This window comes from Neopsephotus bourkii, unplaced genomic scaffold (genome assembly GCF_033783945.1).
Source record: "Neopsephotus bourkii isolate Nb327-2 ecotype Australia unplaced genomic scaffold, CSIRO-AGI_Nbou_v1 NB_1749, whole genome shotgun sequence".
NCBI lineage: Eukaryota > Metazoa > Chordata > Aves > Psittaciformes > Psittacidae > Neopsephotus > Neopsephotus bourkii.
The window spans coordinates 4,904,512-5,027,502 of record NW_026902223.1 but is presented as its reverse complement, the minus strand read 5'-3'; the positions used below and the strand labels follow the sequence as shown (position 1 = coordinate 5,027,502).

The window sequence follows — 122,991 nt, the reverse complement described above, 5'->3', positions numbered from 1 at the left end:
GTCTTCCATGGGAGCAAAATTGGGCTTGCATCCTGCCAGTGTGCTGTGCACTGCACCCATGCCTTGCACCTATTACCATTGTGTTGCTGTTTCAGGTTGTGGTAGTAGAATTAATTTCCTTTATTGCACCTGCATTGCATTGGCACAGAATTTACTGAAAAACTGGAACTGATGTGAAATGCTCCAAATCCAGTGATCACTTTCCTGCTGTGTAGGTAAACATACATCTGTATTCAGAAGTCTGCTGACAATATTGTACAGTATTGCATATTTTCTGCCATTGATTTGAGCAACAGGAACAGTAAGAGTTTAACTGCAGCTCAAGTGCCCTGTTCACAAGATGATGGTGCATCGTTAACTGAGTCAAAGGTAAGACTAAGCACTACTTGAAGCTTATTACCATTCAAGTGAGACCAGTTAAAAAACTGGCACAAACTTAAAGCTGGTGACCTTGAGCTGAGTGTTGTATTATCAGATACAAGGGAGTATGGATTCGGCTCAGCTGAAGGGTAGGCACGAACTCACAGTAAAGAAATTATAAGTAACAAGCCACTGCATGAGAGGCTCTGTCTTGCTTTCAGCCCTCATTCCCTACAAAGTCAGAAAATTGATGGTAAATGCACAACATCGTCCATGGGTGGTTAGAGAATTCCAAATTGAAAGGGGCTGAGGTTACTCTTGCCTAGCAGATGAAATGCTAACTATATTTCAGTGCATTTGGGTATAGCGATGGAAAACATAATTTATCTGGGATGTCAGGAATGACTTTGCTTTTCATTAACCTTAAATAATGTAATGAGGCTTTGCTTTCTCCTACTGTATAGGTACATGTACTGTCAAGTCCTGGGCATATATATACAAACAGAATTAAGACAGTGCTGGAAATTCCTCAAAACCTTGCTAGGAGAAACCTGTTAAGAGCTTATAGCAGGTATATATTTTATGTTTTAAAAATTCAATAGACTCCAGTTAATCTGCCCTCTGGTAATCCACAGAATAGTGACTGAGCCAGACACTTAGCTGGTGTAATGTAGTGAAGCTCTTCTGAAAGCAACAGTCAGGCTGGTACTCTAAGATATAAGAGGCTTAGGCTCAATTCCCTAATTTAGCACAGATCTCTTGTGTAACCTTGGGCAAATTCCTTATACCTAGATAAAAAGGGGGTTTACAGGCATCGAACAAAGTCTGAATCCTGACGATGCTCAGACAGACTACATGATGTGTAAGGAGAGCAAGGCTCATCGAATAGAATGCAAAATAAAAACCACAGTGGCCAAGTACTAAGGAGGCACTCTCAGCATCCTCACATAACTTCTATATTGTTTTAAGAAGCCAATTCTATGAAGTAAGGCATAATCCTGTGTATTTCCAATGAAAATCCTCTGGTACTGCTTGCATCAACAGCAGAGAACCTAGTGAGTGTGTACCTTACTACTCCTGAAGATAAGTGTGAATTAGGGGCCAAGCTATTCAGTTCAGTCATGACAAAAGACTTTGTGGGCAGGCACAGAAGTAAGATTTTCCAGTCTCTGGTCAAGCCACAGCTGAGAGCATGTTTCAAGCATCAGATCTCTGGAACTAGACATCAAAAGAGTGACTTCAGAGAGCATAATGACTCTAACATTTAATCTTTCTGTTGTTGCTTCACATCTTCAGTATGGAATTGGAAGCTAAGTGCTTTAAGAAGTATAAAGCATTCAGTTACTGTAGCAGTGGGGACCATATAAGTAGCTAAAATTAATAGATGCTGTCATTTATAATTGCTGAGAGTTTGAGCACCAGAGTGCACGGTAAGTGAGTTTGGTGGGCAGGTTTGAGCTCTTTAGAGTTACTAGTTTGGTCTCTGATCCATACAGGTAAAGCTGTCTGGGGAGCCATTGTATGGAGATGTGCCAGGCTATAAAGGTCTACCCTGCAGACAAGACTGCAGAATAGGCACTTTCAAAGCAGCAATGCAAGTACAGGGTGTAGCTGCTCTGTAAGCAAGTGGTCAAGCGAGCAGTGATGTCAGTGCCCTTTTTGTGGCTTTGTAGTCGATCAGGAAACCAGTTTCATGCTTCCCACCTGCAGGACATTGCCTTGTCAAATGATACCTCACCATGAACTGAAAAGTTATTTGCTGTCACTCTTGGTAGCATTTTCTCCAGCCTCATCTCCCCCTCTTTGCATTTGACGAAGGAGAGGTATTGATATGCACTATGACTGCTCAGGAACATTTTCTAACACAAAAGCTCACTTTGAGAGAACTGTGGCAATTTACAGTTGAGTTTACTGTCCTGATTTTGGCTGGGATAGAGTTAATTTTCTTCCTAGTAGCTGATGCAGTGCTGTGTATTGGCTTCAGTCTGAGGATCATGCTGATAACACACTGATGGTTTAGTGGTTGCTAAGTAGTACTTACTCTGAGTCAAGGACTTTTCGGTGTCCCATGCTCTGCCACTGAGGAGAGCACAAGGAGCTGGAAGGGAGCAGAGCCAGGACAGCTGATCTGAGTTAGCCAAAGGGATACTCCATACTGTAGAACATCATAGAAACTGGTGGGGAGTTCGCTGGGGGGTGCTGATTGCTGCTTGGGTCTGGCTGGGTACTGGTCAGCAATTGTGTTGTGCATCACTTGTGTTCCTTTGGGCTCACACAGCTGCGTGGTACTCAGTTGCCAGCTTGGAGTTAAACCGTAACAGTTACTTATTGCTGGAACTCAAAGCTCCTTTAAGCAGGACTGCTAAAAGACAGTGATTTGTCAGGTGCTAGCCAGAGCCCAGCATTGTCCTTAGTGATGAGGACAACCTGCACCAAACTATTGATAACCCCGGGCATAGAACAAAGGGTGTAAGAGAGAGCCCCAGCCATCTTAAAACAGGTCCTTCTGTACAAGACAAGCAGAAAAGGCAGAAACGGTTACTGCTCTGCAGCTGGCATATTTTTCTTATTCATTGTATTTGTGTTAAACTACATAAGGTCCCTACCAAAATCAGTGTGAACTTTGTTAGGCATTCCCTTTCTGTGTAATAGGGATTGTTCACACAGGGGGTTCCTCCCCAAACCGGTGGTCCCGAGCAGACATTTTCACCGTCCAGCACATGTGTAATGAGTCGCTCCTTTTTCCCTACAACCTCTGATACCTACTTCTACAGGCAATGCAAACACCCGTGTCCCTTCCTGTCCCTGCCAGGACTGTTTGGTGTTTAGCCAGAACAAACATGGACCATAACAGAGCAGGAACCAAGTTTAGGTTTGCTGTTTACTACCCTGGTTTCACAAAGACTGCTTCGTGCTGAAATTCAGCAGTGGTTTTCAAAAAGCATCAGTACCCAACCAAGGATTCTGATTCTTCCAAGCCGAGAGGTCAAAAGCACAGCTCAGCTCTGAATTTCATGGGTCTTTTCAAACAGAGTTCTGTGCACAATTTAGCAAACCGTGCTCACAAGATCAGAAATAGGGTGTGCACGTAAGTGAACATAATTGGAAGGAGAAATGTAGAAAAGATGGAAGAACTCTCACTCCTTTTCAGAACTAACCACATCAGTAAGCAGCAACAGACTTGGTGTAATGGTTTTGTATGGGAAGAGCTCTGGCATTGATCATGGGGGAAAAAGCAGTTCTTGGAGGCTCTTCCTCACAGCTGCCTTCACAACAAACAGTTCAAATAATTTTGATGCCCTTCTACTGCATTAAATGTTTCAGTGAAAAAACCCCGTGTTGCTGTCATTGGTGCGTCATTACCCAGCGATAGCTGTGGTGCAAATCCCCGTACGGACGAGCTGAAATTTCCAGTTTGCCTACAGGACACATGCTGTCTGTTAGACCGAGCACACGCAGCGCATCCAAAACTGCTCTCTGCTTTTAGAAACACCAGTGGGATTCCTGCGGTGTGTAAACTGTATCTTTTAGACATACTGAGAATTGTCTCACACAGCATTAAATCACTAGTAGCTGCATGGTCTTGCAAATGCCAGTGCTCCAGCTCCCTGGGTAAAATGTACTGCACAGGAATGTTTGCCATAAACATCAGTTTGGAGATGCAGCCAAAGCAGTGGGTATATTTTGCGGTTTACAGCTGTTCTGAACAGAGATTCAGACATTTTAACCTTAAGTTTCAGAGGAGCAACCAGCAATAGCTTTACCCTGCTCCATTCTGATACAGGGCACATACCTTCTGCAGTTGCTCTCCTTACTGAACTTAATTATGGTGAGCTCAGGCTCTGCAAGAAGTCACTGTACAACCAGGTTGGTTCATATACATGCTGCAAAACCCAGTGAACTGCAATGCAAAAGTCAGAGCCTGAACTCCATGAGAAATGTGTGTGACTCCCCTGCTTCACAGTACTTGAGGCTTAACATGACACAGAGGTGGCAGTGCCATAAATCTCCATTTAGGTAACATGTATTAACCTATTAGCATCAGCTGTGCAGCAGCCCCATTGGTCAGAGCATAGCAGTAACTAACCAGGCACAAATGTGGTGGAAGTAAAAGGAATCTGAATACTTTCTTCCTTAGAAGAGGGTTCAGTCCAAACACAGGCAGACGCTGTTTCTGTGTTCAGGTTGAGAAACTGGATTTACGTTTGCCTCCCTTAGCAACAGGGAAAGATATTCTTCAGCTTTCACTGAGTTCCAGCATTAAAATCTGCATTTATTTGTTTCTTCTATTAACTGGCAGGTATGGAGCTGATTCTTTCCGTTTAACAAGTTGGCAAAATCTTCTCCACTGACAGCAGCAAAATCACTGCCTTTCAAGTGGGTCTTTGGTGGGTCCCCATAGCTCTGTCTTCACTATTGGAAAGAGGTTCTCTTTGGGGTTTTTTAACTTCCAAGCTCTGAGGCAATTAGTGTGTGGTAAAATCTACAGCTGCTGGGAAGTTCTTCCAACAAAACACCTCTGATAATCAAATACTGATTTTTCAGTCAGAGCTGTTCCTGGGAATCTGGTTTCATTCAAACCCAGTTTCATTGAATTGTCAATGAAACCTAATGATTTTTTGGCTTTGAATCATTTTTTGATTGATTTGTATGAGAAATGTACTTTGAACTGGCCTTCTGTTAAGAAAAACACAAAAGCACTAAGAAAATCCTAGCATGGGCAAAACGCTTTGTCATTTCTTATATGACACTAACACATGAAAAAAGATTACAAAATGGCTCATTCTGAAGAGGATAGTACCATAAATTGTGCACTTATGTTCAGTTCAAACAAACAAAACAAACCACACAAACTCTGTAACATTTCCTTCCCTATTATCCTCTTTAATAACCAAAAGCCTACCACCTCTTTCCCCAGTTCAACTAAGAGCCTGTGTGCACCATCACCGTGGGTGATACTTGGATAAAGACTCCTGTGGAACAGCGTAACTGAAGGATAGCTCAAAATCACAGCACTGGCTGCTTCTTGCTTTCGTTAAAATGCTGTCCTTGGGTAGCTTTTCAGGCCATGCTTGGGTTTCCTGCAATGCATTTATTTGATGTGAGCTGACATTTTTCTAACCTGCTTTGTCAAGTGATTGAAGTTATTAGTAAAATTATTACATTTGTTGTCCCTTACAAGAGATAGATGAAGATTAGTCTTCGACGTCATGTTTTCTATATGCTCAGTTTAAGTAATGGTCATTACTGAGTAACCAATTAGTTCCATCCTTTACCTTGGCATAACTACCAACCTAAGGAAATACTCAATGTTCTTTTTAGAGGAAAAGGGAGTAAAATGTAGCAAAAGCCACAAATCAAATTAGGAACACAGATTTATAAGCTTCTTTAATTTTAAAAACTAGACTGAGCAAAATCTGTTGCTATTGTTATTTTTATCTGAGAAGTCACTCTGCGCTACAATATCCTACATAGTACTATGCACACTGCTCACTTCACTTTAAAACACCTAAAAATCCATGAGTCATTTGTTTAATCATTTCTGAGTTTTCATGCCAAGCACCTGCCTTTTAAGTTGCTGCAACCAACCTGAAACATCTGTCAATTTTTTCCCCATGAATTAATAATGTTGTAATTAAAATCCAGCAGAGAGCTCAGCTGAGACTCCTGGTTAATTAGGACAGGAGATAGCCATGTGAGCAGCATGGCATTACAGTAGTTGGAAAAGGTCTGGATTTGAACCAGGGCTCTGTGGGTGACACAGACTTACCAGTCCATAATTTAATGATGAAGCTTTGGGATATTTGTTCCAGTAGCCAGTATGGCTGTTTGTGGGCAGTCAAATATTGCTGAAAATATTTAATCAGATGCAGTGCCTGAAAACTATTTTCTTTAAATGTGTATTTTTAAAGGATCTGGTTTTAGTTGTTGCTATTCTCTAAATACTAAGAAAGTGAGAAAGAACAGTGCTGAACTAAGCTTTTGCTTAGAACTGTTTTGCACTTCAAGTGGAGTGTCACAAAGAGAAAAATTGCCTTCCTGATAAAGGCCATACCTGCTGCTAATGTGCAAGGATTCTGGTTTCTTCCAGGATTGCTTTCTGCGCTGATCATTGCAGTGGTGTCCAAATAATCAAGATTGTTCTTGGTACTGAAAGTTTCAGCTTGATTCAAGTTGATGAAGACTGATTCCTGCATCTTTTGAAAGAATCCTTATACCACAGACTTGATATGTAAGGATTTGGAGATTCTTCTTTTGCTTTATGTTTTAAAACAGCAGAGAGACCTATTTGTTGTTACACCACATTTCAGCACGCCTAGAAATGAAAACCTCATCACTTGTATTTTTTTAAACAAGTGTACCAATAGCCCAGAATTTTCCAAGGTTGTTCATTGAAGACAAAGGAAATTTGTATTGCAGCTGAGAGGGAGATATGAAAGATTTTTATCATGTACTTAGTAACTTGAAAACAAAACTAAACTAAGCTTGTAGCACAGTGATGTATATACCATATGTGACCTAGAAGTTCTGTGGTGTACCACAGATTAGAAAGTGTCATGGTAACTCAGGAGGCATTCCTGGTTTAATTGGACAACTGTGTTTTACAGCTGTCTAAAATTCACAAAGGATCTCCTACGAAATAAAGCTCTTTAAAGAGCTTCAATGGAGAGAGACATTTCATCAATTCATATATTCCTCATTGTCAGCTTAAATGTGACCCAGTTATTTGCCATCTTCCTTTGCAGACAAGATGATAGAAAAGTTCCCAATTTTTCATATGCTAGCTTGTTGTAAATCTGAATTACTGAGTTCATACCTTATTTTCCATTTTGAGCTTGCTCTTTATGCAGCAGTATATATATATATATATCAGCCATATCCCATTCATGAGAAAACTAGCTACAATTCCTGCCAGTTAAGATTCAGGCAGGTTTTTGATTTCTTCGTAAGTTTTCCTGTGAGATTCAAGCAGAAGATTCTGCCTTCAGTGGATAAGGTATATTTAATAATTAATCTCATACAGGAAAATTGAGTCAAGACTCACAGTATTCTGCAGTATAATAATGATTTCATGATTTCTTTATAAACCTGGAATCCATTGCAGGAAAATCTGTCTCTGGAGAGAAGCTGGGGGAAATGGATGATGCATCTTTGTCTCTGAGAAGGTGAACTTGAGAAAAGGCTTTGGTAAGTTCCCTAAATATACCACAAAACATTTATCTCCAGCTTTGCTCCAGGGAAAAAGGAGGATTGTTTCCTGAAAGGGAGGAGAAGCAGGAAAGCTTTTGGATTACCACTGCAGCATGAGGGTAGAATCCCAGAGTGAGGTAATGTTTAATATCTTACTTAAACACAAAAAAGTTAATAGATGTAAAATACTTGTTTCTGAAAGTCTTTACACTCAGCCATATGGAAAACAAGCACACGTGATTTTAGCTTCCAATCAGCTGTGGCTCCCATAGTGTGCTATTAAAAAGATGGTTTTTACTTGGAATTCTCAGTGTTTTAGAAGGGGGGAGAAATACAGATTTGTCCAAGTTTATGGGGAAGTCCCAAAGCAGTGACAGTGTGCTGAGGGTGTGTGCTCCAGGAAACAGAGCACAGAACTGAGACAACCTAACTGTCACCCCCTTGTCAACAGTCCTGAGAAACACCCCATTCCATAACCCTTTGAGAGCTTTGCATTGTCTATACAGCCATTATTTTTTAACATGTCAAATGACAAGAGAGCATTATAACTTTAAAGAGCTGCATCTGAAGCACACTGTGTATATGAGAAAAGCCAATATGGCTGATAGGGAATTGCCTTTTCATAAACCATCCTTAGCTTGGAGTAGCCACCGCAGAAAAACCGAGATTAGTTGAACCAGATTGCCCTCTGCAGGCCACAGGCACCTCCCTCCCTTTGCTAATACTCATTCCTCTTTTCTACACAGGCAAATTAAATACACTGTTAACACAACAGGGTTTGGATTTGTATTTTTTTTTCCAATAAATTAGTAATTAATTAAATAGATATTTGGGGACAGCTCACTATTCTGGGTCCCAAACAGTAATTTACTTTGCTCGAGTAGCTCCTCATTAGGTTTGCTATTATCTGAAGGCAATGCGCAAATGGAGATGATGCAGAAGGGATTTGATTTAGCCCTCTAGCTGTTTGTTCAAGTTGAGCTACCAGCACAGGCCATAACCAGCATATGGTCTAATGAGCTACAGTGAGAATCCCGCAGATCCTGTCTTTGTTGTACTGGATAACAAGGGAGAATCACACTAAAATGGACTACTTCTCACCTGGTAAAGATTGTGAGAGTAAATACAGATCCTGGGAGATGGGAGGAGGCAGTACTTTACAACTCCTCACCTAATCTCTGCTGAATAATGATCTTTTAGAATCTCTCTGTTTTTAAACTAAACCTGAAGTCATGACCATGGTTTATGATTTTCATTTAACAAATAACAGCAGGTATAAGTCAATATCATAAATCAGTTTATGAACATGACAGCTGTTTAAGTATTTCACTCAATGTATTATGTGTGTGTGATTCCTTGAAAATAGGATTGAAGACTAAATAAGGTAAAGGTGTGATTTTTAAAAATCTAAATTACTGATATGTAACTCTGAGCTCTATAACTTGCAGAACTAGATTGAAAAAATCTCTGCATTGCTATCATAATTAGGGATATGATTTTATATTTGTAACTGACATAGCAACATCAACAAAATCTCTAGTACAAATAAAAGTACATTGACAAGCTTGCCTATGTTGGCATAATACATGTTAGCTCAAGAGGCGGGCATAAATTATGCCACTAAACATTTCTGTCTCAAAACATTTTGCAAAGAGAAATTATTTACCATCTTCCTTCTTTCTTTTTATAACACATTCTGTGTGCTTGCAAAAAGACAGCAAATGTCCTTTACTAGTAATAATTAAGTATAATACTATATCTGTAATAACAGTAGAATTGCAAGGACTCTCCTGGGACTCTTTGACCCCCAACTCATAAATACCAAGGACTCCAGGGAAAAGCTGAAGAGTCAAGCAGGCGTGTTTCAAGCAGAACCTGAAACTCTCTAGCAGTTAACAGATCTAGACTAGTAGCTGATTTCAGTGAGTAACTTTATTCAGTAAATTCCAGTGAAACAAACAGGCTTCATCAGATATTTTTTTTTCCTCTTAGTAGCTCAATAAAGTATGCTGTCTGGAACAAGTTCTGACTCACACTGCAGGGTTAACAAGGGCTAATTTAAATAGGCCAGTATTTTCAGTTTTGGTGGTAAAGAGCAAATGAGATAAATACCAAAAAATTTAGAGGATGTCTTTCAAAATTCTGCAACTGAGAATAAGCAAACTCCTGTTTTGACAGATGATGTCTGGCTTATAACCAGATGACGAGTGTCAGAAGTAGGGAAAATTGAGATACATTCCTTAGAATGGAACCTCACCAAGGTCTGTGATGAACTGACTATAGAAAGAGTAAGTCTCAGCTCCTACATTCATTGTACATAATCAACTTGCCAAAAAGTTCTTGTAACAACTTGCTTTTGTAGAGATACTGCAAGAACACAAGCATGTTCTTTTCCAGCCTCTCTGTTAAAGCCATCCAGTAGATGGGGCCATGGAGTTATACAAAATGCAGAAGAAAGTAAAACGAGTTTATCCCAAGAACTCCTTCCGTAATCAGTGCAAATAGAGCTTTGTTAATTCATGAAATTCTAACGTCAGGCAAATAATTTATTTGGTTATATCATGTTCTGACTGTATAACTGATTAAGCTGCATGTAAATGCTAGTTAATATGATTCCACATGTTTGATACTGAAATAATTACAACTCTCAGTCAACACAAATTACAGCTGAGGTTTTAATTCTCATTCATGCCACATTCATTCCCAAGTATTGTACAGGCCTGAGATACAGTCAGACATGAGATGAACTGACACAATGGAAGGCATTGATAGTAATTGTAGCAAGAGAGTCCCACATGTGGAAGCGCGTATGTGGTGAGAGGAATGTGTTAGTGGTTCCTGCAGAATACAAAGGATGACTTTATGACTGTAACTTACACGCGCTGTTGGTGGTTGGTTTGTTTGTTTGTTTTTTCCCTGCTTCTTTGAGATCTGTGCATCTGTTCCTGTTAAATCCTGTTAAACAGAAAAGGACGCATGGGTTTGAGAAAACACGTATGAACGCTGCAGGAGCAGTGGGCAGTCTCAGTGATTTCACGGCAGGGGATGCTGAAGTCTGAAATGTGCTTGCTGTATGGTGTAGCCGAAGTTGCCACCCTGTGTTTGCAGCTGTTTTAAAATGAATGAATGATATGCAATCAATTTAACCGGCAAATTGCATCAGGTATGAGTTTACAAGCGCACATTCTATTTTGCTGCACTTGAAAACCTGATGTTTTTATGGTTTTGTACCTTAAGATCTTCACAGCTGTATAAAGTTGATCCTTTAAGTCACTTATGCTATAAAAAGTTGTTCAAAACACCTGTAAAGACAGAATTACCATCACTCTTCTGTGCCACGGAGCAGGTCTGTGCGTGAGTGCCGCACGGGTGGTGTTTTTCCTTTTTCTGTTGCTGTTAACATCGGTTTCCAAGCCACAGGCGCCAGCAGGAGCCCTGGGTCGGTCCGACCCGGGTGTTCCCGAGGTTTGCTTTACAGCATGGCCGGGTTCCCGTGCCTTCAGCTGTCCGGTACCATCCGGAGCTGCTCGGGGGTCCCAACACCGCCCGAGGAGGGGGCCGTGAGGGGCCGGGGCTCGGGCCGGGTCAGCAGCGGCCTCTCGATGCGGTGCGCAGCAGAGCCAGCGCGGCCTCGCAGTGCCGCGGGGCAGAGCCCGTACGGTGCTGCCTGCCCGGCCCGCACGTGATCACCAACGAGGAGCCGCGACGGCACCTGGAGGCGGCCCCGCCCCGGTCCCAGGAAGGGAGCGGCCGGATCCGGAGGGACGGGACGGGGCGAGACGGGACGGGGCTGCCGCCCCTCAGAGGCCGCGCGACTCCGGCAGCAGCGGGCATGGCTTTCGGGAAGGCTCCGAAGGACCCTTTCGGCACCGCCGTGGGCAGCCTGGTCGGTGAGTACCGAGGGGCCTCCGCAGTCCGCCTGAGGGGAACAGGGGGGCGCCATTTCCCCCCTGTCGCTGGCCCCGGCCGTGGGGGGTGCGGCGGTTCGGAGCGTCCCCGCGCCTCCCGTCCGGCTGAACGGCGGCTCCCTTTGGCCTTTCAGACCGGGCGACGCTTGGATCGCTGCAGACGGAGGACTGGGGGCAGTTCATGCACATCTGCGACGTGATCAACGCGACGGAGGAGGGGTGAGCATTGCGGGGGGCACTGGGCCGGGGGGCGGCTCAATGTCAGAGCTTCTGCTGCAGCCCCCTTACCTGCAGGGCTGAGAACAGCCGGGTTTCGTCTCGGAGGTAGCACCGGCATTGCTCGAGGGCAGGTCAGAATCGAGCAGGCGGCTTACAATGTGTGTATAAAGTTACCCCAGACAAAGTAGCAGCAGGGAGCAAGTACCTTTGATTCCTAGAGGAAGAGTTTTGTCTGTTTCAGTGTCTCTTGCTCAGCTATCGGGACTTGTAGATTAGGTGTGTGGGCTGTTCCCCGTAGCCAGGCGGTAGAGAAAGGTGGTAACATAGGTTTCTCACCCGAGTCTGATGTATTTTGTGTAACCTGTATTGTTTGTCAGGCAAAACGGGTGTCCTTGTGCTCTGCAAAACCCAGCCTGAAAAAAGACCTTGAGCATTTGGTTGCTTATAATGCTGTTTAAAGCTTCATGCTTCTAACTTTATCAGAGTTCCCCACTGTGAAGTGTCTCAGCCAGCCTCTGTCACAGCAGGAGCAAAGCTAAGGCTGGGGTTTTGTTCAGTGGGATCCATTGTACCAAGGTGTGTACCCAGGGCAACCGGGACATAGGTGGTCTCCTGCACTGAACAGCCACATTCTGGTTTACTCAGCCACTTGCTGCTTTGTGCTTCCCTGTTCTTACCTGTAGAAGGAAATCTGTTCTCATGTAAGATGTGCTTTAGTGGTGCATTGCGAGAACTTCCTGCTATCAGTGGCATATTTTAACACCAACTGGAAAACTTGCTTCAGAAGGGTGAGCTGTGCCTAAGTTTCTACACAGGTGGGTTTTGGTGGTTTTATATCAGCTTTTCCTTTCATTTTTTTTTGGATCCCACACTCTCACCCATGGCTCTTAGAGCTTGGAAGGTAAATAACTCTCCTCTGGTCATTGCCATAAGTAACAGCACACTTTGACCCTCAGTGTTAGTTTCTATGTGGAGTTTCTATGCAGCCAAGCTTTTTATTAAACATTTCCTTATGTGCACAGCTTATGCTTACAGAGGAACTCCTTATAACTTCCTCCTAGGCAACTACTAGTCGCAGTCTGTAACAGGGTACGAAGAACAGCAGAACTGCTGTATCTAATTAGGCAAATGGTTTTTTTAATACAGTATCCAACTCCTGACCAGATGCTCCAGATGCTTCAGTGAGAGAGGCAAAGAAGCAGGAGTGGAATAATAGTAGTTCAGCTTTCTGCAGGGGAAGTTTTCTTCTCTGCTCTCATGTTCCCATCCAGCTCTTGATGCCCTACTGATATGGCTGGGTATGACACAGAATTAAGAAAAACAGATATATCGCTGGTTTTATCTGATGAAGTTAAACAACATTTCAAACTGAAAAAATGCAGTAATACCCATTTAATTTTATTTGCTTTGAAATATTTTCAACAAAGATTTCTTTTTTTTCTTATTGAAATACGGTGGTTGTGCCTATTGCTCTGTCTTAGATTCTGGAGTGATCCTAAAGAGACTTTAGGACATCTTGTTTTTGTTGATCATGAGCTGGCCTTAATAATTCTACAGTATAGATAGCCCATATTAATTAGGCAAAACTGTTTTCCACGTGTGATAAGCTTGATACCATCTTCCACCCTTTTCCTCCTACATAGATAGCTTAAAGATATGGGGTGTATATATATAGACATCAGAATGACTGGGCTAGAAATGCCACTATCTTTGAGGTGGAATGGGTTGTCCATCCGTACATGGTAATTACTCAGATGAGTTAAAAGCATCCTGCAATTATAAGGTTGGAGTTAGCCAAGACACCCCTACTCCTGACAGCACTCCCAGGAGAGTATTTTTTAATTGCATCATAGATGAAAAATAGGTACCAGTCAACTCTTGATACAGTTGGCAATTGTTATTCCCTTTCATAGCAATAAAAGCTGGAAAAGTAAATCTGTTGCAAAACAGTGAAATAATATAATTTTGGAGGAGACTTTTCAGAGGAGAATAACTTAATTTCTCTGCACAAGTCTCTGGAGTAATGCAGAGTTTGCAGTAACAAACCTGATTCACTGCTTTGCTACTTTAGCTCAATGGTGAAGTGATTTTGCTTGCATCAGTGGGATAATTGCTCTAGTTTTATGTGGGTGTAAAATCAGGGATGAATTTGGTCTTGTACCTCTGGCCCGTATTTTTGGCTCTGGGATGAAGTTATGAACTAGAAAAGCAGTCTGACTTCACTGGTAACTTTTTCTACTTAATTTGTCACAGGCCTAAAGATGCAGTTAAAGCACTAAAGAAAAAGCTTTCAAAAAACTGTAACCATAAGGAGATCAGGCTTACCCTGTCTGTAAGTACAGCTGTATTTATATTAATTAGATACTAAGAAGGCAAACGTTTTAAACGATAAGGTGGCATGCAAATTATCACTGACACAACTCCCCAGGATGTTTTCTGTCTTTGTTGTTTGTGTGTGCAGCACTACCACAGTGCAGATTAGATGGTCTGTTGGCATTCCAGAGATGATACAAATTCGCGGATTTATTGTTCCATTTGGGGGGAGTATGGGGGTGTGTTAACTTTTTAAAACTACATAAAAGTACTATAGTTCTTATTTACTCCAGTGGCTGTCCCTCTGTGCGTGCCCCACCTGTTTGTGAAAGATACGGAGGCTGAGTTATTGCATAGAAGCTTCATTTGGCCGTTCTATTGCTCTCCTTGTGGTACTGATCCTAGTTAGGCTGAGCAAGGTATGCAGTATGGCACATCCCACATGGAACGTGCAGTACCTGTTTTGTAAAGGTGTTATCACATATGAATGAGAAATTTGAATGAAAGGGTAGCAGTGGTGAGTTAAGCAAGGGAGCAAGACTCAGGGTAAGCCACTTAAGAGTCAAATGTTATGACTAAAGGTTAGCATAGCTAGGAATATCCTCACTTGAGATAACCTGGCCTCCAAAATCTGGCAGTGTTTCTGAACTATCTGAGAGTTTGAGGAATTGTGATTTCAACATAAAATTTAGTGGAGCATGTTCACACTGTTCTGTTTTCCACTGCACTGATAATGTAGGCAGCAGCAGGAAGTTCCTAACGCTGTCCGAAGTCCAGAGTTCCGAACCTGAATTACTTCTGACTAACAGTAGTGCAACTGTCAGAAGAACCATACCATTCATGTTTTAAGTTGTTGAGGATTTGCCTTTCATTATTTGTCTAGAAGTGTTTTCTTCGCCATTTCCTTTTTTGAGGTAGTAGAGGCTTGTCTGCATTGCACTTAATAGTATTACTCATGAGTTTGGTATTTGTTGTGCAAAATCATTGTCTGTATCAATATGTGCTGCAAAGTGATTAAGGAAGATAGATGATTGGTAGTGTCAAATTGTAGGTCGCTTAGCGATTGCCCAAGTGTCTCCTGACAAGTTAGAGGTGCAGATAAATGTGTTAAACATACCTATGTATATCTTCAGCTCATTCCATTTCCTCACTTCTTTCCTGGCTTCCTCCTCCACTGTCTCATGAGTCACCTTTTTGTATGCTCTATGTGTTTGCATAACAGAAACACTCGGTTTCCGCTGTAATTGTAATCCCTGTATCAGATCTTCTTTCTTTCTCCTACCGTCTTTGTGCACCTTGGTCCTTCTCTGAACATCTGAAGCAGTCAACTGGAGTTATAATAACCCAGTGTTTACATTTAAGAGCCTTGCTTTGATTATTTACTCTGCCGATATGCCCAAGGTGACATTATAGATTAGCTTTTAAGAGCATAGAAGGGGTAGAAGGGTCTTGTTTCAGGTGTATACAACAAAGAACTTTCTCAACCTGGACGCTCACTGTATTTACTTGCAGATGGGAATGTGTACCAGGTTACAGTTGTGCTTGTAGTTCATCACTTTCTCACAGTCTCTTTACCATTTCATGCCTCTTTCTCCATGTCCTCACCCACTCACTTGTACGCATGTAACTGCCTCCCGGGCAAACCCATCCTTTTGGCTCAGCTTCTGTTTTCTGACTGCAGGTTTCTTCTCCCTGAGTTCCTTGATTCTTTTATTAGTAAGTGCCAGATTTTCTTCTCTTTCTTCATGCTTTTTGTTCTTGTGGAATATCTTCCATCCTTTGCCTCTCCTTCTGCCCCTGTCTCTTTTTTCTTGTTATCTATCACTACTGACATTAGTCTAGCATGTGTAAAAGCTCCATTTTGATAACCTCATTGCTGACTATGTGTGACTTTTAACTCCTTTGTTCTCAAATCAGTCTTCCTTTGTGCTGTATCTCCTGGGTTTATGTTCTTGATTGCCTTAATGAAACTGTTACTGTTTCCCATTTTTAAATGCTTAGATTTGAATAGCAAATCATTGCAAATGGAGAAACAGGCATAGTTTTCAATTCCTAAAACACACATACACATTCTTGCAACACTTACCTCTTAACATTGTTTTTCTCCCAAATTCCTAAAAAATAAGGGCTCTTTTCTTTGATGAACTGTAAGTTATCACTTCTATTTCCCAGAGTAAATGTGGTGGTCCTGCTCTTGAGACTGTACACAAAATTGTCTCTCTTACCTGCATTAGATACAACTAAGAAGGCACCAGATCTGCAAATTGCTTTTAATTTGAAATGTACTTTGATCCACTTTTATTTACTCAACCTTGGTATTCTGGAATTTAATCTTTCTAATGAAACTGCTTACGGAGCTTATTCCCAAAGAATACACATGGAGTGAAATGTGAAAGTGTTCATCTGAAGTAGCACCGCTGCACGTGTTAGCCCTGATTCTGTCATTGAGAGATGTTAAATCTCAACAGTATCTTCCTCCTCCTGGCTCACAGGTGTTGATTTATTTACTTGGAGGAAGAAGGATGAGTGCCAGCTGTATAAGGTGTTGGCTATAGCTTGACTTCATGTACTTTGATCTGCTGAAGCACAACCTGGTGCTTGTGAAGTCACATGGATAGAGGTGTATGTGTGTCAGCCCATGAAGTTGCTTCATGCACAGTTTGATAAAGCCAAGAAATCAGGCTTGGCAGTGGTGATTTTGCAATCAGAGCGAAGAGGATTAGAGCTTCTAAGCAGGAATCCAACAAAGCATGTATGTGTTATTTGACTTCTTATTGCTAATACACTTCGGATACGTAAACTCTGTTTATGCAGTGAATGCTGATATACCTGTTCAGTTGTCTCTGTAGATCTCCCTTGAGTTTGTAGAGCATTTTTGCTCTGATACCTTTAAGGTCTTAGGAGCTGAAGAGCACATGGGGAAATAGTTTATCAAATGTGTCCCTCTCTGAACTTGTGTCCACACATAGTAAGCGGTAGATGGAAATTTAAGGTGAAGTTATTGCTTCACTTTGCATTGTTGCAAAATTTGTTAGAGGAATTCCTTGGTTAGACTTAATGGAGTTTGGCTGTTCTTTTATTTTGCCTTGACAAAAAAAAAAAAATCCTATTTTTGATTTTAATATTCTGTAAGTTTTCAGATGCAAAAAAATGTTAGCATGGCAAATGTGGTCTTCAGATTTTCCTTTGTTTAATTAACATGTCACAAAGCAGAGGCTCTAAAAAACAAAAGCATGAGAGCACCCTTCAGCTCCTCTATCAAAAAGTCCCAGTCAATTTTATTGCACTTTATGGTATATATGAGCAAAGAGGAAAAGAAAAGGATATTGAGTGGGAGCAAAATAAATCCATATTTCAGTGTTAAATATATATATATATTTACATATGCGTATACAAAATCCGCAAAATTCAAGAGTTCTGGAAAGCATACTTTAAATGCAGAATCTTGGTAAAATCTACATAGCCACTACACTGTAGCTGATGAATGGCAGCTGAAAAAGCTGCTTGTACAGGTTTATTTTAAATTCTGGCACTTGGAAATGGTGTCTCTGGGTAGCCATCACTATATGTTTAGTAGAGTGTAATCCTGGAGATGCATTAATGACTTGTTCACACTGAGTCAGAAAAACAAAGAAGCAAACTCTCCATCTATGATTTCTTGCACTCAGTTAGGTCTGAGAAATACCCATCACAAACTACATCTGTTCATTGCAACTTTATGGACAGCTCTTGGCTGCTTTAGATGGGCAGTCCTGCTGATTTCTGAGTGAGTTCTCTATCGATAAGGAATGTAGCTTTCTGTTATACCCACCAACTTCTTCCCATCTTGTTTCTGCCTGTTTGTCTTCACCTCTGTTCAGATGCCTTTTATCACTTTAATTCTGTATTGCTGTCAGGTGAACCAGAGGGCTTTTACTGCAGTTTGACCCCGTTTTAGCTCAGTGCAGATCTCTCAGCTGGACATCTGCTATCAGCTAGTCTGGAACATAGCAGCTCTGTCACTTCAAACAGTTCTTTGGTCCTGCCAGTCATTTGCTCTTCAGCCATTAATGGTTTGGTTGAAGTTAATTTGCCAGTTCTATTATTAAAACATGTTTCTATTGAGATACCAGTGTGCAATGTGAAACAGTGGTTGACTTGGCCACCTTGGATCTATTCATTCCAATGGGACTGCTTGAGAACTACTTGCAACAATAAATAACTATATTGAAATTCTAATGAAAGGTGTTATTAGCACAAAAGTGGCTTGTTCATGAATAGTCCAGTTAAAAATAATTGAGTTAAATTCTTTTTTTTACACCAGCTTAGTTTCACTCTGAGCGACTGGGCTGGACTGGCATAATTGAGGGGAGGATCTAGCCCATAGTTCAGTACTTTCATTCAAAGTAAATACGAGTAACATACTAGATTTCCCGTGTACTGGATTGAAAACGTTTTACACAGACCACCTTTGAAGTGCTGCACAAGCAAATGGCTTGGCTTATTAGCATATGTTTCATGTACTCTTTCAAATGAAAAATAATGATTCGAGCCAGGAATTTTTTGTAATTATCTCTCAGTTAGTTGGTTTTTTGCACAGCAGTCTGCCAGCATCTCTTTGTTCTACCCTGTTTTCGTTTCAGCAATTTATTTTCTTCTGGTCTTAAACCTGTTTTCCCATAAGTTCCTGATCACGCTGGGAGAAAAATCCCCAAATCCTGAGGCTAGAAAATGAGTTACTAAAATTATTTTGACTTAGTCAAATATAGTCTGCTCTGAACAGGAGAGTATATTTAACCTACTCTTATCAAGATTACAGTAGTGTCCCTTGAAACCTGTGTATCCTTTTGAGAATATAATCTGCTTGTTGCATGATTCAAGGGAAGTTTTGTCTTGCATTTGCAACCTTTTGTTAATTTCAACCCTTTGCTTTCACCTTTCTATCCTCCCTCTTAAAATAGGAGGAAAAGTAAATATATGGTTGAAGAGCAAAAAGCACAAGAATGACTGGTTTTCTCTACTTGGGCCATCATAGTCCTGTGGTTGATCTCCAGATTTGAGCCAGGCAAGAGGTCTGTTTCTGATTCTGCACCTGATCTGACTAACCCCAGTTTCCTATCAGGACTTGTATTGGCCTGATTTCCAGTGACTGGGATGTAGTGACAGATTTTGATATCTCTTCTGTAAAATGGGAATTGTAATCAGGCATCTCCAGGTGTATAAGGGAGAAGTATTATGTCATTATCGCATACTGCTCTATTTCGTAGCTCAGACATGTTGCTTGCAGGGATCCTACTCTGATCATCCTAAGTCGAGTTTTGGAAGTAGACTTTTTTTGTAAAGATGAATCTGACAATTGGAACAATTCAACTGTTCTGTTTCAAATCAATGTGACCTTTAAAACATGTGAAGAAATTGTACTCCAAGATGTTGAATTTGTTCTTTTCTATTTTTTCATTTGTCTCTCTCTCACAGGGCAGATTACAAGAGAGGCATTTAGTAATCTTCTTATTTTCTCTTATAGAGTTGTTCAGAATCTCTCAGGCCAGGGTACCTCTATGCTAGGCAGTGAATGAATTGTATTACCAAATCTGTACAAGCCATTTTTAAGCTATGTTCAGATTTCATGCTGTTAAGGTACCATATGTTCAATAACTGCCATGACATGGAAACAAGGGTGATCATACTTCTTAAAAATAGTGTAACTCTATCTAACACACGTAATTTAGTATAGTGTAGGTATATTTGTACACACAGTAAGTTACTCTTTCCCTGTAGTAACCTCATCAAACATTCTAATGAGATATCTAGGTGGATATAATCTATTCATATCTATTTCCTCATACCACCTTGGAAGAAATTAAACCAAAGGACACAAAAGCAGTCAAGTTGGCTTTTTATTCCTAGTATCTGTGTAACTGAAACTTTTTGTGTGTGCAGCTGCTTGACATGTGTATAGAGAACTGTGGCCCAAGATTCCAGTCTTTGGTTGTGAAGAAAGATTTCTGTAAGGACAAGCTAGTGAAACTACTGAATCCAAGATATAATCTGCCAATTGACATGCAGGAGAAAATCTTGTCCTTCATCATGGTAAGTCTAAAGTAAACAGTACGTGTTTGTGTCTCTGCTGTATGGTAAATGTTTAGTGATGCAGCCCGTTTCTGTACTGCAACATGCTCATGGGAACCCTTTCCTAAAGCAGACTTAATTCTCACTGCTTCATGCATGAGTAGCACAAACTGGAAGATAAAGGGAGAGAACTGGAAAACTCTCAACCTCCACCTTTTATATTCCCTTCCAAGTCTGTGTTTGTGCTCCCACTGTGGTTGCACTTAGCAAGCAGGATCACCGTATCACAGTATGCTAGAGATTGGAAGGGACCTCAAAAGATCATCTAGTCCAATCCCCCTGCCGGAGCAGGAACACCTAGATAAGCTTACAGAGGAACGTGTCCAGGCGATAGACCTGGATGATAGAGCTCTTGTGGTTCCTGCTGCTTTGAATGTGGAGTTAGCTGGAGTGGAGGGAGGACATGACCTGCCTTTAGGACTGTGCGTTTTAGAAACACTTGTCTGACCCACTGACTGTCCATTTCTGTGACTATTACTGTTCTTGTTACTTTAAAACTAGACATGGGCCCGAGGTTTCCCAGGAAATGTGGATGTGAGCGAAGTAAAAGAAGTTTATCTAGAACTGCTGAAGAAAGGAGTGGAGTTTCCATCTTCTGACACCAGCAGAGGGGAACCTAAGGTGGGTTTGCACAAGGATATTTCATTATCCATTGTAAATCAGAAACAGGATGTGTTTATTGTATGAGCTCTGTAGACAAAGCAGGTGTGTCTGTTTTGTTTTTATTTAAGTGCTCCAGGGCAGAATATGACCAACCTACTTAAGCATGTGAGGAGGAATCAGTTTCAATTATAACAGCTAAGATAACAACAAAGAAACCTGCCCTATATAATAGTTTATTTCAAACTGCAGATTAGTGACTATGTTCTCAAAAAGGAAGCATCTCTCTTGAGACTTTTGAAATGTATAAAGGGTTTGGGCACACTGTTTATTTCAAGATGAATGAGAGCTGAGTGTTCTAAACATGTCAACTTCTGAAGGCCTCAACTAAAAGGAGTAAGATTTTTTTATGAAAACATATACTGTTCAGAATATGAACGTTATCTACCTTTAAAATTAAGCCAAGAGAGGTAGAAATTTATAAGAAGAGATTGTTGTCTGTATCTCCAGCTGTTTGCGCAAGAGTTTTGGGAAGTGTGAAAACCATCAGCCAATTGCAGTTGCAGAATTGGATGTCTGTAATCAGTGCAGACAGGAATGACTCTGATTTATCCTGAGTTTGGTTTGATGATTGGATAGTGGAATGCACAAAAGCTTACATATGTAAAGGTTGTTTGAACAAGCTATGTGAAGAACGTTCTGAATAGGCAGTATTGTTTTTCTCACCAAGTACAGTACAGATGATATGTCTACTACATGTATGTGCCAGTTCAAATCAGTGGCAAACCTTCTGCTGATCTTGGCAGCACCAGACCTGAGCACAGTTTTTACCTCTCTAGGAAGTGAAGGACTTGGATATGTGTAGTCTTCTGCACATGGGGTTTTAGGTTTGGATTTATTTTGTCTTACAACAGTCAGTTCAAATGCCATGCAAGGGAAGCCTTCTGCAGATAAAGCTTTTCAATCCATAAGGCCTTTATAGTTTGTTATGTGGAAACACCCAGACTTTAGCTCCCAACTTTTCCACTGCTTCCAAGTGGGATTACATTCTAAACTATCCTTTCTTATAAAATTGCAGTGGTGCTTTGGGAAGGACTCTTGGCTGTTAGATGGCTTAAGAGCTCAAGGAGCTAGCCTGTTCTTAGCCATTCCCACTTTTTCTGTGGTAGAATTTGCTTCAAAACCCATTTAAAAGATAGCTGAATTCCAAAACTCATTTTGTTACAAAATAACCATCAGATTTATTCCTGTAAATAGAACCTTGCTCAACAAATTCGCTGTGAGCACTGATCATGAGAAAGCCAATGCCCAGTTGTCTGGTCTGATGAAGATGTTTTGTAGCTCTCTCATCAGTATGTCCGCTTCAGTTTTTTTGTTAAACCAGAGCTCTGTTCTTTTGTCTTTCTGCAGACTTCATCTCAGCCTTCTACAAAGTCATCACCATCTTCTTCTAATCCTCCAAAACAGCCTTCACCACCTCTTCCCACAGGGCCAACACTGTTGTTGACTCCTGATCAGGTGCAGTACAGCAGGTTTAGAGGATGGTGGGTCCACTTGAAATGTAGTGCTAATGTGTGATTTAAACAGCCTGGGTATATAGACCACCAGATGCAGTGAAGAATGCACTGGAAGGGACCATCAGTTCAAGTGGCATAGCTCTATATTCACAGTTTTAGGTTCATTCTCCTGAAGAACTGTTATGTGATGGTGTGCCAAAGCAAACTATGCAGAGGTGAGGTCAGTCAATGACAGGCTGCATCACAACCAAAAAAAATGGAATCGTTTACTCAAGTATGAGAATACCTAATGATGTCTTAACAATGTTGTCATGCAAGTTGATGAAAGTTGCTTCAAAGATAAGTGAGAAAGCCAAACTTACTTTTGTATAAGGCTTGTGTGAAGAAACTATTCCAAAAAGCATGTAGGAAAGAACTGTTCCCTTCCTGCTTGGCCTGTAGTTAACTGAAAAGAGTAACAGTAACATTAGTGAGAAGGATTAACTGCTAGGAAAATTAATAGCACTATCAGACTTGGATCTTAGTTTGATTGGACATATAAAAGCTGAGCTGATTCCATTCATTTTCATGGTATATCACCAGAGTGCAATAATGCTGATGAGGCTAATATTATACCTCATGGGAAGAAAGTACATATTAGAGAGAAGAGTTATTCTGCTCGCTCTTTTCACCTATACAATATTCTGTCCTGTTGACCTCAACAGATTGGGAAACTGTACAGTGAACTGGATATGGCAAAAACAAATGTGAGAGTCATGTCATCAATACTGAAAGAAAACGTCCCTGGCTCTGAAAATCCAGATGACATGAATCTTTTACAGGTATAAGAACTCATTGGTGGGGTATATTGGTTTGGTTTAGTCAAAGTTGACTTTAAAATGTGTTACATCCTTTCTTTTAACATCTGGATTCAGATTGCCAAATGGAAACCAACAACAGGTTTCTGTCACTGGTTTTGCTCAGCTTTCTCTTGTTTCCTTCACCTTCCCTGACACAGACATAGTCAGGAAAAGACAATACAGCTTGCAATGCAAATTGAAGCTCTAGGGAATTCCAAGGGCAAAGGAATTTCATAATGGAGCGTTCTCTGTTAAGCACGTTCTGTCAAACAGCCCAGAGAACATTCCAGTTGAACGCAGTTGCCTTGTGGGAAAATAGATGATAACACAGTCTCTCTCCCTCATATCCGTCCTGGAGTTTTCAGTGCTCTCTTTATTATTACCAGTACCTTAAAGGCAGTGAAGAATATGAAGCATTGGTTTTAAGTGCGTGACCTCAAAGACTGGGAGCTTGCTGTGCTATGGATGACTCCACGTGCTCTTAAAGTGTAGCCTGAAGGAAGCATATTGCAACAGTCTAGTTTAGATTTGATGGTGAACATGAAGATGTTCTTTCTGTGATTTCTTCTACTTGGTTGTGCTGTATTTTCTTTTATAAATACTAAAAATGCATTATTACTTTAGCATTTCAAGTGACCTGTGTCAGTGGACATTTTTCTGTTTCATGTTGTCTGCAAGAATTTAAAAAGCTTTTATCACATCCTTCTGTTTCTAAACTTGCTTTCAAATGCCTATGATGAGGAAGTATTTTGGGTACTTGGTCAGCATTACATGTGTTGGAGAGTTGATCTAATTTTTGCAAGCGTTCAGTGTGCTCTGGCTCAGTGGAGAATATTTCCTTTGCAAGGAACCTTTACTGGTTGGTTTACTTTCAAGGTTGTGCTGTTCATCTGTGTCCATTTATGGGCTGGCTCACAACTGGAGGTGAGATGGCATTGCTGTCTCACATCTTTAATGACAGGCAGCGCTGAGGAAACAAGATAGGAGACAGATGCAATCTTTCCGGGGGGTTTGCTCTCCTGGACGTTCCTCACATCTCCAACACTGTATGTCTTGCAGAGATTTGTGGAGCTATGACCCCAAAGAGGAAGAGCCAGCTAAGCAAGGGGCTGAGGAGAGTACACTTTTTACACAGACAAAATAGCTGTTGTAATAGATTACAGAGGGCTTGCTTTGCCTACACTAAAGGGCTTAGTGTAAGTTGTTCCAACACTGGACACCACCTAGGGAGCTAATCCATGGCTGTTCTGTGCACATTACTTCTGTAGGGAAGTACACCAAGGAGGTTGCCAAGGTGCAGACTGGCCTTAATGATTTAACCAGCCCTAAGTGGGAGAATGCACTGGTTTAATGTTCTCTGTCCTGTCCATAACAAAGCAAGAGTTTCTGGTTGCAAACAGGAAAAGTATGTCTTTGATTTCTTGTCTCCTATTGTGGCCCTTCTGCATGTGGGTGCACATGGTAGGTTGCCCACAGTAAACCAGTGGATTCTTATTGACACTCCCAGTAATAAAATTGTTGGCAGAAGTTTGAGGACAGGGTGTGGAGTTCCCATTTGTGGGAGAGTGACTAAAATTTCATTCCTTCTGTGTTAATTTCACTGTTGTTTCTGTTCTGTTCTGCTGTGCACTGAGTAGTATAAAGCATCAAGCATGGCTAGCCTGTTCCTTTAACAGTGTTTAACGTTCCCCTTTGTTTGTGGCTCTTACTTGGATTAGGCTTTTGTTGTCAGAGAACAAAGTCCTTTATTAAAAAAGCTGCTTGTTTAGCCTTTGAGAGAGCTGGAGACATTAATTTCAGTCCTGATTATCTGGATAATAAAAACTCTTAACAGGGTAAACTTGATCAGTGCAACATATTTTCAGTTCTGCAGCTTCATTAGTGGCTAAGCTCCTCCCTTTCTCCACCCTGTTTTGGACAAGGCAGATCTCAGTTGAAATAATATGCTGACCAGGAGCAGTAGTTAAAGAATAGCTAAAGCTCAGTGTCAGCAAAGAAGGGTAACAAACTTTCATACTGGATAGTGAACTTGATGGACATGCAAGAATTTGGGTCCAGGTCATCAGCTGGTAAGAATTAGTACAAATTCATTGGAATCACTGGTGATTGTTATTCCAGCTGGTCATCCACCACTGTAAAACTCCAGCTTTCAGAACAGAAGAGTGCCTGCACTTTGTGGGTAGGAGCAAAGCATAGGAAATCCGTGCTACAAAAAACAAGTGTCTCAATTTCTTCACTGTTGAATATGGATATTTACAAAGGAGCTGGTCTGCCTGTATAATGGAGTCATAAGAAATACACATTTTTTTAAATGGTAGAAAAGTCTGGAGTTGCAGAGGTTGTAAATTTAATTACAGACATTAAGCTGAATACATTTTTGTGTGTTTTATCCTGGGCTATGAAGATGCAGTGCTGAAAGGTGCGGTACTCTGTAATCCTTCTGCAGAGTTGCCAAAGGGGTGCAAAACTGTTTTTTTACATAAATAAAAGCATTTACTTATGTGAAGTATATGGGTTTTGAGGAAAAAATCAGTTTGAAAAGAATACCAATTTCTGAATACCACTATGCAAATGGAGCAATTTTCTCCCTCTTTTTTTTCCTCTTTCCTGACACAGAGCCAGCATTTGCAAATGCACACTGGGGGGCAAAAAATGTTGGCTTGAGTTGCAGTTCCTGTTGCTAAAGAATTTGTTTCTTTGAGCATGCAAAATCTGCAGTGGAGAGGAATATAAATAAACTGTCTTCTATTTCAACTGGCGATAGGGCAGAATTCTGTTCAACAAACTCATAATTCTGCTGGGTTTGTGTTATGTCCTCAAAAAGTGAATAGATTTGAGTGCTGTCAAACTTTCCCACTTAAGGGAATAGTTAGGCTAGTGTCATGGAGCACTTCTATCTTTTTGATTACTATTGTCTTTCCTTCAAGCAGACGTTGAGCAGGATCACATCCATCACATCCATGTGAAGTATCCTGCTGAGTTTAATCAGTTGCAAACAGGATCAAATCAAATTTGTTCTGCATTACCCAGAGGGGTCTTTGTTATTCTGTGATTTGTAATTTAGACTTTAGAGGCAGATACATCTTGAGAAATAAAAGGTGGGTCAGGAGGTAGGGATTGGGTAGGAGAGCTGGTAGTGATGATAGGAGTTGTCAACCTGCCTTGCAGAGATCAAAGACATGAAAATTACGCTATTTGCAATGTTTGGTATGCGTGTGGTTTGTGTAAATTAGGGAATGTTTCACATGAGGCTGCAGTGCTCAAGTCTCTTATCATTCTTCCACAGAACTGACAAGCTGGGAGACACAGTTACGATTTATATATTTCTTTTTTTCTTCCTCTGCCTTGGGCAGAAACTGTATAAGACCTGTCGGATGATGCAGGAGAGGATCATGGATTTGCTGGTGACAGTGGAGAATGAAGATGTGATAGTTGAGTTAATACAAGTAAATGAAGATCTGAATGATGTCCTCCTGGGACATGAGAGGTAAGTAAGTACATAGCCTCTCTCCTAACACTTGGTATCTTCGCTGAGTAAGTGCACTTAATAGATGCAGATAGTACTTACATTTAATGTTGATCCTCCACAAGGAGACAGATTTTTACACTTAAGTCCAGAAAATAAAGTGATTCAAAAGGAGAAAGCTATGTATTTGCCTGCTCCCAAACACCTCAGAAATTATTAACAAAGGTAGTTGGAAACCCATTAGAATGGGGTAAAACAAGTTAATAGCACAGACAGGAAGTCACACAAAAACCATCTAGGAATTTAACATTCCTTTTTGGTAGCACAGAGTGAATTTGTCATCAGTCTGCTACAAGCCCCTTGGTACTGATGGTGGTCATTATCCCTGCTAAGTGTATATGCTTCCAGGAAAGAATACTTGTTCTCCTTTCTAAACAACTTCGACAGCTTTATTGCAGAAACTGGCTATGGATTAGCCTCCTTGCATGCTTAAGAGTCGCTTGGTTTTCTCAGCTAGATTGAAACATGCTGTTCTACTTATGTTACAGCAGAAAATGTTTTTCTTTCACATGTGGAAGCAACAGAGTACTTGCTTTGACATCCCTTATATTTGTCTATTACGTCATTGGTAGCATGAGTGGATGCCAGCAAAACTGAAATTAATTTTAAACTCAAAATTCCAGTATTATCCCCCAAAATATTACAAGTATACTCATGGAGAGTATTCTGGTTTAACAAGAGTTAGCCTTCTATGTTAAGTAGTTGATCTCCTCCATGGCTAAGATATGCTCTAGAAATCATTATGCATCGAGTGCAGTGATTTTTAGCAGATTTAGAGAATTTAGTCATCTTTTCTTTTTAATCCTTTTCTGAATGCTGCGCTGAAAATATCAGTGATTCTTCTGAGTGTTATGGCACAAACTGGGCCTAATCTTGGTAACATTTAGCTTTCATTTATCCTTAAATCTTATGTCTACAGCAGTGTTGGCATATTTTACAGTAACTGCCCTGGAAGAATGGTGTTACCACTTCTTGCTTTAGGAAGTTTTTCATTTTAATAAAGCAAAACCAGAATTCTCTTTAGCTTCTGTAAATCCACTGAAATCAGATGCGGGCTTATGTTTTTGTTACAACTGATGAATACTGGCAAGGCCAAGAACTTCTTCAGCTATGAGTTACAGATTGTGGGTACACTTCAAGAAATTCCGTATGAATGACTTGTCTGGTGACTGAAGGAGCAACTAACTTGCCATAGTGAGACTGAACAGAAAACTACAGCTTTTTAGTACTGTAATGGCGTGGTTTAATGAACCCTAATGAGTCTTCCTGGGTGCAGTTGCATTGCACTTGAGAGTTGCTAAATATTAAAGTGTATTTGGTTAATATTTGCTGCAGAAGATTGGTTCTATGGAACTCCGTCTGCGCCATGAAATATGTAAAGGACAAACTGTTTTTAACCAGCTGCATCTGTTTCATACTATGTATATTGTTCAAAGACAAGTCATGCTGCATTCTCTGTTTCTCATTATTAATGTGGAGTCCAAATTAAATCCGAAGCAATCACCGTTGTGCAATGAACATGGATGGATGTAACAATGACTCCCTCTAGTGGCTCCAGCAACTTCCATGATCTGCCATATTTCAGATCAATATTTCATTTTCTGCAGTTGGAAAGTTGTTTGGGTTTTTTTTCTTCTGTTCCTCCTTCCATTATACTGTCTTACATAGGCCTTGCTAGTATGGTAATCCTGAATAGCCAGTGCAGTTGTATAGATAGTCTCATGGCCATACCACTTAGGGTTCTTATTTCTTAAATGGGTTGACCTTACAGATGCTGAATATCACTTGGCTGGGTCTCCTTTGGACCCCGTGTAACACTGTTCTTACTCCTAGTACATAGATATTTCTGCAAGTGGATTTTTTTCCTTCTTTTTACAAATGCCTGAAGTAATGAGCAGGCTGCATACCACAAGAGTCACATGGTTTGTCCTGAGATGGCATGAGGGAATGTGGGGACCATTGAGGATAGAAAGTTTCCTGGGACTCAGTTGGAAGTGTGTTCTGGTCAGAAGGAGCCAGGTTTGGCATAGTGGGTGTTCGTAGTTACTACCCTGCATGAACAGAGGCAAACTTTGTCAGCTGTCCCTTGATTTTACTTTGGAAGAAACAGATGGCTGTCTTCAAAAGTAAGCCCAAGAACAAGCTGATTGGTGTTAGTTTAGGTGATTGAAGGACCACAGCTCTGGGGAAGAGTCTAGTGCAGGGACAAGTGCCCCAGAGAAAAGCACCTGTAGTGCTTGTATGGCACCTCTGGAGTCTTTATAATCGAAACTTTGATTGTATCTGGTTTATAGTTTTATGAATGACCTCACAGAAATGCAAGAATGAACATCTACCTCTGCAACTTCAACAGGTTCTCCCGAAACAGAGTGCGTTTTTTGGAGAATCAGAGGATAAAACGTGAGCGCGAAGAGGTGAGTAATTACAGGTGAACTGCTGGGCTGTAAATACTCTTTTTTCTGTTCATCATGAAAAATACACTTTTGATATATGCAGAACTGTATTCTCTAGTTGAAGTAGAGGAGACAACAGGCTGTTTAGAAAGATCCTACTGATCTTTCTAAAGTCTAGCTTGTAGAATTTCATGCAGATTCTTTTAACTGAGGTAGCAAATAATGTCAAATCTAAGATGGAAGCTTGATTAGGAAAAATGAGAGAGAGATCTATTCAAATGCTGGTTTAATACCTCTACAGCTCAGCACTACTATCTGCTACCTACAAAATGAGGAGCCATTATGTTTCTTTTCATCTGTTCTCAGTTAGGCATTTTATAGACCAAAATACTATTACACTATTAGAACTCACTATTCCTGATGGGGTTTTTTTCCCCTGAGTCAAATCTTTTTCTGAATTGTGAATAATGGCTTGTAGCAAATCTTTAATGACTATCCTTTATTGATTGCTAATTATGGTTGTTAATTATATTGCCCAGAGTAGTTTTGCACATGTTTCAGTTTCTGCAAAGCCATAATCTCTCGTCATTTAGAGCTCAATAGGAAAATGACTGCATGGTGAATGCTGAAATACAGCTGACAAAAAAAGGTAGAAGATGATCTTGTTTTCCTTGAAAAGCCACTATAACTGCATTCTGGTTATGTGGGTGGATGGTTTTGCTTGATGGATGCTTTGTTGGATTAGTTTAATAGTCTAAATGGTGCAGTCTGTACATTTTCATTATTCAGGAGTCCCCAGGTTTAAAATGCATCATCTTTATTTTTAACCTGATGTGACCAAACCTGTCTGATTCAAGCATGTGAGTTTCCGAGAATCTTTGGTTGGCTACATTTTTAATTCTAACACATTCAGAGGGGAACCCTTTTCTGTGTCCTAGGAAACACTGTTGTGATTTTGAACTTTCCCTACCCAAATCAATCTCCTAAGTATGTACCAAACCTCAGTATACAAATAAAAGGCATGAAAATAATTGTACAGGATCAATCAGAAGATCAGTATCAAACCTGTATCAAACAAGCTCATGGTTACTTTTTAGAATTGAGTTCATTCTGTTTCCTACTTCAGAATTGTTTTCCTTAATCTTTTGAAATAGCAGCTTGAAACAGCTGAAACTGATCTTCTCTGGAAAGCACTTTTTGTTTCACTAGCTATCTTACACACACACAGAAAATCCTGGTATTCTCTCATACTTAAAATGATAATACTATGATTTTAAGAGTTTATGTTGTGTGGAAAAAAACCCACAATTTGTTTAAGCTGTACAAGTTCCTCTAAAAACCCAACCAACCAAACCAACCCAAACAAAAACTTTATTCCTTTTCAAATGTTAAGCTCTACCGGAAACAACCATCTGCTCCCTCAAGTGATCTACTTGACCTCTCCTTGGATTTGCCATCTGCTGTGTCTGCAGTGGTACTTATTGACTCTGCAGCGTCTCCTTCAGGCCGTAGTAAGTAAGGCATATTTCTCTTGCAGTTTGGTTTCCTAAAGCTTCACCAACAGTGGAGCAATCAAGTTCCTTATTAGAAAGAAAACAAAGATACTCCTTGACTTCAAGGCTGCTCCTTAAATCTCCTTAAAAGGAGAACTGATGTGTGTACATGGAGAAAAAATGTAAGTTACCATAAAGTTGCCTGTGATTTGTTTATGATGGAAGCAATTATCTCCCCCCCCCCATTATATAAATTTTCACAGCAGAACATGCTGTTTTCTGTTACAGAGAAGCCTGTAAAACAGTCTGGTCATTGCTTAGTCTGTATACCTGGAGAAAAGAAACACAGATGTCCCTGATGTCCTGAGTTTTCAGGAGACAGTGTTAGAAACAGTTCACTTTGAGAAAGGTACTTATCTCCTCTAACTTTAGATCTCCTTCATAGTTAGAGGAGTGAGTAAAGACCCTAAGTTTGGTACCCTTTATGACTGTTTGCCGAAGACCCTCCTTTATTCACTCTAGGAGAGTCAATATACTGATGTTAAAGGTGTGAATGTCCCTCCAGGAAGGAATGCCTGTAATTCTGTTTTAATCTTTTAGAGTTAATGAAAGAAGCTTTAAGTGGTATCTACAATGTGCAGCGCTACTGATTTTGTTCTGACGTTTTAAGGAGATAAATATATTGCATCTGAAACCTCCTCTTACTTATTCAAATGTTGCCTTTCATGTTATAAACAGCAATTTGTTTCAGACACTTTATATGCCTTCCAAACAAAACTTTGCCCTTTCAGTGTTCATAGTACAAGTAACTAACATTTGCTTAATAACATTTAAGTGATCGTTAATTGTCACTTTAAATTTCAGATGGCATATCTGCACGCCCTGAAGACAAAACCAAGCATCATCCATCAATTTATCCACAGCTAGATTTAGCTCAGCAATTCCCGTGAGTAGTCTCTTATCAAGAAATGGTAACAGACAACAGATCTTCAGAGGTATCAGTACTCCACAATTCGTCTTCTGAGTTTATAGAAAGCCCTGAGAACACAGATTTTCTACTTTTACACATTAGTTCATTAAAACAAGTGAAAACTACCTGTATGCCAGACATTGCTTAACATGCTTAAAAATACACCTGCAGCATTGTTTAGTCATAGACATGAATTTATCTCAACAGTCAAAACATTCTTGAGATACCTAGGGCTTTGTGCTCGAGTGTTGCCAGTGCTGCAGTGAAAGGGATAAACAGATGAATTGTAGAGGTCAGTAAGAATAGTTCAAGATGAGAGGTGTCCTTCTAGTTCCTTAACTTCAGTGTGAATGGAACACTAGCCCATCTGCCCATTCTGCTCTCAGTTGTGACATCAGGTAAAGACAGACCAGCTAAAAAGCAGCGTAACAATCAGAATGTACAGTTTTAACAGTTTCTCAGTTACTGCCAATGTGTTGTATTACTCTGTCCTAGATTTGCAACTGAAGCATCAAAAAATAGTGTCAGTGATCCAGCTGGACACACATATAGCAATGTGAGTAGTGCTCATGTTCAGAATAATCATTCTCTGCTGGCAGCTGTCAGAATGAAAACGGTTAGGATTTACCCTGCCTGCTGTCCAAATGGGATACAGAGGTGTCTTCTGTGGCCCTTTTCTGTCAGTGACAACTCTTTGTTTGGTGACCAGGCCAACTTTCCACTCTTGATACCACATGCTAATATGGAAGTATATTTTCTTGGGTCCAGCATAATCACAGGGGAGTTTGCAGAAAGCAGTTCTTCTGTTATTTGAGTTTAATCTGTTGCTGTGTGAAGCAAGCTGAGAACTCCTGCTGCTGTTACGTTACTGTGGTGTATTTCCTCCCTCAAATAAGGTATTAAAAAAAACCCAAACCCCAAAATGAATATGAATTTAAAAAAAAAAATACGATGAAGGGGCTTTGAAGTAATTTTAGGAATTTCATGCTGTCCTGTGGTAGACAGCATGAAATAGAAAAGATGAGAAGCAGTCCTCAAGCTCATGTGCATATTCCCTACTTTAAACCACAAACAAAAGCAGATACCTGTATTGTGAATACTGTGGTCTTTGTGTAGTGTAACAAATTACGCAGAAGTACATTATACAATTGTGCTGTAGATAACACTAAAAGATGTTTTGATGTTTGTGTGCAGAATCAAGATTAACAAGATTGATTACTGTTGGCCTTTGAATTTATGTGATATAGTCAGAGTCCAATGATAAGTCAACAGGTGTAGAAGTTAAGTCAAACCAGTGCTCATAGAAGAGTCTCTTTATGTGGTCTTTTGCTTGATGTCCTTAGTTGGCGACTGTCTTAAGCCCAGTGCCTCTGAATCCAGGACAAACTACACCATCAAATGGATTGTCAGCAGCAGGTAATACATACTGCAGACCACCTAACTTCTACAGAGATGTGTTTTTCTTGTTAGAACTTAAGGGCTACATAATAGCTGTTAAAGACTAGGTGCAACAAGCATTGATGAAAACTGGTATTACTCATAGCTTCTCTTACACTTATCTGTCTATAAGCAACTAGATTCATAAGAGATAATCTGCTACTTTCAGGAAGATACACAAAAGTAACATGCAGCAAGCGTGCTTTTCATTTACATTTAAACCTGTATTTTATCTGTGTTTATTCTTCAGCTGAATCAAAGAACAAGGCACAAGCACCTCATTACTATGAGATAATGGAATTTGATCCCCTGGCTCCTACTGAGTAAGTAACTTTTACAATAGCTAATAATACAGTTGTCTTAGGTGCCAAAGGCAAGAAGGCTTTTTCTTCTAAGTGAGAAAACGCTTCATGCATGCTATTTAGGCTGAGTTGGGTGGCCAACTGGATTGTTAATGTAAATGAGAGTGGCTGTGCTTTGTACATTTTATTCCAGTATTTCTGGCATGACCAATTAAGGAATAAGCTCCTATATGTTCATTAAACAGCACCTGTAAAAATGGTGGAGTGATGCTGAGTCAAACACAGTCTCATAAAATCCTCTGCAGTGATAGAAAATCAATACAAAACTAAACTGACAGCAGAACTCTCCTTTTGTACCAATAAATTGTAAAAAATTTGAGCCATTGATACAGAATTTATTTCTGGGGAATTCTGATGTAGAAAAAATCTTACCAAAGATTTCTCTTTTTAATTGCACAGTACAGGGTATGCTTTTGCCATTTGCATTTTGCACTCCTGTTCCCAAATTTATTTCAGTGAAAATGACCACGTCCAAAGGTATCTATCAAAAAACTGTATTGTCACAGACACACCATAGGATTTGCTCCTTGTTTCCATGGAAACCTGGGCATCCTGCAGCTGGTGCTGCTCTGTTAGGCAAACACTACATGTTCTTGGCAGTTCATGGTTCTGTTGGTGCACTTTGTCAAGATGAAACAAATGTGATGTTGGAGTTGTTCTGTTCCTCTTCTTTCAGAGCTGTTTATGAAGAAATTGATGTTGTGCTGAAGGCGGAAGCTAAAAAGAATACCAAATGCTGAAGGTGGAGGTGAAGTCTTTTGCTGAATGCAGGTTATTCTCTGATGCTGGCCCTATGCAGTGCTTCCTGTAACATAGAAGTGAATAATAGAACAGGTTTTGTGTTTAGACATAGTATTCCAATACTTGTTTATTGAGCTGTGTGGAAGTTGAAGTGTTACTTGGTTCTACACCTTGATAACTTGTCCTCAGTGTTCAGCTGTCTCTTATTCAAGGTGACTTTCATTATTTATTTTTCAAGCATTTTGAGGGCCTTTAAAACATGATTTCCAAATTCTTCTGTGTATCAGGTAACACTTGACACAAACAAAAAGGATGTTAGGTTTACAGAATCTGTGAACCCAGTTTCTCTTTCGGCCTCATTGCTGTCTGTGTTTACCTCACTAAAAGTTTAAAAGGGGCTTTGGTATGTAGGATGCTGATAGATGACTGAAGACAGGCAGTGTTAACTCTCCAAATTCATATTCTGAATACAGGGTTTTTCCTCCTACAAGCCCACAATATAGTTGGATTTTTGTCTTCCTAAGAACCTGAGCTGGGACTTGAGGTGCTGTCATCCATGATGAGCAGAACAGAAAAACCCCTGCTTGTTCCATTGTTGCTACTCTTATTTACTCAGTAAATATTGGAGAGGGATGAGTAATTTCTTTCAGTGTTCCTGCCCTGCAGAGGTGGTTCTGGTGAAGGAAAAAATAGTCATCTACAATGCAGATGAGCAGTGGTTATCTTTTAATCAAACTGTGTAACCCTGTTAATAACAATTACCTTAATAATTAAAGTGCCTTATCTATTTTAATGCTGAATGTAAAATGTGCACTTTAACAGGTATAGTTCTCTGAATTTATAATTGATATAAAGTTTGAGAACTTGTTTGGTGTTCATAGCTGATAAGCTAGGGGGGGTTGTGAAATACTGTATTTTACACATTCACTATGTTAACTGATGTAAGTGATGAATTCTCCATTGGCTCTGCAACTTTGTAGCATAAAATGCCAAATAAAATGAAATGCTGAGAAGTTAACCCCATCATGTCTGAGTTTTTGCATGCATATCCCATGAAATACCAAATGTAGGTAATATTTGAAGTATCTTATTTATTATTTTTCTTGTATTATTTGCAATGGTCAGGACAGCAGGCTGAGAAAACTGCTGAGCAATGGGATCAGTTTTTCCCTACAGCTTAGTTGTACTGGTAAAACCGTGGGACACTAAAGCATAACAGAAAAAGTTACTTCAGTACGGTGATCCATAATGGATGATTGTGAACTGAACTTTCCATATGTAAAGTAAAGTGGTCATAGATAGATGGCAGGGAACTGGCAGATTACTGAGGTCAGGAAGCTCGTTTTATGGTTGGAATGTGCTCAGTCTCTGTGAGGGGGGAAACCCACATTTTTAGGGGACTGGCACTTGCCAGGGAGGATGCTCCTGTTCTCCTGAAATATGTGGCCAGAATTAAAGCAATGTGAGAGAACTGTTGTAATCGGCTCAGCTTCCAAAAAGGCAATGAACTAAAGGCAGCCCAGGTAAGAATTGTTTTTTCTAGCCTGGATTTGAAGATTTGTCTTGGGTTTTCTTATTGAAGCATAACTGGAGTAATTGATTATAAAGCTCATTCATACAGATCTATGTCCCTTGAGTGGGCTCCATGTGTTCTGCTGGATAAAATGCTTTAGAAAGATGAATGAAAAGTTTTAAAACTTTATTACAATGCAGATGTGACATGAATATCATGCAGAATCTATTTAATCACCTAGTAAGTACATTAGGTGCATTTTAAAGTAATGCATTTTAAAGGTAGTATCCACTTAAAACAAACTATTGTATGTAAACATAAATGAGACTTGAAGTAACTGCAAGTTACTTCTAATACACACATTGCCTTCTTAGGATCCAAACAAACCAACATTAGCCTGCCTTTATTAGCTCTCATCTGCTGAAAGGGTAGAAAGAACTGGCCCAGCAGGTGATGTACTGGACTGAGGTTCATTCCTGTCTGAAAATGAGGTTTAAACTTGCTCTTCAACTCCCTCCTCACTTGCAAAGCTATGATAAGCAGTTATTATCCCTACCCCACAGATAATGACCAAGTTACCTGAATACAGACTTGCATGTTGTGATGGTACAGATTGCCCCTATGAGTACCTCTGTACAACTGATAACACTGCTGAACTTGAATGAGGTTGATTTCCTTTGGGGTTCTGAGACTCCTAGGCTACTAATTTAGGCTGCAGTGTAGAGTAGTTGTTCAGGTACTGCCTTTCCCTTCAAAGTATTTCATACACAGGTGGGGAGGTGCCCAGTGTACTGGGCTGAACACAGCATCAAAATTTGAGGGTGGCATTTCTAAACTGAACCCATACCACAGATTTGATGCGCTTACATCTGCTCTTCCTTATTCAGATGATAACAGTCTGCTCTTACCAAGTGAACTACTGATGCAGTACTAACTCAAGAGGGTGCATCACCTTCTGAATCATCATAACCTTCTGTGCCATAGGAGAGTTATGTAGCAATGCAGTCTTTGTTCAGCTTTGAGACTTCATGAACTGATTTTGTTTTTCACTTTTTTATCAAGTAGCTTACATGGAAGTTACTCTTCAGAGGCAGAAGTGCAGTATTAGGTGGTTGATGAATTGATTTCTTACTCTCTGTTTAAATGAAGATCTCATTTTACACTTGCGTTTAAAATTTGCCTCACAGTACTCAAGATTATTCCTCTATCAGCAATAGCATTCCCTTCTATTGTCTGAAGAAACACTCATCCCCAAGAAATGATATTCCAACTACAGATGTTGTTTATTTTTTTAATAAAAATATATCCTTTCATAACAGCAACATGTGCCCATGGTGGTTTAATAATATAATATCATACCACACAGTATTCCCATAGTTCTTCCTTCCATGGAAAAATGGTTTCTAAACTGGTAATCACGTACCAGAAGTTGAATTGTGTAGAGACTGCCTGTTACTGATACCCAGGAAGTGGTAACTTCTGTCCTTCCTTTGCTTCAAAAAAGGTGTAAGAGAGAGTGATCAAATCAACTTTAGCCATTTTAGGGTCCTCTGCAAATTCTGGGTCAATGTAGAAAAAGACAGGCATGTCCACTTCCTCCTGAGGATTCAGTCGTTGTTCTTCAAAACAGAAACACTGCATGGGGTGGAAAGAAAAAACTGAGTTAGACAACACTAGCTATGGTAAACTTCATCTCCGGCAACGTGACAGAGCTTCATCTTTCAAAGTCTACTCTTACTCTCTGTACACCCCTATAATCCTGGGAAGGATCAACCCTATGAGCAACAAGACAGCAATTGTTTCTTCTGTGTTACAGGGGAACAAAATGAGCTTTTAAAGTGTCCTCAGGTGCAACGGGGCCAGGCTGGCTCACGTCCTTGCCACCTGCCCCCAGTGCATGGCTACTAAATACCCTGTTATTTAGGAGCCACTCAAATCGGATGTGTGCTGCAGCTTGTTAAGGTAGGATGACTAAAACTGAACTCGTGCTGGCATTTGGAAAAATCAAGGTATCTTCTCAAAATGCTCAAAACTAGAAATGGATCCAGGATTCAAATGAGAAAGAGTATGACTCAGTCACATAGAGGAAAATGTGATCTTCGCTTTGTTCACACTTACCTGTATCTTATTGAAGTACTGTCCTGCTTCAAAAGGTATTACATTGTATGTAGAGATTCCAATTATGGGTTTGTCAGTCGGGTTTTTCGCTTTGTAAAAGGCCAACGCTGTTTCTCCTGGCACCACCTGTATGAAGCAATTGCACAGTGGCACTGTTTTTGTTAATATACCACAGCACTGCATCCTCAGAGTTCTTTGGACTTCAGCTAGAATTATATTATCTTTTGCTGGGTCAGTTTAGTTACTTTACAAACATTTTGCTTATTCAGTTCACCTCCATTCAAAATCACATGCAGCACCAATAATGTTACATGTGTGCATTTTTAATCTTAACCAGTTTGCCAGCAACGCTTCCATTATTCTGAACAGTTCAGCAGCACACAGGGCTTTCTTAATATGCAGATTTATACAGGATGTACATTTAATATTTGAGGTTATTCTTTCTGAGCTGGACTTGGAAACCAATTGAGAAGCGTAACTCCTTGTGAGAGTTTTCATGAAGAACTAGTTTTAAGAGTAAGGTTAGACTACAAAAATCAAACCAGTCCTACAAGGATAGAGGCAAGAAGAGGTTTAGGTATATGGCTACACTATATGGATTTATATGTATATACACACCCATTTTATGCATATAAGCATATGCCAAATACACATCCTTTATGGTGTATTTACTTTTGTGTATATAATTTTGGTGTATATATTTTGTGTATATATATATATAAAAACTGATACACTTGGGATAGCAATTGGGATTTGGCAGCCTAATGGGATGGTATGGGAGCAGCTACGCTTCAATTACACTACAAGAGGCATCAAGTCCTGCCCGCGTAGCAGAGGCTGGCCCTGCCTTCCCAACCCGCACCACCACAGTGCTGAAGCAGCAGCACTCTAGGAGCATCCCAGTGTGGTTTCCCAAACCAGGGCTCAGGACCACAAACGGGTGCCTGTGCAGCACCAAGGAGGTGGTACCCGAGGTGTTCGCACCCCAGGTGCGAGCGGTTCAGGGCAAGACGCGGGAAGGCGAGGGGCACTCACGAAGATCTCGCTCTGCTGCGGTTTGAAGTTCCACTGCATGCTGGAGTGCACGTCTGCGTTGAAGGTGACCCTGATGACCCGGTCCCTCACCGGCTGCATGCTCTCGATCTGCTCCGAGCCGTGCCCAGCGCCCGTCGTCCCGCCCATGCCCGTGGCCTGGCACAGAGAGAAGCAATGAGAGACCCGCGCACCCCTCCGGGGGGACGGGGAGGGACCGGCACCGGTGCCCCGGGTACCTGGCAGTAGAGGCGATAGAGCGGCACGGCCGCGTACGACATGCCCACCATGCCCACGGCGGCGGCGGCGATGTACGCCAGCGCCGACCGGTTCCGACGCCGCCATTCCTCCTCCTGCTTGCGGGTGAAGGGGTTGGAGCTCCGCAGCCCGCGGGCCCCCCATGGGACCGGCACCCAGAGCCCGCACCGAGCCCTCCCCTCCAGCCGCGGGGACACCCGGCCCAGCACCAGCGCCCAGAGCGGGCCCGCGCCGCCGGGGAGCCGCAGGGACCCGCAGCGTGCCCAGCCCCACCCGCACAGCCCCATGCTCGGGGGCGCGCGGGCGGCTCCTCTCGCGAGACTCGGCACACGGTGAGTGCGCGCTCCCGACGCAGCGTGGGACCGGCTCGGTGTCCCCGCCCCGGCTGCCGTGCACCGCCCTCCCGCGGAGCGTAGGGCTCGCTGCCGGTCTGTCCTTCCCTCGGGCGGCGCTGTGCGTATCGAGGTAACTGTCGCAGCCGTGGGGACCGGCGGGCCCCGCACCGGGCGGGCTTTGTTTGCCTCCGGGGCCGCCAGAGCTCTCCCAGTAGCGGTGGTTGCTGCCCGGGTACCTCAGAGGGGTCACTGCGGCGGGCGGTGGGCGCAGGAGCGGGCGGTGGTGAAGTCTCCTTCGTGTGGATGCGCCTCATCACCGAGCGTTGTGTGTAGAGAGTGAGCGGGCACTGCTGCGGGGTAGCAACAGGGAGAGGAGGCTCCATCCCATCGTCTTCTCGCTGTTGTCTGGACGCTGACGCCAGTGTTTCCCCGTTCAGGTTCACTCTGTAGGGTGTAAGGATTTGTTTTTGTTTAGGCACAGATATTGACATGCTGCAGTGATTGAGCCTGTCTGCAGACAGCAGCCGCCGGGACAGGTGGCCCCTGCACTAGAACAAACTTTGCCGTAGCAGTGCTCGGGTTTGCTGCTTCAGGGCACTGCTGCTCTTCTGTGCCCGGTTCCAGTAACGTGAATCATTCAGTGCCTCTGCACGTCCTGATACCGCTTCATTTTCCATTTAGATGTGTTGAATAAGAGGATCACAAAGCCCAGAATGAAGCAATACTGTGTTGTCTCGTGTACTTAAACGGTGGGTTTTTTTTTCTGATCCTTTAGCAAGAGATCTGAAACATTTACTGCAGGAAAACTTGTGCTATTCCAAAGTGAACTTCACATTGTTTTTTTCATGCAGAAATACAGCAGGAATTGCTCAGTGCGTTTTTATGGAGGCTGGCACTGTGCACCCAGGGAGGCTGTTGTATTTAAACCCAGGTTGTAGCATACCACTGGTGCCAGTAGCACCTGTGGCTGCCTTCTGCCTGTGTTCAGAGAGTTCCTTGTCCTGTTTTTATCATGTCTTAGGAGTAAGGATCTTTTCTGGTTGGTGGCCGTGTGAGGGTTCATGAGGTTTTGCTGCTGATGCAAAGGCATAATTTTGAATTAGCACTGTCACAGTAATTTTCCAAGTGATGATAGCTCAGTACATGTAGGGTTGTATTTCTTGTCACCCTGTCGTATGCACTGATAAAAGTACAATGTGAATTGCTGTTTTCTGCTACATTAGTAGTGTGTAACCCCATTTTCCATGCATTTTGGCCTATGTCTGACATATTTCACGTGAGAATTCCATAGGCCTAAAGTTCAAAAAAGTGAGAAAACAAGATGCACAAAATACCCGATCATGTTCAAAACAAGGTTCCCTCCACAAGTAACCTTCCCTGGAATGAGACTGGTTTTGTCTATAGCAGTTACACTGATTTATCCTGGAGTTGTAATCTCAGCTATTTCATTTCTTAGGTTTTAATCGCATGGGTTTCAGGTTGACCCTAATTCTTGTCTCATAAATTAAGAGGAAGTTAAGATGTCAGAAGTTTTGGTACAATGTATAGTGCAGGCTGAGTTAACTGCTTCCTTTCTTCAGCGATGAAGTGTGTGTGCTTTGTGATGAAAGTTCTCTTTTCCCACTTGCTTTCAGCTGGTCAGTAACAAACAAGAATAGTTGTCAGTGTCTGATAATAAACATTGCCCTGTAAGTTTCAAGAAGTGGTTTCTCCTTTCTTACAGCAGTTATTATCGTGCCTAGGAGCCAGAACTACCTGTGTCAGCATCCTTCATTTTGATCTTTAACAAAAGTAGTGTGCCTAAGAAGATGTCCAGTACAGACCCCCTAACAAATACAGATGAAAAGTAAGTACTTTTATCCCCATACGTACACACACAGGGGTACCATTGCTGGGTTGTAGTCTGCAGTTTCATTAGTAGGATCTTGTTTTGATGAAATACCTTTGTTGTTGAAGCAGTCTGAAGGAGCCTCTTGGGAAAGCTAATACTAACACCAGTGAATTTACACATAAAGTGAGGAAATAGCTCTGAAGCTTTTCATTAAGTTAATCAGCACTTGGTTTGGACTGGTTCTGTAGAGATAGAACCCCACATAGAAATTCCTTAATGCTTCTCCAGCTATGAAAACATATTTGTAAAGTAGGTAGCAAATGACCCCCTTGTACATCTAGGGCACCTACAGTAATGTAAGGCACTGCATAGAGCTTATGTATGAAAATGCATTACTTTTTGAGAATACTCTGCATGCTTTAATATTCTGTATGTAGTGCTTTGGAACCACCTTGGTTTTTATCAGTGCCATGGGATATTAAATGGTAATTATATTAATTCTCTAAACTCTAATATTATCCACTTAAAAGTTGGATCGGATTCGAAGTGGCAGACATGGATTCAGTGTGATTTAAAATCCTAACACCCAAACATCTAACTAACCATGCCAACACTGTCATCAAAACCTTAACTAAAAACAGGCACAGACAGCTCTTGCTGGACTGTCATGTTTGCTGTGCTTGTGCAATAGAATCCAGCAAATGGTATTCAAAACCTTTGTCAGACAGTTCGGCATAGATTTTGATTTATGCCACCTCATAAATAAGTTGGGTGGGTTTTTTTTAAATACATCCACAAAGTAGTAAAAAAAGTGCATTTGGTTTTTACTGGGAAGCAAACGCTGCTTCTGTGCTGGAAATGCAGGGAATGTGATAAAAGATACATCTACAGAACAGCTGTGACTTGCCACACTTGTGGAAGGTGCATTATATGAATAGGTACTAGAGCACTGAATTCCAATGTAAGAGATGCATGAAAGGTGCATATAACTGCACTTCAGCGGCATGGTGGTGGAAGTCTATAATTTTCTATACCTATTTATTTTCTGGGAGACAGTATCAATGCACAATGCTTCAAGAATGCACATGGTTATATGTTAATTGAGGTTTACCTAAACTTTAAATAATACCTTCACTCTCTACACAAGGGTTTAGCCCCAAACCATTCATGTTCCCCTCCAATTGCACTGTTGCTCAAGCCTTTTTTCATGTTTAACAATTGCCATATAATGACATGTGTTTTCTTTTAATCTTTATGACCTAATCAGCAAAATGTATTTTGCATAATTGGTGGGTTTGGATAGATCAGCAGTGTTTGCTCACGCTGTGTGATACAGCGTTCTCTTGGCTGACATCCTTAGTACCATAACCCGTTCAGAGTTAATGAACCTGAAAGGTATGATTGACTTGTACAGGATTTTTGTAACAGGCCTTTGTTTCATTTATAACACAAAGATCTTGTGAACCGTGGCTCTGAAGATTCTGCACATCTTTCTGTCATGTGCTAAATTCTCCTGATCTGTCTCAGTTACTAAAGCATTACAAAACTTCCTTTGGGAAAGGCTAGTTGTAATAGTGTTGCCAGAATAGAATAGTTTAGTGGCTGTTTGAGAACAGATCCCAATTTGTTTGCTGCATAAAGTAACAAATGATGTCTCTTGAAAATTTAGCCTTACTGATACTAGATTTCATGGAGTTTGAAGTTGTTGCAGTATTCCTAGATCTTTCTGGAAGGAAGAAGTAATTTCTGTTCCCCTGAGTATGTTCTTGAAAGGCAGAGAACCTGCAAGAGAAGCAATGATAACATTTTTCTATATGAGACCTTCTATATGAGACCTTTTCTATATGAGACCTTTAGAAACACTAAAAGCAGCACAGCAGCAGAATTTTCAGGTAAAGAGGGATTGAAGCTTTGGGGGTGAGTGCAGGATGTACCATTTACATTGAAGGAGGGATGGAGGAGCAGTTGTTTGAACAAGTGATGTATTACTGATAATAATTCTAATAAAAAGGGCTGGGAGCAATAAGCTTAATACTAGTTTATATGTGCTTAAATTATTTGGAAGTGTGTCATGTCTGGTCTAACAGAACTAAGTTTTTGCTGCTTAATAATGGAAAAGCATAGCCTGGAGCTGTACTTTTAATGGGAAGTGGGTGGTGGGTGTGTTTCTGTTGCAGAAAGCCCATCTCTGGGAACAAGTTGTATTGGTCTGAGTGATTTGTTTTGACAAATGTTCCTCATACTGATACCACTGATTGAATTCCTCTGCTGCCAAGACAGTTTTGTTGGAAAAAGGCTGTTGGCATTTTATGTTCTGTAACCTTGCCTGCAGCACATTTAATTGATTACGATCCTTGGAATTATCAGTACCTTTTCTTTCATATCAGACTGTGATGCCAGCAGGATTAAACTGATGGAGAAAAGACTATGAAGGGTCAAGTTTTCTTCACTGAATGGATGTGAGCAGTCCAAATGGTGCCAGTGGAGCTCTATACGCTCTGGTAACTGGGGAGGCTGCTTCATATTCCCCACTTCCACCACTGCTTTGCTCCTTCATCTGTGGTGGGTCACTTCACCCTTCTTTACCTTGGGCAGAGTGGACTGGCCCCTGTATATTTGAACACTACACAGCACATCACCTACAAGCAAACAGATCCTTCCTCAGAATGAAACCACAGCCACTACAACTTTAAAACAGAAGAAGGTGCCTGAGCTCAGTGTGTGCATTCCTGGCATAGCCGAGCTGTCCTGCTGTGCACCTCCAGACGCTGACAGATGCTGTCTCATCACAGGGCTACTCCCTTTCTGCTAAAAGTCGGTGAAGATAAAATGTTTGGCTTTCTTTTTAAACTGCAATCTCTGTAAGATCTTTGAAGGGGGGGAGTAATGGGAATGCGTGTTCTGGTGCAAGCATGGAAGGAAATAGCAGTTAACAGAGCTGATGTCGAGTGCTCAGATCTCCTGAAGATACTCACATCTCTGAAAGACCCAGCCTCAGATCAGAAGGGAGTCTTACCTCTGGGAACAGTGGTATATATTTTAATCTCCTGGATTATGCTCAATGTAATTATATAAATTCACCATTTTTATTTGATTTCACAAAAAAAAAAAAAACACCAAAACCATGTATCAGCTTCCATGTCTAGAGAAAATATAAAAGTTCTGTGCTGTCTTTTGACTGTTGTATATTCAACTACTAAAAACCAAATTAAAGCATGACACAAGTCAGTGCTGTGATTGAGAATGTAAACAGCATGATGGCATTTGTTTCATTAATGCTTTCAGTCTGTCTGCTTTGCTGGCTTTCCCTTTTGTGTGTGGATGTACATAATCCAGTCTGCTAGGAAGATTGCTTTAGAAAGGTCATGAGTTACTGCTTTTGACCTTGTTTGGAGGGAGTGTCTAAATGAACTATTGAAAGCACATGAGAAAATAAGTTTGCTTTAATTACTGCATTTGCTTTCAGCTGCTGGATAGAGACTCTATAATCACAGCTGTACCGAGTGCAAGTCATTTTTCTCTCCTTTGCATTATCACTGTTTAAAATTGCTATACATTTCCATTTGAAAGAGAGAAAAAGTAAACATTACCTTGATAGGTGAATTAGTCCATGTGACGCAGAGGGTTTCAGAGCAGATTAAGTAGGCAGAGACACTCGTCTCGAGCTCTGTCTGTTTGGGGTTTTCTTTAGTAGCAGAAATTGTCCTGCACATACCCTGTATCCAGCTGAATTGGAAACCTCGGGTGTATTTTGGTTGCTTTGTCGCTGCCTTTGCTGCTGTGCTGAAGAATGTCTTTGCTCTCACCAGGAGATGAAGATGAACCAGAGCGTTTTGATGGTCTTTCTCTCTTATACTGGTATGCTTAACCATTAGGTTCTGATGGCATTTTCTAGTCTGTAATTGGGGAAAGTACAGTAAAGATAATTTAAAAGCTGTAAATTTTCTCAGCTTCTTTTCATTAGCAGATGAAGTTTATCATTTAGATTTCTGTGTCAAATAATACTTATTTTGAGAGGGAAGGGTATTATTCGTCCATTGATAAACCTAGGTAAATATTTTGTCTGTACACAAACATGACTAATAAGTTGAAATACGGATCAGAGGAATGTGCACAGCTGTATATTCTGCTAAGACTCTAGAAGATGCGAAACATAAAGCTGTGAATTTCCTTGTGTATACTGCTAAAAACTAATAGAAAACAGTATAAAAGGTTTCATTTTAATTGCCTTTAATAGACCATCTACTACACAAAATGATACTAGCCCAGTCTATCAGCATTGCAGAACTTCTGTCAGAGCATTAAGTTTAGTATATTTTAGTGTTACACAGTTAAATATTATGGAGTCTTGCTTGTTTGTTTGATGTGTTGTCTCTCATTTTCTGTGTGCTAAACCCTTGCTTACAAGTGGTTTTGCACGAGTTCTCAAGTCATGAGCCGTGACATCCAATTGCTTAATTTGAAGATCCATCTCTTACATTATATGGGATTAAAAACTGACACCAAAAGGCAGCAAGAGACAATATGCTAAACAAATTTGGGGCACTTGAAGATCCTTGTCTGTTATGTGACAAAGTTACTTTAAACCACGTGTATTGAAGGGATTTAATCTTTAAAGCATAAATACAAACTGAATGTTTTGTAAAGGTGTCTGGTCAAAGTGTCAGTTCTTTTTAATGCTAAGTGGGAAAATCACGACAATTTCACTGGTTCAGGGATGCCTTACTCCTCTCCATTGTGAATTAGTAGTTTGTAGTCTCTGTATCCTCTTTGTCAGTGGTTATGATGTTTCTTTTGAAAGTATTGCCTGTTACTTCTAGACATGTGGGTCCTTTCTGAAGTGTTCTGTGTCTAGATTAGATCATATTTATACAATCATGGTGCATGGTTGCATATAGGCAAGTTCTGTGATTCCTGGTGAACTCTGAACCTTCAAGTCTGAGATTTGATCTTTTCAGGCTTCACTGAAGTAAACTTCAGTGTGAGGTTGAAATAACATTTGTTCTTGCTTTTTTATTGTACTAAAAGCCACTATGTGAGAACTGCTGAGAGGATGGCAGAGCCATGAACAGAATAGGAGTAGCAAAAGGCAAGACAGAGAAAACCAGAATAATTGTCTATTTTAAAGATCATTGTACCTTGTTTAAGTCTTCAAAGGTGGGTACAAATCAGGGCAGACCTGTAAAGGGCATGACTAGTATGTTGCCTTTTAGCTTCAAAACAGTTTAAATTAATGGGATAATTGAAGTGACAATACTAGGTAGTAACTCAAAATACTCTGCTGTTGTAGGAGTAATCGTATCAGCAAAGTTGTGTTAGAGAAATAGCAGATTTAAGGATTTATTCCTTTCAGGCTGTGATTAAGGAAAAGCAGTTTGATTCAGTTTTAGCCTTAGAAAGTGTACTTTATGTCTGTTGCATAGGGGCAAGGTCATGTGCAGTCTTGTCAGTGCCCAAATACCCTAACTGGGTTTTATCAGTTCTTTTTAGCCTGTGAGACAGACACTTCAAGATACTGCAGTGAAGGTGGATGTTTGAAGCACAGGCTCCCTGTTTCTATGTTTCTAAGGATGAATTACCAGGTCCTTTCTTACAGTCACCCTTTCTAAAGGAAGGGCTAATTTTGCAAATACTTGGGAATTTGAGGTTGTGGAACAAATTCTTGCTTTTCAGAGCAAGTGCTTATCCCTTGATACAAATCTCATCCCATTTTCTTACCCAAAGCCAGAAAGAATTATGTACGTTGCTCAGAAGCTGGATCTCCTGCATGGTGCTAGACTTTAGGAACATGTGGACCTTCTGGAATTCTCTCTTCCCTCTGGCATGGCACTGTTTAATGCCACGTACTGTGGGTTCGCAGAAATCCCCTGTTTCAGGCATGGAGTTCAGGCTGTGTGCTGGATTTGGTAGCATGGGAGGATTTGGGTCACTGTGTCCTCCACTTTGATCTTCTTTTCCCTCTGCTAATGATTTCTAGTTGTTCCATTTCACTTCAACATTATGCTCTAGAAAATGCAACTCCCTACCTAATATAGACCAATATGTAGGTCAAAGCAGAAAAACCTAAGTGGTGCTTCTGCTTTTTTCTGGAAGGGATCTGGTGAGACTACTCCAAAGTGAGAGGACAAAGGAGCTGGATAAAGAATACACTTGGATTATTAATGATAATTCATCTAAATTAGAAAATGGAAATGGGTAACCTGGATTTATAGGGATTCTTGACTCTTTGCAGTCTCAGAGCTGATGCTGATGGTGTCGCAGATGAGCTCTAAGTGTAGGCTTCAGAACTCTTAATCCTTCCTCAATTTTTCAGCATTATCAACCACCTCCAGAATACTTGTCTGCCTTTAGACAATTTTACCTCAAAATTCCATGTTAGATATCTTAGAAAACATTTTTGTATACACTGTCCTCACTGCAGTTTTGGTTTCATATGCATTACCTGATCTAAGACGTTATGATACGGGGTTTTTGCCCAAAGGCTAAGATGATCCAGATTGTGGGATTTTGTTCCTATATAATTATAATCCTTTTATTATAAAGAAAGTGGAATTCATAATTCAGCCTGAAATGCTTTGGGGGAAGAGGAATTAAACTACATATACTTCGTTTTACCTTGCCATCTAATGTTAGCTGTGAGGAGACTGATTTTTCACTGGGAAAAGAAGGGATGCTGCAGAGGGATTTAATGGCTTTTATTTTATTCCTTAGGACTATTATGGGCCCTCATGGAATCAATCGAGCTGTGCACCGCCTTTCTTTTTCTGACTGTCAAAATGGATTAGGTAATCACATTCTACATTCTCTTGATTCAGGGTAAACCAAATATAAAAGCACCAGGTGAGGTTTTCCAGTTCACACAGTCGTTAGTAGAAATTTCGTTTATCTAGCTTTTACAGATTTGACTGTAAATCCATTCAGGGCAGTAGGTGGAATAACCAATTTCCTGCTTGTTTGATTTGTTTCTTCTGCAGGAGTTAAAATTATTGGAGGTTATCGGGCACAAACAGCAGAAGATTATGGGATTTTCATAAAGAGAATTCTACCTGGAGGAGTTGCTGCTGTAGATAGTAAGTAATTTTAAAGGTTTTATCATATATATTCTAATGCATATAGAAAGCTGTCAAAAGAAGTCATCTTTGTTTTACTTCGTGGATAAGGATATTTAAAGTATGATTTAGTCAGAGTTCATGATGCTTTGGCTTACTTTAAAACAGAGAAACAAAATTTGGACCCTTCATGGGAAAAGGTATTAATACTGTCAGTTCTTAAAAATGTGTTCAGATCTTGAGTTGGCTGGTGTGAAAGCAATTGGCAATCTCAGCACTGCTAAATGAGCATTGAGATTCTGGCCTTTTAGTTCCTAAAGGATAAGAGTAGTGTTTCCTTTATAAAACTAGAGATTTTTAATAAGTTCTGGTTATTTATTTTTTTAATGGTGGTTAAGATGTTCAGAAGAAATTATACTAGGCGGAGTTTGCAGTAATAAGGTTGTTAGTACAGACTGTACTTGTGTTGTAGGTCTGTATATGGGGGTTTTGAGATTCCAACTGGCCTTGTGCACAATGATCATGTAAAATAATCTATATCTACTTCAAAAGTGGTTGTTCCTAAACTTGAGATTTACAGGTGGTTACAAATAAAATTGGTTCTAAAAACATCTTGTAGGTATCTTTATGGATGTATAAAATGTTAATGCATTCATATGGGCTTACTTACATCTATATGTTAAGCAGTGAAATGTAAATTCTAGTCCCACAAGTGTAAATAATACAAAGAGCTAAATAACATTCATTTTCAGTGGCTATGCTGTGATTAGTACAAATGATTGATAGTTACTAGTCTTACCACAGTAACTTAGATTAATTAGGATCAGAACCTGATCTGCTATAAGTAGTAAGGTTGTACATTGTACAGTAAATGTGACGTTGTTTATTGCATTTGGTCACATAAAATTGAAAGGAAAATCCCTGTTTTATTAGTGTGATATAATATGTCTACCATTTTCCCGTTGATTCATGCATTACTGTTGATTTCATTACAAGGCCGTTTGCTCACTGGCGACCTAATTTTGGATGTCAATGGAGAAAACTTAATCGGAGTAACCAATGAAAGGTATGTTTGTTCCGATTACTAAATGTTTATTGGGTCTTGGAATATTATATGTGGATTTTTTTGGCCATTATTGACCACTGATTTCATAGAGCACACTGAGTTCCTTGGGGTTCAACTAGCAATTAATTTATCCTATAAATCTAATTCAGCGGAACTACCTTGGAATTATTTTATAAGCTTTTATAATGACAGAATAAGATAGTTTCTTAATGACAGAATGTATGTGAAAATAGCATTAAAATATATTAAGTTGTTAAAATATTTGTATAACTATCTGTTGGTTCAGTACTGGTGAATGTGAATGAGGCAGCCAACAAGTATCATTGTTAGTGATGAAGGAGAAACTGCTCAGGAAAACCTGTAGAACATGTTGGATGGTTTCTGTAGCTGGATCACCAGGGATCAGCACAGCTTAGCTGAAGACATAGGTAAAAAATTCAAAGAGAAATTACAGTAACTGTTGCTGAGGGCAGTGCCTGAGCAGATATTCTCCCCTGGTGCAGGCTGTTAATCCAGAAGGAAATCCAGGAAGGCAGCAAGATGGACCAAGGAGAGATGAGAAAAGGGAAGGGGAAGAGAGGGCAATCCCAGTTTATTCCTGGCACAGACTCACCACAGTTCTCCAATGCTTCATTTGGGTTGTGCTGCTGGCAAGCATTTCTCTCTGCTTCTGGCAGTGAATATGATAACTGCACTAACAGTTTGTCCGTTCTCTGCTCTTTTAGCATTACTCACCATGGACTTCTTGCCAGCACCCTGGTTTATTTATTTGGCTTTTCCCCCCCTTCTAGGGCTGTTGACATCTTGCGAACAGCGTCAGCATCTAACCACATGTCTCTGCTGGTTGCTAGAGATGAAGAAGCAAAGTAAGAAAAGATAAACCATTGCTTTAACCTCAGAGCTAATGAAAAGCCAGAGCTACACCTAAAGTTGGGGGGGGGGGTGGGGTGGGTGCGTATGTTTTTCTTTCAGATTAGTTTAATCACAAAATTGCACCACATGTCGCATTTTTCTGTGTTAGGATTTGATACCAAGTTATTCTCAGACCATTAGCATCAATTAAAGTAACAAGCTCAGGCCAATTTCAGTTTAATGAAGAGGATTGAAATGTTATGTTACCAGCTAATGCCATTAAAAATCATTTGCTATGGTAATTTTATTTTATACCTCTCCCAAAGAATCGAGGAATCCATTAGACCTGCAGTGCCACAAGACTGCGTGGTTTAAGCTGGTCTTGCCTCCTGAAAAAAGACAGATTTAGGCATTGTTTCACCCCAGAAGTTTACTTTTTAGTCTTTCATGAGCCTTTGAATTAGGTTGGGTAAGTAGGCTAAACTGCTCAGTGCAGTAGGTAGTCTAAAATACATCCATTGTAAGGACATTTATGTTAAATATTGCTCTAATCTTGCCCTTTAAAGTTAAGCACATAAAGCAATATTGGCAGCAAATCGTCGGAAATGGCAGGATCCAGGTCTCTATCCCCTCAAATCTCTGGAGGAGATGGCTGTTATGTAACCACATTTGATAATCATTGCAAGCATACCTGCTGTTATTTGCCTTTCCTGGGATGTTCCATTTACAGACTAATCTCTCCATAAGGGAATTTTCTCTAAATTCCTTTAGCCTTTTGCCCAGTTTAAGCTTCCTCTTCCTGTGCTTGTATATTTTGTATTTGCCAGACATTTAAATCCCTCTGTAACCTCTGACCTCTCCTTATTTTTTCAGACTGCCTAGATATATGTGAGGTCCACTCTTAATCTGCTTTTATCTCAAGCATACTGACCTAGTTCCTCCAAAGTCCTTGAAGAATTCAAATCTCTCAGCCCTTTTCCTGTTCTGGTGCATGCCCAATGGCCTGTGCAGAAGATGTCACTGCGCTCAGTCCTCACTCAGGCACCTGTGGATTAATTTCTTGTGACTGTAAATCCTGTGCTAAAAGCTTGTTTGATTTACACTCAGCTGCGTTTATGGCTATTCCCTGCCTCTGGCATTAGTTTAATGAATTTTCTCTTTAATGCATCCAGCAGATATGAACAACCCTCTGCAGTCACTGGAATTACTTGGGAATTATGTTCCCAGCAATCAGTTAATTTATGTTCTCTCTTTAATTCTACAGTATTAATTTGCTGATGTTTCTGGCTCCCATCATTCTTTATTATCTCTTTTTTTCCTAATCTATTATCACTGAGGTAACTATAGCTCAGACTATAAACTTCTCTAAATTAGGCTGCACCCAGATTAGCCAAGAGGGTTTGTTTTCTCTTCAATACATGTGGTACAGAATGCACATCTTTACCACTGTCTTGCCCATTAGTTACAATATGGTTGGTTTCAGCAAAGAACTTCTTTGGGTCTTTATCACTGTTTTTTCCACAGTGCCTCTAACCAAGAATTTCCCTTTATTTCATCAGTTAGGGATGTAAAAACAGGTTTCGTAATGAAAAAGATAAGCAAAACCCGGGCTCGCACAGTATTTAATATGTAATGAGATCTGCCTCAAACTGTATTCCTGAGAAGGCTAAAGAGAAGTTAAAAATTTACATCTGTTTTACTCATTCTTGAATAACCAATGAATATATATTTTCTATCTTCTTTTTTTTTGAGGTGCCACATCTTTGTTTGCCAGCCTCTGCTGAGTTCTTGTTTAGTGTAGTTAAACTAAAAGCATTCTTTGCACATGTTCATATGCTATAGGTGTATTATGTGATTGCTTCTGATGGTAATAACTTGGTTTGGACCTCACTATATCACTGGCCTATTATCTGTTGTTGACTTGAACTAGAAGTTTTTAAAGTTTTGAAATTGGGGTAATAATTGGGCTTTTCTACCAATAGTCCATTTCATTCACAGTCTGTTGCTATTCCACCCTTAGCCTTCTGTATTACACCAACTTTTCCTTCCCTCTTCTGAATATTTGATAGGGCTTTCTTCTTCCAGCTGAGATTGGGCTGTCTTCTCTGAGGAAGGGAAACTGTCCAGTAGAAACAGTAGCAGGTTTCAAAGGGTGCATTTAAACCTGCAGAGTATCGTTTTATTGCCACAGGAAAGAATTTCATGACCTGATGGATAAATATGGCTCTCACAGTGACATCAACTCGGCCAGAAGTTCTCCAACACAACCATTATCTGGTGAGCAATTGCTTCCCAACCTGACGTAATCCTGTAGGACAGTAGTCCTGCTTTGCTGGAGTAGAAACCTGGACTTAAAACTCTTTTCATCTTGGGGGGAGGATATATTGAAGGAAGTGACTTCAAATCAGGCCAAACACATGCGTTTATTTAGCCATTAATATTCAGTTTGTACTCTAAGCATGCACCTTATGGGGTTTGAGTGCCAGTTCCCTCAACTCTTAAAATAAATATAGTACTGCCTACTTTCAGCAAGTTTAATTAATGAACATCATGAGAAGTATTTGGTGGTTGCACATTTCAAAGTACTAATAAAAATTTGGGCTACAATACCATGAATTCTCATCCTTGTGGAATTGTTGCCTAATTAGGATGCCTTTATATAGCCTGAACTTCAACATATCAGTGTACATGTATAGCATGAGTGATTATTCTTTAGGGAAGTCAGTTCAGATTTATTTAATTGCTTTTGCATCCAGTTTGAAAAACCCATCAGGTGCTATGTTTTGAAGAGTTAAGCCTGGGCGATTCATAATTCTTACCCTGTTTAGACTTAATCTTTCTCGTGGTTGTCTGATTGCTTATAGTTTGTGTTTCCTAATATAAAAATAGTCCTACTGAGCTTCCTTCTGTGAGTTGAAATTCTGTTCTTTTTTCCTAATGTGTGCTTTAATTTCTTTTTTCACTATTTCTTCTTTTTTTTTTTAAGCAAAATCTAATGACAGTCCTTCTTCTGGGTCATCCTCAGGGTCACAGAGCCCTCAGCTTCATCCGAAGGATAATGTCACGACCAGCAGCAGAAATAATTATGGCCCAGCACCATTCCCAAAGCTTGCAAAGTAATCTCCAAACCTGACTGTAATTCTTGTATGAGCTGTAGAAAATGTCATATTTGGCTAGTCAGGAAATGTTTGGGTTGAGCACAAAGTATTTGGTTGTATTGATTCATTTCTTAAATCCTGTAATTTGCAATACCATTGATACTGCAAAATTTCAGTTGTCCTAAGTTATTATTCTCATGTATTTATTGCTTTAGAAATAGATTAATCAGGTTGACTTTTGACTTCTAATGAATTGATTCTTCTGGTGTGTGTGCACCCAGGTACTCCCATAAGACTTGGATATATACAGTAGATATATACAGTAGAGAGGAACTTCTAGCCCTGTAAAATAACCTATTAATTCTTTCTGTAATTGCCAGAATTGTGGCTGTTGATTTTGTAGTAAAGGGGCAGAACAATGTTTGAACGTGGAGATTATGTCCACTGTTTGTATTAGTTGCTGTGATACGTATTTGTGAAATCAGTAAGATAAAGATACTACATCACTTGAGTCTCTATTGAGTATGTGGTTCTGTAAAGTAATTCTACTTTTCTTTCTCTTTGTAGTGATAGTGCATTTCAGATGATCTCTGTTTGCAAAGGAACAAGCCTAGGTTTGAATATTGTAGGAGGAATTAACAGAAATGAAGGGCCTTTGGTATATATTCAGGAAATTATCCCTGGTGGTGATTGTCACAAGGTAAAGGCCTTTTTTCACTCCCTCCCCTTCAGTCACCTCTATTTTTGCCTTCATTTAGTACCTGCTTCAGTGGGTTTTATGTATGCAGATGTATTTTAAATACAAAATTTATGTTGCTCTTTGCTTTCTCTTTAAACAGAGTTATCTCATTGCACTGTATCATGGTTACATGGCCATGACAATTATTCATGAGTTCATTTGGGGTAAACGAGGATCTTATTCCCCAGTTTACATATGAGAAAGTAAGAAACCAACTTCTATAAGAGGTTGCATGATGCAAAGTAAATCAGCAACCATGGGGCAAAGCTACAGATAGCATCTCTTTTGGGTTTTGGTATTCAAAAAATCACTTCCCTTAGACTTCATTTAGCTGGATCCTTGCAGTTTGAAAGCTTTGTGTAGGCAAAGCAGGAGGAAAAATAGGACAGACTAATAAAATGTATGAATCAGTCCTGGTTACTTTTCATATATGACAAATGCAATATGTAAATCAAGAGGGCTTGTCAGTTTTGATGAACAAATGGTTGTTTGTTTCAAGTACGTACAAATGTTTATCTGAGAGTCTCCTTTTGCATCCTGAGTTATTACGGTTATTTGATGTGTAGATAACCAGCTTTTGCCTCTTGCCAAGCAAGAAGGTGCGAGTTAATTTCACGGGCAATGAGTTTTGCCCTAAAAGTCTATAACTATTTGTGACTGCATTTGTGTAGATGAAGATTAATCCTAAAATGCCAAAATCGAAGGAAAAAATGCAGTTTCTTCAGACTTTTAGTAGATAAATGGTGATCATTCCTCTTTTCTTTTCTCCTATTTCATTATGGTTTCCAGAACATTTTTTCCCATTGTAAACATGTAATTTAAAGCCTATCACACATAATCTGACTGAGAAGTTAATTTGCAGTAGGTTCTACTATTAGCAGGAGTAGAGGTAATTTCCCAATCCAGGTTATCCTGTTTGAGAAACCCAAGTAGCAGGCATATTTTAAACGTGTGCCACATGAGGGCAGCATTGAAATGGATAAATTTTAATAGGCTTGGAGGAAAGTGAAAGAGAAGATCTTCATTTTCTTTAATCAAAACTGAAACACTCAGTGACAAGAAAAAGTACTAAAATGCTACCATAGGTTTGAAATAACACTGTTAAAATCATGCTATGTGGGTATTTAATATGTAAAATTATACTGGTTTTGGAAAGGTGTTTTACTTCTGTGTGCAGTTCGTATCATATGGTCAGGTTGATTCTGTGATCAGTTTGTTAGGAGCTGAAGAACACAGACATCTTTTGTTATTTGATGTGTATCAGACAGATGTCCCAACTAACTCTAACCATAGGTGAATTACATGAATTTTCAGTGAAGTTATTGATGCTTCTTTTAAAATGTGAGTAAAGAAGGCTTTATCATAGTGAGAAATCTAGCCTCACATGCATGAAGTCTTGTCTTACAGTCTCCAAGAGAGGAATGTGATATGTTACTGTGTGAGATGTTTGAAATGAATTCAACAGAAGCACAAAGTTAATATTATTTCTGTTGCCTTTTTGACTGGTGAATTTCTAATAGACCAATCTGTTTTCTCATCAAGATGAATATGGCTAGTAAGTCCCTGAAGAGTCCCATATTTAGCCAAGAATGTTTGGTTTTGAAATACAAATTAATCCAGCTCACAACTGAATGAATTAGTAAAGAACCTTCCTGTAGTCAGATGGGTTGGTAATTTTTCCCTGCTGGAAAAATTACTATCTGTGGTTGGTTTCTTTAACAGAAACATGCACCCGGATCCAAATTTCTTCTTTACACAATACCTGAGATCCATTCTGTCTGATGAACTTTTCTAATGACTGCTATCATGGTGATTAGATGATAATTTGATTTGCTTATTCCTGGAAGATTGGCAGGCAATACATAAGGCTGTTCTTGATAGTTCTTATCTTAACCGCTCCAGAGGAATACCGTAAAGTGCTGTGATTATACAGTTCTTTTTAGAGTGTTAGCAGTTAATAGAAATGTTGTGGGTTTTCTTTTTTATTTGCTATGTTAGGATGGACGATTGAAGCCTGGAGATCAACTCGTATCCATAAACAAAGAGTCAATGATTGGCGTCTCCTATGAAGAGGCAAAAAGTATAATCAACAGAACAAAGATGAGGTATCTGGTAACCCTCTAAATCAGCTCACCAAAAGGGTTATTGTTTGACATTTATGGTCAGATTAATGTGAAATATCTTCTCATTGGAGGTAATGGAAGGGATATTAATTCTTTTAAGCTATTCAATTGCAATATTATTTCCTAGAAACAGACAGAAATGTGTTTTTAGAACTGTGCTATTATGACACTTTCATAGAATCATAGAATAGTTAGAGTTGGAAAGGACCTTAAGATCATCAAGTTCCAACCCCCCTGCCATGGGCAGGGATACCTCACACTAAACCATGTCACCCAAGGCTCTGTACAACGGGGCCTTGAACACTGCCAGGGTTGGAGTATTCACAACTTTCCTGGACAACCCATTCCAGTGCCTCACCACCCTCACAGTAAAGAACTTCTTCCTTATATCCAATCTAAACTTGCCCTGTTTAAGTTTTAACCCATTCCCCCTTGTCCTATCACTACAGTCCCTAATGAAGAGTCCCTCCCCAGCATCCCTATAGGCCCCCTTCAGATACTGGAAGGCTGCTATGAGGTCTCCATGCAGCCTTCTCTTCTCCAGGCTGAACAGCCCCAACTTTCTCAGCCTGTCTTCATATGGGAGGTGCTTCAGCCCCCTGATCATCCTCGTGGCCCTCCTCTGGACTTGTTCCAGCAGTTCCATGTCCTTTTTATGTTGAGGACACCAGAGCTGTCCACAACTCATTCCTTTCAAAAGAAAAAACAAAACCCAAAGCCACAGTATTTGCCTTTTTAATGATGAGGAATAAAACATTGTTTTAGAAAAATAGTTAAAGCATACATGGTGTTTGGGAAAGCGTGATTTTTGCAAGAGTAATGTAGAATCTTACCAACAGGATAGTGTACAATGTGCTGAAACTTTCTTAATTTTAATTTTAGGTCTGAAAGTTTTTGGGAGATAGCTTTTATTAGGCAAAAAAATATTCCCAGTTATTCAGAGAGCCTGCAGCATCCTTCCAGCCTCTTAACGTCTTCTATAGCATATGGAGACCAACAGGCTGCACTACTTAGTTCTCTTGCATCTCCTAATGGGAAGCTTGTTTCATCGTTCATTCCAAATGTGGTGAGTTTACGTACTACTCCTCTTAGTATAAAGTGAGCAAATGGTTGTTTTTCGTAATTTCACTGGGATTTCAGTATAGGGTTGTTTTAACTCAAAGTACATCCTAGTAAAAGAATGACTGGCTCTTTTTCCTGGCAGTCGTCAAGACTTTTCCAGAAAACATGTTGTGTAACAGTAGAGTAAAACACTGATGAGAGGATTACGAGTATTAGTTGACTTGTGGTAAGAAAACAAATCAAATCAAATAAGCATCAACTGTGTTCTTAGATGCAAAGTTCTCCTCACTTTGGAGGAGTAAAGTTTCAGAATTAGGTGTACATATTGTTATATATTTCAGAGATAAAGTACTCTCTGATCACTTCACATGTGAGTACAACACGAGCTCACAAGTTACACTTCCTTCGTGATTCTTTTTCACTTAGAAATCAGAGTTCTGGTTTATTCCCTTTCTTTCGGCTAAGCAACAGCTGTTTTAATTCATAAAGCTCATACACTGTTGTGTAAAGAAATAATGTTGACCATAAGAAGGAAGATTTAAAAACTATTATTTCAATTAAAAAAAAATATCATTTTTTGGATTTTTCAAACTATTGTCTTTGAACAAGAAAGAGTAAATGCCTCATGTCACACATAAGGTCAAAGCAGGTCATCCTCAGTTGTTCTTACATTTGTACTTTAAATTCTTGCCCATTTTTCATCCTGTTTGAGATATAAACATGGAAACAGGTTGCCTAGAGAGACTGTGCTCTCGTAAGCTGTGAAGATATTCAAAACCAAACTCAGGTTTTGATAAGGTCCTGATCTAACTTCATTGAACAGCGTTCCTTCTCACCTCCCAGCCTCCCTATGCGTTCCATTTTCTCCTAGGGCTGTTTTGATCTATCCAGCCCTATTTCTCACCAAGTCTTCCTTCCTTTCCCTCTCATTTACATTAATGTGTATTTCTAGTTTGGCTTGTGATCTGCTTTGGAAATGGTATTATATGATTTTTGCTTTTCTTTCATAGATCCAGACTGGAGTCATGACAGGAGAGCAGTCTCCAATTACTTCTCTAGACAGCAATCCTACTGATGTGTCTGCCACTGGTAAAGGCTGATTTAATTCCCTGCCACCCTTTTTTCCTTCAGTAACTGCTACAGATAAAATAGTACAGAGTGAGACTCAGTAGTCTTTAAAAAAGGAATATTGCACTGGGTTTATAGGACTAAATAAAGGACTGAGATCAATGGATTGTTTAGCAGCTTCTGTCAAATACAACTTACATTGTCTTTAACAAACAGCTGAAACCAAATGAGTGATCACAATGTTTGCTATACAGCAGTAATGATAATATACTCAGTAGAAACCAGATAATGAAGATTCACATATAGATCAAGATTAGGTTGCCATAGAAACTGTGCTTTCTTGATCTGATGAGATTCTGAGGATGTATACTGCTTGTGCTCTTCTTTTTTGATCAGGGCAGCATACTGGAAGGATAATAACATGCAGACCTCTTTAACAGTTTTTCGATTAATAACAAATAGAATGCATATGTGTGTATATATATTTAAGAGTCATGACATTTAAACAAAGACAATAGTCACTCTGATTATATAGATTAAAAAACCCAACACCACTGAACAATTGTAATTCCTTCGGGAAACAAATATGTGTTGTATTTACAAGCAGTGAAAATGCAGTACTCTGATATAATAATGAATCTCAGTTGATACAGTAATAGACCTGATTCTGTTCTGTAGACCTGAACTATATTCTTTAGCTTCAGGCAGTAGTGTGTAAGCATAACCTGTGTTTCTCATACAGAGAAGAGGAGGGACAAACATACAGGGTCTGATTGATTCTAAATGTTATTTAAATTGTACCTGTATTTATCACATATTAGATATCCTAATTTAAAATGAAGCAGTCTCCATATTGCACATCCGAGCAGTTGGCTTCCTTCCTTGGAGGGTTAGCTGACAGAACGTGAACTTTTAAAACTGGAAAAGTTGCAGTGTTGGATCCACCCTGATTTGGAGTTTAATGATCACACATTTATTTCACATTGATCATGACAAACACCACAACTAAATCAGAGGAATAAGACAAAAGGCTATTTTTTAATGTATTCAGAATATGGGTCTCTGGGTTAATATAATGCAATACACAGGAGCATCATTGTTGCTTAAAAAGACCAAGAAGGCCACAGTTCTTTAACATATCTGAAGAGCTTAGCTGGTAGAGTGGAAAGCAGAAATACTGCAGCTCCTTTTTGTACTGTTTCTTGTCATTTTAAGTTTTAGTCTTACTGAACAGCGCATCCTTATGTGCTCTCTCCTGCTGCCCTTTTTCAAGGATAAACTTTCAAAGATAACCTTGAAAAATCAAAGTAGCTCTTAGACAATTTTTTTCTTAGAGCTGTAAGAAAAATCAACATAGTTTGGAGAAATTCTTGCCCAAACTCATACACAAGGCTGTTTCATTCTGAGCTGAAAGGACGTGTGCCAATTCAGCTGAGGTTCTAGCCCACTGTCTTCAGAATTTAATATAGCATGTGAGAGGTGTTAGTGTCAGAGATTTTCAAGATGTTTTGGTTTATGCTTTTGGCAAAGGAGGAGAATGTAAATCACTTTGAGCTTGGAAACAGATAGCTGTGAAAGTGGGAAAAAAAAAAATCTATGAGATTCCTTCTGTTCCTTTAGAGAATCTCAACCTGCAAGAGCCTTTAGTTCTCTCAAATGCTGGTTTTGTTTTCAGTACCACTCTAGTTCATTAACGAAATAATTAAGATACACGTTATACTTACAACTAATGAATGAAAACGAGTATTCCATTTTCTTCTGAAAAAAACCCAAATCAATGAACTTGTTCTATTGACACACATTTAAAATCTGAGGAAATTGATGGTTAACTGCTCCTTTTGCCTGCTGTGATCAGAAGCTTTCAAAGGTTGCTGCTTCTCGTGTTGTATCCATAGGTGTGTTTGAAACATAACAAATCTGTGACACACACATACACAAAGTAGTCAATTACTCTGAAACCTTGCACATGAACTGCTTGATGCTGCTAACTCCTTTTCCTTTCCTCAGCTTAATCATTTGGGTATGTTGGAAATAAAATAGATGCGCCATGAGTTGTTAATGCAACTAGCTAAAACTATGCAGTCTGTAAGGACCAGAGAAGAGAGGGATGATGGATGATGGCTTAATGAATGATAGTTCTTGTAGAAAGAGTTCCTTCCCAGGAAAAAAAATACTGGAATTCAGTCTAAGCTACAGCCCTTAGTTGGCAACAGGTCATTCCCTCTCTTTCCACAGTGTTTTCCAGATCACTAGATCCGCTTTGGGGAACTGTTGATTATGCCAAGGGTGTGTCTTGAAGGTCTTTCTCAGAATTCACAAGTGTGTTTCCCCTTCTGTTTCCAGAGTAACTGTGTATCTCTGAGAGAAAATACCACAAGTGTAAGCCATATGCTTGATGGATCAATCAAAGTTATTCTGGTTTCTTTCTGCTAATTTGCTGCTTGTCACTTTTTGATGGGGAAAACTAGTTTTAAGTGATTGATACTCAAAATTTTGTGTTTGTTACAATTATGTCCTTTAAGACAAAAGTCAATCTAAATATTAACATTTATTTGTGGCAAATGGGCATTTAGCTGCCATCCTTCTAATAAGCAGATCTTCAGAACAAATCTTTCAAAGGAAGAGTTACAACTATATCATTATTTAATGTTAATTATTTTCTGCTTAGTTACTGCCCCCAGCCGGAATGATGATTATGAGCTGCAAGGAAGGAACTCTACTATTCGTCTCAAAGCAGAAAAGCTGGAAAGGGTAAATACTTGTAATCTCTTGAGTTTTCCTTTCTATCCCTTCATGATGCATGTAAAACATCTGGAGCGTATTTCTAGGCTGACAAATTTTAAGGTATGAATTATACACCAAATTTTCTGTTTGAATAGTTCTTTTAGGTTGCAAGCTGATGTCTCATTTTATGTACTGGGCAAATTGCTGTTTTTGTTAATCTAATTACTGAAACTCTTCCGGGAATCTGAATATCCCTCAGGATTTTTAAGGCAGTTATTAAGGACAAAGGGGTTTGCTTATTACACTCATCCGTATTCAAGGTTAAATAATATCTGAACATCTCCCAATTAGAAGGAAAAGTCACAGAGTGTCTCTGTAATAAAAGTGGTGTCAGTGAGAGTGTACTATGAAACAAAGGCTCTTTGAAGTGTAGCTCTTTAATTACTCCCCCTTGTCCCTGCAGTCATTATCCCCAGTCCTCTCTTTTTTTTTCTCCAAATGAAGTTTTCTCCTTCCAGGCATTGAATTATCTTGGGATTCAGCCCACAGATGAACAGCAGCAAGCCCTAAGGCAGCAACTTCAGAAAGATTCTAAAGGAACAGTGTCTTTTGGAGGTAACAATTTGTTAATTACCATGGAAAAAAATGAAATGTGGGAATATAGAAATGATGATAGATAATAACCGTTAATATCTTCTGTGTCAGGGTTGGGTTGCTCCTGCAAACAGAATGATACTTTGAGTCTCTTTTTTATTCTCCTGTATGAAAATAAGCTTGGAATTCTGAAACTAAGTAACTGGGAAGTAAATCACGAATTTGTCTGGTAAGAGCAGCCTTGAGAAAGTTGGGATTTGTGCTCACAGATTCCTACATTTAGGTTAATTTTTCCAAAAATCACAAGAGACTTCTTGAAGGAACTACACTGACAGCTTATTTAACTTCTTTAGTTTGTGAGAAGCAAGAACATTTCAACTATCGCGTATAGAAAGGCAGATCATCATGATTTTTCTTCTAGTTAAGTCTAATTCTGATGGGAATGAGTCGCTTCTGTTGGTTATGACAATTTTGGTAGGTGACACTAACAATTGAAGAATATTTCTTATAAACTGTGAGACATGATAGTTCTGATGCTAAAACTGATGGAAATTTCACTTTTCCTAAAGTTTAAGAAAAACAGCATCAAACACTAGTATATGAAGATAACTTCTGTACTTAACCACCCAAAAAGACACTGGATTTTCAAATCAAGAAAGATAGTGGAATGTGAACTTCACACCATCTTTTGTTTTCTCCTTCACACCTTGACTCAGGGATATTTTATCCCAAGATCTTTGTTGAATATTTTTATTTTGATTCTTACCATCATTACCAAATGTTTCTGTTCAGAGAGCTCTGTCTGATTGTCATGTTTTCCTATAGAAATCTAATGGAGGGCAGATGCTGCATTTATAAAAGAGTAGCCTTACATTGTGGTTTTAGTGTGTTGTATTTAGTGATACTGCTGCAAAACTCAACTTGTGAAATACAGAAACAAAATCTAACCTGTTTTTTAGATTTCATTGAAGTTTCAAAGAATCTGTGCTCTATGCAATTGAATGCTACAGATGATGGCCAAAAATCTCCAACACCTGGAGTCAATGAAATTACCAGCTTCCTGGATTCACAGGTATGATATGTGCCTGCACGATGTTCAATTTTGGGAGGAGACTATTGGAGAGTTTCTTACATATAAGATTACTCCAAATCTTGGACAGATATTTAGAACAGCTCCATATTGCGATGTTCTTTAAGATAACCTAGTTCCTGTGAAGCTTTTTAAAGCAACCTACTTTACAGAAAGCAATTCACATAATTACACTGTAATTTGCTGTAAGTACGGACAACAGTGATTTACTGAGGTTTCTTAATGGAATACGTATTGCAACTACCTGTGTGAGTGATAAACAACTATTGGGTTGAGTGATTTTCACAACTGCTGTAGTAAAAATTGCTTTCTTCTAGGGCTGACTTTAAGAAAGAATATTTGCAGCATAGGAATGGTAAAATAAAATCATGTATTATTAAAATATTGAAGAAAACAGGGGCTGTTCATGGTATCATCTTGATGCTTTAAAAAATATTATTAATCCTTTTTAACAGGAAAAATATTGTTTTGGAGGATAAGTTGGGCAGAATTTTCTTAAACATTTTTAGTATTTTCAGAGCTTTAAGTTATTGTAAAAATAAGATTTTCTTCTTGTTTTACTAATGACCTTTTAAGAGAAGATGTTAAAGATTATGCAAGGTACAGTTAAAAACATGTTCTAACCTTTAGTATTTAAATATGCGCAGATTGTATCCTCTGATTCTTTGAAAGATGATGTGGAAAGACTTAAGAAAGAAAGAAATGATGCTTTAAAAGAAATGAGTAAATTAAAGGTAATACTTACTTTCCCTTTACTTTGAATTACTCAAGAGGCTAATTTCTTTTTGAGTGTATATAGTAATTTACTATTTTTCTTTTGAATTTTATGTGCTATTTTTGATGAATATATAAAAAAGCAAAGCAAACAGCCCTGGTGTTCGAAGATTGTTTACTTACAATATGTTTCTGGAGGTGGTGAATTTGATTTGTTACGTTGAATACTAGGGCATTTTTTATCTGATTCACAGAGAAATGAGTCTAAGCAGACTTTTAACAAAAGTGAATTTAGACAAGTGATTTGCATAGCAATTTGATTTAGAAACGTGTGATCCTGGGAACTGCAGTTTCCTGGCATCTGCTGATACTTCTGGAAGAAATCAGAACTGGAGGATAGATTAATCTGTTTCCAGAATTAATACGTATTTTCACAGACATTACAAAACACGTAAGACCCAAACGCACAAATACATTTGTTGTTTCTTAATAACTTGGGCTATGACCATTGTCCTATGCTCCTGAATGTCTTTTGTCACAACCAGAAAAAGTCCTGGTGCGGAATTAAATGTGTTTTACTTCTCTCACAGAAATGTTCAGTGAATAATCCTCAAATGCCCAAGGAATTTAAACAGTTATCAATGAACCCTCTGAAAAACTGCCTTTTAGAGATTAAGATTTGGCTTTGTCACAGGTTCTGTAAAAGCTGTTGATTATTATTTCCATCAGAGCTTTTTGAATAAGTGTGTATCTGATGATGCAACATTAATAACAGACTTACGTTGTGGCCTACAAACATGCTACAACACAGTACATTGGTTGAACTTCAGTGTTGCTACCTGTAGTTGTGAAAAAGCTAATTGGGTTTTAGGAGTAAAAACTCTCTGATTTCAGACCTGATTATTAATGATTTCCTTTTTTAACAGGAGAAATTATCTGAATCCATGAATTTAGAGAAACAGCTAACAGAGCAGCTACAGATCGTCAAGCAAGTATGTTGAAGTTTCTTTAAACACAAATTATTCTCCTCTTTACTGTTGTTTGTGGGAGAAGGAAACATTTATTTCTTGATTCTCATATGGACTGTACTTTCCCAGTGACTTCAACACTAAGTGGTTCTTTTGTAACTACAAAGCTTTTGATTAGAATTGGAGAATATTCATCCTTAAGTTTTTAGAGCAATAATTCTCTGCTGTTGAATTGAGGCTGAAAACCATAAGATAAGATGGATCAGGTAGAGTTGGGTAATAATGTAGTAGTACCTGTCTGGTCGTAAGTGTTCTTGAAGTGATTTTCCTGTTCTTGGGCAACAGTGTGCCTGTCCTACAGACCAAACGTTAACTACTTCATATGTCAGCCAGAGTTTTAAGTATGAAAATACAGATAGACACTTGACAATTGTACCTGATACGTACCAGGAAAAAAAATGGTAGTGTTTTGTGAAGAATGCCTTGTTTATGTCTCTATACCTATCAATGCGAGAAGAAATCAGAGTTTTATATGAAATTTAGCCTTCTTGTGTCTCTTTAAGGAAATTTCCAATTATATGTAAATCCCATGTAATTTGTAGCCTGGATTCAAATCCAAGTAACTTTCCTGTTTCCTGCTTCTACTGAATATCATTCTGTCAACTGTTTTTTTCCTATGATCTGGCTGCCTTTCTGCTATCCTGTACTGTTATACGTATTCCTTGTAGGTTTCTCATGGCTGTCTGTTCCATAAGATGCCATATGTAAAGATGCAAGATAGAGGTTAAAAAATCTGTGTACTGTTATTAAGATTAGGTTTACATTTTTGCTCAGGTATGTAGATTCTTCAGCACCTTTATTATCACCTTGACTATAAAAGAACTGTTTGAAAGAGTGTTCTGATGTTGCTTCAGTAAACTGTGGACAGCAGGGAAATAAAATGGATTCTTTTTGGGGGTAAAATTGAACTGGAAGTATGTGCCAGTAGCACACCTCTCGTTTCCATTCGCTAATGGGTGTTCAGTCTGTTGCTCTAAACCAGAGCAGATGTTCAGTCTACCAGTCTAGACTAAAGCTGGTACAAACTCTAAAATGTAGACAGCAAGGATATCAGGTCCTCAGCATCGAGTGTTTCACTTCAGACCTGCTCTAACTGCGAAGGTGGACTTGGACAAGGGTAGTTTAAGATGCTCTAAGATGCTCTAAGTGGCAGCAATGCCTGTTTTCTACCACACGAGGTCCTCGAACTTTAACTTTTCTCTCAAGTACTCTCATGGGATGGTGTAGGTCAGCTTGCAGCGCAACCCTCTTGATTTTCTAAGTAAGCATTTTAAGTGACTGCTGTTGAAAAGGTTCACATAGTCAAATGAAAGAGAACTAATAAATTATAGGTAATTACAGCACTATTTTAGGTGATACAAGCATGCCTTTAGTGGGAATTTTAGTTCTGTTTATACATGGTGCATTTTCAAGTGTTTTACGTGTATTTCCATGGTTCAGAACCAGTGCTGACGCAGAGATTCATGATGGTATAGGCTACTTGGAGTACAAAGAGGCTGCTTGGAATACAAGCGGCTATTTGCCCTATGATGATGCATTCCTGCTGAAGTGAAATGAAATAATGGGTACGTTACTGAGACTGGTTAAAAGCAAACTTACAAACTGGCTCAAATATGTGCGTAAGGTCTTCTGAATTCAATATAATTTTAACTTTTTTCTTTTTAAATCACTGCTTTCCTGAAAAAGCAAGGTTTTAAGTGAAGATACAGGCTACCCATCATATCTCGGAGTATCTTGTGTGGTTTTTCTATTGTCAACTAATTGTGAATTGCTGAGATTACATCTTAATTAGGACAGGCATGCAAATATTCTGGTTAATGAACATGTTTTGTTAGTAGCAATTCATTAAACAGTGCATGAATCAGTAGCTGACAGCATAAACAAACTCTTTGGAAATAGTGCTAAATTTGAAACAAGGTAGTAATTATTTTCTAATGTTGAACTGTGAGAATTAAAATGTATTAATTGATATTTTTTACTTTAAGATTGTGATGTTGCACTATCTTTGGGTCTTCCTTGAAATCATATGGAAGCTGAAATTGGCACAAAGCATAGAAAGGCACTTTAGAGTATCTGAAGTCTTGTCAACACCATGAATGTGAGATCTGTAATGATGTCTTTTATCTTCTGGGATGAGTTTGACTGTATTCTCTGGGGCTGAAAACACTGGGTCATACCAACCTGAATGATCTCTTCTCTAGCAGAGCTTCTGTGGTGCACTTCTCACTGAATTGCTTCAGCTGAACATAATAAATCTGAGAGGTTGTTAAGGTAGGGTACTGTTTGTGGTCTCCCGTACTGCTGGACTTGTATTTCATAGGGCTGATATTTGCTATTATGTGCGTATGTTTTCTAAGGGGGAAAGAGGTGCTTTGAAGAGCAGAACTTGAATGGCTGCTGATTTAGAAGCAATGTAAGATTTCTTTCACCATGCATGAAGGAAGTATTGGGTTTATTTTTGTTTCATTAGCTTTTTTTATTTTAATACATAGTAAAGATACTCAAGTTCTTGTAAAGAGTGTTTTCAGCATATAATTTTGGTAAAGTTAATGAACAAACATAATTCAACTGCAACTACAATTTTTTGTGTTGTTTAAAAGAATACCTTTGTTCCAGTGTTTGTGGTGGCTGGAATGTAAATTTGATAAACTCTTTTCCCAAAACTTGAATTTATCCAAGAAAGAATAGAACCTGGCTTTGAAAGAAATCTGTACCTTGAAATTAATTCTGTAAGGATTCAGTTGCTGTCATCCAGTCTGCAGTTTCTTATTTGTTGTAGTGGCTTCATACCAGATTAGGACAAATGGTCCCATCAGGCATTTGTAGAGATGAAATATTAGCAGCTGCAGATTCCATTTCAGTTGCGTCTTCTTTCATGCAAGCAGTTGAACAGGACAAGAGAAGATGCTGCTGAAGCATGCTGTTATCCATCTGTTCTTCACTGGTGGGGGCCCCTCATCTGTATAAGAAAGATCACCACCATGCCGGCTTCAGTAACTGTAGGGTGGGGAAGCCTGATGGTATCGTTTCTTTTTGTGCCTCCCTGCTCTACAAACAGCTCTGGTTTGTCAGGAAATTTTGCTAGTTCAGTTGCAGTGTGAATAATCGTTTCATTGTAATGTAAGAATCCATTGTTCATTAATTATTCCTTTAGGTCTTTCACTGTTGAAATCTGGTCATACTTAGTCTGCTATTATGGAGAAATTAATATTCAACAATTGGGCTTCCGAAAAAACAATGGAGGAGTGAAGGCAATTCTGGATTATAAGAGATTAAACCTTTATTTCAAGGATGTCTTGTTTCAAAATTAAGACCTCCCTTTTCATTACAGCAATTTTCCCATGACCTTTCTGATGCCAGTTTATCTAAGTAATTCCTATGTGTGCATTTTTTAAATGCCACCCTTTGTCAAGGCCTCTATGATCATTTATATTAGTCCAATTTAATATCAGACCATCTTTTCACTTTTGTTTCCGAGTCTTTTTCCCACCTCCGGCCTATTGCTGAAGGATACCTTCCCCCATCATCCTCTGTATCAGTGGGCCCAGCGTTTCTTGCTGCTGAGTCACACCATTTCTTACAGCAGCAAGAAAACTCCCTCTACCTGGGCAGTGATTTTGTCCTCTGCCTTATAGATTCCTAACTTCTCAGAAGCCCCTGCGTTCTCTGAATTGTTTCTAGGAGGAAGAACAGCAATGAGCAGCTTGCAGGAGGGCTGGATTGTTCTGGTGGTCTTTCATTGGGTGCTTTCAGTGATAGCCTTTTGCACTGCTTTTAGTGCTGTGCAGACAGTCAGCTGTCTAACAACCTGGATAACAGACAGACATGCAGTGATAAGCTGTTGAACAGTCTGTGTGTAAAGGTAGAGGTGCTCATCATGTAGAATAGGCTCATCTAATGCCTTGTGCTTCCAAAAGTAAAAAGAAGAAAACAATAAGTCACTATACTTGCTGTCAAATTAAAGGTTATTTAAATGTATCCCTTTTCACTTGTGTTCCTGTAGCAGAAGCCTCTAAACTACATAACACCAATGTGAGGTGGATTTGCTAATGATGTTGCTTTTTGCTACATGTGTGATGACTTGTTTTATGCTTAATTTTCTAAGAGACCAGAATGTCCCTGGCAATCATCCAAATAGGTATTATATTGCAAAACCCTCATAAATATTAGTAAGATGATGGCCTATATATATGGCATTGAGATTAGTTTACTTATGGTTTGAAATAAATATATATTATTTAAGACTAACAGTGTACAGGTTAAAAAGTCATAGAATCTGAGATTGGTAGATCATTTTACATTATGACAAAGTATAGGAAAACCTGACTTGAAGGATGTTGCTTGCATAGAACAAATGCTTTTAAGTTAGGAAAGAATAGAATTAAATCTGCTTTTGTAAGCTTCACTAACCTCTCTAGACAGTTATGACACCTGTTAAATGTTGTATGACTTCTCTGCCACAAAAATAGCAAGACTTGGTCATTCAGTTTTTTTCAGAAGCTGTGATTGCAACACTAGTTTCTAGAGGGTTATTTCCTGCTTGTTATGAATTCATAGTGGTTTTACTTTTTTTCTCCCTGCCTATTTCTCACTAATTCCATTCCCAACCAGGATATAGCTTTGATAATAAGATACAATAGGTAGACTAGGAGTAGAATATTCACCTGAGTATCCTTCACTGAAGATCTTAGGTCTGTGAATTTGTATATTTCAATTCATAACTTTAATGATTGAGAAAGTTCACCAAAAGCTGAGGGAAGGATGGTTTATGGGTTTTGGTGCCAGTGAGCCTCTATGTCTGCACTTTTGATGAGCAGTTTGTTTGCTGTTTCCTAGTGTAAACTCATCTGTTCACCAGACCTTTAGTTTGACTTTCTAAATTTACAAAACAAAGTTAAACTTGAATTAATACTCAATAGTAAAATGAACTGAGCAATATCCTTCTCGAAATCAGATTTTATGACATTTAGGGATTACTTTAGCTGAATTCAAGCCAACAGTTTTTAATATCCTGATTTTCCATACTACATTATTTATATGTAATTTTTATCTAACACTCTTCTGTGATAATACAGGATAACGCTGTAAGAGCAGGAACTAGGCAGAGAAATAGAAACCAACACTTACTTGAGAATAGTGCGGACTGAATATTTGCATTAGAACTCCACCTACATGATGTGTGAACTGTGAATTGAGTGTGAATTCAGGCAATAATAATAAAATGAAGTAACATCTCATTAAAGTGCTTTTTTAGCATGGAAATGATGGGCAGCTTAACAGCATCAGGTGTGTTTCTATGAAACCTTTAATTCAATTAGATTTGCAGTAATCATAGAATTTGTGATTTAATTTATTAGGAAAATCATCTCTCTCTGTAAATACCTATTGTTTGCTTGCAAATACTACACTTAAAAATCAACAGCTGAACCATTTAACCATACATATTAAAAGGTAGCCCTAATGCCAACTGCAGCACTTTTGAGCTAAATCTGTACTACTTTGTGGAGTTGTAACCTCTCAATTAAATTCCATCACCTACAGGAAGCCAAGGCAGCTGTAGAAGAGGCAAGAGCCCTGCGAAGTAGGATTCATCTTGCAGAAGCCGCACAAAGGCAGGCTCGGGGAATGGAAATGGACTATGAAGAAGTCATTCGCCTGTTGGAAGCTGAAATTGTAGAGCTGAAGGCTCAGCTCACAGATCATTCTGGCCAAAATAAAGTAAGCAAAGCAGCCACTGGTCGTGGTTACCATGGTTTCCCTGCTGTTGTCATGTATCTTGTTTTCATTTTCTTTTCATCTGCTTTTCCAAAGTAGGTCACTGTTTGTCTTGTATTATTCAATAACTGGAATGGTGTGTAGTGAAGGGGGCAACGTGGAGCATATTGTGTCTTCCTTTATCCATATATCTTTGGGTTGGAAAAATAGGAGTTGGAAGCATATGTGGGTCATAGGTCAAAATGGCACATCACAAGCATTAAAGCGTGGAATAGTTTCCAGACTGCAGATTTATTATCTTTAAAGACTATACATACATTTGTATGCTTTTGTACTTAAGTAAAAATGGCCTTCATGTATGTTTGTTAGGCAAATAATAAGTGTAAGATCCAGTAGTCTTCTGAAGTAAATTTAGATTTAATCAAGATAATAATTTAAGGCTACCAACAGTATCCTGCCGAAAAAAAACCAAACCCAACCCACAACATTTTTAATTGAGCCTCATATTTTCAGACCACTTCATGTCCAGTGAGGCATTTCAGAACACACTAAGGAATAAAGTATGTGAGGCCTTTCCAAACTTTTCCTCATAATTGCAGATCTGTTTTCTACACACAGTTTGAACAAGTGCAGACAGGTTGGTATTTGTGTGTGTACTTTGTTTTCTTCATGGTAAGGGGGTGTGCATATGAATTGATGAAGAAAACCTACTGAAATGTCTTATTTCATCATGAGAGTTAGTTCAATATTGCAAGGTATTGAAAGCTGAAACTGAGCTCTGTGATACACAAGCTTGCCAAGAAGCGACACAGCGAGTACTTGTAGCTCCCAGGGAGGAATTCCTCTCATCTAATCCTGAGTGTGTGTGATGAAATGAATCACACCCTAGTTCTTCTTTCTGGGTGAGATGCCCCATCTTTAATGTCTGGTATTTTCGAAGCACTGTTTGTTTTCTAGGACTTGAATACATACCAGAATTTGAAGAAATTCAGAGCACGTGGGTTGTTTTCTCAGAGATTTGGTTTTCAGACGCTAGCTTGAATTCCTGAAATTCTGAATGAGCACTTGAATGTCTGAGTTGAGGTTTGATTCTCTGCACTTCTTACTTGAAAGAAGCAGTATCAAGTAGGTAGTGTACTCTAGGATGTCAGTTCTGTGGTATGCTCTTTTTGGTATAAAAGAATGAGGTCCATGTGAGGGCTTGCCAGCCACTTCTCCAATAGTGGCCAGTGAGACTGCCAAAAAAAAAGGTGTTTTAATCCACAGGTTCTTTGACATTCAGAGTGATCATGATGTTGCTGCTTTACATAGTGTATACAAACAGATGTGTCTACTCGTTTGCTTCAAGTAAAGATAATAAATGGGGTTTTTATAAGGACTTTATAGTAGATAGTGGGCTTTCAGACAAGATCACCTACAGGGATGTTCAAGTTTACTTTTAATGGTAGTGATATTTTCTTTAATTTGGAGAATATTTTGGTGTAGATGATCCATTCAGCAGCCAGCTTAGCTAAACAAATATGCCCATATACATGTGAAGACTTCACTCGTGGTTCTGTCGCACAAACAGTGCTAGGAACTCAAGCTGAAACTTTGAGCCTCCAGAACTTAAGCTAATGAGGCTCACATCCTCTGTAGCTTAAGTACAGGTAGATGCATAACACTGATCAATAGGTTATACAAGTGCGTGTAGAGAAATACTAGGGGGTACTTTTCTCAAAGAGCTGCTATAATTACTCAGTTAGCCAAAGGATGTACAGATGCAAACCACCAGACTGAGTTTATTCACATACTGGCTATTTAAGCCCCGCTGCTGACAGATACTGTCACCGTTATCAGGTTGGTGTTTTTGATCCATTCATGAATCAGTTCAAACTGAAGTTGCAGCCCCATCACTGGTGTTAGCTGCCAATTTCAATTTACCTTTGTAACATCTGCTCAGACCTGTTGCAGTGTGGGAGCTGCTTTACTAGCACATCATGTACACCTGCCTCAGGAGCAGCTGTGTTTGTCAGGAACGTAGAAAAGTGTGTGTTAAACATTTCAGACATCCATTTCCATTCACACCATGTATCCATGAGCCTCAGCAGAAAATTATTAGAATAAAGGCCTTAAAATATCTTTCCCAGGATAATATCCAAGACTTGAGAAAGAGAGTTACAGTGCTTGACTGTCAGCTGCGGAAATCAGAATCGGCTAGGAAGACCTTTGAGGTGGCTACTGAAAAATTACTCCAGTTTGTAGAGGTAACTTTGCCTTTCCTTTCTTGAAGTATTTTATTTTGGTGTTGTATGTTTCTGAGGAAAGGACATAATAAACTGACTAAAACTAGTTTGCAGAGATCCCTTTATTGTTATAAATAAAGGTGGCATGTAAGTGTATAGATCCATGTAGGAATTTACTTAATCTTTATGTTTTGCTATACTACACAAATTAAACTGCTCAGGTAACTTTTTTTCACCTAAATTGTCACAAACTCATCAATTTCTGCAGTTTTCCAGAGGAAAAAGTAATATTTGATAATATTTGATAATATTTTGAAATGTTACAGGAACTGAGTGATGTAGCTATATTCACTTCATTTAAAGTGGCTATAATATTTTGGTTTTTACTTTTACCCTTCTAGCTGAAAGAGGCTAGAATCTTTAATTACAAATCCAACCCCCCTCACCCAAATAGAACATCATATTATAAGGTATTAAATTTTGACTGTGTTGGTTTATAAACTGTTAACTTCTTGATTATGGCCAACAGGTCGTACATGAAATACTTTCAGATAACTCTACTCCCTCAGCAGCTTTAAGGTAATGAAATGACATAGTTATTAATATTGAACTGACAAAATTCATGTTGAAAAACTCTACCATTGTTTCAAACTCTCTAAAAAACATCTTGTAACTATTTTTCTCTACTTTTTGCTGTATGCTTCTGAGTGTCATCTTATTGGAAGAGAGAGAATGGCATGAATTATAAATGAGGCTTTCAGGATACAGCTTCATTAAAAACCTCAGCATTAAATTAAAGCAGTTAGTAATTACATAGCCATGGTTGTCTGGATGTTTCCATAAAGTAATTATAATGTGTTAAGGATTAGTTAAAATTGCAAGGAACCTTAATAGCGGGTTATAATTTTATTTTATTTTTAGGTTTGTCCAAGTGGTTTTGCATCATCCTTAATCCAGTAGCACATACATAAATTGAATACATGTATATCAATTTAAGTTTTAAATATGGTTAGCAGCGTAGAACAATTGGGTCCCCTAAAGCAGTGTCCCTTCTTAAATGTTAATATGAAAATCACTTTTAAGCAAGTTACTTTTCTGACACCCACTAGTTCTTGACACTGGATTTTGAGTCATGAATGTTGCTTGAATTGAACTTTCCTAATACCTTTATTGTACAGACAGAACTGCTTCTGAGGCGAGCTCGTCAATTTGATAGTGGGAATCTTTTTTGTTCATACAATGAGATCAAAGCCAATCTAGAAACACAATTTTGCTTTATTAAAAGCAACCATTTCTTTTATAACCTTACAAATGCATAGTAATTTTTGTTCGCTTAGTGACAGAATGTCAACATTGTCTGCCAAAGCACTTCTGGCACGTTTGGGAAGGACTGGACCTACTGTCACAACAGCTCTTGCAGCAGAAGCCAGAGACCTTGCCAAGTCTGTCCGTGCCATTTTGGAAGTAGACTGTGAGTGAGCATGTGTGTCTTTCTGTGCATGTCTGCATGTATACACACACACATAAATACCTCCTTTTTTCCGTCAAATGTCCTGATTTAGCATCTTGCTTGCTAACTGAGAGCAGTGTTTTAGTAGTCACCATGATTCAGTTTTCCTTTTTTCATTTTTGTTCTTCTGTTTCCTTTGCCTTTTGCACAGTCTCTTTACTTTTGTGTTCATCAGCAGGTTTTTATCTAACAAAGACCTGATGAAAGTGTAATCGTAAGAAGTTATTTTGATGCTGTTAATATCATTCATCACTCTTCCAAATACAACATACAGAGGACTTTCTGTAGTTCAGGGTCTAAACATTAGGAGGAAGCAGCACAAGGTATTCTAGAGACTTGGGTTTCCTTGTCTCAAAAGACATCACCTGAAACTCATTGGTTGGAATATTTCCATTGATCTTGATGAGCTTTGAACAAAAGTGGTGAATGCAGATTAAGTCAACAGGATTTTGGAATATGAGCTTTAATTACTCAGTATCTTAAACCACAGAGAGAGAGGTCCTTCTTTCAAGACATGAAGGATACACCAGAATGAGAAGACTTCTCCAAATTCTTAGAAAAGCAGAGCATTGTTAAGGACTTTTTAATGTGAGTTTTGAAGTCAGGAAATGTCCTTGGGGAAACAAATGAGAAGATAGATATTTTGATTTCAAATTGGATGTGAAATGGCAGAATAACTCATTGATAGCACCAGAGGGACAAGGCAGGTTTGGTGTCAGTTCAGAATGCACCTGCATTAAACTAATTAAAATAGAAGGTTATTACAGAGTTATTTTTTCCTGGAAAACTTAAAGCATAAAATTAATGTCAAAGTGAGGAATATGAAGATTTCTCAAATCATGTCGAGTTAGAAGAATTTCCTGGCTGTAATGCTCTGTTTTCATATGGGCATGTTTACAAAATGTTGTTCTGCTGAATTTACATGTATCAAAGTATCTAAATGAAGACTTTCTTGCTGTAGGGAGTGAATGCAGACTGCAGTTTCATTTGGAGATATGTGTATATCCTCAGGTCATTAACAGAAATCTGTTCCCACTGGTAAAAATTATGCTCATTCATGAGCAGTTACTGTAATACATGCATGCAACTGCAGATCTAAAAAACAGCTGTGGCTTATTACATGATACCCAGTTCAGATCATTGAAACATTTGTATGTTTTGATTGCATTTACCTGTAGTTGAGCACAGATGTCAGTTCTAATCCAGCAAAACCAAAACAGAAATGGTCTAACACATTATGGGAGTTTTTAGAAAGCTGGTGAATTATGGTTGACAATAATCTTTGTATCAAAGACTTGAATATCCTTTTTACATTGTTTGAGAATTCATTTAGAAGGGACTGAATAAATATATTTGTAGAGGAAATGTTTCAAGATACAAAAAATGCCTTATTTGACAATATTCATGCAATGTTTATGGTTATCTATTCAGTATTTCTGGCTAACTATGACATCCAATGGAGGATAAAGATACAAAAATTACTCAGAAGGCCCCAGAATATTAGAACTAGAGTTACTGTTGGAAATAAAAATAACAGTGGCCAGGAGAGGAGATAATTGGTTTTCCATTAGTGACAGTGGTAGAGTTCTGTCACATTGAGTCGTTTCTATCACATTGCACAGGAAATCATGCAAGGAGAACTCTTAGTTCTAAATGTAACTGGATTCTAACATGTAGTCGTGTCGTACGTAAAAGGTAGGATACATGTTAGAAAGCTCTGGAGCCACAGCAGGGATCCATTTTGTGAACCTGAGAGTTAAATATAGCTCTGCAGAGAAGGATTTAAAGATTGAACGTCATCCTTCTGAGTTCATTCTGATTTGGAGAGTATTACAGATAGATTTGGGCTCTGACAAGCTTGTGTATGAGATTAAACCTTTAAACCTTGCTTGCTTTCTCTCTCTGTCCCTCTTGCTCAAAATATAGTAGTTAAGGCAGAGTAACTGTTTAGTAGCATTCTGTCTGCAGTCTTCTATGCCAGATTCTCACAAAATGTTTCCCGTGTGATCTTCCATTTTCTTCCAGATGGGCTGTCATGAAGAGGGTGCTCTCAAGTATGTAGCATCTCATAAATATCATACATCAAAGAGAAAAATACAATAGCCTTTACATTGCAGACTGAAGGTTTTTCTTTCTTCTGCAGAGATGCCCATGACATAATAATTTCTTAATGAGTCCTTAGAGAATTGAAATTAATGTATGTGAGTTTGCTAAGTGCATAAAAATGTACAGCTGGGCAGCCATCTTACCTTCTCAATAGAACTTCTCTTTCATTAGTTGCTTCATTTTCTATAACATCAAGTAAAGAAGCCCTAACCAGAATACCTTTTGATTCATTTACATGTGAAACAAATCTAGATGCAAAGACAAGGTTGTGGAGTGTTCTTCCAAAAGGAAACTGCTTCCCTTCTTAAAGATCATGCTTGAGAACCAGGTCAAAATTACATATTTATTTATTAGCCACACAAACTATCATTTTCCATCCATAATAGCACAACATTTTGCCCAAGAGGTTTCAAGAAGTTCAGTGTATTCCTGAAAATCTCTAAGCACATATTGCCTGGTGAGAACGCTGCAGATCAGTTTTCAGCTGTGTAGGTTGAGTGACAGCTATGTGAAATCAGTTTGGCAAATCTTCAAGTGAGGATTCTGTTAAAAAAAAAAACAACCCCAACCAAACCAAACTTGTTTTCCAGTGCTTACTACTACAGGATGCTCCCGATCCAGAAATGCAAATAAGAAAGTAATAAATGGAATAATAACCAAGCTCATCCCTTGAAAGGTTCATCCTTCATCTTCTTGAAAGGTTGTAAGCTATTTTTAGAAACAAAGTCCTGAGAGGCCTTGCTGCTTTGTAGAATATGAGCATCTCCTGAAGACATAAAATTACTTTCATCGTACAAAGGGTAATAATGCATCAGTGAAAGAACTGTAGCATTTAAAAGTAGTTGCTGGCTGCACTTAGTAGACCATATGGTGCAAATCATGCTAAAAAAAAAAATGAGAAAGCATTTTCTTCTTTCCTATTACAAAATTAGAAAAGAAATATACTTGGTACTGGTAATGGCCAAAATCTGATTAACCCTGGAACATGCTTATCTCTTCATAAAATAGCAGGCAATCGGCATTTTGAAATGTGCACTAGCATAATGCAGCTTTCAAGTATTTTGACTGCTAATTTCCTCACTCTGCCTCTGAAATTTCTATCCAAGATACAATCTTGCTCTTGTTGATGTAATCCCAGTCATCAGTATCCATTAAGTGCTATGAAGCCTCTTTCTCTGCTCAGCAGGAACTCAAGCAGTGCATCTTGAACTACTTTTTGCCCATATGTTCCTTTAATCTGTTGCCAGCCTGGGATCTGACACACGGTAGTCATGCTGAAGTCCTCTGAAATGGTCTCCAAATTAATATAGCTTCCAAAGTTCCTATTCCCTCAGTGATATTGTATCACTTGGGTGACATGGTTTAGGGTGAGCTGTTCCTGCCTATGGCAGGGGGTTGGAACTAGATGATCTTAAGGTCCTTTCCAACCCTAACTATTCTATGATTCTATGATACTGATCTTGCTAGTCACAGTAGTTACTATGCCTTTCATTATGAAGATTCTACAGGCAGAAGATTAATTATCCAGTTTTTGTATTACTTTTCTTTGTATACCATCTATCTATAAAAAGAAGGCAATGGAAGGTGCTGGTGGTAGTGTCCATTAGTGCTTGTTCTCCTGACAGTGAAGTTACTTTTGGTATTTGTACCGGACGAAGTCTTAAGGTCTCAGGCATTAAAGGCTGAAATATGCAATCTACCCATTTCTTCAGTTTAGTCTTTTAAACTATATTATAGTCAGTTGCCAAAACCATTGCATGTTTAGCAAAGTGTTAGTTGTCCCTGCAAATTCTTTTGACAGCGTAGGTGAAACAGAGTTAACAAGGTAGAGCAGCAAGTCTTCACAAATACCACTTTTGCTATTTTGAGAACTTTTAATGTTGTTAACTATTCAGCTTTCTTCTAATTATTTGTTGTTTATTACAACAGAATTAATGCCATATAGACTGTTACTGTTTTGTTCCTGAAATTAAAGATCCAACAGTGCTATATTTTGTACAGATAATTTGCTGTAGTTCAGCGTGAGAGTTCTGAAGTAGTTGACATATAAGTGTGGGCTTGTCCCTCACTTTTTGGTGTATGCCTGTACATTGAAATCCAGATGTATTTGTAGCATGCGTAGGCATACCCTGGCTAACTTGACTTCTGATAATTAGGCTAGTGATATTAAAATGCATTTGCAGAGGCTGAATATCAAAATACAAGTCTTCTGTTGACCCCAGGAATATTGTCTGGTTGCCAGCGTTTGCTGAAACTCACGCTGCTGTGTCTTTTTATACTTCTAGTATTAGAAAGAGAAGATTATTTCCTGCCAGATAATCTTTGTGGGGACAGTACTGCGTTGGGAGGGTAGCATACCTTTAATATTCTTTCAGCTAATAAACTAGAACCATACCTTTTCTTCCTTTCTCGAAGAGCTGCTCAGGAAGGAGCAGCACAATGATAAATAAAGAGATAGTTGGTCTGTGTATTCAGGGTGCTGGCAAGGCCGTAAATATTTCAGGGGATTATTGAAATCGGAAGTAGAAGGGACCTATTAAATAATACAGTGTACATCCTGAACACATCTGTACAGCTCCCCTTTCTAATAGTTTCTGAGTAGCAAAAGAATTAAATCTTAAAATCAGTGCCGCGTGCTTTAAAAACAGGTTTTGTCAGTTAAACATTTTCTGAGACAGTGCTTCTATTAGAACATATTCATTTGGTGAAATTAAAACTTATTATTCCTTTGAAACTTTCAACAAAAGAGAATTTATCAACTGTTTTATCCAGTGGACAAATTCTCTGTTTTGCAAGTCCCTGAAGGCTGAAGATTTTTTTCCTCAAAAGAAGCATACCTCATGGGAGGCTCATTTCATTTTTGTCGAAAGTCATAATATTCAGTTATTAACAGAACTTTTTACTGCTGATTTTTTTCCGACTTGGCATTTTTAAAAGAGAAGATATATCCCAGAATCACGTCAGTAATTTTGGAATATGACCTGGTCATCTGTGGCTCCCACTTGCAGAATTATGTGGAATTCTGAGCTATGGGTACTGCAGTCTTACACCACAAAATGTTGGCACTGTACCACTGTACTCATGTACCATCATGGAGTTATACCAGATGTTGTCATCTTCTCAAAAACAAGCAGTTTTTCCTTACAGAAGAGCAGGAGTTAGGTGTGCCTGTAGCACATCTTCCTGGCCTTCAGTAAGTTCTGAAGGCAACATGAGATGTAAATCCTCTTCCTTATGTGGCTGAAGCATCTCCCAGTTTGGTCTTGAAACTGGAATTTGGTTGCTTTCTTGTTTGCTCAGTCTCATCTTGTAAAGGCAGCATAGGGTAAGAGCAGATAGAGCAAGACAGGAGTGTCATGCTGCTGCTGAATGCATCACTTGGTTTGGTCTCTGTGGGGCAGTGGTTTTCTGGTTTCCAGCTCTGCTGAATGGGAAACTCCATAGGAACTGGGATCACTTGTCTTCCAGTTCAACATGTGCTCCATCTGGATTGTAAGTCCCTGCTGCCAACCATTCACTGTGAGTGACTTTGTGCAGGAGCGGTGGCTAATTCACAAACTGATAATTTGTCCAAAAATCACACTTAAGATTGCAAGAAATGTTCATATTTTTCATTAAATTGCAGTTACCCACATTTCTCTGCTGATCTGAAAACATTGCTGGTGCAGCACAGGAATAGAGTTTGGGACTTGAACTAAAACTTAGTAATTTTCCTTTTATTCTGTCTTCAGTGATGTAAACTGAGGATAACCCTTGACTTAATTGTCCCAGCACATAACATCAAATACACATGAGATGAGAAGTGGATTCCTTTTGCCCTGTAATATTGTTTGCCTCATTCTGCAAATGAGAATATTATATTACAAAATCGATAGCTTATCAGCAGCTCTTTAGATATGCTGCAAATCCAATCAAATAAGAAACCCAGAGGTGAACAACTGATGTACTTTAATAAAAAATAAAATTCAAAGTTGCAATACAAGGAAAACAGATTCTATAATCGCCAGGAATAAAAAATCCAGGCATATGTAATGCAGTTTTCCAAGGTCACAGACAACAATTTAAAAGCTTATTCCACAAAACTATTTACTTGCAGCAAGACTTTGAATTTTCTGCAAATCATTTAAATCTCCAATTTTGCCTGCATTTTACATAAGAATGAAGGGTGGTAATTGTGACAGTGTTCATAGAATGGTGATTCCAAAAGGAAAATCTGTTCAAGAAGTTGAAAATGTTTCATTGCAATGGAAGGGAAGAGTTCCACTTCAGAAAGGTAGTAGTATATAATATTTGAAGTATTTCCAATATAAATGAAATTAAAATGAGTGTGCATGGAAATTGAGTTAAAAATGGAGCACTGGACCTGTGAGAAGTCCATTTTTCAGTCTACAAATCCAATAGGATCTGCTTTATTTACATCATTTGTAAGCCTTGATTAGGATTGTTATCCCCATTTTAAGAAGGTGTTTGAGCCATAAAGCAGTGAACTTGCTCATTCATAGGAAAGGAGAAAGAAGAGCAAGGATTTAACTGAAGTCTTCTGAATTTAATAACTTTTTTTTCTGACTAGGTGTCATATTGATAGGAAATCCCAAATGCAGCTTATTTTTCTTCCTTATATTGCTAGATATTGCTAGAATCTATTACAATATAGTTAATCGCCTGCATTCTTAGATAACTGTCCAGTTTGTTAATGATTTACAAAATACTTTGTTTCTGGTTCATCAGTACTGTATGTTGTATTTACGCAGTGTGTTATTGAACAAAAATGTCAGTTGATGCCTTGACTGTGGAAGTGTTAAGTAGCACCTTTACACTGTCTTAACTTCTTGAAGTCTGCATTAGAATGACTGATTGCAAAGGGTAGACTTGAGAACAGAGGCAGCCATAAGGCATAAGCTCCATCCTATTGGGCTTGGTTTCTTGCCTTTTTTGTTTGAATGGCTGTATTTTGGTACTCGGTATTTATTGCAACTTTTTATTGCTATGTATTTGATCTGAATTAGTTTTTTAATGCCTGGTTATCCGCGTATTTCGAAGTAATTCAGAATTACAGCTGTGGTTTCCAAGCTGCAGTTTGTCAACAGCCACTGAACCACAAATCTCTTGCAACCGATTTACAGCTTGTCTACAGGACCTTAACATTTTTATGTTCTTTTCAATTGCAAGGTTCATAATGATAATCTCTCAGAATTTTTGAGGCTGGGTAGTGATCCCTGACTCAAAAAAATGTGAGATCACTGGGATAGAGCATCATCACTGCTGAAATAGCAATGTTTAAGTGCATATCTGTGCTTAAAAGCAGTGCCTATAATGTTACCTAAATAAGTAAGGCCAGCGAAGCCAAATCATAGCAGCCTTCCGGTATCTGAAGGGGGCCTATAGGGGTCCTGGGGAGGGACTGTTCATTAGGGACTGTAGTGATAGGACAGGGGGTAATGGGTTAAAATTGAAACAGGGGAAGTTTAGATTGGATGCAAGGAGGAAATGCTTTCCTGTTAGGGTAGTGAGGCACTGCAATGGGTTGCCCAGGGAGGTTGTGAATGCTCCATCCCTGGCAGTGTTCAAGGCTAGGTTGGACGAGGCCTTGGGTAATATGGTTTAGTGTGAGGTATCCCTGCCCATGGCAGGGGGGTTGGAACTTGGTGATCTTAAGGCCCTTTCCAACCCTAACTATTCTGTGATTCTATGAAGGTTGAGTAGTTTATTAGCATGGCAGAAGACAGCAATAAAACCTTTCACAGTTTCACCTTTGGCAGTGTTTTTGTTGTTTGGTTGGTTTTAGTATTAGCAGGATGCAAGTTCAGGCACTGACAAGCCTAAAAAAAGCCCTGTACTACGAAGCCTGTTTCTTTGGCCAGTACTGGTTTGGTTTTACAATAAATATTTAGAAAGAGACAAACAGAGAGGGTTTTGGAATGTAATATAAGTAAAATATATTACTCCTGTGAAACAAGACCTAAAAGTGCCTTGCAAATGAGAAGCAGCAGAAATATCTGGGTGTGATGTAAACTATACAGAAGTTTAGAAAACTAGCACTTAGATGGTACTTTAGTACCAAGGAATCAGAAAAGATTTAGCCAGAAAGGGCCTCCAACAATTATGTAGCTCACCCACCAGCAACATGAACTATACCTACATTAATCCAAACAGGTATGTGTCTGGCATATTCCACAGCGTCTGTAGGCTAACTATTCCCATCCCTAGTTATCTTTGCCATTAGAAAGCTTTTCCTTTGGCATAAATCCTCCTTATTGCAGCTTAAGCACATTACTACTTGTCTTCATCCCTATAGTTATTGAAAACACCCTATTTTTCTCTTTGTAGCAGCTTTTAACATACCTGAAGACCATATCGTCTCTACACTGTTTTCTGTTCTCCAGAATAAACTGATACCAGTTTGCTCATTTTTTTTTCCTTACACAGCATGTCTCCTAGCCATTTCATCACCCTTGTGTTTCTCTGAGTTCTCTCCAATTCATCAATTCTGTACTTGAGACCTGCCTGTTGGAGACAAAAATGGCATGATAAGTTTGTTTGCTTCAATATCTGACACACCAGCTCTTCCATCCCCAAATGGTTTTCCCTTTCCCTTATAGCTTTACGTTACTGAATCATATGAAGTTTGGGCTTTCCTGGACTTCCAGAGCCTTTTCTCCTGAACCAAGGGCTAGCCAGACATACCCCACTTGCTTTTGTGCAACTGATTATTTGCACCCAGGGTAGTACTTTGTCTTTGTAGACTTTATAGAATTGCACCTTATTTATTTAAGACATCTAATCCAGGTAGCCAGGCTCTTACAAAATTCTAATCCTGGTTTCTAGTGACATTCCAAGAAATGTCCATTTACAAATGGGTTTTAAATCCTGAATTATCCCTGACCTCTCCTCATTTGGGCTAAAAGCACTTTTTGTTGAATGTGAGCAAGGAATGACATGGTTTTCACGTAACTGGTCTTACCTGTGGGTATTGTTACAGGATGTAGAAATTAGACCCCACTTGTTTAATTTGATGTATGAGGGTTAGAGCATTACAGTAATTATGTACAAGCAGAGAAGTTAGATAAATGTGACACTAATAAGGACAGAATATAGCTTGATCAAATGAAGAATTACCAATTATGAGCATGTTGCTAGCCAATGTATTGGTGATTGAACATGTGTGTGATTTCTAATGTTTCAGAGCAAGGAAAAAGCCAATTCAATGTCTAAAACTTGTATATAAGACAGTTCTTTAATGTGACCTAGATTTCAGAACCCTGTTGTTGCTGGTAGAAAAGCAATTTATTCTCTCTCCATTCACTTACCTTTAATGAGAAAAGATGAGTCAGCTTTTGAATAGGCACTGTCTGTACTGACTTTCAAATCAAAACATTTTAATAATGAAAAGCAAGTAAGTGATATTGTTATACCCTAAAATGCAGATGAGCTATCAAGATTTGCTCATTAGGTTAATTTTCAGCATCTCTGAAGGAAGACTTCATTAAAGAGCAGACCTTTAAAATCTATGGACTCGTTTAGTTCATACTGTGAGCCCACTATGAAAAATTTAATTGACTTGGTGTCTCTTCCCATACAAGTTGTGCTTGGTTCTGGTAACCACGGAGACTGAAGTCAAAACCCTCTAGAAATTTTACTAGATGGTAAATACTTTCTAAATAGCCCATCAGCTAATTTATGTTGACAAAATACTTAGAATTTTGGTACCTTAATCCTTCATTATAATATGATGTTTTGACATGAGGGGGGAGGAATAAAACTTCCACACTGTGTAGCATGGAGATGCAGATTGCTCAGAGTCAGAGGAAATACACAGGTGAGACAGGAATTGAACTGTGGGGTCTCAGTCCCAGCTCAGCATCTCAGTCTCAAGGCTGACACCCCTCTTTTGTCTTTTGGTCTTACTGAAGTACAGTTCAGATGTAGTTGGCTGGTTATCGGAGAGGTGGGTAACCCCATGTCTCCCTGTGGGTATATGTGTCTGCACACCAGTCCTGAAGAACTGTCTCATTATTTCAGGTATCAAGTCTTAAAGCAGCCATTATAGCGTGGAGCTGAACCAAAGGGGTTGTGCATACTCTTGTGCAGTTAATGATGAGTTAATTTCTGTGGCTTCACAACTATGAGCATCCTGAGAGAGCTGGATGCAAGCTGTCAGGGAGAAGGGAATGATCAGACCTTTGTTTCGAGTGTCAATGTATGCTAAAGCTATCGGGGCTTATCTTGTCTCAGAGGGTTGGTGTGCTTTTCTGTCAGTTCCTTCAGTTGTCACATTTTTTCACTTCTTTGCAGTGGGTAGGAGTGAGAAGCTGAGGGCTAGCAGAGCTCCTTGGATATGGTGCACAGTGTGATAATTGAAATGGAAAGAAGCACAGAGAAAGTCAATTGCCAAGGATGATATAGGAAGCTTCTTAAAAGTATATTTTCAGGAGAATTTGCACGAGGAAAACATAATTGCTTGGTGCTTAGGAAGGAGACCTACATGAGGTAGAAAACGTGTGTAAGTCTCCTACTAGATCTGTTTTACCATAAGCATCTTTAAAGGCAATCTGTAACTGGAAGTTAAGGATTGAGATTTTGCTTTGCATTAGTGATTGCTGCGGGTATTATGTTTGAATTCTGTTGAAGTAAAATGAATTATGATAATTCAGGCACATGGTGGATTATTTTTCCCCATCAGTTTTATATCAGAAAAGAAAGGCATCTATCCCAGTGTCTAAGAACTTTTGACATTCATTTTAAAATACGCTGTCTTTAAAGTCATGTCTTCCTGTAAATAAACCCCTTCTTTTACCTATGTGCAGCTACAGTGTTTTCTGTAACAGGCTAAAAGGATATCTTGCGTTAAGTACTTTTCACAATTCTTGTTTCAAAAGGAAGAAGTATGACTTTGGTCTGTACTTAGTGTGAAATGAGCTCAGCAGAGTAGTTCTGTGTCTCTCAATTGTAGGTGGTTCATGCCAGCCCCCTGTACAGTTTAATTTCATCATCAGTGCAAAAAAGTAAGATATTACTTAGCAAGAAAGGTGTATCGTGTAATACTACTGCTTTTTAAATCTCAGACAATTTCTGCTCAATTCTAATTTTAGTCATTTTAATTTGTTACCAATGAATGCTTTTAGAAAGCTTATATTTAACTATCACATGCGTCAGTGAGCAATGTGAGATGACAGTGATGGACGTGGGTGGGTAGCACAATAGATGGTGACAAGAGAAGTTGATCCAGTAAGGAAGGGAGGAGATGGATGAATTCCAGACCAGGGTAATCAGGAGAGCAAGAGAGGAGGACAACTGAGGAAAAGAGAAATGGTTTAGAGATGGCGATACAGTGAACTGTCCCAGGCTGTTCCTGATTACCAAGTCCTGGTGGTGAATGTGTGCAGAGGCTTGTATTTCTGGAGTAAGAATGCGTTATTCCAGCCTCTCTTTAATGAGCTGAAAGTGGATTGGACCAACAATCAGAACAAGAATGTTCTCAAAAGGTACTTCTATGAATTTCTTTAGCCTACATGGCGTTTCTGTCTAGATCCCCAGTTATGGACCATAATGTTTCCTGTCTTCTCTTCAGCAGTCTGTAACTCCTCTCTGCCTTCATTATCCCTCACCTCTGAGGGCTTACACTGTCCTGACCTGATGACTAAACAAACATATTACATTCATGACTAAAATAGCTGTAATGTTGGAGGATGTACTGCTTAATGGTATGTCAGGCCTCCCAATAATCAATTGTGAACTTCGGCTATCAGATGTGCGGTATGTGAAAAGGCATTGTAAGCCAAATGGGACACATCTTGATTGTGTTATCAGTATCTTGAAATAATAAGCTTGTTTTTTTCAGTGTAAGTTGCTAAATAATTCCTTTTCTCAGAAAGGTGATTACATTATAAAAATAATACTCATTAGTAGTACTTTAAATTCCTTTCATGTCAGCATTTCAATTTCAGTCTTTTTTCAGCTTTTTGTATGCTAAAAAAAAGTTCCTGGTTTCCCATCAGTAGCTGTTGTAGATGCTCAGATTCTATCCTGTGACAGCAGGCAATGGGTAAATCTTCTGGTTTACCTCTGGGCTAAAAGGAGGACTTGAAAGAGCAGCTTCTATTTGGTGAAGCAGACAGCTCATTACTTCATTTGCTATATTCTTTCTATTCCCTTTAAAGTCAGGATGTTTTATAGTAGTGTTATTGTAAAGTATGTCCTGCAAGCTCCAGTGACTCTGCCATTTCTGCATAATTAGTTGTACATGTTTGATTGCCATCAACTAAGCAGAAGAAAGTATTTTATTGCCCTTTCAAGTGCTGTGCTTGGTTTGTGCGTTCACTGCTAACCTCCTGCGTGGATAAAAATAAGCATCCACTACACCTTTTACTTCTCATTTTAATAACAGTCCAAATTGTTTTGGGTGGGTTTTTTTCTGTTGTATTTCCAATATTCAGCTTCTGAAAAGGTATCTTTTTAAAGTAATGTTTCAGGAAGATAATAGTTTATCCTTCCTGAGGACAAATAGCAGCAACCTCATTGCTCGGATGGCTGTAGCTCTCATTTCTGAAGAATTCAAGTGCATGTGGTGGGCAGTTTGTTCTAAATTTGGATTTCCTTATTGTTTAGGTAGGAGAGCAGTATGTCTACAGCAGTGTCTGATCTCATATACTGATTGAGGTCATTCTTAGCTTCCTTCAATCAGTCAGTTGGCCGGTCATCATTCATATATTACAATTTCTGTTGTGTTCATACTGTTTCTAATTAACTGTACCAAGTTATTCACAGACAAATGTTAGAATAGAAAAAAAAAACCACATTTATAACTGTAATTTCAAAATTACAATGAAGTTCTTAAAATTGATCATACAATTTTTCAGCACACAAAGCAAATGATTTTATAGCTCTCATTCTCAATTGTAACTTGATAGGATGTAATTGTTTTAATAAGAGAGTAATGAGTTTGCCAGCATAGATAGGTCAGTATCTTATGATTAATAAGAGATGGGAAAACACAAGGTTACCATGCCCTGGACATCCAAAGAAAAATATTTTTCCTGAAGCATGGTTTCTAGGATCAAGACCAAAGGGAGACAAGCCAATCTGCCAACCATATTCTGAATTAGCACAGATTTCAGTTGCTGGTATTTCCCAGATGTCTCCACTTGAAAACTACTTACTCCATCTTTGCTTTATTGAATTAACAACAACAAAAGAAAAAGAGCAATTTCTTTATAATAGGGTTTGATATATGAAAGAAAGGAAAGGAATGGCCCCTTAGCAGACTATTATTCATAAAATGAAACACATTTGTTTGTGGGAAGAGCCCTTGAAATGATCTGAAGAATAAAGTGGCACACAAACAAATGCGAGAGTGCGTGCTCACTTCTGAAAGCTGTTTTTTCTGAACCCCAGTTTTTATATTCAGTTCACAAATAAGTAGTAAAATACAGTACGTGTTACTGACAGCCTCAAAAAATAAAGAGCCCTTTTATGCCTGCACCTCACTGAACACACTTGATAAGCAAGGCTGGATGTTTCTCCACAAGTTTTTGCTTTAGCTGTACCAAATTGCCTGTCTCCAAGGAGTTCCTCTGCTGGTATTGCATCATCTGTTACCTCTCGTCTCCTATGTGAGATATTGCCATATTCCTGTAGCATTCAGGAGCCCAACACCAGCAAAAGTAGGATCAGCAAGTCAGCTTTTCTTCCTCTTTGCATTGCCTACATAGCTCAGAGAGAAGAGCCAAAGGCATTTGGGATCTCAACTAACAAATTTTACACCATTATTGAGGCCACGTGAGGAAGGTTTAAGTGTTGGTAAGAGCTGGAATTGGTGGATATTGAAAAGAGATCAGAATTTAAAACCTCGTTTATCAAGTGACAGAGAAAACTTTATCAAGTCTTGCGTATCAGAAATACTTTTATCAGGTAATTTCTGTTTCTTAAAAAGAAGTCATTTTTGAGAACCTAAAATATAAGTAAATTATAAGGAGGCAAATAAAGGGTAGTTCTGAGCTAGCTTGTGCTATCTTTGTATACATACATTAAAGAAGTATGTATAACTGGAGAAGTCAAGCTAGGTAAAGGGATATGTGAGAAAAGACATCCTTATTTCAGTAGCTGGTCAAAGAATGTGTTCATTGTAAAACAGAATACTTGTACTATGTGGCTTTTCAATTCCAGATAGATATTACATCCCTTAAGCACAATACTTAATATGAGTTCCAGACAAGGTGGTTTAATGATACAGACATAGGATTGTTTAGCCTTAACAGGAGCCAGTTGTAGCCAGATATCCTTTTTATGGTGGATGACAAAGCTGTGAATGCTGCTGGAAATAAGTTTCTGCTTCACAAAAGAGTTTTGAGGTGAGATTATCCCTCTGGTAGGCAGCTGTCCCTAAGCACTCTTTTCAAATTCATCAGTACTATTTGTATGACTGCTTATAATGGAAGCAGGGTTTTAGTCTGGCCTTAAGGTCAGTGTAAAGCACTGGACATGCTTATCTTGAAGCATTTAAATAGTCTCACTTTGGCCAAATCTGGATAGAATCCTAGAGAACTTGAACAATTCTTGCTATAGACTCGAAATCTCTCATTTCCTTTGAGTAATTTTGGCAGAATAGAAGAAAAGTAAGCCATAGTTGGACAGCAGTATTTAGATGTTAGGGAAGTAACTGTCAGTTTTGGGTCAGCAGAACATTCATGCTATGGTATCTGCTTTTATTAGTTTCATCTACTGATCTCCACATTTCTTTTCCTTTAATATTTTTTTAACTAACATACTGGGAGAAAACCCCACCCAAGTACATTACTGCGGTCTCAAGCTTTGATAACTGTCCAGTAAAATGAGGCTTTTTCCTAATATCTGTATTTTCCCCCTTCTTGCTTTGGGGACATGCTTTGATCATGCTGTATGCAGCTTTTATTGAGGAAGTGTGTATACTGGAAACAGTAGACAAGATCTTCAATGTCTGTTGTTTCATATAAGTTTATAACTTGGGCTGATGCTGATCTTTCTACTTACTGCAACCAGCCAAGTGTCAATGCTGATGCATTTTCTGTCCTTTTAACCCCAGGAAGTGATAAAGATCGATGCTATCCACACTTTATCAAGTGTCAGGAAAATTTTGCTTGCCCTAGGGTTTCATTTCCTTTCAGCTTTATATAATGTTAACTTTACAATCGTGTTATCACAGCAGGCATCTTGCAGCCAAGGAGGCAGGCAGGCACCAGGGGTTCTGCCTTGCTGCTCAGTAACCAGCTCACAGTTCTGGTATACATATGACAGCAAGTGGTTTCTTGTTTTAATTCTTCACATCGAATTATAGAAATCTCCTTTGCATTAACCCTAATTAAATACATGTACTTAGAGGAAAATAATTGTAGGTTACAATGTATTTTGGCTAACACTCTCTCAGGAGACTGTTTATTCTGTTTGGGCAAAGGATCTTTGGACTGTATCTCTTTGTTTTGCAGACATAATTACTTTTGCAGTTTTACCTTCTCTTTACCTTGCAAAAGGTAAATAGTCACAAATATTTGAATAGGAAGAAGTCCTGTCTTTTCTGCTGAAAGTCCTTTCAAATGTTGTAAATCGGCAATTTTTTTTATAGAAGATATATGCAGACAACTGCAGCCAAGATATATTATTCATGAAGTTTCATCAAAGACTGCAGCAATTCACAGAAGAAATTATAAGTATGTAGGAAACCTAAGACTGCCAGGGTTTATACAGGCTAAATCTTGTATCTTTCAGACTGTGTTTCTGATGGTTTGAGCTCCTGTACCTCCCATTTACTCCAGGTGACAGCTTAGCAGTCTTTCAAAGCAAGTCCTAGGACAGGCAACAAGTCTGACCCTGGAGGGTGTGAAAAAATAGAGCACTAGGAAGTAGATCAACTTATGAATCATTCATGGGGAAAGGAGCTTGAAGGAAGTGAAGACGATGTCTAGGGAAACACGATGCAAAACATAAGAGCCTTCTGGCTACCCTGGGAAATACCAAGAGATACAAGTACAAATCTAACCATGAAGGAAATGAGTAAAGGGAACAGCAGTGAAAAACTAGTGGAGAAAAAGTAAAAATGTGGAAAAGAAAGGCATTAAAAAAACTGCAGATGTAGGTGGAACTTCGACGCATATAAAGAGTGGATAGGATATACAATCTAATGCATATATAGGCAAAAAGGCAAATAAAACTGTAGAGATATCTCCGGAGTTTAATTTATAGGTGACAGATGTACTCAGTGTTTTTGAAAAGCACAGTCTTTTGTGTTAACAAAAGAATACAGAGCATCAGTTTTCATTGCTACCTACGTACCATTCTTCATTTAGAAATGAGAAAAAAAGACATAACTTTAATCAACTCTCTAGTGAAAAAAGGGTTATAATCACTGATGAATGAAACAGGCGATAGAGGGGATCCGTGTGAGCACAGAGCAGATGCTGGGGTTCTATAGAAGAGATGTTCTTACTTATTTCACATATGCACGTTGCATGCAGGCATGAGGAAAGGCCAGGGCAGATGGAAGCAATTGAAGGATGAACCCTATTGCCATTTAAATGATTAGAAAATATCCATGTTGAAGGAAGGTCCCATATTTTATGGGAGAGGAAGAACTTGTGATCATGTCTAGCATATTTGTAACCTGAAACATCCTTTTCTTCCTTTCTTCATGATGGAGTCAGAGCTTGAAAACTGTTATGCAGCAGCTACCTTGTATTTAAAGGGAAGTAGCTGTGGATCATTCTCTCTGAAAGGTAGTAGGTGGCATGTTTTGAGGAACAGATTGTATAGCTCTGTTCTAAACTGAAAATGGGAAGAAGTCTGAGATAAATGACTAATATGGGGTAGAAATGAAAGGAGAAGTAAGCCAGTGAGCTTTTTGCTTTTCAAGCTGTACTGAACAGTAATGGTGCTGTTCTACAATTACTAATTCTCAAGTTCCCTTCCTGACTTCTGGAGTTCTGGCTGACTGACTTGTTGCTCTTCACTTGATGCCTACAGGTATAGTTCCTTCTCAGATGGTTTATACCTGCTTCACTGTGCCAGGTCATGATTCAGTAGCTGTAATGACTGTTTATGTTAGAGAACTGAAGTTAGCCCTTTCCAGCTAGGAAGGACCACACGAAAGACAAAGTTGTGATGATGGGAGAGAAGAAAATGAGCCTTTTGAGAAAGAAGTTCCAAAATAAACGTTTTTGCTTAGGGCATTCCTTGGTATGAAGCAGCTTTCAAAGATCATCTGGTGCTTGCAGGCCAGCACATTTTCCAAATAAGAGTTTTAAATCTAAAGCAGGCTCACAGATGGTTCTAATGAGCTGGTCTTTGAGATACTGTGACTTGCACAAAAATAGTTTAACTCCTAAGACACATTTCGAGATGGCTCCCAAGCTAAAGCACTTCCAGAATAAGTTTTCATGCATATTTTAATTTCATATACATATTTCTAGTCTCCAAGAGAGGGAGGTTTTTCAGGACCTTTCACTTGATCTACATTACAGTGCAGTGTCACAAAAGCGTCCATCAGGAGCGTTTCTGCACATTGACTGATGCTTCTTTCTCCAGCACTTTCCAAACCCTGCAAACAGTTGGTGTTGAATGAACAGTAATTGAAAAGGCAGAGGTTTGCTATGAAAATTTAGTTTTTAAAGTGATACAGTATTGTACCCTAATAAAAGTATTATTAGTCTCATGGATAGGACTGTCAACCTAAGAACAAAGTCCAAGATTGAGTTTTTAAGATTAGTGTGACTGATTACATTAGTATAAATCACAAAATTAAGCAGTGTATTTAGTAAATTAACCTTTTTAGGATGTATAACAGAAATATCTGTACATATTTTCTCCAAATCTGTCTCTGTGTGGAATTTGTGCCTAAATTCCCCATGAATTATGTGTAAACGTAGTAAAAAAAACAAAGAGCAGAGGATTTCATTCTGCCCATCCTTCTACCTTGTATCGTTATTAGCATCTGTATTTAACAGCTGTAAAAACAGACCTCAACAGAAGACAGGCACAGGAGGGTTTTGGTCACTTTATGTAGGTGTAAATTACAATATAAAGTTCAAAAATATTTAATTACTACACTGTGATTTGACCAGACTGTCAGCTTCTACAAAAGAAATGCTAGTCATGAAAGTATCATGAAATGGTTTATAGCTTTGCAGCACAGCGAATAGTTATTAAATTGTATTGTTTAAATTATTTTGTTACAAAACATCAAAAATTCATTTATAATCTTTTTTAGACATGGTTTGAAATGACAGCATTCTGATTTATATCATCTCAAAACTGTGTTCTTTGAGTCACTTTAAGGTTTGAAACACGTCTTGTTTCTTTATTTCATCTTAGGTCTGCCTTATGGATGGGAGGAAGCTTATACAGCAGATGGAATCAAATATTTCATCAAGTGAGTACTTCTGGGGGAAAATGGGTCAGAGTTGAAGTAAAAGCATATTAAACATATTTTAAACCTAGAATTAATAGAAAAATGAGTAAAATAACAAAAGCTGCCATCTGCTTTATTTGTATCTTTATTGCCAGTATCACTTGTTCTTCCCTGGGTTTTCTAACTTCATTGCCCAAAGGGTCCTAGAGGGCTCAGTCACAAAACCAACTGAAATTCAGTATGAAATGTGTGTCTCAAGCTTTCACATGGGTTTGAAAACCCAACTGCAATGTTGAGAACTTCCCCAGTTCTGTGTTTGACCCTACAATGGACCCAGGAGGTAAGGAAGAAAAATCTTATCCCCTGAATGGTTTACAAGTATAAATACCAGGTTTTAAAAATGCCCTTATATTTTGGAGGAGTGGAAGAATTCTTCTAGATTTTTAGCAGGTAATGCTGTGGTTTCACCTAAGTCTAGTTACTGATAGGTTTTTGTGAGGTCATATCCTGCTCCGTTGTGTGGAATAGGTTGTTCTGTTGGTGCAAGAAGGTGAAAGAACAGGAAAGAAAGTGTTTAGGTACGTTTATCAAACAATCAAGAGTTTTCCAACTGCCATACCACTCATGTAGAAGAAAAGTCATTATCCTCTAGTCTTTACACTTAGATGATAAATGGAGGTTTACTAACTTGAGTATCACTGAATATTGACATTTCATGGTATCACTGGCTGCAGGTTAAGCAGCTTCTATTCCATTGATCGTGCCCCTGAGGCTGCACCAAGTGCAAAAGCCTTCTCTCATATTCTGCATATATACTATTTTTTGTTCCTGATTTCTACCCTATGCAAATGATACCTCCAGTGTCCATAGGGTTTGCTTTCTATGTCTTCATGGGACAAAGACAAAGGCATACTTTTCATAGCGGCTTATTAGAAATACTCATGCTAACTAATGTGAATCACACTGAGAGGTGCTCAGGGGGGGACACTGCACCAGGGAGCAGTTGTTGTGCACCCCAAAAAACAAATTACAGGAAAATGTTTTGCACCAGGAGTTATCTGTGACTTCTCAAGAGATGTTACAAACGAATTTCCCAGAGCTCTCCAGAGACTAGAGCAGAGGTGCCATTGATGAGATGTTACACTCACACAGCGGCTAAAGCATAAAGAAAACCTCCACAAAAGCTTCAAACGCAGTAATCATTTGGAGATGTGATCATCTGCGGAAAGAAAAAACAAAAAAGGGAAGCACTAAGCTTGGGCCCTTGTTACAAAGCCTTTTTTGGCTTTCCTTAACGATAAGATTTCTGTAGTGATCACTTTTCTGACAGACTAGAAGAAAAAATGCAGTACAAATCCGTTAGTTACAAAAAGGGGGGGGAGTATTATTTTTTATAACCAAATCCAAACTGTGGTTTCTATCCTGCTAATGTCAGCAGGACATAATAATATGCCTGCTAGATAGAGAATTGAAAGCTTTTTTACAAAGATCTGCTTGCTAAAAGCTGTAGGAGTTTGTTGTAAGCTATAGGAAAGATTTTACTTCAGTTGTATTCTCTGATGCTGGAGGAAAGATGCATGAAAACAGGGGTTGTTCCGTTGTATGTTCCAGAAGCTTCTGGAAGTGAATTGAAAAATATGTTGTTGTTATTTCAGAATATAGTGAAAAATAACTAATATAATAGGGGATTTTTATTATTCCTTTAGAAGACTGAAATAATTGGTGAAAAATAGAATTCATCTCCATTGCACATATATCGTGATCATTGTCGAATGAAGAGCAAGTTATTCTTGCTGCTGAAATTGGCATATTACTTAATTCTTACAGGTGCCAGGAACCCTTGTTTTGCAGGTGGACTTCCACGGTCTCCTCAAAGACAGGAAAGGCAGCAAATCAATTTTTGCAGGCAGATAGAATTACTTTTACCCCAAACTGTTATAAAAGTCACATAAATAGCATTGAAGTTTATGTATGGGCGAGCCAAAGAGAAGCAGGGACATTGCTTTTCCTTTATTTCAAACCCACTGCTCTGTTGTCCTCGACTCACCCCGTGGTGCCTCGAGCTAGATGTATTAAAGCAGACATGTTTTTTTCTGCAGAGGTTTCCAAGCACACAGTATATGATACTGCATTCCAGCTCTAATCAAAGGGTGGCTTTTCTTTTAGACAGATGTAGGTTACTACATGGGATTTATACCAAAATAAATTGTAGGAAAATAACTTAGGAAATGAAAGTGAATTAAAAGCCAATTTCATAGCAATGGAAATAAAAGCAAGAGCAACTATTAAAATAGAGCACTTATTTCCTTGGTCTCCATCTGTTCATTCAGGGAGCCATTATAGGACAGTTAGAAAGATGGATGCTGGATTCTGTTCTGGGTAAAACACTTGCAATACTGTAGGTTTATACCTGTGTAATTGGAAACTGAGATTGAAGATAGTATCATCTAGCAATAATAGCAAATATAATTTAGAGAAGGAGTAGAAGAACTCTCATTTTCTTCAAACATCTCGCCTCTTTTTGTGCTGGTTTGGTTACCATGCTTCTCATATAAGTGCTTATCTTGGTGACTCAGCAGAAAGCTGGATTTGCTGAAAATGTGCAAGAAATTTCTTCCAAAATTCTGCATTTGGACACTGACCTATTGCAGATGTGACAGTAAATTCAGATGAGCAACACCAGCATCTCATCTGATCTAGATGGTGGAACCCTCATTTGTAGATGGCTTGCACATTACCCCCACTTGCTGAAACACCAGATTTTAGTTCAATAGTTGACATGAAAAGGCTTTTTAAGGAGTTTTTGCGTATCTGATTTTTGCTTGTTAAGGACTCATGAATGTTCTTCCCTCTTCTTAATGTGCTCCTAGCATTTCAAATGATAGTGCCTCAGTTTTCCATCGTTACCTGTCCTGTGAGGTTCTGCATGTCAGTCTTTGTGGCAGGCAAGTAAAATCTATCCATTTTAATTGCAGAGAAGGGTATGAAATCACCTTTCATGACCACTGCCTAAAAAATTCTATTCTGAATGGAGCCACCACACTGGTGTTAAGAGCTCTTAATGCAGTTCATTAGAATGGAATTAACTGAGCATTGTAATAAGGCATCATGGTAATTAATATTCATTTTAACTGTTTCCATATTTTGCTTTCCTCACTGTTTCCTAATTACAGTGTAAGCCAGGCTGTTTGCATGCTTGAAAATTCATACCTCTTACTACATTTTGTCAGGTGGATGAAGTCAGCCTGAGAACGTTAACTGTTTAGAGCAAGGAGCAGTGTTGCCCAAGTCTCTTGTTTCTAACACTGAATGTTAGAGATTTCAAGATGAAAATTCTACCCAACACTGAAAAGTACCCTTTTCCATGAGGAACTTTGCTTGAGGTGCATCTTAACAGCTGATCCTTTTCAGTAGGATTTAAGCTAATTGTTTAAATGGGGATTAGTGGAATAGTTGATACTTTACAACCCTGGAACTAATACTGTAACCTTCTTGTTCCCTTTGGCTGTGAAGTTTCATTCTTTGGTGTTTAGAACAGCCAAAGCCACAGGGTGCCTAAAAGTATTTCAACGCTAGTTCACTTCCATGTATACAAACAGATAGAAAAACGTTATAATTCCCTAAGTGTAGCCACAAATAAACTGATCTTACATGCAAATTGTCAGTTTTCTTATTACACAGTTAGGCTGGGAGGCTTTCTAGGAGCTGCAGTGGCTCTGTTTAAATCCACAGCAGTTTTACAATATGCTAAGGACAATCAAGTATTATTTTAATTAGTAGTTGCCTTCAGTTCCAACATGCTTTATTGGGCCATCAAGTAGCTGAGTCCATAAATCTGTATGTTATAAATCTAATGCAGTAAACACCCCAGAATGGAATCTTAATGGCACATAAGCTTGAGAGAGCTTGCTGTGAAATTGCCATAAATATCTCTGAAGGGGGTGTAGCAATATGAAGTGCCTGAGAAATCAGATTTTAAAAGAAGCAAACCAGCTGGCTTGTGTTACACACTAAAGTGAAACCCACTTATGTGAATAACTGACATGAATAAAACATTTACATGGCTATATATCCTAAGGAGCTGAACAGCTCTCTATACCTGCTGGGGAAAGCTGTATTTTGTCCATGCATCTTCACCTCAAGACAATCTTTGAAATCACCTCAGGAAATCATTTCAGTCTCTCAGTAAGTCGTTTTCAATCAACCAGGTTGCTAAGATCAGCCACAAGTGTGAGAAAACTACCTTTTAGACCACTGGTGTGTCAAGCGCTCACATGATTCTGTGCTAGGCATTAAGGTCGTGTATAGGTTTACCACAAAATAGCAAACAGTAATGCCAGCCCCTCTGAGTTACACCTCTGTATGCATCGGAAAGTAAGTGAGTTCAAGTGTCTTACTAACATAACAGCAGTTATCAGAAGGACAGATATTAAGCCAGTAGACTAAAAGGTAGGGATCAGGTTCATTGCTAGTATAACTGCTTTCCTGCTGCATAACTGTGCATTACTCTGCTGCTGGAGAGTGAAGGTTGAATTTGGCCCCAGATATGTTTTAAGATAAGCTGGTGTACTCTAATGGAGACAGCAAGCACTTTTATTTTGCCTGTAGCAATACAATCAGTCATTCATACATAGCACCATATTCATGCCCCATCAATTAATGTGTAATAGAAACACATCACTGATGCCCATTTCCTCACCAACTTACATTTCTCATTTCCGATCACTGTTTGTATCAGCCAGTTTGCTTAAGAAGAGTTGAGATTCTGACCTCATTTGCTCAGTGACAATTGAATGTATCCTAATGGGGGTTTTGGCAGTCTGTTACAGTTCCAGAATCATATAATAAAATCATAGAAAAGTCCAGACTGAAGGGATGGATATCTGGAGGTTATCTGAACTGATGTCTGTTGAGTCCTCTTCAGAGCCCTGTCAAGCCAAGTGATGGGTATGTCCAGTGAGGGAGATTCTGCCAGCTGTCTGGGCATGCTATTCCAATATTGAGTTGTTTTCAGTGAAGAATGCCCCAAGCTTTCTCTGCTTGAGGCCAAGCCCTTTTCCCAATTCCTTCAACATTTCTTCCTGAGCCAAGTTCTCCAACCCTCTCCAACCTTCACTGGATCCTCTTCAATTTTCCCATTGTCTGTCTTGAACTTGGAGGACCAGCGTATTGAAAAGACCCCACACAATAAGGTAAAAAAAAAACCCATCTATCAATATTATTTTATTTATTAGATGATTAAGGCTGTTCTGTTGCTAGAAATGAAATTACTGATTTTCTAATAGAAATTCCTGTCCCAAGTAGTCATTTTATCTGTAGATCCCAGAAGCACAATGGGGCTAATGAGCCCTCGTAAAGCATCACCTACATCCAGATGTGTACGATGCACTTACCAGTCAGCTGGAAGGCATTAGGATGGGAAGAGTTTTGTAAGTAAGAGAAAGCCTATCTTGTTCACTTTTAAAGCTAGTCATGTGGCTATTTTTGCCTAGGCTTAGTTCAACACTTTGGTTGTATTCTCTGGCATTAAAAGTCCTCATGGAAGTGATGGAACTGTAGCAATGCAAACAGAAAGTGTATTCTGTCATTGAGCAGATTTTGTGAATCAGTAACTTCTGGGTTTGATTTTCAAATAGGAGAAAATGTGCAGGCATAACTGCTCTCCAAGTGAAGTATCATGTATGCTAATTGATTAATGGTTATACACTGGTGGTTTAGGATCACAGAGGAACAGTATAAAAAAATCATAGCTGGGACACTGTAATTTTTTTACCAGAAACCCATTATAGTCAATCTCTTCCATCCTCCCACTCCATTCACCTTTAACATATGGCAGCTTTGTATCATGAGGCTGGCACCTAAAATTAGGTAGGGCCTTGCTATTCTCCATCCTACTCCTACCCACTCCTTGCATATGTGTACAGTTTGTAAGGACCAGCTGTGAATTTGGCCCCTGTAAACACTGTTCTTCTAGCATTTTAATAGGACTGGTTTCCAACTATTCCACATTAACTGTTGCTTTCCTCAGGAACATTCATCTTAAATTTTCCTGATAGACAAGTAAAAGTTTTCAAGTCTTTTAAACTTTTGGGATCTTTTCCCTTAGATGCATTAGGGCCGGTGATGTTTTTTGTCTTACAACGAAGGGGAAATTGTAATAACATGATTTAGACTTTCAGGAGTTTCATATGGAAGCAACATGTACTTCACTGTAACAAAGTAGGCAGTGAAGGTGCCTTCATTGGAAGGTATAGAATTTGGTTCATGTTAAGTAGGAGCCTGAAGGCAGTACTTGTAAATGCAGCTAGATAAAAACCGTACATGGCATGTTCTGGCAAAACAGGCTTCCACTTTGAAAGCCAACACATCATACTTACCTTTTATAATACTCTGTTTCGTTTGGTTTTGCTTGGGAAGGAACCATCATTAATTTTAATGAAAGGTGGGCATTCATGGAAGCTGTTTATGATTTTATAACTGAACTAAGAATAGCAAAGCATGTGTGATAGATGAAGAACTTCTGTAGTGTAAACTTCAATGGTTTAGAACATTAAAGGTATCATCATAAAAGGCAAGTAAACCAGAGACGATTTTGCTTGCTGCATGCTAAATTGAATAAGCAAAGCTGTTCCTTCCTTAATGTTACTCTACACATTTCAACTGCATTACAAAGGAAGGACCCCAAACCCAACACAGCAAGGTATGTTCAGTTTTACCTCTGCTGTCCCATTCCATTATGTACTAATACATTACAATATACTAGTTATCTGCAGGTTATCTAAGTAGTGGTTGGAGTTGCCCTTCCTAAAAGTATTCAAGTTCAACAAAGTTCAGATCATAGCAGAGCTGATCTAGAAGTAAGCTTCTGTATGTTCTACTCAAGTTTCAGAGTTCAGAGGAGCAAACTAAGCAAAACTGTGATCTGCCAGACTGAACGCGCAATTGAAATCCCTCTGGATTGAATCCAGTACGAGCTCTGCCCCCAGCCCCCTGTATAGCAGTAGGCAAGTTTGTTACACCAGAATAATCAGTTATCAAAATCATTGTTGTAGATGTGTCCATCTTAATAACTGATGCTCTCCTAGTAGAAACGGGTATTTTGAGGCATGGAGTGCTTTATGTTTCCACTGAGTTCAAAGAAAAGTGCAGTTAAGTTGCATCTCTTAAAATTGGAGCTCCTGTCTGAAAGTAGAGGCAAGAGTAGTTATATAGTCATAAAAAGTTGCAAATATTTAAATAAAACTGGCTCAGGAGTAGCTGTTATTACTACTTTTTAATGTAGAATGATCCAAAGCGCTCTGCATCCATCAGCTCCACATCAGTGCAAACACTTTCAGATGTAACTGTATGAATTTGGGTGATCCTGACATTGTTCTTTTTGATTTTTGAATAACTAGCTTAAGACATCCCAGAGAACTTCTATTTTCATGAGGTGTTAATGCTTGCCATCTGAAGTACAGGACTTTGCTGTGTCTCAAGCTGGTCACCAGGAATAAATATATCCAGAAGTAGTAGTCCTCTTCCAAAAAGTGTACCTCCTAGTTGTCCTTTGTTCACAGTCCCTGTAGAGTGAAAAAAGAGTTCTTATTACAAGACCCAGCCATGATTTAGTGCAAGGCATTTTGCTATCTAAAAAATCATGAAGCCTTATAAATAGGCAAGATCCAAATTCCAAATAATTCCTAAGGTTTAGGAATGGTTGATTGCCCAACATTTGTGTTGTAGGGATCTCAGCATCTCTGATTTTCACTGAACTCATTTTGCATGACTATAAGGAAAATAATCTCAGATGTAAAACTAGGAAACTTGGTGTTGGATTTTATGATAACATGAGCTTGTAACACAAGAATGTTAAGACCTTAAGCTGCTTTTGGTTGGGCAGTCTTTTTTCCTGAGAGGGTGTTTGGTTTTAGTATCAAGAACCAAACTGGAGAAACAGGAAACTGAAGCTGGAAACCAGTGTCTTTCAGCTTCCACAGACACTGCACACTGACCAGGTTCTGGGCTATCACATAAGGCAGCTGTTAAAATGTCTTCTGTGAGAAAACGCATGGAACCAAGATTATTTGTTCACTCTAGAGCTGCAGAGCCCACTGAAATCAGTGTGATGGGTTTGTTGCCTCTGCTGGGTTATTTTACTCTTAGACTGATGTGACCAAAGATTTAACTCTTCCCTACTTCTGTGGGCAGGACTGGAAATGCAAAAGCTAATTTTCCTTTGTTACAGCAGAATTTGGCACTTGGGGAATAATGTTGGGGAGAGCCATGAGGAGCAGAACAATGCACAGCGAGGTTTTTTCAGTATGTGCTTCATCTGAAGCATGGGCCTAAGCCATTGCTCTAGCTCTGTTTCCCTGTAGTTTAAACATAAGCCTTGAGCACGCTCTGATGCATTTGCAAATCAACTGCACCAGATTTTTTATGATCACTTAAAGACACAGGATTAGGAGTAACTGCATACATCAAGCACTTTTGGAATAAGGGCAGATGGCTAATACTGGGGGCAGATAGATTTCAGGTAATGCTTTAAAACTGAAAAGTCTGCTTATCCTGTCACTCAGACCTTTGGGCATATTCAGCCTGGGCTCAGATCCTGCTGTTATTACTGGTTTTATCTTTAGATTGGGTCATTTTCTTATTGTTGGTGATTTTTAATGGTATAGCACACTACTTGGCTATATAAATCTTCTTCCCAGTGATTACTGCCTTACAAAATCGCTCATATTTTTTCTTAGTAGACAAGAGTTTAATCAGTTTAATCAAGGAATAAATAGCGAGACTGTCTTCTGGGGCTTCATTTTATATCCTTTAATCTCTAATTAATACTCAAGCAAAATCTGTGATCCCCAAGGGAAACACAGGAAACGATTTTGTCTCCTTAGGACACGGCTCCATGAGGTGACAAGTGATCTCGATTTTATTGCAGACAATAAAAGTTGAGGTCGCTCCCATCTTAGGACCTGCCCAGCAACTCCTGGGGTACTGTTACATGTGGTATGTTCCTTGTGGAATGCTGTCTTGAAAGAGGGCACAGTGTAAAACCAATTTTAACAAAAAGGGAAAAGAAAAAAAGAGCTCTTAATTTCAGATAATCTGATTTTTGATAAATACAATGCAAAAACCCTTCCCAAGCTGCCTGTAGGTTCCGTGTCTGGAAATTCTCTTCCCTAAATGCTCTCAGGGCTGATTGATTATACTTGTTTTATTTGTTCTAATTGCTTATCTACTAAATTAAAATCCTTCTGTTACAGTTCAGAACAGGTTATTCCTTGCAGATCCTCACAGCATTTGCTCTTCAAAACAACAGGAGTTTTCTGTTGCTTGATTTGGTATCCCCTTAACAGCGTTTCCAAGGGGGATGGGATACCAAACATGGAAGACATCACAACTGGGTTTGCAAGCATGTGATACCTCTAAAAGCTGATTTCATGATAAACATTGACATAGAAGAAACAAAAGATTAATAACAGGATCTATTTTTGATGTTATGCTTTCTTATTATGCAATGTTTCAGAAGGTACATGAGGAACATTGATCCATGGCCCAAGCACTTGCGTTAGCAAGTTAGAGGAGTGTGAGTAAAACAGATGAAAGAGCCTGGTACTTTCCCAGAGGTGCAAAATTTGGGACAGTAAGTTTTAAAGAGAAGAAAAGGATCTTTGCAAAGCAAAAGGCTGTTCCAGGCTCAAAGGGAACAGAAACAGAAAGCCGCAGCAACCAAAGACAAAGGCAGTAATTAAAACAAATCTTGCAAAGCTGTGTGTAATCCAGCAAACAGCTACACAGGGAGATTCTGTGCAAGAGCAAGCAAGGAAGATGATATAACCTCTAGATGAAGGATTAGGTTTCAGGATCTTCATTCAGTGGCATTGTTCTTTGTTTTCCTGTTGCTCTGGCTCTCATTAGCCTCCAAACCACCACTTTATGGGAGCCTGCATATGAGTGTGTAACAAAGGAACACATAATCTCCCGTACTGCTAGTCCTCTAGCAGATGGAATATACTCCTGTCACAGTAACTTCAGTATTTCCCACTGGGATAAATCTATAAGTCTAAAAACTAAAAATATGGAGTATATTTCTGGATAGTATAGAGCATGTCCCCTTCCAACCCATTACACCTGCATCTAGCAGTGTTATTTGCTACATTTATTTAATGATTATTTCGGTAACAGCAGTGAAAGCTCTAAGGGTAAAGCTTTCAGAGTTGTCAGCAGTATGGCACTGTGACAATGGCTTTGCAAGGGTTTTCAGATGAGCATAGATCAGTAAAACCTCCATCAAGCATCAGTACTCTAGCTGAGCATTCCTGCATTCTAAAGGATAATGAAGTTTGGGAAATATGAAAGTAAGATAAGAAGCATGAAAAGTATAGCAAAATTACTACTGTGCATTTAGGTTATGGGGGATGTTCATTTAGGGAGGAAAATAGCTACCTTGGAGTTTGTGTTATTTCATATGAGCAGAGTCCTGCTTTCACTTTCATCATCAATACCGCTCAACTTGGTAGAGAGGCAAAGGGTTCATACGAGGCCAGAATTGGGCTTTCTAGGTTCAGATGCAACTAAATCCTGCCTGGTCTCTAATGAGTAATGGTCCCTCATCAGTATGAGAGTTTGACTGATTAATTGTTTAAGTCTGCGTTTTGTCTCCTGAACAGATGTCAAGCAAATGGGTCTTGCACAAGATTGCTCCTTTTACCACAAAGTAACCCTGGTGAACTGGAAAAATTCATCCGGGTGTTATGAATGTCAGCCCATGTCAAAGGGGTAAAAAACCCAACTTCAAATATTGCATGATTGCTTTGTAGCTCAGCATCCTGTGCAGTGACCTACAGCAATTGTATTGTCTCCAAGATGTGAATCCCTGTTAGGCTTCAGAGTTTGGCCCTAGTAAAAAGCATGTTTCGATGATGCTCAAAGCTAACAAAGGTACAGGCGTTTTTTCCATTAGTTTTGCTTTGAGTATCTTTTCTTAAAAGATTGAGGTTCTCATTTTAAAAGAAAGCATTTTCCTTGCAAAGAAGTAAGAATCAGAAGGAGGTTAATTATAATGGTATTTTAAGTAATTCACTAGCATTTCTTTGCCAAAAAAATCCATGTTCTGATGTTTTGTTTTTCCAAGCTCTAAAATTTGTCCTGCAATTTGCTAATGTTAAAAAGATGGAATAAGCTACTGACATATTTCCAGATCAAATGTTTCTGTTTTCTAGCAATAAATTTGGCTGCCCTCCGATAGCAATGACTTGTTTGAAAACCTAAAAGTCTTTAATTATTGTTAATTGCCCTGAAAATGTCAAATTAATCTTTTGAACAGGAACCTTTGCAAATGGAAAACATTTTACATCTAGGATTTGTAGTGCTGGTTGTCCAAATATTCCTTTAATATTCAGTTTTATCAATTAAGCAAAACCTAGAGACAGATTTGAGTTCACTTTTTATTGCTGGCCCTCAGACACAAATCGGAGAGGATGTATTTCTAATACAAGAATGTTCTGCACCATTAAATCTGGGATTATCTCTTCGGACTGATTATGTCAAAGCTCTTTAGCCACAGCACTTTTGGAGAGCTAAAAATAAATTGGGGGTGGGGGAGAGGTTATACGTTTATTCTGTACCTAAATAATCTATGCATATTGTGTGTGTCTGTCTACAATGTGAGACACGGTATCTGGACTTCAGGTTTATTTATGAGAGTACTTTTCCTAGTGAGGATTTTGGCAACAGGTTTAAAACAAACTGTCCTAGTAGGAGCGTCCGTGGGATAAAGTCTAGAGCAAGTTTAAAAGAACTGAGTTCACATCAGAAGAATTTAGAGCAGATTGACATTAGAGCAAAATTTGGCCTCGTATTTTGAAAATGGATGAAAATAGTTCTTTTTTAACAGTAAATAACCAACGTTACGCTATCGAATATAGACAATAGTAACCCTGATTTCAGTGCCACAGATCTGCACTGTTGAAGAGCTGGATGATTTTTGCACTGAATTTATATGAGACCAAAATGAAGTTCTTAGAGCAGTTAACAGGAAGTTAGGCATGCTCCCGTGTGCCTCCTGGGCCTGGAGTATGTAGGAGGAAAATCTTGTGAAGAATAAACACTTAACTTTAGTCGGTTACATTTAAAGACCTGTGGATGCTTTTCCACATAACCCTTCTCATGTGCAGCTTCTCCCATTTCACAGGATTGATACATGCTCATAAGCAAAGAGAGCTAAGGCTGTAAGTACACAGCAGGTCATGCTACGTGGGGAAGCCAAATGGGAAAAAATAGAATTTACAAATCATTTTGTTCTTATTTAAATTCAGCAATGGATTGCTGAGAAATGGCTCGATAAAGGCAAGCAATATAAACACTTCAAATAGTACTGCAGGCAATAAATCTTGCATTGGCAGAGCTGGAATGGATGGAATCCAGTTTATTCAGCTCCCATGATTCCACAGGTATTGGAAGGAGTACTGTGTTGTTATGCCGATAAATGAAATCACATGCTGGGAGTTTAATTTAGAGTGCTATCTTCTGTATTAAGCCATATTGATTACATTGGTTTGTTTAAAATATATGGCATTTCCTGGTATTATAGAAAACATTGCAGAAAAATGCAGCAAAGATATTTTCCTTCATATATTTACAAATACAAATATATTTTTAATATATGTAATATAAATATGAATATTGCCCTGTGTTGTGGGATAATGGGAATCATGTTCTTGATTAGACTGATGTTATTCACAAATCTCATAACACACTGTAAAAGGACTCTTTGTATCCTTCATTGTTGGCTGTTGTCCGGCTTTCTAAAGGTAAATGTCGGAAACTTTGGGAAAGTTGCTGTCATTGCTAGCAAAAAATGGCACATTCACTTTGTTAGAATGAAGTTATTACTGCATCTGCTGCATTATACTTTCTATAGCCACAGCTTGTTCTTACTTCTGTGAAACTGATGTCTACAGCTCTGCTGAGGTGATGCACTTTTTTGTAGTATGAAGGAATGGAGTCCATCCAGTGCTGCTCTGACCAAAAAAAGCACTTATGAATTGTTTCTACACAAAACTGCAGCTTTTGTGTTTGGTTTTATTTAAGGATAAGAAGTGAGGATATGGCCTTTATCTGACACATTTTGTTTACCTTGCTTGGTCCTTGCTTAGGTGTTGCTTAAATTGAAGTAGTGGCTTAACTAAAAAATTACCAGTTCAAAGATAGGCCTGTTCATCAGCTGGAGATGTGATTTACGTTAGCATCACACCTACCTCTTGTGAACAGTATTGTTGTCCTCATTATACCGAGCTTAAGCTCAGCATACTGAAATGAAAGGTGTGAATACAAGGTCAGATCATAGCATGATCATGTTGACTGGAATAGCGATTCCCATACCCATTAACATTGACTTAGTTTCCTCCTTTAACTATACCCATTTCCATAATCGGATATTCAAGTGAGCATTCCTGAAGACAAAGACAAAATCTGTTTTCACTTAAAAAGGGAAATCTAGAGTAGTTCCGTCATGGCACTTCGTGTTTAATTAAACCAGTGCACCTCAAAGGCGAGTACAGGCATGGGCTTTAGGTGCACTCTATGTCAGAAGTTGTGAGAAGAGCTCTTTGTCTTTTATGGTGTATATTATATGTACAATATTTTTCTGCTAGTTCTTGTAATGAACTTATATTACAAAATTCATCTTTGCACTGACTTGACTATGAAAACTGTGAATTTATTAGCAAGATTTTTTTTAAGTGAAAAGAAGCTATTTCCTTTATCAAGAACACATTATTCCAGAAGGGAGAAGAGGCTGTGTCTTGCCCACACACAGTATGGCTAGTGTGCATACTATCAACCATAAGGTGTGCAATGTTCTCACCCACAAACAGTAAGCATATTCCATTTATCTGTCCTTACTGAGCCTTGGTCAGCTTCTTGACATTCATACAGAAGTTTACCAGACTCTATAAAGCAGCTTAAACTGCATGTCAAATGTAGGCTTTTAAGTCTTAAGAAGTACCACTGACTCCCTTTTCTTACATGTGTAGAGACTGTGGAAGCACGTCCAGAGTCTGGTGTAGGGGACATGTAAAGAATATTGTTCTTTTCATTTATTCATCAGCCTGTTTCTGCAAGAAGAGGACTTAATGATGCTAGAGTATTAGTTCATATTCTGACAAATTGAGTATATTTCTATGATGTGATTCCACATTTGGTCAACTTCCTCTTGACCACTATGCCTCAGGCTTTATCTGGTATGATGGCAATGTTAATACCTGTGTCAAAACCTGGAGTTTTTTAAGTCTTTGCTAGTCTGGGCTGTATGGTGTTGCTGGGTTAATTGTCTACAGCTCCATTATCAGGAAGTATCACCAGTCTGTATCAGGAGTCTCTTACAAAAGCATTGTCTCTAATGTATTGGGTAATGGGACCTTGGGTCCAGTTTCTGGCACCCAGAAGACTCCATGTCTTGTTTGTAGAAATCTCATAGTTAACAGGAAAAAGAGGATTCTGTATTTGAAAGTGTTGTAGTCACCATGACAACTCCAGCCTCCATCTTGTATTTCTTGCTTTGAAATTGGTAAACCTCTTTTGGGTTGCTAATAGCATTTCTTGTTTCCTTTTAGCCACGTGACACAGACAACATCATGGATCCATCCCGTAACAAGCGCGCTAAGCTTGCTTTGCTCTGAGGATGACGATGATGGAATAAGAGAGCTTCCCAGGTCCAAGAGCTGAGGACATCTGTTGACACTGTTGTAGTCTGTGTAGTTTCAGTACACTAGTGAGAAGATGCACACTTTCTGCATACTTTCTAGCCTAATGTAATAGTACTTGATGATGTTTCTCCCTTTCAAGTCAGAGGAAGTTCTGCCATTTTTTAGGTGGGTTTATTGATGGGTGCTACAGAAGATGCAGGCACTGCGGAAGTCTCCCTTCAGTCCTTAATCTGTTACTATTCAGTGTCTAGGGACCAGTCTTATCTTGGAGCCCAATCCAGGCTTTTCAAGACATCTCTGTTGGCCTAACTCCCCTGAGATGAAGTGTAATCTTCACAGCTTTGACCATCATGAGAGTTAAGAGGGGACCATTGGCTGTAGTTTCACATGCTGGATTCCAGCATGGTTGACTGAAAGCTGCAAGGTGAGGTGTGGTGGGTTTTTGTTAACCAGTGCTAGTGAATGTAATGTAGATACCTTTTCTTTAACTACTGAAAAAATCTTTATTTTTATGGAAGAAACTTGTGAATAAGCTTTGCTAATAGAAATTCAGCAATTTATTACAAGTATTGGAGCCCTGATGACTTTTATGACAACTACTTTTGAAGATTGGTGGTTGGGCTTTAGAAAAACGAGTCTTTGATATGTTGTCAAGTAAAAAGAAACAGTTTGGTAAAGGACATCATACTCTGTCAACAATGTGAGGCAAGAATGAGAATTATTCTACTTTTGTACTCTGCTAAACCGGTACATACATGCATCAAATACTTCAGTGGAAGCTGTGAAGTTTCAAGTACAATGAAACCTGTGAAACCACCTCCAGGATCAGCAGAAATCAGTCACCTCCTCAGAGTTGGTCTTTAAGTAGAACAGAATCATTTTGTACTCATTGGTGATGTTTTAAAGAGGATAAAGAACATGCCAGGAGGTGCTGGTGCAAGCTAATGAGCAGGTTTCACTGTACCTTGATAGCACAGGGTATTTTAAATCTCATTATTCACAGCACAATGTATGATGTCGGCTCTCTGAAATATATGACTATGCTGTGTTTCTCTGGAGGCTCTTTACATATGTGTGTATGTATATAATATATATGGTAGGTGCTGATTAATGAACGAAAGACAGATCTGAAACTCTGCAGAAGTTTCTTATCATACTGATGAGTACATCAAAGGAGAACTCTATCTCTGATCTTCAGCCTGAGATGGATAATGGGATTGTATCAGTGTGAGGGAGGACAGGCTGCAATCTGCCACTCTTAAGGACTTGAGAACCCCCTGGAAAGGTTCAGGCTCACTCCTGCACTCCAGGTCACCTCTGCTGGCCGATACAAAGGGATGGGGCTGTGCAATCACAGTTTTTGAGGTCTGTCTTCAGCAGGTGTAGCACTGGATTTAAGTCCTTTTTCTCTGAGGAATGGGTAGAGAGCCCTGACTTATTTGCAGTTCTGGTGCCTATGTCCTGCTCTCTGTCCTTACCCTTACCCAGATGTGCCAAGTCAGGCACATTGTAGCTGTTGATCCTTTTGAATCAAAAAGAATAAACCTTTTTTTAAATCCAAGTCAAGTCTCTTCTTTGAATGGCAGTGCAGTGATTTGGCCTGGGAGCTGTAGAGCTCATCCCCAAAATGCTCTTCCCAGAGGAACAAAGTGCAGCTCATGGAGGAGTTTTTTGCAGGCTTTACTGGAAGTGGATGTCAGGATACATTGAATAAGCAACCAGGAAAAATCTGGTTTATACTTTTAACTAGGTCAGAACCACATTATCCATGAATCTACACAGGTGGTGTGGATTAGGAAGAAGAGCTTGCTCAGCAGACCCAGAGTAACCTGTATTTCTAAGAAAACTCCTCATAGCAATAACACATAAATGCTTTAGCTGTATTTTGCTCCAGTGGCTCCTACGTGCTTCACAGAACACAGTCCGAAGGGGCAGAGCACGTGCTCCAGTTTTAGGGTTGGACACTCTAGAAGCATTTTTATTTAAATCCCTCTTCTGAAAATGGCCTGGACTCATCACCCATAGAGGATATTTAAGGTTTGGAATTCCTTGCTGTAGCTGTAGTAGTTTGGATGCTTTATGACAGGCACTCTGAGTTCATATGTCCGTGATATCCAGACTGCATACAGATTCCAGTTTTCCTGTTCTGTTTGAGAGGCTTGAATCTCCACTCGACCCTCACAGCCTTGATTTGTTCCGCTAGTGGCTTTGTGACAGCCAGCTGGGTGCTTCAAACAGGAGAAGCTATTTGGAGACAGAGGTTATGGATCAGGCAGGCTGCATGAGCAGACTTTACAGAGAGATACTCAAAGCACTCCTTGTGCTGGGTGAGCTGGAGGAGGACAGCTATGCCCATTGCGCTTGCCCTTCCCTGGGAGCGGGTGATGATCTCTGGCTCGGGTGCGCAGTGCTCAGCCTGCTGTGCACGAGAGGGGCAGAAACCGAGACAGGGCGCTGGCGCGCTGCCTGCTCTGCTTACTGCCTCCACCCCCAGAGAGAAACCTGGAGACGATTCCTCCCTCTCCCTCATAAATTTGCCTAGAAATTAAAGACGTTAGAAACAGATCTCGGCTTCTCTCTGGCTTCTCCAGTGAGCAATTACCTCTTCAGATAATCCACTAATTCTGATTCTCCGTTATTGAGACTACATTTTCATACCTACAATCTCCAAACGTTCCGGTCTATTTTTGTACGCCAGCATACTTGTTTCCTAGGTTATTTCTCTCTTAGCTCCCCTTGTCTCTTCCTTTCTGTGAAATAGTTTGTGGAATTACTTTGATTCAGATGAACTGTGTATACTGAGACATTGGTTCTAGGACAACTTAGGATTTGCAAAGAGCAGTTGTCAAAATATACAACCCTATAAACAATGACTATTTTTATTCCAGAAGAATAATAAAAGTGGAAAAGAAATGAAAGTGCATGTTATATCCTTTAAAATAATGAGACTACAGCTAATAATGGCCATAAATTGTTCTTGTAGCTCTGTTTATTTTCTATTTAAAGGTGACATTGTGATAAATACCGCTCTGCTACACACTGGTGTTAATCTTTACCTGAATACTTGCACCACACTGCCCTGTGAATACTGCAAATACCCAGTAAATTTTAAATGGCACATTCTCCCATCAGGCAAATAGCTTCACATAAATAATACCTACACCGGCATATTAGATACTCGGCTTCACAGGTGCTAAATAACTTCCTTGTAACACCACTCAGTGCCTCAGTAAATTAGATGATCCTTTTGTCAACACCATCAGATAAATACAGGCACTCACACATGATTGGCCATTCCATAACCATTGCTTAAACACAGAGTAGCCAGGAGCGTATGTGCCGGCCAGCGCACAGCCACAGTGCCCTGCAGTGCCTGCACTGTGCTTTTCTACAGCGAAGTCTATAGAGAAGACACTACTCTTAGGTAAATAAAGACAAAAATCAGTATAGATTTTTATGGTCAGTCAGGGTGGAGGGATGACACACCAGCAGTTGCTATTCGCACATTTAGTGCATGACAAGGACCACCTTGGATGCAACCTTAGAGCACCGTGGCTGACATGGGTTTGTGGCAGTGCCAGGCTCTGTACAGAGAATTTCACTGTCATTCTCAACTAGCGTTACTCTCAAAGGATGATCCCCTTCAGCCTTTGCCTTGAAATCCCTGTTTAATACCATCCCCTTTAAAACCGTAACTGATGCAGAGTGCAGTTCCTCTTTGTCCTCAAAAACACTGGTGGTAGAAGTCTCTTGTGTACGGATTTCGGTGGTAGAAGGTACTTTATTCTGATGTAATTACAGTACAAATCACTTCTTTCCTTTGTGCTTACTGTGTAGAGCTGTTGTAGGCATGCCATGGGACAGAACTCCCAATGGTTGGCCAGGGAGAGAGAGAACAAATCCCACTTTTCCAGCTCTTACAAAATCTGTCAGAATTACCAAAACCCAACTTCTAAAGGAAGATAAAAATCACACCTGGCTTCTTACAGTTCCTGTGCAGGTCTCTGTGGAGCCTCACCTACTTTATTTACACTCCCTATGGTTGTAGTTTAAAGAACAAAAGCTAATGGTATGCTAGCTAGGAATCAGTTGGAACCTCTATTGTAAATTAAGGATTAAGAAATCACTTACACTATAATGAGAAATACAGTAAAATAGGGGCAATTCCCACAACTCATCATTTTAGCTGGTTTAGTTGAGAAAATACTTGCTTTGTGGACTCTTACCTGTTGGGTGGCCTCCTCTGCTCCTCAGAGGAAGTGGCATTGGAATTACCTCGAGCACCCACTGCCAGAGAGCACGGTTCCATGTGTGTTTGGCTGTGGAAGATAAACCGCAAAAGCCAGAGAGGGCTCCATCAAGGGAAGTGTTTCACTGGGGTTGCTCTATCCCATGTAACCTTTGCCATCTATTTAAACACTTCTCATGACTGGCTGCTTTATGAACCTGAAACAGACGGGTTGGTTCATCTCTTTTAAGTCTGCTTCTGACACGCAGGAGGATGTTTATCGACATTGAGCTAAAGCAGGGAAAATACTCCAAGACAAATGTTTGTGGGTGTGGTACAGGCCAGGCTGTGCCTATGGGAAAGGCCCTCCTGAAGCTCAAGGAAGCCTGTTGACTTTGGCTGTGAAATCCTGACTCTTCTAGGAACTGATGGGATTCTTAACACTCGGCTCAAGAAACTGAGTCAGAAACATGAATGGTTACCAAACCAAGCACCAAAATTCAGCGGTCTTCTAGCAAGTATTGCTCTGGGTGACTTCTGTAGGGCTCTACCTTCAGTAGCAAAGCTTCAGGCCAGCTCAGGAGCTGCTGTTCACTTCTGTGCTCAGGTACCATCTGTAACCCTTGATCCAAGGAGCATCAGCTTGAGCTTCATCTGTGGCAAACAAGCACAGCCCAGCAGCTCGCACAGTCACCTGTACCAGCTTTGCGAAGATGTTTAGCAGCTTAAACATGCTGATGGAGTTAATGGGAATTAGGCACCTAACCTACTTAGATGCTGCTATAAATGCTGCTAGGCATGTTTAGGTACCTAAATACCTTAGCAAATCTTTCACCTTACTGCTTGCAATGATAGCATACCAAAAATCAAATAGCAAGGAACAAAGCCTAACCTTTGTCCGCTGTAACCAGCTTTGCCTTTCCCTGGGGATTGTTCTCATGTAAAACTAAAAGTACCAGCCATCCCACAGGCTGTACCAGCCAGATTCTGTTCATATTTTTGATGGCTTGATTATTTACTGCTCATCCTAGATTTTTTTTCCCCCAAACAATGGCTGATGTTGCCATGGATTTAATAGGTTGATGTTTCGTAACAGCCTTTTAAGATAAGTTATTTCATTGCAAGATAATGGTATGGAATTCTCTTCCCACAAAGCTGCAGTGAGTTTTGTATCATCCATTAAGTGATAAAAAAATGGAATGTGCCAGAATCTCTTACAAATCAAGCCTCATGTCTCCAAATATAAGGATAGGAAGTTGAAATTTCATACCCACTACTGATTCTGTCCCCATGGTACAGTATCAAAGTCAGACCCAAACTAGTTAAAGCTGTTCATTTAAAGAGAGTCAATGAAAAAACACCTTTATCCCTCCTGCTCCCACTTACAGGTGGCTGGACTGTCCCCTGCAGATTCTGTCCCTGAAGCCATAAGGCCATGTTTGATCTGATGTATATGACACAGATCTCCATCCACAATTTCAAGCATTAGCTGAGCTTAAATACTGTCTAAGGATATTTTCTTACATTAGAGCATATACATCAGCTATTCTCAGCATAACAGGAAAGATGATGATCATTTAGTAGTCACAGTGGTGCTCAAGACTCATAGAATTCAACATCTTTTCTAAAGCATAGATAAGCTGTGTTCTTCAAGTTATGAAGGATATTGAGGAACATACAGAGATACTGAACTGCAACGAATGATGCTATTAAGCAGTCAATATTTCGCTATGTCCCAATTATTACTATTGTCAAGAACAATCCTTTCTCTTGTCCATGAAAAGAACTCATTAAAACCTAGCACTAAAATGGAAAAATAAATTTAAATATGTTTGTGGTCTAAAATGAAAACATAACAATAACAGTGATTTGGGAAGAGAAAGGATCTTAGCAAAGGCAAAGCTTTGGGCTTCCTTCTGATCTTTTCATTTTTACTCCAAAGGCTGGTAATTCATCACTGTTCCTTTCCAACCCCAATGGCCTGAGAAACACAAGAGCACTGAGCTCTCCAGGGATGATGAAGCTGTCAGCCCCCAAGCAGCAGCCTGAACTGTGTTTTTAATCTCCAGTCTCTGCCACTTGGGATCCTAATGTTAGATACTGTAATTAGTCACCATGGGGGTTACACGTTCCAAGTCAAAGACAACTGTACATAATTGATGTTATGGCAGGAGCAGAGAAGCCCATTAAGAAAGCTGCCTGTCATGCTCAGATCGCATTATTCTCTCAAATTAAATACAAAAGTGTTGTAAGTAATGAAGATGCAGAGGAACAGGAATTGGATGCCAACAGTGCTGAACTGTGACTGTCTTGTTATGTGGCTATTTCAAGATGCAACCAAAAGGAATCATTTTGTTATTAGGGGAAATGTGTAAATGCAATTAATCTCATTCATTTCCCATCTTTGGGGATGTAGTTGAGACACTTGAGCCTAAACTCTCTACGTATGTGCTTAACCCAGTCAGATTTTAGATGCTGAAGTAGCCTGTAATATAGACTCTGGTACTCCAGTAATCATGTAGCGTCTCCTCTTGCCCTACCTGGTTCTTATCCCTTCCAGCTGCCTTTTCCCTGCCATCTGCCATGTTTCCAAGGGAAATCCTGCAGCTCCGACAGGTCCCAAGCAGGTGAATCGCGTCTGCAATAATCCCAAATACCTGAGATAAGAAGCACAGCTCTGGCGTGGAGACTGAAGGCTTTAAGAGCAGGGAAGGGCAGGGAGTCAGATGGATGTACGTGCGTTATGTCACGTGTCCCTGCCAGGGCTGGAGCCTAATTGGATTTCACAAATGTGACTTGATCACAAAACCAAGTTAAACCTCACAAAGTTTCAAATGAATCCCTACCTCAGAGTTTGCCTCAACACGAACATCAGGAGAGAGCATTTCAGCTTCTCCTCTGCCCCAGAACGGGGGTAAAACGAAAACTTCAATCCAAAAACTACTGCTTTAATCAATCCAAAAACTACTGCTTTAAAACAAGTAAGAGAAGTGCAGCGCAAGCAGCAGATCCGCTGAATTCCTGGGTGCACTGAACAAAATCAGTCATGCGATGGTGATGGGATTTTCTAGAACACCTTTTAGGCATGTAATTTCTGTATTAAATGTGTTCAGACACCCCTAGAACAGCTGTTTCTGCTATAAAATAGGAATAACAGCCACTTTTCACAGTGCATTGACAGCTCCAGATAAAAGCTTGGTAATTGCTAGTAGTGACTACTGCCTACCAAGAGATTTTCTTGCAAGTTAACCTGCCAAGATGTTTAAGACTATTGCACATCTGGATGCAGATTCTGGTTTAGAACCTCAGCTGTGACAGCCCTGTGCCGGTGACACAGTTTTGAAGTGGGGGACATGTTAGAATTACAGACAACAGTGGGGTTCAAATAGATTCAAGCCTCTTGAAGCCAGATCACAAGCAGGCTGATGTCTGGAGTCGAGGCAGGAGAGGGTGCCGAGCTCTCCCACCATAGCTTCCTGTTCCTTCTGATTTGCTCTTGATGTGACCTAAAAGCAGCCGGTGCTGCTTTAGCACGTGGTGCAATGGGCTGCTCTGCCTCCCTTCGGGGAGACACAGACTCCAGCTAAAACACTGGGTAGCCCACAAAGAGAGGAGCCAATTACAGCTAATGCCTGGGAAGATCCACAGCTCTGCAGCAACAAGGGTCCTAGCTGCTTTTCATCTAGCTCCCTCTTTCCCCATGTTTATTCATGAGCCGGGGTGCAGGGAAGATGAAAAGGCTGCCGGCAGACTTCTCCCTGGAGTCCCCACTTGAAATGGTACCACATTTCCAGGGAAGCCTCGCCTGTCTTCAGAACAAGGCTGGTGCTCATGGGAATGCCGTGGTTCCTCTGTAGCTCTCAAGGCAAGCAAACATTGCCCTTATTGTCCAAACACCGAAGCACAAGGAGAAGTCATGAAATCTAACTTAATCTGGTAGGGATGCTAGGGTGAAATACGACCTCCCTTGGAAACCCAGTGGCAGTATTGTGACGGGTTTGCCTGGTGCCAGGCTGTTCTGGTCGTGGATACATGAACAGCTGTAAAACAGTACCTAAACCCAAGGAAAAGGGAAATGTGGATTGCTTTCACACAGGCCGTCAGCAGAGCAAACTTCTGCTACATACAGCCTGGCTGACATCTTCATTTTCAATTGGGAACGGCAGGTACTGGAGGAGAAAAATAACCCATGTCTGAATTGAAGTAACTCTAGGGTGGCACCAGCTTGGAATAGCTCCTGGTTTCCTTACTCACCCCTCACTCCATGAGCAGGGATGGACAGAAACAGGCTGTCAGGGCACTTGGTCCTCAGTATGCAGCATCCTCTGTGAAGGAGCAGCAGTTACTCCCCTGAAGCATCTGCAACCTGGAAAAAAAGCTGGGAACTCTTATGAATATTGACAGGAAATCCCATCTCCTGTTATCTATTATAGAACTGGAAAGCTTGAAATCATTTTCTTTCTCAGTTGATTTGCAAAGTCTCATTAGCACTGTCTGTGCTGATGCCTTATCATAAGGGTGCCTCTGAGAGCTGCAATGTGTATTCTCTACATGAACCAAAAGCACAACATCTTGTGTCTGTAACTGCAATGTGTAAATCCTCTCCCTCATGCATATTTTTGTTACAATATACAAACACCTTCACATCACAGCAAATCCTATATTTATAATAGTCAGCATCACCTCTCCAGAGAAGACGTTTTCATGGACCACGACGGGCCCTTTTCTGACCCTTATGCCAGAAATACACAGTTTGCACAGATCCCTTTGATTTTAGAAACCAGTCCCTGTGGCTCAGGTACAGCACCTGACAAATTCCAACAGCCTAGTGAGAGTGAATTGTTCTAGCAGAGATTACTCATGAGCTCCTAATCTTAGCATAATAAAGCCTTTGACTGACTTCCAAAGAACCTCAGTGCAACTCACAAGTAAACTAGTTTCGCCTAGTAGTAATCCAGAGTAATCATGGAGCTTTGTTGCAGGGCAGCATCTTGCAGAGGTGTCCTGTCCAAGCCAGACTGGACCTGCAGCATGCCCAGTGCCTTTATCAGGCTGAGGATGGCTCAGCTCTCAACAACCATTCAGCACCCGGCAGGATCACACCCTAACTGGGATTTAAGCCGTTCAGATTTCTCATGGTGAGCCACTATTAGCCTGTTTGTCTGTGCTAGCAAAGTGCACAAACCTGCCAACTCTGTTACTAAGCAGATGCCTTCTCCCAGCCTCTGAGCATCTCATTAACAGGACTTGAGAGAGCAACAAGAGGATATTACTGTGAGGTTCAGAGAAGTACAGTGTGCTGCTCCAGGACTTATTACTGGAAAGAAGTAACTGGCTGTCGTGTACAAGAGGCTTGCAATCTGTCAGTGTCGTAACAGACCTCATTACCTTATTTATATGTGAAATCACACAGCTAACTCCTGCAAATACTCATCTGGGATACAGATGTTACTCCCTTAAGATCCTTCTACCTACTCCTACAGGAAACAGGGACAAACAATGAGACAACACTGATGGAAACTGAGTGACTTGTCCAAGCTCATGCAGCAAGTGGTGGCAGAGGCTGGAGGGATGAGTGGTAGTCTCCAGCCTGGTGCTTTGACCTGTGTCTGGATAAGTGAAGGCTGGAGATCTAGTGTAAAGGTTTAAGTTAGAAGAAAAATGTATTCTTCAAACACAGTGCTAAAATAATGCTTCTGAACTTTTCCATCTGATAACACACAGAAGAGCAGTTCCAGTGATGAAAACTCCAGGACCGCATGTATGACAAACATCAGATGCAGCTCTGCGCCTTTCAGTGCTGTTGCATGGCTCTTCCCACCCAGCTGGGGCCTCAGACTGGAGGTTCCCTGTAGCTTAAAGCCCAAATATAAGGGATTATAAACAGACAAAGAGTGAATACATTCCTTGGACCCATGCACAGGATGCAGAGGGCCGTGGGAGCCCAGCACTCCAGTATCTCAGGGATGCCTGGGTCTAATGCTTACTGCTCAAGGGAATTCAAATGACACAGTATGTCCCTGCTTGCAGAAGGGACAGCTTTTCCAAGGAAGACTTTGCATAATCTAACAGTTGATAAGTCAGTTAGACAACAGCCAAGCTAAAATAACGGGTGTCTGAGCAAAGCATCAGAGAAATGCTCCCAAAATCCTGTCTAAAACTCTACAGCGGTTGAAGTTTTGTTTCATGTTACGGAAGCTTCTAGGCCATAGAAGCAGTTCAGTGTCCACTGGCTCCAGTTCTCGCCAGGACAGAGAGGAAGGAGCACCCTGAGGAGGAAAACAATCATACAGTTGTACAAGTGCAAAATACTGTGAAAAGCTGATGGTACTTCATGGCGTTAGTGGATGAAATGCTGTATCCATGGTATCTAAGGTGACTCATGTCACCACTATAAATACTATCCTGCTTGCAAAGAATATATTCTAGTAAAATCTGTGTTTGTACTGCATTTGCCCAACAAGCTTGTACTGAGGTTCCGCTTCTTCCAGCACTGACAATCCATCTCTCAAGATGAGATATTGGTGCAGAACACCTGAGGCTCAAAGGGAAGCAGTGTTTCACACACTCTGCCTTGCCTTTCCCTGGCTGATGGCACTCAGGAATGATCACTATGCTGCCACTAGCAGAGTACTGAGCTTGGCATTGTGCCTCTGGCAGCAGGCAGCTCTCCCCAGGCTGAGCAGGTTATCATGCATTACTATGAATCACTGAGGAAACCTCTTCAAGATGCTTAATGCAGTAATTGTAATTCAAAATACTTGCTTCACACAGGGACAAGCCACTGGCTCCTCTCTGATACTGTCAGCGTTATCAGTCATTAGGAATATAGTGATGTCACCTGGAAAGAAAGGTAGCTGCAAATGGGATAACCATTAAAAAGCTGCATGCAAGCTTATGTGGATCTTTCCTTGGAAGCAAGAACGTTGCGCTAGAGTATCTGAAAGTTCCTAGAAGAAACAGCAGACCTCATAAGGTAAAGACATCAGGCAGAGTCCCACTGGCAAGATGGAATTCACATCAGCAAATAGCTTTGGATGTTTGCACTGGGAGAGGAGACTGTAACTTGCCTCTCTAGGAAAAAAGGCAGCCTCTCCGAAGTGACAGAGCTGTTCACTTCTGAGCTTTGGGGCTTGGTGCTCCTGAAGCAACTGAGAAGATGTCTATGGGTTTCAGAACATGGTGCTCCCCTAACTAACAAGCTAGCTCTTCTGGCTGAATATTGCAGGACATGAGTAGATCATGGGGAAGGGAGAGCTGGTCTCATGGCTGCACTATAGAGGTCCTTAAGTGTTACAAATAGGACTTTCAAAAAACAATATACTGAATTCTTAGTGTTTTTTAGGAGATACAAATAACTCTTATTACCAGAACCTTCTTTGCTCCCCTTGTTTAAATATTCCCTAGCTCAGTGAAGGTGGAAAAAAGTCAGAAATCTGAGTTGGTTCAATGCTACAAGGCTTTGGAATAAAGAAAACGGCGGTAGACAAGCACTTCTCCTCTGTCCAAGGTCACAAAAGAGATGAAATCTAGCTGCTTTGGTAGTTTTTTTCTGCATGTGTCACTGTATGTCTTGAGATTCTGATAAAATGGAAAGAAAATCAAACTGGCATCCCCTTACTATGTAACTTCTGTGAGAATAGTAATTTCACAGTTTATTAATTTTTTCCTAGATTCAATGCTAACAGCACTTAAGAAAGAAGCATGGGTAGCCAGTATTCCAGCGTCGCTGTGAACATCTGTTCTGAGTTACCAAAGTTCCAGCTGAAAAACAAATATTTCCACTATAAATCAACCAAAACATTATCCTGAGTGTTGTAACAGATGCAAAATTATTCTGGCTTCCTCTGCCCTGTGGTTTGGCTCTTTCTTTAAAGTTGCTGTGAATATATTTATTTACACACTTAAAGAAACACACATGTGAAGTGGCTCTTTAAGCTTACTTAGAATATGGCTGATGCTAGTTCAAACTACTGGTCAGTTGATGACTGTCGTATTAACTACAGGTTCTAGCAGTTAACATAAACTCGTTACAGCTCTCCAGATAAACCTGGTTTAAAGCAACACTTAAAAGTGCTGCACAAGTGGTCAGAACGCTCCTACCTAATACTACTAGAAATGATGACCTGGAGGTTGTGCAATGGGGAGTATTTGGTTTGGGTTTCGTGCTCATCATGTTCTGGTGTGCTTTGGTGGGGTTTTTACCCCTTGTTGTTACTGTTGTTATTTATATTTCATTTCTTGGGCGAAATGAATCAGAAGAGAGATTGCTTTAGCTGAGATAAAGAACGAGATACGTTGACTAAGCCTGAAATTTGCAAAAAGCTTTGCAAAACTTCCTGGTTAATGGTCTCAGTACGCGAATAAAATGGCTTGTTTGGGCAGAAGCTGCAATTCCATGCTTTGAGGTGTTCAATTGCATTAAGCTGCATCTGAGCAACTCTGATTAAAGATGCTTTCCTTTGAAGTATTTCATATGTAAGAGGTAAACCAGACAAGGAGAAAACTGAACTACAGTACCATAAATAACAAAGTCTTGCAGGGGGAGAAAAGGCCTTTTGGCTTATCCTTCTTTGCACAGAATATACTTTAGGGGAAGAACCAACACTGTGTTTTGAGGATGACGTTTAGTAGTTGTTAATCATCTTCAGTCTTAAATGCTCGGAGGAAAAACAGTGTGTGTAGACTAAATATAACCATGCCTTTTGTGATGAAATGGAAGCTGCAGGCTAGTTATCCTGCCCACAAACAATAGGAACACATGGTCCATCCAGAGATGTGATGATGGCAAGCGGAGCACTTGGGGGAAGTAACAGGGCACAGTTAATGCCATCAACACAGCCTGGGGTTTTCCGGAGTCTGTGTCAGAGCAAACAGGACCAGTACAGAGGGGGTTCAGCCCTCAGCACCTGCATTATTCCCCTTCAGAGATGCCAAAGATGTTATAAAAATCTAGGACCGTGTTTTCCAAAGGCAATTTGTTAATTAAGGTGTAACAGTTAAAGAAAAAGCAGCTGCATGTATTTAAACCAGCACAAGAATGTGCATTTTGTTCAACATTTCTTTTTGTATAGAGATTGCAACATTCTATATGCAGGCTACATCCCTTCTGTGGCATTATATATTTGCTTTATATATTGTTAATTAGACCTAATTTAGGCCTTGAAAAACCTCATTAAAATTCTGATTAGTGATGTTGGCAAGCAGCCATCCAAAAAGCCTCTATTTCTTCCTTTGATAAGTTTGAAACTGCTATAACAAACAGTAAAAATAAGATCACAGCCTTCATTCTCATGCCAATCAACATAATGCATTCTCCAGGTCAAAGCTGTTTAAGGGAAAATGCAAGAGAAGGTCATCTTTATTTCCTCGCGTAAACACTGTCATATGGCTATAGAAAACTGTAAGTATGTTTATGCCCTTTGGTGTTTTAAAAAAACCCAAGAAAAAGAAACAATAAAACCTGCCTATGGAAATGCTAATTGTGAGCTTTCAAAACCAATTTATTCTGCAAGGGAATTAAAGATTTTTGTTGAAAGGCTTTAAAAATTAATGGAAATAAAAATAATACAAAGCTGGTTTAACATTAAACTAATTGTGTCTGATGTTTTCTGTATAGATGTCTGCCTGTTGTGTACAATACAGCTTATAGTCCAAATGCATGGCCAGGAAAACACAGAGACAAGAATATCTGTAGTCCAAATACAGTCAATTATGCACCCACATTACTGCAGCTCAGAGCAGATCCCTTTAAAAGAATACATGACACAAAAAAGTCAAAGGCAGAATAAAGCAACAATAGCAGTGTTTATGCTTCCTTGTGCTTGCATGTATATTGAAGGGTTATTATGATACAGCTGCCAGCTATTGTGCTCATCTCAACTAACTTAAACATTTCACTTCAGGGCATGAAAAACAACTTTACAAAGCTGAACAGTTTGAAATGGCAAACATTATACATCTCTTTCAGTGTATGTCTCATATGTACGTGTTTGTCTTTGTAGGAGATGTTAGCAATTAGTCGAGTCTTTCAGAAGATGAAACGGGCAGCAGAACTGCTGCAGAGATGCTGACTCCAGCGGGAAGGAGAGGTAACCCATGGTCTGAACGCTCCGAACCCATTCCTCTCCCTCGGAGCACAATCCCCAGTGTGCAGCTGCTCCATCCTGCGTCACAGCACGCAGCGGCTCTGCACACTGGTAAGACAAAGCCAACGTACGATTATGGGAAAATACCTCCTTTTGATAAACACAGAAATCCAGCTTTGGGATGCTCTGTATCGGTAAAGCTGATTCTACAGTTGGACGTACATTTAAAAAATCCACCTTACTAATACTCTATATTTTCCAAGCCCTTTTAAACTGTAATCTTTAGAGATCTAATCAGACTTTCCTGTATCAGCTAAAATACGGAGATACATGCACAGAATCTGGGGTACATTTGCCTCTTAAGACTCTGTTCATTGTTACTGTCTGTGTGTTGCATTATGGTATTTGCATAAGTAGGTTTCCAAAAACCCAGGAAGCTGACATGCTGATATTGAACATATTCAATGTGCATATTCTGATACTGAGACAGCAACTAGTTTCCAGCTGGTATTTCTGATCAGAGATTTGAACAGAATAAAATGGGCCGTAAGACAAAGGATAATTTAGCAGAATCCCCCTGGCTGGGCTAAGGAAGGGTGCCGCAGGCTGGCATCCGTATCACGAACCTGCTCTGCTGCTGCATATAACTGAAAGGGGGAGTACATTGAAAAAAGAGGGGGGGAAAAATTCCATAAAACCAAGCCAGTCTCATCTGCAAGATGTAATGAATCTAAACCTAGAGAATAAACTGCATGCAGATTAATAATGTGTGTTTCTGCCCCATTTGCTGCTCGTTTAAAATATGTGCAGTTACAGTGATTCTTTCATAAAGATACACGGCATGATTTTAGTACCTTTATATTTAGAAGCCTGTTTTTTGTCTGTAGGAATTTTCCCAATCTTCTGCAGAAGGTCAGGCTTTCTTGCCAAAGACAAGAGAGGTTTACCACACTTCTGGGTTCTTAATAATATAAAACCCCATGGGATTAAAAGCCAGGTTGGGTTTTCTGCATTCTTTCTTTACATTTATTTGTAAGAAGGAAACCTGGGAGCAAGGTGGATGGCACAAAACTGATCCAGAAATTCAGGACAGAAAGAAATCCCAAAGTTACTGCAGCCTTGCAAGTGTGAAGCCCAGGGTACCAGTCAAGTCACTGACTTCCACAGACCTCACTGAAGAACATGGGTTTTCAGCTGCAAGTTGTAGAGATCCAGATCTGATAAGCCTATGCATGCAGAATACTGCAGGCTAAATTCTTCCTGACCTTCCCCAGCACCATGCCTCCGGCAAGCTCTCTGAAAACAGCCATTTGAAGTCAGAGAAATCTGGGTCATTGACTTCAATAGAAACTCTTATTAAGGAGGAGATGCTCAGCTCCTGCACCTTTCACTCTACCCTTCTGTTACAGCTCTGCCTGTGGACGGGCTGTTTTACTCTGTGCTCGTGGGTGCTCTTCTATCTCCAGTAAAACCAGTGCCAGCTTCCAAAATCAAACAGCCTGAGCATGTAAGAACAGCTATTTCCAACTGTCTTTCTGCAGCGTGCAAGCCAAAAGTGAGACAGAAAGAGGAATGGAGTGCAGAGGAATAAAGGGAAGGGATCAAGTTGTTTCCCATTGGCACCAGCTGGGAGTTGTCCTTATTCAGGGAAAGGTCTGACTGCAGAACAGGCCAGCTACTCCCTTATCACTTGTCTCAGTCCAGTTCTGTCATCTGGCTGCTCACACCTACTGGGTCTAAATACTTTGCTGAGGCACCAAGGGCACTGGGTGCTTGAAAC

At 39.5% G+C, this 122,991-nt stretch overlaps 3 protein-coding genes across 9 annotated transcripts; 2 read left to right on the top strand and 1 right to left on the bottom strand.

The window, feature by feature from the left end:
* Nucleotides 1–4,661: 4,661 nt before the first annotated feature.
* On the top strand, nucleotides 4,662–35,004 carry TOM1L1 (target of myb1 like 1 membrane trafficking protein). Of its 3 annotated transcripts, XM_061377412.1 has the most exons (15): nucleotides 11,220–11,441; nucleotides 11,594–11,678; nucleotides 13,932–14,010; nucleotides 19,911–20,060; nucleotides 20,601–20,720; nucleotides 22,110–22,217; nucleotides 22,921–23,037; nucleotides 26,409–26,542; nucleotides 28,935–28,995; nucleotides 30,368–30,485; nucleotides 31,332–31,413; nucleotides 31,933–31,993; nucleotides 32,781–32,853; nucleotides 33,125–33,197; nucleotides 33,913–35,004. In XM_061377412.1, the coding sequence occupies exons 1-15, from the start codon at nucleotides 11,384–11,386 to the stop codon at nucleotides 33,974–33,976; spliced, it is 1,383 nt and encodes a 460-aa protein (XP_061233396.1). In that variant the 5' UTR covers nucleotides 11,220–11,383; the 3' UTR covers nucleotides 33,977–35,004. The 3 variants fall into 3 exon arrangements, with proteins under 3 accessions (XP_061233397.1, XP_061233398.1, XP_061233396.1); XM_061377413.1 differs by lacking the exons at nucleotides 11,220–11,441; nucleotides 11,594–11,678; nucleotides 13,932–14,010 and adding exons at nucleotides 4,662–4,748; nucleotides 7,466–7,548; XM_061377414.1 differs by lacking the exon at nucleotides 13,932–14,010 and having other exon boundaries at nucleotides 11,129–11,441.
* Nucleotides 35,005–36,814: 1,810 nt separating this feature from the next.
* On the bottom strand, nucleotides 36,815–39,219 carry LOC133225014 (cytochrome c oxidase assembly protein COX11, mitochondrial). Its single transcript, XM_061376995.1, has 4 exons — nucleotides 38,880–39,219; nucleotides 38,644–38,799; nucleotides 37,609–37,734; nucleotides 36,815–37,125 (listed from the first exon to the last, which is right to left on the bottom strand). The coding sequence occupies exons 1-4, from the start codon at nucleotides 39,183–39,185 to the stop codon at nucleotides 36,943–36,945; spliced, it is 771 nt and encodes a 256-aa protein (XP_061232979.1). The 5' UTR covers nucleotides 39,186–39,219; the 3' UTR covers nucleotides 36,815–36,942.
* Nucleotides 39,220–40,560: 1,341 nt separating this feature from the next.
* Nucleotides 40,561–109,790, top strand: STXBP4 (syntaxin binding protein 4). 5 transcript variants are annotated; one of them, XM_061377427.1, is made up of 22 exons: nucleotides 40,561–41,079; nucleotides 47,776–47,849; nucleotides 48,039–48,134; nucleotides 49,110–49,179; nucleotides 49,971–50,045; nucleotides 52,223–52,308; nucleotides 53,018–53,147; nucleotides 53,697–53,829; nucleotides 55,867–55,973; nucleotides 56,874–57,057; nucleotides 58,064–58,142; nucleotides 60,790–60,872; nucleotides 61,364–61,460; nucleotides 62,399–62,511; nucleotides 63,177–63,263; nucleotides 64,170–64,235; nucleotides 69,813–69,989; nucleotides 72,116–72,232; nucleotides 72,741–72,790; nucleotides 73,549–73,682; nucleotides 92,163–92,220; nucleotides 106,803–109,790. In XM_061377427.1, the coding sequence occupies exons 1-22, from the start codon at nucleotides 41,042–41,044 to the stop codon at nucleotides 106,912–106,914; spliced, it is 2,166 nt and encodes a 721-aa protein (XP_061233411.1). In that variant the 5' UTR covers nucleotides 40,561–41,041; the 3' UTR covers nucleotides 106,915–109,790. The 5 variants fall into 5 exon arrangements, with proteins under 5 accessions (XP_061233411.1, XP_061233412.1, XP_061233414.1 ...); XM_061377428.1 differs by lacking the exons at nucleotides 40,561–41,079; nucleotides 73,549–73,682 and adding exons at nucleotides 44,340–44,922; nucleotides 94,530–94,597; XM_061377429.1 differs by lacking the exons at nucleotides 40,561–41,079; nucleotides 106,803–109,790 and adding exons at nucleotides 44,344–44,922; nucleotides 94,530–94,597.
* The last annotated feature ends 13,201 nt before the right edge of the window (nucleotides 109,791–122,991 follow it).

Coding starts and splice junctions, on each gene's coding strand:
- STXBP4 (XM_061377426.1), top strand. CDS start 44,855: ATGTCTTTGCTCTCACCAGGAGATGAAGATGAACCAGAGCGTTTTGAT. Junction 49,180..49,970: donor ATCGGAGTAACCAATGAAAG/GTATGTTTGTTC, acceptor CCCCCCTTCTAG/GGCTGTTGACATCTTGCGAA. Junction 92,221..106,802: donor GGAATCAAATATTTCATCAA/GTGAGTACTTCT, acceptor GTTTCCTTTTAG/CCACGTGACACAGACAACAT.
- LOC133225014 (XM_061376995.1), bottom strand. CDS start 39,185: ATGGGGCTGTGCGGGTGGGGCTGGGCACGCTGCGGGTCCCTGCGGCTC. Junction 38,800..38,879: donor TCTATCGCCTCTACTGCCAG/GTACCCGGGGCA, acceptor TCTCTGTGCCAG/GCCACGGGCATGGGCGGGAC. Junction 37,735..38,643: donor CGCAGCAGAGCGAGATCTTC/GTGAGTGCCCCT, acceptor TGCTTCATACAG/GTGGTGCCAGGAGAAACAGC.
- TOM1L1 (XM_061377412.1), top strand. CDS start 11,384: ATGGCTTTCGGGAAGGCTCCGAAGGACCCTTTCGGCACCGCCGTGGGC. Junction 26,543..28,934: donor GTCCTCCTGGGACATGAGAG/GTAAGTAAGTAC, acceptor CAACTTCAACAG/GTTCTCCCGAAACAGAGTGC. Junction 32,854..33,124: donor AAATGGATTGTCAGCAGCAG/GTAATACATACT, acceptor TTTATTCTTCAG/CTGAATCAAAGAACAAGGCA.